Source organism: Bufo gargarizans, chromosome 5 (genome assembly GCF_014858855.1).
Source record: "Bufo gargarizans isolate SCDJY-AF-19 chromosome 5, ASM1485885v1, whole genome shotgun sequence".
In the NCBI taxonomy this organism is placed as follows: Eukaryota; Metazoa; Chordata; class Amphibia; order Anura; family Bufonidae; genus Bufo; species Bufo gargarizans.
This window is the reverse complement of record NC_058084.1, coordinates 333,440,651-333,584,829: the sequence shown is the minus strand read 5'-3', so window position 1 is coordinate 333,584,829 and position 144,179 is coordinate 333,440,651. Positions and strand designations below refer to the sequence as shown.

Sequence of the window (144,179 nt, the reverse complement as noted above, 5' to 3'; positions counted from 1 at the left end):
TGTAAAGACTATGGAGACTGTTGTTACTTCATTCACACAAGGGACTTTAGATTTGGCCCAACACCTTCAATTGTGTCACCGGCTTTAGACACAGAATGACAGGGAGTGTGTCTGAGGCGTGAAAACCCATTCACCTGATTTTCTAACATGCCTATCTGGTGAACTCCAGGAAGGAGAAGATATTCTGTGCTTACACACCCAAGAAAATTTAGGAAGGTTTTCAGGATGGGGAGTGTTCATTTGTAGAACGGTTCTTCCAGAACTAGAAATATAGTCTGCTCTTTTTCCAGAAAGAGTACTACTCAAAGGGTCATGAGTTGTGTTAATAGGACAGGAATGGTGCAGCAGACATTTTTTCTAACTCAGGACAAACCCCTCTTCATTTGTTTATTAAGATGCAGATAATAAATAAGACAACATACCCACTTATTTTTATCTTCAATTATTACAAATGGAAAATGGAAGAGCAGGGATATTAATACCTGTGACATTGCCTAAAAATATTACTTTGAAAGTCTGTGTTCTTTTTTTTTTTGCTAAAGCAAAATGGCAAGGTTTTGAAGGACAATATACTTATGTAACAAAGCAATCCAGTTTTTTTTCACATAGACATGGTACAAATGAACAAAGTCATCGGAATTAGTAGCTGAACAGTTACAAAAGATAACATCATGCATCAGAAGAGTCAATGAGTTTTATGGAAACTAGGAATTATAAAAGTTCTTAAAAGCTTCTGCTGCCACATCACTTCTATAATGCTAGCCTCTATTAAATGCGCATGCCGTTATTACAGTTTTATCAAATAGCATAGGGCAGTAAAAAATCCTACTTGTTTTCATTCAAGTTAGACTTTTTATTGTTCAAAACCTGCTAAAAGGAAATATTGAAAAAGCTACATTTTGCAAAGGGACAACAGAACCAATAGAGCATATGAATCTGAAAGTCTAGCAACTTCTCTAGCTGCCATCATAAAGACAGAATTAATAAAAAAAAACATTTGTCAATATATTTCATTACTTCTATTGCATTGATCCTGAGTTACAGCTTTTATTATAATCCAGAGCTGAATTCGTAATTCTGAGGGATGTCATTTTTATTGCCATAAGACACATGCCAACCAGCTTACTGAAGCTCCTATAATGCATAAGGACAGTTCATTTTTCCTACATTAGACCACTGTACAGTGCCTAGTGTAATGATTTCACTTCTCAAAAAACAAGTCACCAGAATAAACCCAAGAACATTGAGTCAAGCAGGAAACGCATGGAGGTTTTAGCTGTGGGACTATAATACAGGCTGTAACTCTGCATCTGGTAAGTAAAGCAATGTATTTAGAAAGTTACATGTACATTAACTTTCGAGGTAGAAACAGATTTCTTCTACAATTCACATGGTAAAACACATGTTATACTTGATTCCTGCATAAGCAATGTCATTGATAAGTAAGTCATGGTAGATTAGTGGATGTTTGGGTGGATATCTGAAGATCAATTAACTATTAGCATGGTTAAAAGGATTATCTTATCTGAGAAATTGGTGGCATATCCTAGATCCTACCTCTGGGACCCATACCCATCTCCAGAAAGGGACCCCAGGACTCACGAAGTGAGCAGACAGCAGTCGCACATGCACATTAATTTCTATGGGACTAGCTATGTCTGGCTTTCCCATAGAAGTGAATGGTTGCATTTGCGCCATGTGCTCTCCTTTAATTTCTATAGGATTGCCAAAAACAGCCTTGAGTGCTTGCTTGGTTATTTTTGGTATTCCAATAGAATAAATAAACAGTAAACTGCACATGTGCAGTGCACTCTCCCTCACTTTTGGGGGAGAGATAGGTGCATGTCTCAGAGGTGGGACCAGCACTTATCTGATTTTTATGGCAAATGCTAGGAAATATGCCATCAAAGTCTCAGATGACACAATCCCTTAACTATAGTTTTTTGTTTTGTTTATGTGCAGATGTACTACCTTGTTTCTTAAGAACATTAACAAATCTGTACATTTTAAACATGTATTATCCTTTATTGTATCTTTGCAGGTCAGCGTAGAAGTCTTGATAGAATATCCGTTTTTTGTGTTTGGCCAAGGCTGGTCATCATGTAGTCCCGAGAGAACAAGCCAGCTGTTTGATTTACCGTGCTCCAAGTTGTCAGTAGGAGATGTCTGCATATCGCTTACACTCAAGAATCTGAAAAATGGCTCCATAAAGAAGGGGCAACCCATGGATTCAGCTAGCATCTTGCTGAAGCACCCAAAGAATGACAGTCTGTCAGGAAATAGACATAGATATGCAGAACAGGAGAATGGAATTAATCAGGGAAGTGCACAGGTGTCCTCTGAGAATGGTGAACTAAGGTGTCCTGCCGGTTTGAATGCCGCGACCTTTGAAGCCAAAATTGAACCTGGCAAACCCATGGTGACAAGGAAGAGGAGGTGGTCTGCCCCAGAATCAAGAAAATTAGAGAAGTCTGAAGATGAACCACCATTGACTCTTCCCAAGCCTTCTTTTATTCCTCAGGAGGTTAAGATTTGCATCGAAGGTAGATCCAATGTAGGCAAGTGAAAACATACTTAGAGAAACAAAAATAGGCTTACCCTTGTCTTTTTTATTCAGATTACTGTACTGTAGAATAAATAACCCAGTATTTACACATTATCATCTTATTTTAGGTTTATGTTATAACATTGTTATAGTTGCAACTGGTATCTTTCAGGAGACTGTTGGTGCATAAGTTCTTTTCACAAGTGTTCACTCATGCAGTACCTAGGATCGGGGGGGGGGGGGAGCTAAGCTTTCTGCAGTCTTGATGGACAGGATTGTATAAACATGGCTTCCGTGATTAGTTGCAGGGTGCCAACTTTAAAGTTCAAACGACTTCAGCTCTTTTCTTTCAGAAAGGATTACAAGGGAAATGCAGGCAAGATACTTGGGCTGTCCCTTGTTGGGAGGGTATAGCTTCATGTTTGTTTTTGTTGTAGGCCACTGGCACAAACAATCCCAGTTTAATGTTATTGTCTTGCCGACAATGAGAAAGATACCATTTCATATACTTAAGTCGGGAGAATTATCTATGTTTACCTTTTCTTCATTTGGTCTTATGATAGGTTGCAATCTAGTGCCATGTCTCATGTTGGTGTTTTTTTTTTTGAGCCCACAATTTGAGCCCAGATAAACCATGATAATAACCATGAATCTACATTATTGTGGACAAATGGCACTTTGTATGCAGTACCATGAATTCATCCTGAGTAAGCCTAACTGCACAAGTGAAATGTTAGAGGGTCAACGGCCCTCATTGCTCTAAAAAGTTTTAAAAAATGTTGTGCTGTGAAAAATTCAGTCAATTATGTCCTTTGATTTATTTTTTATTATTAATATTGAAACTTCCAGTGATTGATCTGCTGACGAAGCATTGCTTGCCTCCATCAAAAGGCAAACACAATTTTACAGGACGCAGAGGCCTCTAAGGTTTACCTCTCTGGCAGATTCCTGTTAGGACAGACATTTGTTATAGTATAACAAGTAAATGTCCCTTAACCCGGCTTGTGCTTCACAGGGTTTAAGCACATTGCCGCTTTAGAGCACTAACATCAATGACTTGCATCAGGGGTGCAATCATTATAAGTTCCACTTTTCTTCTTTAGTTACAACTGGTGCCACTTTTTTTTTTTTTGTTTGTTTCAACGTTCAGTGTGACACATTAAGGAACAAGAACTGGAGGGGATTAGAGATTGTCTTTTAGCACTTAAAATGCTGTTCACACTTTATTGCCGAGCATCTTGGTCTAATGTTTGCTAAGTACTGTATCTCACTTTTAATCTGTGTATTTTAAGATATATGTTTTTTTTTCTTTTAAATATTTTTTTTTCAACACTGAAACCTACATGAAAATATATAGAGCTTCTTAGAGCAAGATGTCGAAAGTTTTAATGTGGTTTCAAAGGGATGAATGTAATTCTTGACCTAGGATGTGACCGTTTATTGTCCCAAAGGACTACTTTTACAGAAGGCACTTTTAGAAAAGAAAGGGTTAAAGTCATACGTGAGCTGACGTGATTACGGAGAATTGATAGGGAAATATTAAGCTAGATAGAAAATGTTAAAAAAAAATATATAATTGTCCAGTGTTTTTAAAAAAAAAAAGGATGGACTTTAAACAAAAAAAAAAAAGAAGAAAACCACAAAAAAAATCTTGCAGTTTGCACATCTTAAGTTTTGCATTTGAATGAAATTCCTGCAAATTAAATGTAATAATGTTGTAGAGACAGGAATGAACAGCTGAAAGAACATGGATACATGTAGCAATTACTTACTATTAACCTGCCTAATGTGTTAGGGTAGTGTTTCTTTCAGTTTCAATCTTTCTGTCACACTGAACAGAGTCTGAGAAGGAATTCTGAGAAATCTCGGTGTAGTAGAGCGTGTGTGGATGGACGTGTGTGTGTCAGTGGGTGTATCTGTGTATGTTTGTGTGTCTCCGCCTTATGATTAACCTCTACACCAAGCACGTATAGTCATGAGTACAAGCAGTTTATGTGTAGATTTGCCCATTGTTATGTTATCAAAAATAGTTTGGCGTAAACTATATATTGCACAGAGAAAAACATCAACTTGTATTTCCCACTTAGTCCAAAAAGTCATGTGTACCATGTGTATAATACACAGTTTTTCCTTTTTTATCAACCTGCCTTTTTATTTTTACTTGTTCTCCTCATAGCTAGTATGGTCACTAGTTCTTGTGGGTGAAGACTGAGCTCATGTTTCCCTTTTATTGTTTTAGTTGAGGATTTCTGAATAGGTGTGACAACTTCCCCCCCCCCCCCAATTCCAGAATCACTGTTGCGTTTCTTTTCTCAGTATCATATTTATCCTTCAGAATTAGATGTTCTACATGTTGTGTATTTTGTGACATTTTTTTACTTGAGTCTTGCACATACTGGCTTTTTATGGCCCTAATTTCCAAAGTTAGTTAAATTGGTTAATTAATTGTTTTTTTTTTTTTTCTTTACCACGACTCCAGTGTCATCTTCAAGTTAAATGTAGCTTCAAGAGACAAGATCTCTGTTTTTTTTTTTGTTTTTTTTTTGTTGAAAACTGGGTATCTGTATACTTGCTTCAAATTGCTGTTTCTGCAGGGTGTTCCAGCTTCTCCTATAGAATTTGATTTCTTATAGAATTGTTGTATTTGCCAATCGTTTTATAAATGGACATAATCATTATTTTTTTTTTTGTATCATCAAGTACACAAATTGTCTGCAGTGCCTCCATTTAGCAGAATTTCAATGCTCTGTAATGACACAGCACCTATTCTAATAACCGGCAAGATCTCAGGTACAGCACTCTTATCATTTATTAGTGCAGCAGGGACAGGCTACAGAGGAAATAGAATAGGTTCCTTTCTCTAAAAGGAATGTCCAGGCATTTCACTATGAATGAGAACAGCACATGGGCTGAAATCCACTCATACAAGTACAGGAAATATTATAACATAGGTTTAGTTTTGAGCTACTTTATGGAAAATATCAGGGTAGTGCTCCTATAGCAATTCCCTGATACAATGTTATCCTCGAAATTCCTCCTTTGGCAAGCAGCTGAAAATACAGCAGTGCTAATGAAGGAGGGAGGTGACAACATTAAATTCATCTTTTATGGCACTCTGCATAATCTGAAAACAAGATACAGATTTCAAACTGCCATAAAGAAAATTGTGGCCTGCTGAAATAGCAGGGAGGCTGCAGCAGGTATATGCATCCCCCATCAGTTCTGTTAACATGTTATTATATCAATAGCTTTGGAGAGTTGATATTTTATTTCCAAGTAGTTTAAATCTAATCCTGTGCTGTAATGACATGTATGCATGCGTTCATATCTTGACTATATATATATATATATATATATATATATATATATATATATACTGTTCATATATCAATTCGTTACATTTACAAAAGGCTGAAAATAACATTTGAAATTGAATTGTAGTAAAATATTTGCGCAATAACTATCACCCTAAAGTAACTTAGAAATACATTGAATACAATGATCATACTAACCTTAGAACTATTAATACTTCAGCCAATGCAGGAAGCAATAATAGAAGGTGATGGAAAATAAAAACTGGCATATGCTGTAGCATTGAACCAATGTATCATGCTTTATATAGCTCCAACCTCTCTTCTCTTTTACTTACACTCATAAACTTTTCAACAAAACCTCAAAATCTGATACCCAACTACACTCAGACAGATTTCTTTTAGACTGCTTGTTGAGTGCTGCATCTACCTGAACCCATTTCTACAAAGCACCTGTCCCCCACCTCATGTCTCACACCGTACTTCAGTCCTCTCTGGTCGTGGACGGATTGATGATGTACTTATCCTCAGGGCACTTTTTTCTTCTCTTTAAATTGGTATGAGGGATGACAATTACCACTATACCATGTGTTAAGGCAACGTAATTCAGATGTTCCTGAAAAACTCACTGGAGCGACTCAAAGCAAATGCCATGTTATTGCAGCTGCTCCTGCTACAAAACATCAGTCTGGAGGATCCTTTCTAGACACCTGAAGATATTATGACATGGGGAGTGCTGGTTTTGATCTAATTAGAATTAGATGTGTGGTGAGACACAAAGCTTGTAAGAAACCTTTTAAAATGGGTAGTCCAATCTTGTAATGTTATGACATGCCGTGTGGGTCCAACCTCTTTGACCCCTGCCAAGCCTGAGAAGAAGGGGCTGAGATCCCTTCAGAAATGTTTCTGCATAGTGGTGCTCGCTGCAATAGCTCCCTCCATTCAAGTGATCAGAGCACTGTTAAAGTTCCCTGTCCAGCGAGTTAAAGAGAACAACTATGACTGGGTTAGCACTCATTCTGAACAACGATGGGGGCATCGGCAGTCAGACCCCAACTGATCATAAAATTATGACATATACAAGCAATATGCCATCAATTTTTATTTAGGGAAAACCAGTTTAAATCACTGTGATTGCACATGAGCCTCTTGGTCATTTGCACAGTATGCAGGAAATGTCTGGAGTTATGAATCTTCTGGACTGCGGCCATTAATGGTTGCTCCTGAGTTAATAGATTATCACAAGTCGTCCTACCATGATGGCTCCTGATGATAGGGGTCAATAGATGATCTCCTTTGAATGCAACTTAAGAGATGCAAACCGTATATCATACAGTGCATTCAGAAAGTCTTCAGACCCCTTCAGTTTTTCATGTTTTGTTATGTTGCAGCCTTCAGATAAAATTAAAAAAACAAGCTTTACCCCATAATTCTGCACTGAATACCCTATAATAAGGAAGTGAAAACAAAAAATGTTTCTTTGCTAATTTATTAAAAGTAACAAAAAATAAACTTTCACATGGACATAAGTATTCAGACACTTTGGTTCTGACAATTGAAATTTAGCTCTGGGGGCTTCCTATGTCTCTTGATTATCTTTGAGATGTTTGTACACCTTGATTAGAGTCCACTTGTGGAAGAAACACTCCTCCTGTCTGTATAAGGTCTCACAGCTCACAATGCATGTCAGAGCAAAAAACGAAGTCAATAGAAGAAAAAACTGCCTGTAGAGCTCAGAGGCAGGTTTGTATGGAGGTACAGATCTGAGAAAGGTAAAATAAATGATGTTTCACTGAAAGTCCCCAAGAGCACAGTGACCTTCATAATTCTTAAATGGAAAAAAGTTTGGAACAACTACAACTCTTCCTAGAGAAGGGAGGCCCACTAAGCTAAATCATCGTAGGAGAAATTACTTTGTAAGATAGGTAACCAAGAACCCAATGGTCACTGTGACTGAGCTGCAAAGATCATGTGTGCAGATGGGAGACATTTCCATCACTACAGCACTCAACCAATCTGGGTTTTATGGCGAAGTGTCCAGCCTCCCCTTAGTAAAAGACACCTGAAAGCCCACCTGGAGTTTGCGAAAAAGCACTTAAAGAACTCTCAGACTGTGAGAAGCAAGATTCTCTGGTCTGTTGAAATCATCATTGAACTTTTTAGCCTCAACTGTAATTATGTCTGGAGGAAAGCAGGCAATGCTAGTCACCTGCCCAATACCAACCCTAAAATGAAGCATGGTGGTGGCAATATCATGCTGTGGGCGTGTTTTTCAGTGGCTGGAACTTGTAGCCCTTTTAAATTGCTATCTACCAACAGTCCCCATCCAATCTGACAGAGCATGAGAGGATCTGCAGAAAAATACAGGTCTGCAAACCTTGTGCTATCTTACCAAGAAGACAAGAGGTTGTAATCGCTGTCAAAGGGGCTTCAATTAAGTACCGACTAAAGCGTCTGAATACTTACCGTATGTCAATGCAATATATTTTTTTTTTTCCTTTTCAATAAATTTGGAAAGATTTCAAACATTCTGTTTTCACTTTCTCATTATGGGGTATTACGTGCAGAAGGATAAGGTAAAATTTTTATTTTATTTTACCACAAGGCTGCAACATAACATATTGTGAAAAAAATGAAATGGTCTGAAGACTTTCCGAATGTCTTGTAGTTAAAGTTGGGAGATTAGTCATATACCTCTAATGTGAGAATTTAGGGCAGTCGTTTGTGAGCTGGTTTACCTGTGACTGTTAACTAACCTAGTATACCTTCATAAAAATACGTGGTGGTTAGACAAATAGATTTATTTTTTTAAATAAGAATTACATGAATTATTCTTGAGTGAGTTGTTCAGGGCCATCCCGAATATATCCTCTAAGGGTCCATTCACACGTCCGCAAAATGGGTTCGCACCCGTTCTGCAATTTTGCAGAACTGGTGTGGACCCATTCATTTTCAATGAGACCGCAAAAGATGTGGACAGCACACAGTGTGCTGTCCGCATCCGCACTTCCGTTCCGCAGCCCCGCACAAAAAATAGAACATGTCCTATTCTTGTCCGCGGACAGTTGCAGACGTGTGGATGGACCCTTGACAGGTTTCACAGTATCCATGTCCCACGGTAGCACTCAGATGCATGTACATATATGCCTATGCTTGTGTATATGCATGTGAATATATATCTCTCTCTCTATATATATACGCATACATACTCACATACACATGCATGCACGCTATAGAAATAAGAGTGTATCTCACCTCGGTTTGCAGAGTTGTCAGCAGTGGGGGGAAAAATTATAGCAGCTGCATGGAGACAAGGCAAAAATAACTTGGTTGCTATGCAACGTCTCTATTATCTCATCCTCAGATGCAATATAAAGTCTCTATACATGATGGCATCACATTTGTATTATGAATTCAGAACTTTGTATCCTGGTATAGGAATTTATATGATCATGGTTTCGAATCTTAGTTGTAGGTTCCGTGTTTGTAACATAGGAGCACACTTCGATGGTTCCATGTATATTCATGGGCGCCAGTTTTACCTATAGATTGTCCAGGAAGCTCCGTGACATCACTGTTCTTTATGGAGATCATTCACATATATGGCCACGTGAAAAAAAATATAATGAATGTAATATGAGTAATTCACGTACTTGTTTTTTCACTTGTTTTAGATTTTTAATACCTTTAACTCATGGCTCTGCCATTCGTTACTAAATGTAATTCCAGGGTTAGGTATATATATATCTGTATGTATAGTGAGAAAAAAATAGAGATACAAAAGATAGAGATCTATGTGTATATAGACATCATATATATTTTTTACATTTCAAAGGTATACATACAGGTGAAGTGTTATTTTTCTACCCTCTTCTTTCAGCAAACTCAAAAGGAACATTGGAGCCAAGCATTATGGCTCTTCACCAATTAGTAATAAATATTTTTGTAAGAATGCTAGAAACTATACAAGCATCCCTAAAGCAGCAGTCCATTGGACTATTACAGATGTGGGCAAAGGCTTATTTTCTTGCATGCTCTGGTGAGTTGAAAGATAATTCCGTTAAACAATGACATAGTAAATAACTTTAGTTGTTGCAGTTGCTGTCTATACTCTTTCCAGTGTCCCATACGGGAGTCTCGGCTTCTCGCATACAGTATATTTTTTGGGGTTTCAGTGCTTAACTAGTGTCTTTTCAAATATTTGCAACAAAATGTTATGTGCTGGCCACTTTTCGGGTTGATCTAAGAAGGGGTGACAATGGACTGCTGCTTTTCCTTTGCATGTGACGGTGTTGACGTGTTTCTCTGTTATTGGTCCGTTGTGGAATTTATTAGAACCATGGGATGAGCAATCCTTTCAATGTATATCTCCTTAGCTATTATCTTATGATTATACTCATTCTTAACGCACTTGCTTATTAATACAGAAGCAACTAGTGATTGTGAAACCATAATGGCTACTTTATTTTTTTTTGTGTTTTGTTATGGCATAGTCTGGATCTTGGCGTAGAACTTCATGGTACTCAAATTCTTATCTTTGTTTCTTGAGCTGGGTGGATTAAGAGGTGTAACAATAGTAGGCGCACTTAACATCTTTTCAGATGACATTTAGCCTATAACAGACTAGGCTTTCACTGTTTCCCTTTGTCCTCCTTGCAATATCATTTGAGAGCAGTCATTCTATTTTATCCTATTTTATCTTTTAATTATAGTTTTAATGCGAAGCATTGAGTTTACAATCACCAATAAATTAGTCAGGGAGTCAATAAAGAAAAAAGAACCTCGATACGGATTTCTATATGAATAATGACTGTTGCTTGCAGATTTTAACTGGGTAACTTTACGTTTTATGTGGGTCACATAGGGTAGGGGATGATTTATTGACAATATATATATTTTTTGCCTTATGTTGTTTAAATTCATTGGATTATGTATCCATTATATATGTAATCCCTCAACTTCTTCCGCCTGTATTTACCATTTAAACCAAGCTGATTTTCATTTTATCATGTCTGTCTGTAACATCACCATTTCACAGGAAGTGACATCATTACTATTTCCTATCTGCTAACTTTTAGACAACTTTCACACCTCTTACTCAGGGATGGGGCTGGTGTATGTTTGGTACATGTGACCAGAAGCAGCACTTTCACTACTCTGGAGTAGGGATGTTCAATATATGAATGTTTGTTCTGATTTTACCTTCAGCCTAGGACAAGACAATAGAGTTATATGAAAAAGGCAATATATATATTTAGCAGCAGGTGAAATATGTAGCCGTATATTATGTGCTGCCAAAACCATTATTGAGCAAAGTATGGGAAACCAAATGGATGAATCTTGAAATATCTGTAAAAGAAAATGACATTTTAAACATATAACTTCAAGGTGGCCAAAAGTTTAAAAACTATTGAGACAAAAATGCACTTTTTACTTATCTTGTGGCAGAGTGACAAGATAACACTCCAGTTTGAGCCCCCAGAGGCATTTTATCTGTAGTAAGATAATGTTTTAAAGAAAATTTAAAATCTAAAACATTTTCAGACAAAGTCTTTTTTGGCCTCCTTATCAATAATGACCAGAAACATATTTTGAGATAAAATGGCGGCACAATAATATGGTTGCACATTTGTGTCCAGTCCTTAGGTATTACTGTACTTTGCAGTGTTGTGTTAAACCAAATGACAAACAAATCCAAACACCTTGCACAGCTCTACTCCGGAGTGAACTTTTTTCTTTTTTAATTTTTACGCAGATGACCTCGCTTCAGATGTGTTACCTTACTGATAGAACCTTTTCTCGTAGCACTATACTGTATGTTGTGGGAATATATAGGTTGTTTTTTTATGTAAACCTAATCTGAGAAGCGTATACTTTTTTTTTTTTTCAGAAGCACTCATATTTAGGAGTACATGACAAGCTTAAACAAAATTGCACAAAAAATGAATGTTGGAATGAGAAATTCAGTGTTTGAAAAGACATGGAGTCTATTGAAACAATGATGGGTTTCATACTTTGTAAAGTAAATAAATATATATATATATATGCGTGTATGTGTGTGAGTGTGTGTTTGCGTGCGTGCATCAGTGTATAAACATGTGTTTATACAGATGTGCACACATGCGGATATTCACATTTGTATACAAAAGTAGAAAGGTAAAAACTTTGCTATTTTTTCTTATTGTATATATAAATCTGTCAAGTTTAGATGATCAGGTGTACATGGCTTCAGCCAGAGACAATTTCTACTTTTTGATGGCTTGTCAAGGACAATTGTACTTAATTCTGACTGTTGGACCTAAAGAATTTGAGAGCTTGAATTCATCTGTTGTTAAAATTAAGAAGTCGTCCAAAACTGGAACCTTAGAGAACTTAGGGTATAATACAAACATTTGAAACATTTGGCTAAATAGCTTCAAAGTGAGGCCCCTAGTGGAATTGGATGGTCTTTATACATTGTATGGGTCATCAGAATGATTTACTGTTGAAGTGTCATCTTGTAGTTAAATATTAATATTATACAAAGATTTATTGGTCAGTGAATCCTAATTTCAAGTTTCATATGTATGCAATTCAAATTTATCTGCAGTAGTATTGTCTAAACCACATCAACTTAGGTTTGAGAACTAGAAACAGATGAAACTGGAGCACTCCAGAAAAGTCCTCCCTTTCTCACTTTAAGAAATTGCAGCAATGATACTGGAACTAAGGAAAGCAAAGTGACAACTATTTTCCCACTACAATCAATCAGATTCCATACCCTTTGGAAAACTGGTTACTTTTGCTCTTGACAAATATTCCCCATGCTCCCTGTCTTTCCCATGATGATGTATATGAGTGTAGCATTAGTAAAGATGAGTAGCAAAATTGGTGAGCTCTTTAATAGCTGCTCATCACAACCACTTGTCTTTCGGGGTCCCATTCAATGTTTTAAAGTTTTTCAGAGCTGACATGGTTTATCCAAGGTAATGTCAATGTAGTTCTAGTATTACATTATATTAACTTCAGACATTAATGGTTTAAATGTTAGGAGCTACCATAATCAGATAATACACATTTTTTCCTACAGCAGAGAAGCCTAGGAGAGTGCACATTCAAATATGAGGATGTCCACATAATCCATTGATTTTCTTCAGCAGCAGCCTGCTGTGCTGAGAAAACAACTCTCAACTACCCTAATTGAGGTCCCACTACAGTTAGCTCTGCATGCCCCAGCAAGGCATATAACATATGACTGTCTGAAGCCGAAAATCCCATTAAATGGGTTTTCTGAGTGTTTTATACAGATGACCATTGCTCAGGATAGCTCTTCTGCATCTGTTCATTGGAGGTATGACTCCAGGGCCCCCCACCAGTAAGCTGTTTGAAGAGACTGTGGCATTCCGGTGAGCACCATGTCCTCTTCTTAGACCAGTGACATCACATTTATCAGTCACATGGCAATTTAAGTGATGGGGCTTAGCTGTGATACCAAGCACCGGTGCTATTCAATAGATGGTGCTGTACTTGGTAAACTGCAAGGTAGCAGCAGTGCTCACGGGAGTGCCACGGTATCTTTAAACAGTTGATCGATGCGGGTCCCTGGGATCAGACCTCCACAATCGCATACTGATGACTTATCCTGAGGATAGGTCATCAGTATGAAAAACTCAGAAAAGTCCTATAAATTCCTTCTGTACTCTCAAGATACTTCTATAGATTGATTTGCAAGGTATGAAAAAGCATTTTATATGCGGTGCAGAAGCACCATACCTGCATTGAATGTGCCACAGATAAACTGTTTATGTCTGGTCATGTGGGTCTGTTATAATGCTAATACCTTGTCTGATGATGTTTTATTTCTCAGTTGTGAATCCCGTTGTCAATCCATTCTATTTGTGTCCTTGTTAAATCTGGATTCATACGCAGTTTTTTTGGGGTATTTTGTTATGCAGCTTTTGAGCCAAACTAGGAACAGATTTTTGATAGAAGAGAAGCATACATTCTTCCCTCATACTTTTCCTTCCTTTATCTTCCACTTGTGGATCAACACAAAAAACTGCATCAAAACTGCTACAAAAACTGCTTGTGTGAATCCATTCTAAATAACGTATAGCTGCCCCTTTCAACTTATAAAGCCTAGACATTTCAAGTGACTTGAGTTAGGTAAAATAATGGAAGACAAAAACGTATAGCAAGAGAAATCATTGCTTCTTCAGCTCACTGCAGCACTTTTATTAAAACAAAAAAAAAATTACCTTGAAAATGGACCTTGCACAAAAAAGAGGTCAAAACTATTTTCAGAAACATTGAAGAGTTTTATCCTCCCATTTCTATTTGTGGAAAATGTTTACATAAGATTTAGGCCTAAAATTGAATATAATTTTGGTATCTAGCACTTTCTTCCCTTAGATGTTGTCTAAGTAGGTTCTCTACTACCCAAAGAGAGAATGAAGGCTTCTGAAGTTTCTTCTACTAATAAAATTAAGAATATTTGTTCTTTGTGACCTCGCCACAAGAAGTAGTAATTGTGACATAATCTCTGAATTGTATTGTTTTCTTGTCATTGCGTGAAAAGACTAAAGTCTTCCATGGAGACTAATTGGAGACTTCACCCATATTATTTTTGTGAATGTTATATTTTGGCTGGTCAAAGCTGCAATTGCCTTTTATTGGTTGTGTGTCTGTCATAATCTGGAAGTGTTTATAGTAATAGTAAGCTCCTGACACTGAAAAATATATGCATCCATTTTATAATAGTACATCATAAGGAGATTTATTTTTAAAAAAATCTAAAATGAAGAGTAGCACAATCCATATATATTGGAGTTAGTTTTGTGACCACACAGAAAAATAGATGTCCATATGGCACAGTTTTGGACACACATTGTGGAATCATATGTAACAAGTTGACTAATGTGCCAGATAGGATTCAGGGGTTCTTCTGGGCAACATGGAAAAATTCCGTTTTGGAACATGTGCACCCTACAACCACAGCTGCACTCATAATTTTCTCTCCTTCCTCCAGATGGTAGGACATGATCATGCAACCGTGCCTAGAAGTCATGGCACATTTAGACATAATAAAAGTGTGATATTTTTGGTATAAACACTGCTCGAGCAGGTTAGTGGAATGGTACCTAGCATGTTGGGCCTCCTGTGCATTTGCATAAAGGCTGCAGAAAGGCACAAATAAATCCCTGCTGCTTTGTACTACAGAGCCATAGGCACTTCATGTGCCTCTGTATGGTGCTGTATTATATAGATATTCTCTCCTACAAGCAACATGGGAGTTATATGGTGGTACAATAGAGCCTCACAGGCTTCCATAGTAGCTTTATTATGTCTCTGTCGAACTCATAGGTTGTCAAGAGCTGCAGTGTTCATAAGCCCTAATTTTGTGAAAATTGAGAATGGAACGGAGAATGTAGTCGGCTTGGAGGAAGCACGTATACCTTCTGGGTAATATTCCCATTTTAGACATTTATGACACATCCTATGGTTATGCCATAAATGTCTAAGATGGGAGTACCCCTATAATTGGATGAAGTGCCCATGTAAGAACGCCCCCCCCCTGCTCCCCGGATGACATGAAATGAGTGCATTTCTAGTGCTCAGCTTAATAAATGGCATGTTCCACTTCTATTCAGCTTGCAAGCCTCCCCTTTCCATTTACCCTGGGTTCACACCTGAGCGTTCCTCAAACGCGCGTTTTACGCACGTTTTTGTCGCGCGTTTTTATGCGCGTTTTTTGTAATAGTAAACGCGCGTTTGACGCGCGTTTGTGTCATTGACTGCAGTGTCCTATGGCCACAAACGCGCGTCAAAACGCCCCAAAGAAGCTCAAGTACTTGTTTGAGCGTCGGGCGTTTTACAGCGCGTTCGTACGCGCTGTAAAACGCCCAGGTGTGAACCCTTCCCATAGGGAAGCATTGGTTTTCATGTCTTAAGCGTTTTACAGCGCGTTTGAACGCGCTGTAAAACGCTCAGGTGTGAACCCAGGGTTACAGTTTTGAGTCAAAGGATCACCTTTATGGAGCATCTTTCATTTCCACATACAAAAATATTTGCCCAAAATGTATATATGATGTTGAAGAAATCTCATACCTTTATACTGGGTGTTGCATTGACCTCAAAGCCTAAGTTAGATGAAAAGATGCACACTATATGGGAGAATGGCTTTGTCATGGGAGACCTACAGGAGTAGTTAAATACACTGAATTATATTTGGTCAGAAGTTCTTTACAAAGTTTTAGTCCTTTATTTTCTGATGTATAACACAGTTCACGTGTCTTTAATAAAACAAGAAAATCCCCAACCTCAGGTATATAGAGTACAAAAGTCATTATTTTGTGCTAGCCAATGAAAATCAGTGGACTGTCCTCCTATTCTGCTGTTTGACACACTTCCAAGAGACGCCAAATGAAAAGGAACTTGCAGCTTTGTCTTAACATCCATCTAGTATCAAGTGGAAAGATGGAGGAAATAACGTTTTGCACCTTATTGAGCAGAGGAAAAATTTCAGTGCATACAGACATAGTTCAGAGCTTTTATTGTGACAGAATTTTTTTTTTTCCATATGCGTGCATACTCTCTGTAATTCCAGTGTAAAATATTGTACTTGCACTAGCTTTTATAAAAACAAATATAAAAAAATGGAAGAATTCATATTCTATTTTCTAATCGTGGTGTGTCTATTTGTAGGATACACTCAAGTCTGTTTATTGAATTTTATGGTCCCTTTCTTTGATGGTGCTTGCAGGTTTTCTAGGTAGAAATTATTTCATTATAATAAAACAATGTTTGATTCAAAATTTGAACAAAATTGTTTTAAATAAATTGTCTGTATACCAGTACAAGTTTATTGTTTCAGTATACTCGTACTAATAAAATAACAGTGCCAATTGCAACCTGTGTCTGTGTTTTTTTTTTATTTTGCTGCAAAAAAACACACATAAAATTTACGGTTTTGCACCAATATATATTTTATTTACTCGGTCCCAGGTACATTCACAGATCAGGTAAGTACAAAGTCCACCTGCAAACAAGAATGCACAAATCATCTAGGCTACTGTACTTTCCCAACTGTGGCATGTCTGGCTAGGTGGGCTGTTCCTGCATAAATGTCTTCTGTCGGCCGGACATTATATGGATACTAGTAATACTAGTACATCATTGGATATTGATTTATGGATATTATAGAACACATAGAATATCAATATCCATACTCTATACACTAAACAAATATATACTTAAAGTGTAAGTCCTTGTTCACATCTGGATCATAGGCTCTGTTTGGGTATTCCATAGATTCTGCGTGCAGGACTTTTTTCTCCACTAAAAAAGCGGACTCCTGAAACTAAATGGACCTCATTATAGTCAATAAAATCTGTTTGGCTCCATTTGGGTCAGCTTTGTGCCAAATCCGGCACTTCCGTTATTTTCGTTGTTCTGCTCCTACAACTGAGAACAACGGAATTCAATAGCATTAGTGTGGAAGACGCCTAAGTGCCCTCTAATCATCGGATATTTACAGGGCTCGTCCAGCCCAGACTGGTGTAACAGAATACTCACCTTACTGATCAGCTTCTGATGCTTGCTGTGTTCCTTTTCTTAGTGGGTCCCCTTGACATGAACACATGACAGCTGCAGCCAATCACTGACTACATTGGTGACCTGCTACAGCCACTGGCTACAATGGTCACGGTGACATGTTTGTGTTTTTCTCAAAAATATTGGCTCTGACAGTTTTTAGAAATTACCTTTATATTCTTTATTTTCCATTCAAATCAATCTATTAGACTAGGTTCACACTAAATATTTTTAATGAGGTCTTTAAGGTAAAAAAAATTTATGGTAAAGAATCACAAAAAGTATGTATCAAATCAGTACCTGCAGCTGCAAGACCAAAAAGTCTACCTGAAAATTGAAAATAAACTGATATTGTTTTATCCACCAGTTTGGTAATCAAAAGCAAAAAGAAAGACATGCAAAAAGTGTGTATCCATATAAATATACTGATTTCATGCTTACTAGAACTTCACAGTTCTCCTCAGTGACTCCTTTACTTACTGACATATGGTGTATACAATATGCTAGAAGGTATAATTACTGTTATCTCAGCATAATTGTCATGCACTGCACACAAGGTACTTTGTTTTAGCTATGTAATATGGTCAAAATAGCATTGCATTTCCAAAATGCATCCTGTGTACAAGTGCAATCAGACAGAACCCCACTTTGAAAAGGACAGTATAACATAGTAGCCAATTGTCCCAAATTGTAGGGACTGGCCCTAATTTTCAGAGACAGTCCTAGCAAATTCAGGTCGGGATCGTGTAAGCCCCAACCATAAGTGGGCCACCTTGAGTGGGTTTGCCATTACCAGGACAAAGCTTAAATGTTCCCAATTTATCATCTACAGTGTTGGTAAGGATTCACAGAAGTACCACTGTTCTAAAACATAACCTTTAATACTTTAATGTTAAAAGCCAATGCACCCTTATAATCATAGATGATGAAACAAAAGAAAATAATATAATAATCAAAAACAAAACCTAAGGTCAAGTTGCTATTCCTTTGCCTGATGCTTATAGGATGGTAGGCAGATATTCATTGTGCCTTAGTTGGGGGCGATGTGCCTAGTGCTGGCCCTGATTCTGTCACCCTGCCTGTATACGGAATAGCCGCCCCGATAGGGGCGATCCCGTGTCTCGTGCCTCCTAGTAACCCTAGGATGACCCTAGCATTGGAAGGATTCCAACAATGTGGAATATCTAGCTTATATTTGAACCTGGACTATTATAAATACAAATAATATAAACATAAATACATACCCAGATGTAGTGACAGAAACCACCCTAAATATTTGGTGAGATTGAACACACACAATATAGAAACATAGAATTAGAAGGTTATTAGAGGTGTCCTATATCGTCCCTACGCGTTTCACCTGGTTGGTGTCAGGCTCATCAGGGGACATATCTGACTAAGAAATACCTATCACCAATAGTAATCACCAGAGTACATAAAGATACACTATATGCAAGTTTTATTTATTTATTTTTCCTTTTACTTTCTCTTTTCTGATAGCGAGATGATCACTATTATAGGTAATCAACATTTAATACCAACTGCTGAATGGCTCATCTTATAGATTCGATATATCGCAGCTAACATAACAGAAGACAAAGTTCATCAGGTAGCGATATAGTCACAATTATAAAGACTGACTAAGACTGAAGCCAATGTCTAATGTTATAGCTGGAGCCAAAAAGGTATGCCAGTTTTTATCCAACGCCTGAACTATATAGAGGGGTGCCTAACTTATTATCTCCCAGCCATTATTTATATATGTAGGCCTGTATCAACAATGATTGTCTTGTTATGACTGCTCCCAAGAAGGCTACAGGTCCATACAACTGACAGGTAATTATCAGGTCAGTATATAATATGGATCCGTACCTCAGAGGTACTGATATGATTAACGGTACTTGCGTGCCCATGAGGAGTAGTCGAGTGGGCCTTCAGTGATCTCTGGGATCAGGGGGCCATTTCAGGTCAGAGCGTAGGTGTCACCCAGAGGCGTAGTGGCAGGGATGTCAGGCAGATATGGCAGTGTTGGTAAGTAAGGTATAACCAGTTCTGGGTCAAAGAATGAACCATATAGGTCAGTGATGGCGAACCTTTTACAGACCGAGTGCCCAAACTGCAACAAAAACCCACTTATTTATCGCAAAGTGCCAACACAGCAATTTACCTTGAATACTACAGTCCAGTATAGTATATCTTCCATGTACTTTATCATTTATCTACAATAGCCTGCCTACATTCAGTGCGCTGCCTGTGCCGTTCATAGTGCGCCCTGCGCTGCTGAATGGCAGGAAAAGTCTAAGGCATATTGGTACACCATAGACTTTTTCCAGGGAGTGGGTGCCCACAGAGAGGGCTCTGAGTGCCGCCTCTGGCACTCGTGCCATAGGTTCGCCATCACTGATATAGGTGATGCTATAAAAGCAGTAATTGATGAATAGGGAGATACAGGCTTAGTGAAATGGCTAGGTCAGATCTAAAGGGATTAATTTTGCAAATATTCTGCCGCTTTCAAACCAGCACCTGGATCTGAATAAGTTTGTAATTGCATGTGATTAAAAACTTAGGGTACTTTCACACTTGCGTTAGAGGATGCCGGCAGGCAGTTCAGTTGCCGGAACTGCCTGCCGGATCCGGAAATCCGTATGCAAATGGTTAGCATTTGTTTCCGGATCCAGATGTGGGTCTGTCTGACAAATGCATTGAAATACCGCATCCGTATCTCTGGTGTCATCTGGAAAAACGGATCCGGTATTTATTTTTTGGGCATTTTTAAAGATCTTCGCATGCTGCGGTATTTTCTCCTGCCAAATACCGTAAGAGGGACTGAACTGAAGACATCCTGATGCATACTGAATGGAATGCTTTCCATTCAGAATGCATTAGGATAAAACTGAAGCTTTTTTTCCGGTATTAAGCCCATGTGACGGAACTCAATACCGGAAAACTTTAACGCTAGTGTGAAAGTACCCTTAGTATAGCCACTGAAATTATTAACAAAATATCTGTACAGTGCCACCAGCTGTTTATTTTTCTTATTTCTCTATCCACATCCTCAACTGCCTCCTGAGCTGTGATAGGGAGAGCTGCAGCATTATTCATTCCGTCATAATAGAAGTCTATGACCTGCATAACGGATCTGTCCGATTTCCATTATGCTGGAGTCCTCTCCTGCATAACGGAAACGGGACGGATCCGTTATGCAGGCCATAGACTTCTATCATGACGGAATGTATAATGGAATCCCTCTAAAGGCATTCCGTTATGCATTCCCTCATGGAATTGCGTTATGGTCCGTGGTAACGAAATCCATAACGCAATTCAGTAAATACCACAACACGAACCAAAAGCGAATTTCAAAATATGAAATTTGCTTATCCCTAAATATATATTATATACTGTGCAGCACACACATACATAGTATATACAGTACACACATATGTAGTATATACTGTAAACAAAGTATATATAGTACTTAGTATATACAGTACAGATCTTCAGTATATACAGTAAACACGCATATATATGTCTTTATTGTATATAATTATATATACTGTATATACAGTTGCAAGAAAAAGTATAGTGAACCCTTTGGAATGATATGGATTTCTGCACAAATTGGTCATAAAATGTGATCTGATCATCATCTAAGTCACAACAATAGACAATCACAGTCTGCTTAAACTAATAACACACAAAGAATTAAATGTTACCATGTTTTTAATCGAACACACACCATGTAAACATTCACAGTGCAGGTGGTAAAAGTATGTGAACCCCTAGACTAAGGACATCTCCAAGAGCTAATTGGAGTGAGGTGTCAGCCAACTGGAGTCCAATCAATGAGATGAGATTGGAGGTGTTGGTTACAGCTGCCCTGCCCTATAAAAAACATACACCAGTTCTGGGTTTGCTTTTCACAAGAAGCATTGCCTGATGTGAATGATGCCTCACACAAAAGAGCTCTCAGAAGACCTACGATTAAGAATTGTTGACTTGCATAAAGCTGGAAAGGGTTATAAAAGTATCTCCAAAAGCCTTGCTGTTCATCAGTCCACGGTAAGACAAATTGTCTATAAATGGAGAAAGTTCAGCACTGCTGCTACTCTCCCTAGGAGTGTCCGTCCTGTAAAGATGACTGCAAGAGCACAAAGCGTAGACTGCTCAATGAGGTGAAGAAGAATCCTAGAGTGTCAGCTAAAGACTTACAAAAGACTCTGGCATATGCTAACATCCCTGTTAGCGAATCTACGATACGTAAAACACTAAACAAGAATGGATTTCATGGGCGGATACCACAGAGGAAGCCACTGCTGTCCAAAAAAAAACATTGCTGCACATTTACAGTTTGCACAAGAGCACCTGGATGTTCCACAGCAGTACTGGCAAAATATTCTGTGGACAGATGAAACCAAAGTTGAGTTGTTTGGAAGATACACACAACACTATGGGCCAGATTTATCATGACTCTGACAGCTCACTCCACTTTCACATATGGCTAAAGTCAGTTTTAGCCAAGTCAAATTTATGATCAGCCCTTTAAGACTGTAATAAATGTGGTTTGACGGTAGCAGTTTATCCGTAAATAAGCAGCTTTACAAAAGTCGCACATCTTTACAAAAAATTTGCACGTTTTTATGAAAAAGTCGCATGTTCTATTAAAAAGTCTCATAAGATAAGCATAGTCCTCACTGGAGTGAAATTGCGACTTTTTTGCGACTTTTTAAATAGTCCCAATAGTAAATCTGTCTAGAGATTCATTTACATAAGAAAACACGCCCACTATCAGAAAACTGGCGAGCATAGTGCAGAGCAGAAAAAAGTCGCTAATTTGTGCGCAGTTATAGCGTTTGGGACTTTTTGGGGGACTTTTTCACTCCATTATTCTGATCCTGAGCTAATGATAAATCTGGCCCTATGTGTGGAGAAAAAGAGGCACAGCACACCAACATCAAAACCTCATCCCAACTGTGAAGTATGGTGGTGGGGGCATCATGGTTTGGGGCTGCTTTGCTGCGTCAGGGCCTGGACAGATTGCTATCATCGAAGGAAAAATGAATTCCCAAGTTTAGCAAGACATTTTGCAGGAGAACTTAAGGCCATCTGTCCACCAGCTGAAGCTCAACAGAAGAAGGGTGTTGCAGCAGGACAACGACCCAAAGCATAGAAGTAAATCAACAACAGAATGGCTTAAACAGAAGAAAATACACCTTCTGGAGTGGCCCAGTCAGAGTCCTGACCTCAACCCGATTGAGATGCTGTGGCATGACCTCAAGAAAGCGATTCACGCCAGACATCCCAAGAATATTGCTGCACTGAAACAGTTCTGTAAAGAGGAATGGTCAAGAATTACTCCTGACTGCTGTGCACGTCTGATCTGCAACTACAGGAAACGTTTGGTTGAAGTTATTGCTGCCAAAGGAGGTTCAAGCAGTTATTAAATCCAAGAGTTCACATAATTTTTCCACCTACACTGTGAACGTTTACATGGTGTGTTCAATAAAAACATGGTAACATTTAATTCTTTGTGTGTTATTAGTTTAAGCAGACTGTGATTGTCTTTTGTTGTGACTTAGATGAAGATTAGATCAAATTTTATGACCAATTTGTGCAGAAATCCATATCATTCACATACTTTTTCTTGTAACTGTAGTGTGTGTACTGCATATACTATATGTGTACTGCATATACTATATACCATGTATAGTACATACAGAACACATGTATAGTGTACAGTGCCTTGAAAAAGTATTCATAGCCCTTGAACATTTATAAATTTTTTCACGCTACACCCACAAACTTATTATTAAGTATTTTATTTGGATTTTATGTGATAAACCAGCACAAACTAGAAAGTATGCGTGGAACTGAAAAGAAAATGATACATGATTTAAAAAAAATTATAAATAAAAATCTGAAAAGTGTGGCCTCATTTGTGTCCAGCCCCCTGTACTCTGATATCCTTAAATAAAATCCAGTGTGACCAATTGCCTTTACCTAATTAGTAAATAGAGTCCACCTGTGTGTAATTTATTCTCAGTATAACTATAGCTGTTCGGTTAGGGCCTCAGGGGTTTGTTAGTGTTCAAACAGCATCATAAAAAAACAAGGAACACACCAGACAGGTCAGGGATAACGTTGTGAAGAAGTGTAAAGCAGTGTTAGATTATAAAAAAATATACCAAGCTCTAAAGAATTTACAGGACAGCCAATACATGGCTGTCATCCTAAACTGACAGCCTAGGCAAGGACAGAACTAATTAGAGAAGCAGCCAAGAGGCCCATAGGCACTCTATAGGAGCTGCAGAGATCCACAGCTCAGGTGGGGGAATCAGTCCACAGGACAACTATTAGTCATGTATAGTGTTGGTCGAGCACCAAAGTGCTCGGGTGCTCGAGTAGAACACATCGGGATGCTTGGGTGCTCTGCCGAGCACCCGAGCACAATGGAAGTCAATGGGAGAACCCGAGCATTAAACCAGGCACCCCCTTCTTTGAAGTGGGGAGGGTGTCTGGTTCATAGAAAAAGGTCATAAATTGATGGAAACACCACTGAAATGGTTCAGGAACAGCATGGTGAGGATGTCTGTATGCATCTTGGACTCCCAGGTCATTTCGCAGAACGATGTTGTCCTAGTATTACCCCACTTTTACAGACTGACAATAATATACACCAAACCGAAGATAAAATCGATTTTAGAGTAAAAATTGTTAGGAAACATTCTTTCCTAATATGTACTTGTATATAAAGTGCAAGTTTTGCCAAGAATTACAAGGAAGAGGCACTCCGATACAACCTGTATATCACATAAAGGAGGGCCTCATTCACATTGTGGTACAATTGTTCAGGTAGTAGGAACTCCTACACTCATAAAGCCTATGCATTAAGGGAAAGGGCTGCCAAAAATTACAAGGAACCGGCACTCCAATACACCCTTTATTACACATAAAGGAGGGCATCATACACACCCTTAAAAAATGATGATTGATGGCCTGCTAGTGACCCTTAAAAACATTAGGAGCAAGGGCCTGTTGCTGATCTGACCATCTAAAACATTTTGTGGGCGAGAGCCTGCTGCCGAGCTGACCATCTAAAAAATGTTGTGGGCGAGGGACTGCTGCCGAGCTGACCATCTAAAACATTTTGTGGGCGAGGGCCTGCTGCCAAGCTGACATCTAACACATTTTTTGGGCGAGGGCCTGCTGCCAAGCTGACCATCCAAAACATTTTGTGGGCGAGGGCCTGTTGCCGAGCTGACCATCTAAAAAATGTTGTGGGCGAGGGCCTGCTGCTGAGTTGACCCTCTAAAACATTATGGTTGAGGGCCTGCTGCTGAGCTGACCCTCTAAAACATTATGGTTGAGGGCCTGCTGGTGACCCTCTAAAACATTATGGGTGAAAGCCCACTGCTGAGCTGACCCTCTAAAACATTAGGAGCGAGGGCAGCCTAATAAGAATGTTGATATGATGGAGGAGGAGGAGAAGGACGAGAAAAGGGAGACTGAACCATATACCCATTTTAGTGGTGGAAGTGGTGCATGGGAATACAGTGTATTCAATACACCATAAAAGCCACATTTAGAGTGCCTTTATATTGTCTCTTTCCTCTGGTGGAGTAGAGAAGTCAGCGGCAATACAGGCCTTGTTCAAGAGTCAACCGGTCAGCATTTTCAGTTGACAAGTGGATGCGCTTACCAATTATTATGCCCCCAGCAGCACTAAATACACACTCTGACAAAATGCTGGCGGCGGGGCAGGCCAGCACCTCTAAGGCGTAGAGCGCCAGTTTATGCCACGTGTCCAGCTTGGACACCCAATAATTATAAGGCACACAGGGATCCCTGAGGACACTGACACGGTCTGCTGCGTACTCCACCATCTTACAAAATGTTTCTTTCCTTGAAGTTGTTACACTAGGCTGCGCATCAGGTTGAGGGTACTGGCAGGTGTCATAAAACTGTCCCAGGCCTTGGAGAGTGTTGCCCAGCCTCTGTGGAACTGCTTTGTTTTTCCCTTTTCTCCGCTCCTCGGTTGGCCAAGGGACTATGTACTCTGCAGCCAGCATTGTCTGCTGAAAATTTTTGGAGCAATTTTTCCACAGGGACCTTCTGGTATTGCACCTTTTTGCTCGTCCTCTCCACCACAGGAATGAGAGATGAGAAGTTATCTTTGTAGCGCTGGTCGAGAAGGGTGAACAACCAGTAATCGGTGTTGGCCAAAATGCGTACAACGCGAGGGTCACGCGAAAGGCAGCCTAACATAAAGTCAGCCATGTATTCCAGAGTACCAACAGACAAGACTTCGCTGTCCTCATCAGGAGAATGACTCTCAATCTCCTCATCCTCTTCCTCCTCTTCTACCCATCCACGCTGAACAGATGGAATTAAACTTCCATGGGTACTAACCTCTATAGCGGAGGCAACTATCTCTTGCTCCTCCTCCTCATTATCATCATCCGATGTGCGCTGAGAAGGCGAACTGAGGGTGGTCTGGCTTTCACCCTGTGTACTGTCTTCCCCCATTTCCACCTCTTCTACATGCCTTAATTGTGAGCAGCAAGCGTTTAAGTAGACACAAAAGTGGGATGGTTACGCTGATAATAGCGTTATCGCCGCTCACCATCTTTGTTGATTCCTCAAAGTTGCGTAAAACCTCACAGAGGTCAGACATCAATGCCCACTCGTCGCTTGTGAAGAGCGAAAGCTGACTGGAAAGGTGACGACTAGAGTTGAGCGGACACCTGGATGTTCTGGTTAGACGGGTTTGACCGAACTTCGGAAAAAAGTTCGAGTTCGGGACCCGAACTTAACCCGAACTTGACCCCAAACCCCATTGAAGTCAATGGGGACCCGAACTTTTGAGCACTGAAATGGCTGTAAAAATGTAATGGAATGGGCTAGAGGGCTGCAAATGGCGTCAAAATGTGGTTAAGGGCATGGCAAGTGCTCTGCAAACAAATGTGGATAGGGAAATGACTTTAAATAACATAAAATACGTAAAAATAAAAAGTAATAATCTTGATCTAGGAGGACCAGGTCCATATGGAGTAGGAGGTTGAGGAGGCGGTGGATGTGGTGGTGTAGGTGGAAGCGGCGGTGGAGGAGGAGGTAGTCTACACTGGTTTTTGGTTTTAAATTTTATTTTTAAAATTAGGGTACACCCCAAAACATTGGAAAATATAACCTGTGATAACCCCCTCCAGTCATGCTAAACACACGTTCAGACAATACACTGGCTGCAGGGCAGGCCAGCACCTCCAAGGGGTAAAGGGCAAGCTCAGGCCATGTGCCCAATTTGGAGACCCAGAAGTTGTAGGGGCTGACCCCTGTCAGTCAGTTCGTGTAGGCGTGTGCACACTTACTGCCCCACCATGTCGCACATCCCCGTTATGTTCACGATCCAATTTGATATCTGTTCTATCAACTTTCGATGTTCTTTGGTGATGGTGATCACTGGTGGCGGGGAATCAGGGTTCCAGGCCAGAGAGGGAGCGTGAGTAAGAGAGACCATATCCAAGGGAGGATTCATTTTTTTCAAATTTAAAATTAGAGTTGAAATATGGGAGAAATTATTAAAGCATAAAAGTGTGACAACTTTTCAAAGTTTAAGCACAGAATGAAAGGATGTGGCGCGCATTAATTACTGAATAATTTATAAAAATTTTATTCCCTGTCACCTATGCATAGCAGGTGTTTATTCACGTCTAAAATTGTATAATGTCAACCCAAGAATGTAACAGAAAAATTATTGAAATTTATTAAGCTGTCAACTAGGTAGAGCAGGGGTATATTACACCAAAAAATTGGTGAATTTCACCAGAATATATAACTGACAATTTTTTTTAATTCTTTTTAACCTGTCTACTAGTTATAGCAGTGGTACTATACACCCAAAAATTTGTTTATTTCGCCAGAATATTTAACTGATAATTTTTAATATTTTTTTTTCACCGTTTCACTAGGTATATCAGTGGTACTATACTTTTATTTTTAAAATTAGGGTACACCCCAAAACATTGGAAAATATAACCTGTGATAACCCCCTCCAGTCATGCTAAACACACGTTCAGATAATACACTGGCTGCAGGGCAGGCCAGCACCTCCAAGGGGTAAAGGGCAAGCTCAGGCCATGTGCCCAATTTGGAGACCCAGAAGTTGAAGGGGGCAGACCCGTCATTCAGTACGTGTAGGCGTGTGCACACATACTGCTCCACCATGTTGGTGAAATGCTGCCTCCTGCTAAGACGTTCCATATCAGCTGGTGGTGCTGGTTGTTGTGGCGTGCTGAAAAAGCTTTTCCACATTTCGGCCATGCTAACCCTGCCTTCTGAGGTGCTGGCGGTGCCCCAACTGGGTTGGCGACCTCTTCCTCTGCCTTCGCCTTGGACTTCCACTGTGCCCCCGCTGTGAGGTGGGAAAGCCACCAGCAGCGTGTCTACCAGGTTGCGCTTGTACTCGCACATCTTACGATCACGCTCCAGTGACGGAATTAAGGACGGTACGTTGTCCTTGTAATGGGGATCCAGCAGCGTGACCACCCAGTAATCAGCACAAGTTAGAATGTGCGCAACTCGGCGGTCGTTGCGGAGACACTGCAGCATGTAATCGCTCATGTGTGCCAGGCTGCCCAGAGGCAACGAAAAGCTGTCCTCTGTGGGAGGTGTATCGTCTGTGTCCTCTGTATCCCCCCATCCACGCACCAGTGATGGCCATGAGCTGGTCTGGGTGCCACCCTGCTGTGAACATGGTTCCTCCTCCTCCATCTCCTCCTCCCCATGCTCCACCTATTCATCCCCCAGAATTGTGCCCTGGCTGGACAATTGTGTACCTTGGGTTTGTGGGTGCAGAAACCCACCATCGGAGCCACTTGGGAATGACTGGCCGGAAACCCTATGAAATGATCCCTCTTCCGCCTCCTCCTCCTGTGCCACATCATCTTCTATCATCGCCAGGAGCTTTTTTCCAAGGAGGCATAGAAGTGGGATAGTAATGCTGAACACAGGTCTCGCATGGAGGCCCAGTCATTGGTGGTGAAGTGGTGCTGTTCCGCCGAGCGACTCACCCGTGCGAGCTGCAGCTGAAACTCCACTATCGCCTGCTGCTGCTCACTCAGTCTGGCCAGCAAGTTCCACTTGTGGGCACGTCGCATATGAGGTGGTGAGCGGGAAAGCCGAAGTTACACTGCAGCGCTGACAGGCGAGCAGCAGCAGGGTGAGAACCCCAAAAGCGCGCACAGACGGCCTGCACTTTATGCAGCAGCTCTGACATGTTGGGGTAATTTTTAAGGAATCTCTGCACCACCAAATTCAGCACATGCGCCAGGCAAGTGATGTGCGTCAAACTGGCTAGTCCCAGAGCTGCTACGAGATTTTGCCCATTATCGCACACCACCAGGCCGGGCTTGAGGCTGACTGGCACAAACCACTCATCGGTCTGTTGTTCAAGGCCCGTCCACAGCTCCTGCGCGGTGTGGGGTTTGTCCCCTAAACAGATCAATTTTAAAACTGAATGCTATCGCTTACCCTGGCTGTGCTGAAGTTGGTGGTGAAGGTGTTACACTGACCGAATGAGAAGCTGGTAGAGGAGGAGGAAGCAACAGGAGGCAAACTGAAGCGCCCTGCAATCCTCGTGGTGGAAGGACATGCGCCAAACTGCTATCCGCCTCAGGCGCAGCCGCCACTGCATTTACCAAGTGTGCTGTTATGGAGATATAACAGCCCTGACCGTGCTTACTGGTCCACGTATCTGTAGTCAGGTGCACCTTGCCACAGATGGCGTTGCGCAGTGCACACCTGATTTTGTCCCCTACTTGGCTGTGAAGGGAAGAGATGGCTCGCCTTGAAAAGTAGTGGCAGCTGGGCATGACGTACTGTGGGACAGCCACCACCATAAGGACTTTAAAACTTTCCGTCTCCACCAGACGGAATGACAGCATTTCAAAGGCAAGTAATTTAGAAATGCTGGCATTCAGGGCTAGGGATCGCGGGTGGGTAGGGGGGTACTTCCTCTCCCTCTCCAGCGTTTGGGATATGGAGAGCTGAACGCTTCCGTGGGACATTGTGGAGATGATTGGTGACCCAGGTATTGGTGTTGCTGGCAGATCCTCTGTTTGTGGCGTGCCAGGTGGCACTGTCACTCCCGAGGTGGATCAAAAGGCTGCGACGGCAGCAGATGAGGAAGCAGGAGGAGCCAGAGACCTTTCTTGGTTTTTGAGGTGTCTACTCCACTGCAGCTCGTGCTTTGCACTTAAATGCCTGGTCATGCAGGTTGTGCTCAGGTTGAGAGCGTTTATGCCTCGCTTCAGGCTCTAATTGCACAGCATGCAAACCACTCGTGTCTTGTCGTCAGCACATTGTCTGAAGAACTGCCACACCAGGGAACTCCTTGGAGCTGGCTTTAATGTGCTCGGTCCCGTGCTGCGGTGGGCAGTAGGAGGCGTACTGTCTAGAGGACAGCCGCTCCGCTTTTGCACCCTGCTCCCTCTTCTGCTGTGCTGGTGGCTCTGTGCGACCACCGCCTCTTCCTCCGAACTACATAGGTCACTCGCATGACTTTGATTCCATGTGTAGTCAAGGACCTCATCGTCCTCCACATCATCTTCCACTCAGTCTTCACCCTTGACTTCCTTGTCGGTCTGCACACTTTCGAAAGCCCCAGCAGTTGGCACCTGTGTTTCGTCATTATCCGAGATGTGCTGCGATGGTCCTCCCATGTACTCATCTTGAAAAAAAAGTGGTTGGGCATCGGTGCACTCAATCTCTTCCACTTCTGGGGCAGGGCTAGGTGGATGGCACTGGGAAACCCTGCTAACAGAGTCATCAAAAAGCAGAAGAGACTGCTGCATGACTTGGGGCTCAGACTGCTTAGCTGATTTGCCAGGGGGTGAGATGAAAGACTGATGGACATCGGCTGCAGGTGACAACTGTGGTCTTTCAGCAGGAGACTGGGTGGGAGACAATGTGAAGGAACTGGATCCACTGTCAGCAACCCAATCTACTATCGCCTGTACTTGTTCAGGCCTCACCATTCGTAGAGCAGCATTAGGCCCGACCAAATACTGCTGCAGGTTTTGTCACCTACTCGCACCTGAGGAGGGGGTTTCACTTGCGCGTGTAGCTGACACAGATCGACCACGTCCTCTCCCTGCAACAGGAGCTCCACCAGCAGCACCACGACCTGGGCCACGTCCCTTATTTGACGCTCTCCTCATATTTTTCAAATTTAGGATCTTGCCCTAAATGAGTGTTAAATTAATAGTAGAATAGAACGACAGGATGTAAAGGGTGTATCTCACACGGTCTGAACCAGTGTAGGCCTAAAGTTAATATTTCTTTGCCCAAAATGGCTGTATTTCAAATGGCTGTATTTCAAATCCCTGAATCAAACCCCTGTATGTAGAGGGAGTATCTCACGGGGCCTGAACCAGTGAAGGCCTAAAGTAAATATATCTTTGCACAAAATGGCTGTATTTCTAATGCCTGATTCAAACCCCTGTATGTAGGTGGGTATCTCACACAGTCTGAACCAGTGTAGGCCTGAATTCAATATTTCTTTGCCCAAAATGGCTGTATTTAAAATGGCAGAATTTCTAATCCCTGAATCAAACTCCTGTATGTAGAGGGAGTATCTCACAGGGTCTGAACCAGTGTAGGCCTAAGGCAAATTTATCTTTGCCCAAAATGGCTGTATTTCAAATAGCCGTATTTCAAATCCCTGATTCAAACTCCTGTATGTAGAGGGGGTATCTCACACGGTCTGTACCAGTGTAGGTCTGAAGTAAATATATCTTTGCACAAAATGGCTGTATTTCAAATGGCTGTATTTCAAATCCCTAAATCAAACCCCTGTATGTAGAGGGAGTATCTCACAGGACCTGAACCAGCGTAGGCCTGAAGTAAATATATCTTTACACAAAATGGCTGTATTTCAAATGGCCGTATTTCAAATCCCTGATTCAAACCCCCGTATGTAGAGGGGGTATCTCACAGGGTCTGAACCAGTGTAGGCCTGAAGTAAATATATCTTTGCCCAAAATGGCTGTATTTCAAATGGCCGTATTTCGAATCCCTGATTCAAACCCCTGTATGTAGAGGGGGTATCTCACACGGTCTGAAAAAGTGTAGGCTTGAAGTAAATATATCTTTGCACAAAATGGCTGTATTTCAAATCCCTGAATCAAACCCCTGTATGTAGAGGGAGTATCTCACAGGGCCTGAACCAGTGTAGGCCTGAAGTAAATATATATTTGCACAAAATGGCTGTATTTCAAATGGCTGGATTTCAAATCCCTGATTCAAACCCCTGTATGTAGAGGGGGTATCTCACACGGTCTGAACCAGTGTAGGCCTGAAGTAAATATATCTTTGCACAAAATGGCTGTATTTCAAATGGCTGTATTTCAAATTCCTGAATCAAAACCCTGTATGTATAGGGGGTATCTCACACGGTCTGTACCAGTGTAGGCCTGAAGTAAATATATCTTTGCACAAAATGGCTGTATTTCAAAAGGCTGTATTTGAAATTCCTTATTCAAACCCCTGTATGTAGAGGGGGTATCTCACACGGTCTGAACCAGTGTAGGCCTGAAGTAAATATATATTTGCACAAAATGGCTGTATTTCAAATGGCTGTATTTCAAATCTCTGATTCAAACCCCTGTATGTAGAGGGGATATCTCACACGGTCTGAACCAGTGTAAGCCTGAAGCAAATATATATTTGCACAAAATGGCTGTATTTCAAATGGCCGTATTTCAAATCCCTGATTCAAACCCCTGTATGTAGAGGGGGTATCTCACACGGTCTGAACCAGTGTAGGCCTGAAATAAATATATCTTTGGACAAAATGGCTGTATTTCAAATGGCTGTATTTCAAATCCCTGATTCAAACCCCTGTATGTAGAGGGGGTATCTCACACGGTCTGAACCAGTGTAGGCCTGAAGTAAATATGTCTTTGCACAAAATGGCTGTATTTCAAATCCCTGATTCAAACCACTGTATGTAGAGGGGGTATCTCACACGGTCTGAATCAGTGTAGGCCTTAAGTAAATATATCTTTGCACAAAATGGCTGTATTTCAAATGGCTGTATTTCAAATCCCTGATTCAAACTCTTGTATGTAGAGGGGGTATCTCACACGGTCTGAACCAGTGTAGGCCTGAAGTAAATATATCTTTGCCCAAAATGGCTGTATTTCAAATGGCCGTATTTCGAATCCCTGATTCAAACCCCTGTATGTAGAGGGGGTATCTCACACGGTCTGAAAAAGTGTAGGCTTGAAGTAAATATATCTTTGCACAAAATGGCTGTATTTCAAATCCCTGAATCAAACCCCTGTATGTAGAGGGGGTATCTCACACGGTCTGAATCAGTGTAGGCCTTAAGTAAATATATCTTTGCACAAAATGGCTGTATTTCAAATGGCTGTATTTCAAATCCCTGATTCAAACCCCTGTATGCAGAGGGAGTATCTCACACGGTCTGAACCAGTGTAGGCCTGAAGTAAATATATCTTTGCACAAAATGGCTGTATTTCAAATCGCTGAATCAAAACCCTGTATGTAGAGGGAGTATCTCACAGGGCCTGAATCAGTGTAGGCCTGAAGTAAATATACCTTTTCACAAAATGGCTGTATTTCAAAAGGCTGTATTTCAAATCCCTGAATCAAACCCCTGTATGTAGAGGGAGTATCTCACAGGGCCTGAACCAGTGTAGGCCTGAAGTAAATATATCTATGCACAAAATGGCTGTATTTCAAATCCCTGATTCAAACCCCTGTATGTAGAGGGGGTATCTCACACGGTCTGAACCAGTGTAGGCCTGAAGTAAATATATCTTTGCACAAATCGGCTGTATTTCAAATGGCTGTATTTACAAATCCCTGATTCAAACCCCTGTATGTAGAGGGGGTATCTCACACGGTCTGAACCAGTGTAGGCCTGAAGTAAATATATCTTTGCACAAAATGGCTGTATTTCAAATGGCTGTATTTCAAATCCCTGATTTAAACCCCTGTATGTAGAGGGAGTATCTCACAGGGCCTGAACCAATGTAGGCCTTAAGTAAATATATCTTTGCATAAAATGGCTGTATTTCAAATGGCTGTATTTCAAAACCCTGATTCAAACCCCTGTATGTAGAGGGGGTATCTCACTCGGTCTAAACCAGTGTAGGCCTGAAGTAAATATATCTTTGCACAAAATGGCTGTATTTCAAACACCTGTATGTAGAGGGGGTATCTCACAGTGCCTGTACCAGTGTAGGCCGGAAGTAAATATTTATTTACACAAAGTGGCTGTATTTAAAATGGCTGTATTTCAAATCCCTGAATCAAACCCCTGTATATAGAGGGAGTATCTCACACGGTCTGAACCAGTGTAGGCCTGAATTCAATATTTCTTTGCACAAAATGGCTTTATGTAAAATGGCTGTATTTCTAATGCCTGATTAAAACCCCCGTATGTAGAGGGAGTATCTCACAGGGTCTGAACCAGTGTAGGCCTGAAGTAAATATTTATTTGCACAAAATGGCTGTATTTCAAATGGCTGTATTTCAAATCCCTGAATCAAACCCCTGTATGTAGAGGGAGTATCTCACAGGGCCTGAACCAGTGTAGGCCTGAATTCAATATTTCCTTGCCCAAAATGGCTGTATTTCAAATGGCTGTATTTCTAATGCCTGATTCAAACCCCTGTATGTAGAGGGGGTATCTCACACGGTCTAAACCAGTGTAGGCCTGAAGTAAATATATCTTTGCACAAAATGGCTGTATTTCAAACCCCTGTATGTAGAGGGGGTATCTCACAGTGCCTGTACCAGTGTAGGCCTGAAGTAAATATTTATTTGCCCAAAGTGGCTGTATTTAAAATGGCTGTATTTCAAATCCCTGAATCAAACCCCTGTATATAGAGGGAGTTTCTCACACGGTCTGAACCAGTGTAGGCCTGAATTCAATATTTCTTTGCACAAAATGGCTTTATGTAAAATGGCTGTATTTCTAATGCCTGATTAAAACCCCCGTATGTAGAGGGGGTATCTCACACGGTCTGAACCAGTGTAGGCCTGAAGTAAATATTTCTTTGCCCTAAATGGCTGTATTTCAAATGGCTGTATTTCAAATGGCTGTATTTCAAATCCCTGTATGTAAAGGGTGTATCTCACAGGGCCTGAACCAGTGTGGGCCTGAATTCAATATTGGTGCACCAAATGGTGGTATTTAAAATCTCTGAATGTAACCCAAATGTATTATGTGATATTGTGTATCTCACAATGACATCTGCATCAAAGGCTGCCAACTAATTTTTTTGTGACCAAACGAGTGTTTGTTTAACAACTGAATTTGACAGCAGTATATAATCCTGTAATTTCACACGTGCTGATGCTGCAAGGCCTGAAAATAGTGTTTTTTTGTAAAAAAAAGTTTGTTTTTAAAACCCCAGAAAATGATGGGTGTATTTCTAGCTTAAATTGCACACTGACTATTAAAGATGTTGTAGATTGCCAAAATTGTGGTTTTTTGTAACAAAAATATGAAAGATTAAACTTGAATTTAACACTTGCAGATCTGGAAAATACATTTTTTTTTTTTTAAGTGTGTTTTTCAAACCACAGAAAATGATGGGTGTATTTCTACCTTAAATTGCACACTGACTAATACAGATGTTGTAGATTGCCCAAAAAGTCTTTTTGTGGTAAATTTAAACTTGAATTTAAGACTTGCAGATCTGGAAAATACTGTTTTTTGAAAAAAATATTGTGTTTTTAAAACCCCAGAAAATGATCGGTGTATTTCTACCTTAAATTGCACACTGACTAATCCAGATGTTGTAGTTTGCCCAAAAAAATGGTGATTTGCAATGTCCCATAAGCTTAGATGCAGTGCTGGTGCACTGAGCTTGCATAAAATGGCCGCCGCCGCCACTCACCTACCTAACAGAATTATAAAAGTTTTTTTTTTTGGTCAATGGCCTCAGGGCAGGGTAAAACGATTGTGTCCTGCACCCACATAACTATTTCTAGGTAGATCGCTGAGTTAGATTCTCTCCTATTCTCTCCCTGAAATCACAAGTCCAGCAGCATCCTCTCCCTACACTTGTAACAGCAGAGTGACGTGCAGCGCTACGTGACTCAAGCTTATATAGAGCCTGGGTAACATGCTGCTCTGGCCAATAACAGCCATGCCATTAGTAGGCATGGCTGTGATGGCCTCTTGGGGCAAGTAGTATGACGCTTGTTGATTGGCTGCTGTTCAGCCTTTCAAAAAGCGCCAAGAAAGCGCCGAACACCGAACCCGAACTTTTACGGAAATGTTCGGGTCCGGGGTCCAAAAATCCTAAAGTTCGGTGCGAACCCGAACTTTACAGTTCGGGTTCGCTCAACCCTAGTGACGACCATGTTGCAGCTGGTATTCCACTACTGCCTTCTGCTGTTTACAAAGCCTGGCCAACATGTGGAATGTGGAGTTCCAGCACGTGCTCACGTCGCACAACAGTCGGTGAGCTGCCAATTTCAAGTGCTGCTGCAGCGTTGCCAGACCGTGGGAAGCTGTCGATGACTTGCGGAAATGGGCACACAAGCGGCGCACCTTCACCAGTAGCTCAGGTAAATTGGGGTAGGTTTAGATAAACCGCTGAACCACTAGGTTGAACACATGGGCTAGGCATGGTATGTGTGTGAGCTTGCCGAGCTCCAAAGCCGCCACCAAGTGCCTGGTTCTAGGTTGAGTGGCGAGTGCCAGAGCTCAGTCTGGTCCCTTATCCCCTGCCACAGCTCTATGACAGTGTGCTGTTTGTCACCTAAGCAGATCAGTTTAAGCACGGCCTGTTGTCGTTTCCCCACTGCAGTGGTACACTGCTTCCAGCTACTGACTGATGTCTGACTGGTGCTGCAAGATGATAATTCAGAGGTGGAAGTGGAGGAGGAGGCGGAGGAGGAGAAGGAGGGTTGCAGCCACTAACGTAGGTGGCGGCAGAAACCCTGATGGGGCCCGCAATACTTGTCGTCGGTGACAACTGTGCCATCCCAGGGTACGACTCGGTCCCGGCCTCCACAACGTTTACCCAGTGTGCTGTAAGGGAAATGTAGCGTCCCTGGCCAAAAGCACTGGTCCATGTGTCAGTCGTTAAGTAGGCCTTCACAATAACTGCGTTGATCAGGGCACGGGTGATGTTACGGGACACTTGCTGGTGTAAGGCTGGGACTGCACACTGTGAAAAATATTGGCGGCTGGGAACAGAGTACTGCGGGACAACCGCTGCCATCAGGCTGCGGAAAGCCTCAGTGTCTACAAGCCTAAATGGCAACATTTCCAGGGCCAGTAATTTGGAAAGGTGTGCATGGGACACAGAAGTGAATGTGCTAGCTGATGGTTCTTGGGAAGGTCCAGGTGCATAATGGGAGGCAACCGGGCCTGCATCTTGGACAGGGGATTGGCCAGCATGTAACACGGGGAAGAGGAGGCAGTGGTGTGACCCGCAGACACTGGTTGTGGACCCAGGCGTTCGACCCACCTATTAGGGTGCTTTGATGTCAAGTGCCGGATCATGCCAGTGGTGGTGAGGTTGCTAGTGTTCACGCCTCTGCTCATTTTGGTACGGCACAGGTTGTAAATGACAATTCTTTTATCGTCCGCACTTTCCTCAAAAAAGCGCCAGACTGCGGAACACCTACCTCTTGGCAAGGGAGATTGCTGCAGGGGTGTGGCCCGCCTTCTCCCTTTTGCCACCCCACTGCCTCTTCCAGCCTGTTGCGGTGCTGCGGATACCTCCCCCCTCTGTACTGCTGCCCTCGCTCGGCTTGCCACCTTCCCAGGTTGGGTCAGTGACTTCATCGTCCAGCACCTCCTCTTCCACTTCCTCACTCTGGTCATCCTCCTGACTTGTTGACCTAACAATAACCTCACTTATTGACAACTGTGTCTCATCCTCATCATCAACCTCTTGAGACACCAATTGCGGTTGACTTATTGGCAGCTGTGTTTCATCATCATCATCCACCTCTTGAAACACTAATTGACGTTCCCCACCGTCATCTTCTTCTGACTGTGGGTGCTCCAGAGTTTGGGAATCAGAGCACAGGATCTCCTCATGTCCCTCTTCAAGCGTGCTTGGCGAGAGGCCCAAATTAAGGAATGGCGATGAAAACAGCTCCTCGGAATATCTGAGTTTGGGATCACTCGTTTGCCAAGACTCTCCATGGTGGGTGGAAGAAAATTCAGGCTGAGGATTCTATATCAGACTCTTGGCTACTGAGGCTGGACTTTGTAGAAGACAGGGTGGTGCTTAACTGACCTGAAGCATTATCTGCTGCAATCCAACCGACCACCTGGTCGCACTGGTGTGACTTCGAGAGTTATGTCCTGTGCCGCCCTGCAAACTGGGACATGAAGCTAGGTATCGTGGATGAGTCTGTTTCTTGTGCTCTGGCAGTAGGCACAGTTTCATCACGCCCAGGGCCACGGCCTCTGCTTGCACCATCAGCAGCACGGCCACTTCCCCGTCCCTTACTGCTCGCCTTGCGCATATTGAATGGTATATATGGTTGTAAGTATGTCACACGTACAGTAGCGCAAGTTTTGTGTTTGCACAAATAAAGTACACAGAATGTCACAGATATTTTTAGGATGCGCACGCGTTAAACAGGAGGTATAGCTCAAGTAATGTCACTGTCACCACCGGGTAATACAAAATTACACTGAATGAATGTCACTGATAATTAGGATGGGCAAACATTATACAAGAGATGTAGTGCAGGTAATGTCGCTGCCAGCAGCAAAAAAAATTGACTGAATGTCACTGATATTTCGAATACGCAAACGTTATACAGGTGATGTAGCGCAGGTAATGTACTGTCCACAGCAGACACCGTCTACAGAAAAAGTACACTGTATGTCACAGATATGTTTAGGCTGCGCACACGTTACACAGGAGATGTAGCGCAGATAATGTCACTGTCTGCAGCGGCCAAACAATTGCAAGCTATTTTGCGCAGGTTGCGCGAAAATTATATATTGCTGCCAGATACAACTATAGTCCTTAAAAGGACTTTTGGGTCTCTAACTAGTTTTAGCAATTCAGTGCAGGTTGCGCTAAAAATATATATTGCTGCCATACACAATAGTCCTTAAAAGGACTTTTGGGTCTATAAAAAGTATAAAAACTAAATTATTGCTAATTAAATCCCTACACTTCAACTCTCCAGCTCACCCTGACTAATACTGAAGCACCCGATGAAGCGTTCCGGCCAGCCAATCACTGTAATGCCAGCAGCCAACATGGCTACGGCATTATAGTGAGTGGCAGTACTTACCTGCACGTTTATTGGCTGCTTAGCAGCCAACAAACGTGCGGGGAGGAGACTCGAGTATCGCGCTCGAGCACACGCGGTATTCGTCCGAACATTGTGATGTGCCGAGCATCGCGATGCTCGAGCCGAACTAGTGTTCGGCCGAGCATGCCCGCCCAACACTGGTCATGTACTTCACAAATCTGAGCTTTGTGGAAGAGTGACAAGTAGTGTTAAACGAGCATGCTCAGCCGAAATACCAGTTCGTCTTGAGCATCACTAAGCTCGTCACATGGCTGTACTCGGCCGAGTACTGCATGTGCTCAAGCGCAATGTTCAAGTCTCCTCCCTGCACGTTTCACGGCTGCTAAGCAGCCAATAAACGTGCAGGTAAGTACTGCCCTCACTGTAATCCCAATAGCCATGTTGGCTACTGGCATTACAGTGATTGGCTGGCCGGAACGCGTTATCGGGTGCTATATAACACATTGTCAATGCAACCCTCTTCTCCCACTCTTCACACACTGATGATGTGTTTCCCTCTTTATGCACTGAAGCTGGCATGATCCCTGAGTTTTTCCAGTAAGATGGTGCACCACCACATTATGGGTGTCAGGTCCGAGCATTCCTAGATGAACAGTTTCCTGGAAAGTGGATTGGTCGCGTGATCCAGTTGAATGGCCCCCAAGGTCTCCCTATCTGACCCCCTTAGACTTTTATCTTTGGGGTCATCTGAAGGCAATTGTCTATGCTGTGAAGATACGAGATGTGCAGCACCTGAAACTAAGGATACTGGAAGCCTGTGCTAGCATTTCTCCTGCAGTGTTGCTATCAGTGTGTGAAGAGTGGGAGAAGAGGGTTGCATTGACAATCCAACACAATGGGCAGCACATTGAACACATTTTATAAGTGGTCAGAAACTTGTAAATAACTCATGAAAAAATAAAGTTACGTTAAAACCAAGCAAACCATTGTTTTTCTTATGAAATTCCCAATAAGTTTGATGTGTCACATGACCCTCTTCCTATTGAAAAAACAAAAGTTGGATTCAAAATGGCCGACTTCAAAATGGCCACTATGGTCACCACCCATCTTGAAAAGTTTCCCCCCTCACATATACTAATGTGCCACAAACAGGAAGTTAATATCACAAACCATTCCCATTTTATTAAGGTGTATCCATATAAATGGCCCACCCTGTATATTTCTAGCGCATCCTGTGCTAAATACCGTGTAGTAGGCCACTGCGGACAGTTAAATTATTCGCGCCACATCTCCTGTGTAAATTGTGCACAATCCTAAAATATCAGTGACATCTAGTGCACTTTTTCTGTAGACGGTGTCTGCTGCGGACAGTTAAATTATCCGCGCCACATATCCTGTGTAAATTGTGTGCATCCCTAAAATATCAGTGGCATCCAGTGCACTTTTCCTGTAGACAGTGTCCGCAGCGGACAGTTATTATCGGCGCAACATCTCCTGTTTAAAGTGTGCGCATCCCTAAAATATCAGCGACATCCAGTGCAGTTTTTCCATAGACGGTGTCCTCTTCTGACAGTGACCCTACCAGGGCCACGTCTACTATGTAACGTGTGCGTTTCTAAAAAATTTCTGTGACATTAAATTTTATTTTTCAATAGACGGTGTCCTCTTCTGACAATCTTTTGACAGTGACCTGACCAGGCCCACACCTGATGTGTAACGTGTGCGCTTCTAAAAAATTTCTGTGAAATAAAATTTTATTTTTCAATAGACAGTGTCCTCTTCTGACACAGAGACCTGACCAGGCCCACATCTGCTGTGTAACGTGTGCGCTTCTAAAAATTTTCTGTGAAATAAAATTTTATTTTTCAATAGACAGTGTCCTCTGACAGTCGGGAGTGGGTAATTTGCGCACCCCCCGCTTGCCTTCCTTTGATTTGGTAGCCGTTTCTCAGGCTCCCTCTCCAGAATCGAACACTGATTCCCCGTTATCCGTGGTCACCAAGTTAGGCACATAAAAGAACATTGAAAGTTGATAGGGCAGACATCCAAATAGATCATCGACGTCACAGGGATGTGTGATCAGGCAGAAGTTTTCTAGAGTCAACGAAGCGGCAGCAGGCCCTCGCCTATGATGTTTGCGATGGTCAGCTCACCTGCAGGCCCTCAACCATAATTTTTTTGATGGTTAGCTAAACATCAGGCACTCTCCCATAAGAGTCTGGTCAACACAATCCTCGCCGCCGGGGGTCACGTAACTAATTAGCACGGAGGATTCTCGTTGGTTATCTTGGTTATCGGAATTAGCCAGACAAATCTCTCCACCAACTCAGAACGGCCATGCACCACCACCCACAGAATTGAGAAAGAGCTATCAGTCTGTCAATCCTTTCCGTGTCCGGGCCGGCTGAGGTTTGCCATGTTGAGTCAAATTAAGCCGCATGTGGTGCCCTTCCGTCAATTAGTTTAAGTTTCAGCTTTGCAACCATACTCCCCCCGGAACCCAAAGACTTTGGCTTCCCCGAAGCTGCTCGGTGAGTCATGGGAATAACGACACCGGATCGCCTGTCAGATCGTCTTCGAACCTCCGACTTTCGTGGTTGATTAATGAAAACATTCTTGGCAAATTCTTTCACTGTGGTTCGTCTTGCGCCGGTCCACGAATTTCACCTCTACGGTGCCACCGGCCGTCCCTCTTAATCATGGCCCCAGTTCCGAAAATCAACAAAATCTTTGGCTGAACTTGCATTTTATATACAAGTAAATATACAGGAAAGAATGTTTCCTAACAATTTCATCTTTGGTTTTGTGCGTACTGTAAAATTGGCGTACTAATCGGACAACATTGTTCCCAGCAGCGACCTGGGAGTCCAAGATGCAGCCAGACATCCTCCCCATGCTGTTCCTGAACCATTTCAGTGGTGTTTCCATCAATTTCTGACATTTTCTTATAAACCAGGCACCCTCCCCTATCAGAGCAGGGGGTACCTGGTTTAATGCTCGAATTCTCCCATTGACTTCTATTATACTCAGTTGCTCGGTTGAGTACCCAAACATCCCGAAGTGTTCAGCCCGAGCACCCAAGCACTATGGTGCTCGATCAACACTAGTGACAAGAAGAAAGTCATTTTTGAAAGCAAGCCATAAGAAGTCCCAATTGCAGTTTGCTACAAGCCATGTAGGGGATACAGCAAACATGTGGAAGAAGGTGCTCTGGTTAGATGAGACCAAAGTTGAACTTTTTGGCCTAAATGCAAAATGCTATGGGTGGTGGAAACCTAACACCGTACATCACCTTGAACACACCATCCCCACCGTGAAACATGGTGGTGGCAGCATCATACTCTGGGTATTCTCTTCAGCAGGATCAGGGAAGCTGTTCAGAGTTTATGGGAAGATGGATGGAGCTAAATACAGGGCAATCCTGGATGAAAACCTGGTAGAGGCTGCAAAAGACCTGAGACTGGGTCAGAGATTCATCTTCCAGCAGGACAACGACCCTAAACATAAATTCATAGCTGCAATAATAAATGGTTTAGATCAAAGTATATTCATGTGTTAGAATGGCCCAGTGAAAGTCCTGACCTAAATCCCATTGAGAACTTGTGGCAAGGCTTGAAAATTGGTGTTCAAAGACGCTCTCCATCCAATCTGAATAAGCTTGAGCTATTTTGCAAAGAAGAATAGGCCAAAATTTCAGCCTCTAGATGTGCAAAGCTTGCAGAGACTTACCCTGTGATGACAGAGGTATCCAGATAAAAAAAATATTGTTAGGAGTAGGCAACCCCTCCCTTTACATTCCAGGATTGGGTTATAACCTAGTCCTTGTTCCCTTCCCAAAGCCAGGTCAGGAGATTGTAGCAATAAAATCATTAAGATGGAACCACTTTACAGAGACCCCTATAATAAAACGTGAAGATAGCGTTTGGTTCATATATACAAGCTTACACAGACCAGAACCATTAGAGGGGTCAGGAAAACGCTAGCATCCTTTCTGTCACAACCCTTGGTGATGGTCGTGACTCATTGGGAGCCGCATGCAGTTGCCCGCGGTTTGGTGTTGTGTCAACCGCAGCTGGGGGCACTTAGTGGTTTGCTTCAGGTGCGGTTGCCGTGGACAACAGGCATGCGTGCGGTTGCCCTTGGCAACGTGTGTTTGTGTGCACTTCCTTTGTCTGTTTGTTGTGCACGAGGTCATGTTTGTATGCACTTAGACACCTCCCTTCACTTGCGGTTGTCCGCGGCAACGTTTGGTGTTGTGTGCATGTGGTGGCAGTGTCTCGGCCTGCTCGCTGTTCTTCAGGACACGGTTGCCATGCATGCCATTGCCAGTGGTAACAGGTGAGTGTGTTTGTGTGCTTTTCCCTTTGTGTGGCTTCACTACCTTCCCTGGTGTTGGAAGGGTTAACTCCCTTTCTGTGTGTGTGAGACACTGGGTGTGTCTGTGTGGGTGTGACCTCTTAGGCCTATAAAGCCTCAGTGTCAGTGGGTTGCTTCAGCCATGCCTGGCTGGAGCAGCCTCCTGTGTATATCACCTGCCAGTGGGGGCCACTCTTGTGGTCATAGGTTTATCTGTGAAGTTTATGTCTTGATGTTCAGTTGATGTTTTCCTTTGTGTTCAGAAGGAACAGGCCGTCTTACCTTGACTTCTAGTTCAGGGACCGGTCGGAGGGTGAGTTAGGGATCTGAGTGTGACGAAACCAACCTCGCCACGGTGTTTTGGAGGGTAATTCCAAATATACGCAGAGCGAACAAACGCCCGGTATAGTCGCTGTTCTAAAGCAATAACGTATTTTAAACCAAAACTGGACTCAGAACAGCTTAGTCTGAACAAGTACAAAAACTTTTATTGAACTCACAATAGTAAAAATTACATATCCATACATATAAATGAGCAGCACGATGCCACACAGGATAACGTTTAAATGGTCTGTAGTAAAACAAATGACAATAAATAATCCCAAACCATGCAGAGTGTACTCTTACATGGCTAACAGTCAATACAATATAAAGTGCATAGTGCGAATTGTAAACAATGACTAGGGGAAAATACAAAAATCGATACAGACCAAGTCCTCCTGGATCCCTACACGTGTTTCGCGTTTTGCTTCCTCAGGGGATCCCCTGAGGAAGCAAAACGCGAAACACGTGTAGGGATCCAGGAGGACTTGGTCTGTATCGATTTTTGTATTTTCCCCTAGTCATTGTTTACAATTCGCACTATGCACTTTATATTGTATTGACTGTTAGCCATGTAAGAGTACACTCTGCATGGTTTGGGATTATTTATTGTCATTTGTTTTACTACAGACCATTTAAACGTTATCCTGTGTGGCATCGTGCTGCTCATTTATATGTATGGATATGTAATTTTTACTATTGTGAGTTCAATAAAAGTTTTTGTACTTGTTCAGACTAAGCTGTTCTGAGTCCAGTTTTGGTTTAAAAAAAGGTGTTTTGGAGGGGGCTGGTTGCCAGCCTCCTGCCTCAGGATTATGGCCCATACTAACTTTAAAGAAGACAGGCCGGCCGCACAGCTTAAATCTGTCTTTGGAATTGTATTTTGTTATGTGAGGGTACCCAGATGGCTAGTTTAATTGTATTCGTGTGGTCTGAGTGCCATTCACCTAATGATATGCACTCAGACTTGAGCTATCTGGGAATATGTTAAATGTCTGTGGTTGCTGGGAGGGTGTGACATTGTGTGTTTAAATGGTGATTTCTGTCCTGTTGTCCCCACGTGTGTATTGGCGATCTCCCCTTTGTCCTGAGAGATAATTGGATTATCCCTCGGTTGTCTCTGGGGCAGAAAGGAGGAAACCATGATGCATTGTGGGGATGTGTTGTATCTGTTCGGTGTGTCGCAGTCTCCATTCTGGTCCCCTGGGGGCGTGTCCACCAGATGGGGACCTGCATAAATACAGGCGGGTAGCCCTCAATAAAGTGTTCCTGTTTTATCCTTCATCATGTTGAGACTGGTGTTTGGATAACTGATCAAAACTGGGGGATTGCTATACGCTGAAGATTTGCTATACTCCCCTGGCATAACTACTAGCTCTTGTAAGAGCTGTTCCTGCTCTCTGGCTGTAGGAGAGGTTCACCCACTGGAGCCTGGAGCCTTGTCGTAGGTCCAGCGTGGGTGGAGGATGGTGAGACCCCAACCAAGCTACGGCGGTTCGTGGGGTCTGCAGTGCGTACGGTGTCAAGTGGAGTGCTTGGAGTCCTCGGAAAGCACTAGGAGCATCTAGCAACGGAGGCACTCGGTCGGGGTGCCAGGCGTTCCGTTACACTGAGGTTCCTGAGTATGGGCCCTCCTACCTTCAAGGTCGGCCCATGCAGCTAGGAGTTAGGGTCAGGTTAGAGACGCTTTAGGAGGTGACCTGCTCCCTAATCCTGTCGTCCTGGCCGAGCAACCTAACATCTTCTGGCATCGCACGGCTGAGGGTTTTCCCCATCCTCAGCCGTGACACTTTCCAGCTGAGGTCAAACATGAAACCCCTATCTTGCCATTTACATCAAAGAAATACATGGCCTAATCCATGTTTGGGCCACGTGCTTCCTCCTGAAAACTCAGGCCATGTATATGCTTCCACGGTATCAAAATCAAATAGATCCCAGCTCAGTAATGAGGAGCAATTAGATAACTCGAGCCATCCTACTATTTCCTCCGCCATGTTTGGACGGAGTGGATGGAGGTAATATGAAATTGCTAGGATGCATGCCCCAAAAAATATTTTAAGACTGTGAGGAATATGGATTGAAATTTACTGTCAGCCATGTCCCCACAGCCACCATTTGCTAAAAGAGAGCAGAGGTAGTAAACACCACAGGAGGGCCCTGTTTCAAAGCCCCAGCCATATGGTAGGGAACTTCAATTTAACACCCCATTCAGACAGCATGGATTCTGCAGGAAAACCTCCCGGCAGGGAGTCTAAGCCATTCCCCAGTTCAATCAAATCTAGCAGACAGCATGGAACAGGCGATTTATAAGGAATTATGCCCGGCCATCACAGGCACAAACCGGATACATATTTGTGTCCTGGTAGCCACGATGAACATGCTTATGGTCTTAGTTTGGTGGTGGGATGCCAGGGAAGGGAGATATACATATCTCCCCACAGAAACCAAATAACAGTACCATGTTTGGACTCTACTTGTAGCCGGGACCCAGGCAGATCCGTTGGTCCCAGAACCATCTCCCTGTGACCTTTTGGCCTGGAGCTATGAACCCTAAAGGGTTTTGTGGGTCATTTGCTGCCAGCCCAGCAGAGGGAAGGTGGACCCCTCCCAAAGGCCGGAAGGGGAGGGCCTAGCTACAGGTTAAAAGGTTTGTGCCAGCAAGTGGGCGTGTCTTTTCTCTGAAGAAGGGTCACATCGTGCCATGTGTTTAGAGGGACCTGCAACCAGCTGACATCACTGCCCTCAATGTGAATACAGCAAAGAACTAATCATAACCCAATGGAACATTTATCTACCCGGTAACTGACTGGTGCTCTGTGTAATCCTGTTTGTACCATATTACCTGTATTTGTAACTTCAGACCACTATATATTCTGTGTGTATAGTGTTATATCTAGTGTCCCCTTAAGGCGATTAAATATATAATTTAATCTTCTGCTGTCTTGTATCTCAAACACAAATCCCCAAGTCCGTGTTTCGGCCTAGTTATAAGCTACCGCGGGTTGGTTTCTGACCCCATATAATCCCGTTAGCAGACAGGGCTTATATCAAACGAGAAGCTGGTGGCAGATTACCCGGGCTGAGAAAGTGCGGTTTCACTGTGGCAGTGAAACAGCTCTCTCAGCTTGTTGCCTCTCTGTGCCCCCGTGGACAGGAGGTGTCTGACCTTACATGCTCCTCCAGGAGGGCATAACGTCACGTCTTGGTAACCAGGGACCATACCGGGTTGTGGGGGAATCTATAGACCCTTTTTAACACATGTATGGAAAAAAGCAAACTGTCATTTCTTTGGTGATCACTAGCTGAGAGATTGACCGATATTTACTTTTCCCCAGGCAACTGGACTTAACTGGTGCGTAATGTATTAAGTTATGTTTTTATCCCTTTTTTTCCACTGTTATTTTGCCCTATACAGTATGTATATGTTTGTATATTTTATGTTGTATTTTCTATGACAACACCATTGTTTGTACACATTGTCCTTTTTTATATTAAAACTTCACTTTACTAAGAGCCTTCTTGTGTTCTAACGATTCCATGACCCTAGAAGAAGCGTTACTTATATTGCTTTATTAACCTGTGAATGCTAGCAGTTGTAGAGTGTACTTAGGTGTTATTTAATGCAAGATGTCTCGTCAGCCTCATAGGATGAGTGGTGCCAGCTAATATTGATTAGTTTCAGATGACGGAGTGCTAACAGAAGGAGGTCCGGAGTGACCCTGCAGGCCCCATCCTGACATACCCCAAAAGACTTGCAGCTGGAATTGGCCCTACAAATTATTGACTCAGGGGAGCTGAATGCAAATGCACATCACATTTTCCAGAATTTTATTTATTAAAAAGTTTACTCTATTAGAGCTGTATTTACTAGAATGTGGAAATGAGAGGTTTCTGATTCAGCTCTGCTATTTCTGGAGTACTCGAACCTGCATGCCTCTAGCACTCCCACACATGCAGTCAGGCTTGATTCCTCACTACCACAGTCAAGACAAATGCTGCTGAACATTTTAATTAAATATATGTACATCATGTAGGATTATTCCGTGGTCTAAAATAAGAGACAAAGCAGCCGCATTGTAATTAAAATGGCAAAGATAAAATCACTTTAAGGCTGTAACAGACTGAAAACAAGCAGTAGATTCTCTTTAGCCACCATCTGTTTAAGCACCCTTCAAAATACTGTGCTGATCGACAATGAGGAGCCACTCAAGCAGCAAAAGGTCTTGCCGGATTGCTTGCAACATTAAGTACCTAAAGCACGTTTTAATACATGACATTCTATTCTGCCTGAAGTTACACTTGTGAAACAAGCACTGTCTTATGAGTTTATAGGCAAAGTAAACCTTAAAGGGGTCTCTGGAAATTAGTTAAAATTACCGCAAGCAAGGACTGGTTAACCCCACTTGCAGAACTTGCAGAGGGGTTAGAGCCTCAGCACATATTACACTGTTTTACAATAGAAGGTAATGATGTGATCCTGTCTATGATATGCTATCATGGTCGAGCAGCCTAACAGGAACAGTGCTTAGGCCTGAAGGACTGATTCCGCTGTCCTTGAGCAGGTGAATATAAGAAAGAAAAAAATAATCACTGACTTTCTTTCACTGAGCAACAATGTAATAGCTCTAAATAGAACAAAACTGTAGATTTCCTTTTCAACAATTGTTGTACTTAGTGTGTATAATTAACACAAGGTACCAAAACCCATAATATTGCTGAATCAAATGGTCACTGTACTTTCAACAAACATTTTATAAATGAATAGTACAGGTGAATTTAAGAAACTTTGTAATATACGGTATCTTATGACAGACACATTTTTTTTCTTCCTCTAGCAACTCATACTCCTCACCCCTCCTATCATCATAGATTTTGTGGGTATCATGTATGTGTATGTGTCTTTCTCACTGCACATCACTACATCACCCCTCCCCTCCATAGACCTCCATGGGCAGCATGAAATCTGATCTCTCAGTGAGCTGATAGCTCTCCTGTCTCTAAAGATAGAATTAGGTCTGTATTAGACCTTTCAAAGGGTTTGCCAGATTATCGCAAACAAGCCTTCGTAGGAACACTCATTAGCGATAATCTGCCTGTGTAAAAGTGCTGCCAATTACCTGATGAACGAGCAAACATCGGACAATCGCTTATTTTATGAATGCTAAAAAATAGTTTGCTGGTAGCAAATCATGCTGTCTAATCACACTCTGCTGCCAGCAAAAAAATTATTCTGTATGGGGACAAGCAATGGCATTAGCAATCGCTCCTCCCCATACTATGGAGGAGATCACTACATGCAATAGCAGGGGGCTCCTTCACTGGCAAGCAGGCGATTGTTGGCAAGGAACTACTCCTTCCCGACAATCGTAATGCTCATCTCTAGGTCTAATACAGCCCTTAGCAAAGAATGGGGCATTTTTCTCTGATAAGATATATTACATAGTTTTTTATATTCACCTGTACTATTGCTTTATGCAAAGTTTGTTGTATAAACTTTGACAGTGACCATTTAAAGGACTTGTTGTAGTGGTATCTTATTGCACATGAATACTGATTAGAAGACCTAAGTCAATAGCGATAAGGAATCTTCCTATTGTAGAACAACTGAAGATTACCTATTATCTTTATTGATGTTCTTTTCAGCGTGGATCTTTAATTTATAGTTACAGTTAGAAGAAAATGTAAGGTTCTTCCAAAGTGCATGTGTTTAACAAACCATATTTAATAAAGGCACATCCAAAGAAAATATTCTTACATTGCATCTTGACCTCTACATGTCAGGAACCGCTTCTCTTATTACACGGATATTGCAGTTATCTTTCTAGTCATCCATAAATTATCATGGCTGTAAAGTATCTATTGAAACAGCACATAATTGCAAATTTGGCACATGTTTTAATGACCCAAGACTGACATGGTGGAATGAGGACACGTGCTTAGCAGGGACTAAGTTTCAAGAGAAACATGATAGTGAAACAAATGCAGATTGCATTGTTTTTTTAGAAAAATCTCTAGGGTATGCTGAGTGAATGTTCACATGAGTGATATTAAATTAAATATGATGCTGTCATACAGTGAATGTTACAAAGCATGAACATACAGGGTATTGATCATGTTATGTAGAAAAGATGCATAGCTCATTCCAGTCACATAATATTCTTGACTGCAACCCACTGGACATTGCAGATCATCCTTGTCCAGCAATAATGATAATCTTTTCAGCAAATTACATCATGTTTATTAGCAATATACAGCAATATACCATGCATATAAGTATTTTTATTATTTGTATTACTTTTCAATGTAAATTTTGAATGATATAGCCACTTTTTATATTATACCTGTTAAAAGGAAGAAATGAAAGAGTAAACTGAGATATTTGACATGGAAACCTTCATACTTTATAAGGGCCATTCAATTGTTTGCAGACATTCCTTTCTATCTTCCTCGACGAAATGAAAGTGTGTCCAGAGGAACATGTTACCTTCTTATTGGAACAATGGATATGCGGATCGGTTGAGTTTAGAGATGAGGTCCACCATCTACTTACAGAGAGAAATGGGGGATATCCACCTGTGGAAATGCTTGGCGGCTGATGGTCAACCCCCTAAATCATAACTAAAAAAAAAAAAATCTGTAAAGCTACCACTTTTGACATTGCCAACCACATTACCAGGATCAGCTGACAGAAGTACCAGAGGATCTTTGGATGGGACCAAGTTTTCAGCAGAAGACAACTCTATTTAAAGCTTATTTGAAGACCATCCCTTGTTGCTAGTGTCAATAAATAAATTAAAATAAAATAAAAAGTGGATATGCATGTTTTCTATATAGTTTGATGGTAGGCAGGCACTCCTCTGGTGGGCCAAACACAATCCTGGTTGACTATTAGCACAAAAGGTTTAATTCACTATTTTGTGTAATTTATCAACATTTTACCAGTGTATAAAAGAAAAAAAGTTGTTACATTTTAAAAATTCTAATTTACTACAATATTAACCCATTCGGTAACACACGTATTGTGTTCAACATTTCTATAGAGTATTAGGGCCTTAGGGCTGAGAACATAGATTCCAATGATAACATCGTCTGGCATATTACTGTGACCTTTATGAACATGATTTTAAGGGGGAAATGAAGGCCACAAATTGGCCACAAATGACTGGCAGAACTTTTCTAATGTACATGAATGCACGTTTCTATGACAGAAGTTAATGCATCAAATTAAATACAATCAGTGGGTCATCAGTGTAAGTTAAATTATTCTAAAATGTGAAATAAATAAATACACATTTGTCTGTAAAAAAAAAATTAATATGTGTTACGTAGCAAGTGCTGTGTGCACTGTCTATAAACTGGTTCTACCTATGGTTACTAAGATCCTCAGGGTATGGCCTAGTTTCCTGATGCAGTTTTGGAAACCAAACAAGATCATAAAAGGAGACCAAGTATTAAGGGCAGATACAACTTTTCCTCTTTATTGAATTCACTCCTGGTTTTAGCTTCTAAAACTGTGTCAGGAAACCTGAACATGTGGCCATAGCCTAAAAGTCTGGTGGGATTTAAACCAGAAACCAGATTACAAATGATGATGTATCTACTGCACTGATCTTCAACCTGTGGAGGCACTCTAGTGGTTTTAAAAACTAAAATTCTTAGCATTCTAAGAGTTGTAGTTTTGCAATCACTGAAGAGCCTCAGTTGGAACACCATTGATCAACTGCATAGAGTTTGTCATTATGTTTACTTGGTGTTTGGTTTATTTTGTGAAATGTTTATCCTTTACCAAGGAAAAGTTTTGTGGAATTAACAACTGGACAGCTCTGTGATGAACTTAGCATGGAAACTGCATATACATTAAGAAAATATCTGGTTGAATTGCTGAGTCACGCGGATAAAAGTTGTCCTCCTGCTTAGCTCTTTCAGCTTGGCAGCTCCTACATATGTGCAAGTGGATCGCAGTCCTCCTAAGATGTCTCGAACAGTGTTATTCACGTCTCCTCTGTAAGGAACCTCCACTGTCCTGCCTTCTGATGCCCTGGAAAGCAAAATATATAAGGAACATGATCCAGGATAACGCGCTTCAGTCACATTTATTTTACCAGCAGCTCTGAAAAAGAGTTAACTGTAAATGTGATATATAAGGAATTCCTCCTGCATGCTAGTGAGCTGTCACAGGAACTGTCAGATAGTTGTCAGTACTAGTTAAGGTGATTGATAGTAATGCATTTTTTAACAAGTGCGGTCCATTATGCGATGTAATTATATTTTCCTGTCAGTGAATGCAAGTAACTCCCTGGAGCGGTGAAGGGGAGGGGGCATAACAAGGGGAATATAATCACATTGCAGGTGAGAGAGAACTAGTTAAGAGGACCGAGAAAAGAAGCACCAAGACAAAGAGCAGGTGAAGAGAGAGGAACAAGGCAGTGAAGTTTCTATAGCTATATAAAACTTGCCAACTCAGTAAAAAAAAAAGTCATCCATTAAAGCTTTTCACAGATCATATCTGCCGATGTAGGTCAAGGAGAATTTTGATTGCAGGACTGCTTTAAGGGGGTATTCCTGCCATCAACACTTACATCTATCCACAGGATAGATGATAAATATTAGGTTGCAGGGGTCTGACCCATAGATGTCATCCACATCAACCACTAGAACAGGAGACCCCAGTGTCCTGTACTTCTTCACAACACATCCACAGTAGGCAGGAGATCCATGGAGTGATGGCCGAGCACTAAAGCTGCCACTCCTACACTTAGCAATGTAGGAGTAGCACTTTAGGAGTAGTTGTATGCAGCTGTTCACATATCTCCTCTAGAATGCTATAGAGTGGAAATACACGTGCATGCATGCTTAATACAAGTTAAATTGTGAGTAAAATGTAAAATTTACAAAATTAAACATACACATACAACACCTCTATAAAGTTGCCATGCTGTCCCCAAGGGCTTCCTCTGATTTAATTAAAAGTTTAATTTAGTTAGATCTGGAGTTTTGTAGCAGAAAAACAGATATCCTACAACTATCAAGATATATTAAGAAATTTATCAGCACCGAATAATTTGCAGTTGGTAATTTTCTTTAAAATTGTATTTCAGTATATACAACCATGAAAGGACAAAATGGCTGCAAATTCCAACCAGATGTGTTTTTTTTATCTACTAATGTCTACTTGAAAACTGACAACTGACATACTTGCTCCTCTCTTCAGGTTCTCATACACATTAAATAATAATTGCACAACCATTTCTGGCCTTGGGGGACACATTCCCAGATTGAACCTCAAGGGCCTCAATAAAACTTTGAAAGGTATTATTAGGCTACTTTCACACTCGCGTTTGGTGCGGATCCGTCATGGATCTGCACAGACGGATCCGTTCAGATAATGCAACTGTCTGCATCCGTTCAGAACGGATCCATTTGTATTATCTTTAACATGGCGAAGACGGATCCTCTTGAACACTATTGAAAGTCAATGGAGGACGGATCCGTTTTCTATTGTGCCATATTGTCTCATAGAAAACGGATCCGTCCCCATTGACTTACATTGTGTGTCAGAACGGATCCGTTTGGCTCAGTTTTGTCAGACGGACACCAGAACGCTGCAAGTAGCTTTTTGGTGTCCGACTTCAAAGCGGAATGGAGACGGAACGGAGGCAAACTGATGCATTCTGAGCGGATCCTTATCCATTCAGAATGCATTAAGGCAAAACTGATCCGTTTTGGACTGCTTGTGAGAGCCCTGAACGGATCTCACAATTCTCCTTTACTCCTTTCTAGAGTGCCACACAAGAGTCAGGTGTCCCCCTTTCTGCCTATATACAAACATGGACAAAATGATTGGTACCCTTCCATTAAAGAAAGAAAAAAACACAATGATCACTGAAATAACTTGAAACTGACAAAAGTAATAATAGTAATAGTAATAATACATTTCTGAAAATCAGACATTGCTTTGGAATTGTGGTTCAACAGAATAATTAAAACAAATAATAAAACTGGCCTGGACAAAAAAGATTGAAAATAATTTGACCATAGGGGTATGTTAAACTAAGGTGTGTCCTGTAATTAGCATCACAGATGTCTTCAAACTTGTAATCAGGGTGAAAAGTAGTTACTGTACTGTTTGGTATTGTGGTGTGTACCACACTGAACATGGACCAAAGAAAACTAAGGAGAGAGTTGTCTCAGGAGATTAGAAAGACAATTATAGACAAACATGTTAAAGGTAAAGGCTATAAGATCATTTCCAAACAGCTTGATGTTCCTGTTACTACAGTTGCACATATTATTCAGAAGCTTAAGGTGTACGGGACTGTAGCCAACCTCCCTGGACATGGCCGCAAGAGGAAAACTGATGACAAATTGAAGAGACTATAATATAAATGGTAACCAAAGAGCCCAGAACAACTTCCGAAGAGGTTAGAGGTGAACTTCAAGGTGAACGTACATCAGTGTCAGATCGCACAATCCTTCGCTGTCTTAGTAAAAGTGGACTTAATGGAAGACGAGGGAGAAACCACCATTGAAAGCAAATGATAAAAAAAAACGAGATTGGAGTTTGCCAAAATGTATATTGACATGCCGCAAAGCTTCTGGGAGAATATTCTATGGACAGATGATAAAAAACTGGAGCTTTCTGGCAAGTCATATCAGCTCTATGTTCAGAGATGCAAAAATGAAGCATATAAATGTAATAATACTCTACCTACTGTAAAACAGAGGAGGCTCGGTTATGTTTTGGGGCTGCTTTGCTGCATCTGGCACAGGATGTCTTGAATTTGTGCAGGGTACAATGGAATCTCAAGACTATAAAGATATCCTGGAGTGAAATGTGCTGTCCAGTGGCAGAAAGCTTCATCTCAGTCATAGGTCATGGGTCCTCCAACAGGATAATGATCCAAAAAAACACATCCAAAATATCTAATAATGGCTAATATCAAAGCATTGGACTATTCTGAAGTGGCCTTCTATGAGCCCTGATCTAAATCCTATTGAACAACATCTGCTGAAGATGTTAAAACATACAGTTTGGAGAAGGCACCCTTCAATCCTGAGACAGCTGGACCAGTTTGCTCACAAGGAGTGGGCTAAAATACTTGTGGACACGTGCAAAAGTCTCATTGATAGGTAAAGAAATGCTTGAAAAAGCTTGATTGCAGTGATTGCCTCAAAAACAAGCCTGTCGGTCACTAGATGGTTGGGGACTAAAAAGAATGACATTGCAGGTTGCATGGGGCCCTCAGACCACTGCACTCCAGCATTACATGAATGTCAACCAAACCTGCCAATTTTGGCAGGCCTAAAGTGTATATGGGTGTGCCAACTCTCCCCTAGTAGTGTATGGCATGTCATTTTGTTCTCATGGGTAATAGCAGGTATATTCCAGACGCTAACTCAACTCTCCTCATTGAAAAGACACCTGCCTTTTGTATGAGAAGGATGGGGAGGAATAGCTGTTGGACAAATGAATGTCTAGTAGCTAAAGACCCTATTAGACTGCACGATTATCCAGCCAATTATTAGGAACAAGTGTTTATAGGAATTGGTCCATATTATCGAGCAGCTGAGCAGTCAATGAACATCTCCGTGTGTCATCAGAAAAATGCTGCCGTTAATCCGTAGAACTGAATGAGTGAGGAATGACTGCGGAAGCAATCCGTCCTGCCACAGTCAGATGTGATTGGCTTGGGCAATCAGGCCGATGCAAACGAGCGCTTAAGGATATGTTAACATCCTATGGTGTATGCCCACCTTGAGTGTTAATGAGTGGGAAATAACCTACTAAGTAAAATATAAAAATAAAAATTTCTGTCTTATCATCTTGTCAAAAGGGACTCAGCACAATACTTTCCCAAAGGCTGCATAAGGGAATAAATTAGCTGATGAAGAACATAGCATCAGACTGCAATACATGGCAAATCCTGTGAGGTATCATCGATGACAGGCTGGAGTGCATAAATATGTCTTGACACTATCCTCACACTTCACCGCTACGGAAATGTAAAAGAGAAAAAAAGTCTGCCTGGGGAGGATATACTATACACTGGGCTTTTTCTTCACCTAATTATCTCTTTACAGTTTGTCACATGCCCATGCTCAGCTATTAGCTCTGGTTTTATATATATATATATATACTGTTTATATAGGAATGTATACCTGCACTGCATTCTTGTATCTGTTGCAGTTATATTTGTATATTTGTGCCAACAGAAAAAAAATTTAAGGAATGAACTCATTGTTTTATTGAGTTTACTACCATTCAAGTGCATATCACTGACTTGTAAAGTCTGCAGTGACCAAAATTAGTCGGGGAATCTTTTCTTTATTATTTTAGGTTGATCTCCAAGATCCTCTACGGCTGTTTCAGGCCATGCTGGATGTTGTAGTTCTACAAGAGCTGGAGAGCCACATATTTAAAACCATTGCTATATGCTGGTCTCATGTCATTCTATATTTGGGGTAATGTAAACCCATGCACTGACTACCTTGTGAAATTGTATTGGGCTTGTGCTCATACAGACACAGCCTTACAAATCAGTAATAACTGCAATTTAAAGTATAGGACTAAAGGTTAGGACTAAACAGTGGCCAGATTCTGTGATCAGATGGGAGATGGGTTTAAGACAACCTCATACTCTTATTACACAATGTACCCAATTTGGAGTCACATGCTCTAGCTCTTTCCTAAGATAGTAGAGCTAAAAAGATAACACAAAAAAAAATTATAATCAGTAAAAGTCCATAGTGAGACCTGAGAAGCGTCTTGGACTCACAATAACAACGTAAAAAACATCCAAGGAAAAAAGAAGACCCATATGGCACAGTTGTATGGGACATAATACTCATTAGAATTTTTGGCAATAGCTAAACTACCTGGAGAAATCTGTGATAACTAAATCAAGTTCAATAAGATTTGGAGGCCTTGGATGTAGTGTATGGAGCAAGAAGATGGGCAGTAAAAGTATGTTAAGGGTTTTTATTTATTTTTTTCCCTCTTCTATTTCTCCTCCATTCGTCTTCCCTCCATGGGATGGTGAAGGGTGGTTGTTGGGTATTATTTGTAATGTGAAATTCGTTTCTGTGTGATACAGATAGCCCTTTGCATGGATTGTGGTGTTATTTTTTTGTAAATTCTTTATTTATTGCATACTAGCAGAAGGATCCGGCTTCACGCGGGTATATTTCATCTATTTCACTTAATGTTTTTCGTTAAAAGATATCAACAGTATCTCCCATAACAGTGAACTACACAGCCCCCTCACCCCTTAACACTGCCCCCCCCACAGTGCCCAGCCTTCTTAAAATGGGACCTCCACAGCACCCCTCCCTCTTAACTTTGACCTTCACAGCAGCCTGCCCCTTTAATAGTGAGTTTCACAGCACCCTACTCCCTTGACAGAGTCCTCCTCAGGGGCCCGCCCCCTTAGCAGTCACCTCCACAGTGCCCGCCCCTTTAACAGTGACCTGCAAAGTGCCCGCCCTTTTAACAGTGACCTCCACAGCAAGTGCCCCTTCAATAGTGGTCCCTGCCCCCTTAGCAGTGAACTCCACAGTGCCCACCCCTTTAACAGTGACCTCCACAGCGGTCTGCCCCTTTAATAGTGGCCCCTTATCCATTAACAGTGACCTGCACAGCAGCTGCCCCTTTAATTGTGGCCCCTGACAACTTCACAGTGTCCTCCACAGCTCCCCGCCCCTTTAATAGTGGCTCCTGTCCCCTTAACAGTAACTTTCACAGTGCCCTGCCCCTTTAAGGCTAGGGCTACATGACGACATGTGTTGCAAGACATTTTGTCGTACCAATGTGACGCAACAATTTTTATAATGATAGGCTATGGTGTCGCACCGCGACATGCTGCGACTGCGACATGACAAAAAAATCCATCCAACATGGATGCATGTAGCAGTGACTGGAGTAAAACTGTGTATGTGGAGACTAAGGGCCTGCGAGCTTCTGTTGGCTGATAAGGGACATGTGACTGTGTGTATGGTAGTTGAGATATGAAGAGAAAGACTTGCAGGCTTGTATTGGCTAATGCAGGTCATATTTTAGGAATATCTCAGAAACGATACGTCCTAGAGAGCTGAGACCCCCACAAGATTTATTTCCAGGTAGCAAGGGATGTGTATACCAAGTTTCGTTGAAATCGATGGTTGTGTTTTTGAGTGATCGCGGAATATACACACATACATATATATATACACGTCTTTCTTTATATATATAGATAAAAAGGATACAAAAGAAAGGTGAATAAAGTAAATGACAGGACGTTTTTAATCATAAAGGCCAAAGGCCTATTTAGCTAGAAATATTGCATCCTTCATTCCATCTCTACTTGAAAAGAAAGAAAAGCCTCTGAGGTAAATAAAGTAAGAACAGTAGAAATCAAGTAGATGGCAGGGCCACAAAATTCATCACCAGCAGTCATCTCAGTAGCTACATTGCTAGTAACAGCACATTGGATAGATTAGGACATCTGAGGCCCTCAATAGTGAATGTCAAAGGAGAGATATCTCCACAGAATAAAAAGAAATAAATAGACAATTAAACAAAACAAAAAACTCTGCCTCCTGGCAATAAATGCCTAGTGCTAGGCAATGCCACCAAATACGTGATATGGACCCTGATGCCTGTTTATAACACCAGCACAGATCACTATCAGCAAAGTTGTACTTATATAGAAACTATAAGTTATAGTAATAGTAATAGTCTAGAACAGATTTTCCTGTACCCTACACATCTGGACACTCCATGGGATAGGGATAATATATGCTTAATCTGCTCAGGTGTAAAATAGGTATTCAATTCCCCCTCACATTCTACTATGTAGGCTGGCTTTGCTAGGGCAAATGATAGCAATAGGCCTGAATACATTCTGGAGAGTATTTAGGAGGGCCTGTGGGGAGCTGTGTAAAGTTCTCCAACCATTGGGATCTGGATAAGGTGATTATCTTTGCTTCTGGAAAATTGTGCACAATTGCTCAAAATTAAGCCATTCTAAAAGAGATGGTGGGCCATAGCCCTCCTCAGTCAAAAGGTCACCTAAAACAAGGTCTCCACGAGACTTCTCCAGCCTACCCACGTCCATTCCCTCTAACCTCCTCCAATTGTCCTGTGTAGGGTTAGTAGTTTTTTCTAGGAGGGAGCTTAAGACATATTTAAGGCCATTTCAGATTGGCATACCTTCAATAATCGTCTAATGAAGGCGTTAGAAAGTGTTTAAACTGGTGGCATGGGAGTTTTCACCCAGAGGAGTTGGTCATACTCTCTACCCAGCAGCTCCCTCTCCATATCAGTATGTGGAGCATCCAATTTGGGGTTAGCCGTTTGTGTTCATCTTTGATAAGTGTATAGCCTTGTAATATAGTGTTATATCAGGTAATGACATCCCTCCTAGAGATTCTTTGGGGCCAAAAGGGAATATGGCAGTGTGGTTTTACCTTTATTCCACAGGAACCTAGAAAACAGATGCTGTACTTGCCCAACATACCTGTTTGGGAGATCAAGGGGAAGGGAGTGACATATATATCAAACCTGAGCTAGAATAAACATGATGAGTACTTTTTTTTTTTTTTGTCCTATCCAGGAAATCAAGTGAACAGTAAGATTAGCAATAAATTTCCTAGCTAGGGGTGGAGGATAATTTTGTTTAAACAGATCTGTTAAATTAGCAGTAATCTAGATACCCATGTATGTTATTTAGGTCAAGGGCCATTTAACGGGGGAGGAGATTTGTACAGATTTAATGACATCAGGTGTGACAGAAATATCTAAAGCTTCTGACTTTTCTAAATTAATTTTAATGCTTAAAATGGTATGGAATTCCTTGAAAGTTTTAAGTATACTAGGAAAACCTAGTGCGGGGTTTGTAATGAAAACAAGATCATCCGCAAAAGCCACTATGGTGTGGACATATTTACCTACATGGGGACCCTGCATATCTGGCATTTGCCTAATCTTCAGAAAAAGAGTTTCCATCAGGAGAATGAACAAGGTGGATGACAGGGCAGCCCTGCCTGGTTCCATTTTTAATATAGAAAGGGTCAGACAGTGTACTATTTATCTGGATCCTAGCACTAGGAGACAATATGGACAATACCGTTTTCATATATCCCCAGTGAACCCGATCAAAAGCTTTTTCAGCGTCTGTACTAATGAGGACATGTAGTGTACGGGAGAGTAATACCCCGTCACTACTGAAGGGTCACTTGGGTACTGTCGTTCCCCCTGTATTTTTGGGGAGGTTGGTATAGAATATCTTATAATGTCATGCTATGTATTTTCCTGTTACTGTGAAACGTGCATTTGCAGGCCGGCTAGGGTGTAGTTCCAGCTCTGAGTCACTAGAGGGAGCTAGAGAACCCTAGGATATATAAGGCCCAGTCAGGAAGTAATAGCAGGAGACAGACTGTGGGAGCAGAGGTCAGAAATGATCCTGTGTCTGAGAGAAGGCCAGGCTATGGGCCTGTGAGAGCAGAGCAGGCCTGAAGCCTGCCGGCTAGGAGAGGGTAGTAAAGGCCCTGTAACCGGGTTCCGGATCCAAGGAAAAGGTTCCCCTCCTGAGTCACCATCCGTTCAGCTGAAGCAGCATAAGCGAGCCACAAGCCAAGACACAGATTACCACAGAGGCCGATCAGATAAAGCGAGAGGTACTCAAGATAACAGAGGAGGTACTAGATAAGGACAGCTTCAAGGGTACGCCAGATAAAGGGCATTAGACCTTGGAGAGAAAGTCACATGTAGCAGGACCAGTCAGGAATAGTGTGCAAGCCGCCTGTACTGCATCTCCTGTAATCAACACTCTGTATAATTCATCGCTCAGACCGGCCTTTCTGTAATGTCAAGAACCATCTGTACTCTTCTAAAACCAACCGTCTTTTATGGAACTGTGCACTACCAGTGTCCGTGTATTATCCTGACTGATATTCAGTAAAAGTTCCAGTTTTTGTTGGCTATCCTGTGCTTGCTTCATTCTTCCACCATACTTTACACGGCGTGTCACCGTTTAATTGACACTGGCGTCACGAACTCTTTAAACTACCTGCCTGTTCCAGTATTTGCCCCAATTGAAGACGACAGTGGATCCCAGGTTAGTGGTCAATCTGCACTACAAAGCCCAGCATACACTACTGACCCCCTGGGACACTGCATCGCTCTTTTTGGCGTCACGAACAGGATACGCATACTTCTACAGTGCAGAGAAGTGTGAACTGTGTGCTTTGAATATTCCACCACCGTATTACAAGGACTGTAACCTTTATTTCTGAAATCTGTGGATTACAATTGCGCCTGGGAGGAATCAAAGACGCTATACTGTGTTGCGCTACCCCCAGAGAGAAAATCGCATTTGTGGACTGTGTTTTACTGGACTTTTCATCATCCTGCTTGCTGTCAGTGAATTGCAGCATCAGGACATCTAAAATGGCCGCCGGCGCCATGAGGCTTTTTACTGCGCCATCAGGATGTGCAGAGGCGCGAAAATTTGGCGCCGAAACCTTCCCAGAAGAAGGAGGAGACGATTGCCCTGGAGCGCCACCCACCTTGAGGAGTGACGACGCGGCTGACTACTTTGAAGAGTTACGCCTGGGAGGCGGGGCTCAGATGGAGATAGACTGGCCCAGTGTGTGGGAGGAGTCAGAGTCGATGCAGCAACCAGGAAGAGAAGAGATGGCGTGCGCTGCAGAGAGAGAGGTTGAGACCACGTGCGAGTGGGGCGCCACTCCACCGGACTTTCCGGAGTTGGGGCCGTGGGATCCTCTAGCCTGGACGGCCACCCCCTGGGCCCAGGCCATGGATCTAAGCATCACCCGACCTGAGTCCCCACCGATCCGTCGCCGGCACGCAGAATGGCCGGCTATTATGGAGGAGTTGAGAGCCGCAGTGGCGAAAAAGAACACCAGCCGGAAGAAGCGGTTCGAGGAGATGGCTAAGTCCATACAGGGAGACTCCTTTCCGGGTAAGCCCCAGCTAGAAAGGCGCCGCGGGATCGTGGTGTCCTTTGATAAAGAGAAAGGCTATGGGTTTATCCAGGAGTTGGGGACTGGCCGGGACTTCTATGTCAACCGGCGATCGGTAAAACGGCACTACCTCCCAGAGCATCTCCACAATCTAACTATGGGGGAGATCATAGAATACACCCCTGCCGAAAGTCTAAGGGGCCCCTACGCCACCGCAGTGACTCGCCCGAAGGCGCCGGCTGAGAACTGGGACTCGGGGAAAGAGAGGTCAGAGCCAGTTGAGACAGGGAGAGCGCATGTGGAAAAGGCCCGGACCACCCATCTACAGAACCAGACCTACCTCAGCCCCGACGTTTTCTGGGAGCCCATCGTGCTGCAGGGGCTGGAGGAGCGGTATCCCCCTCCGGATGCAGTGAGACGAGAGGAGGAGAAGGAGCGACAGGACAGCTGCCGGAGAGCAGAGGAATGGGCTGAGGCCCGGCGCCAAACCGCAGCTGCCATTGTTACCCCAGCGGCCGGACCCCCTGGACCTCCGGTAGATCCGACCACCTGCACTAAAGCGGAACTAGAGGCCCTGCGCAAGCGGGTGTACTGGGTGGCGGACCTTGGCTGCGCTGGAGGCGTGCAGTGGTTTCCATTCCCGAGGACGGAGGCTGAAATGGAGGCCGTGAAAGACAAACCTCCCCCTCTAAAAATTGTCAGGGGAGACGGGTTTCAAATGTGGCCGTCCTTGCCAGAACAACTGCTGCAGGTTCCCTATGTCGACTCGTCATCTGAGGAAGAACATGATACTCGTCTGTGAGTACTTCTGCCTTTTTGTCCATCTCCTTAATGGCCGTTTGTCCCTCCATTTGGCAGAGCTGGTGAAGCTCGCTGCCAGTTACCCACGGCCGGTGGCATCCTAGTTAAAGAATGTGCCACTGTGTATCAATGCTTCCAGTTGCCTTTGTTTTGTTTGGGACATCCGGTTTGCTGCTACAATCCCAGTTGTGCCTTATTTTGCACTATTTTTCCCTTTTTACCCCCATTTCAGGTTGAAAAGACATTTTTATGTCAGCAATATTTTAAAGGGTAAGCAGGACTTGCCAGGATAACATGGCCCTGGTATTGTCAGAGTCCTGTATTGTCATTTTATATATGTGCTGCTGACAGTGTTCAATAACCGGTTGTTTTTATTCACGTCTATGTGCCCAGAGATGGACTTCCTATGTGCAAGCCTCTGAGATGTTGATTTATTTATGGACTTATTTATTGTCATGGACTATCCTGGTTCTTTAAACATCACGCTGTGCCAGGTCAGCGCCCCCGTTCCACTCATTATCCTGAGAAGAAGAGAACGACGCCCCTTGTCACCGCACTTCACCATTTCCAATTGGGTCTGATAAGAGTGTAAATGACATATCTGTATGCATGCATGTGTCTTCCTCTATTTCAGGTCATGATTCCAGTTGGGCGGGCCCTGATGGAGTACGAGGTCGTACTCAGCTTAAAGCAGCGGGGTATGTAGTGTACGGGAGAGTAATACCCCGTCACTACTGAAGGGTCACTTGGGTACTGTCGTTCCCCCTGTATTTTTGGGGAGGTTGGTATAGAATATCTTATAATGTCATGCTATGTATTTTCCTGTTACTGTGAAACGTGCATTTGCAGGCCGGCTAGGGTGTAGTTCCAGCTCTGAGTCACTAGAGGGAGCTAGAGAACCCTAGGATATATAAGGCCCAGTCAGGAAGTAATAGCAGGAGACAGACTGTGGGAGCAGAGGTCAGAAATGATCCTGTGTCTGAGAGAAGGCCAGGCTATGGGCCTGTGAGAGCAGAGCAGGCCTGAAGCCTGCCGGCTAGGAGAGGGTAGTAAAGGCCCTGTAACCGGGTTCCGGATCCAAGGAAAAGGTTCCCCTCCTGAGTGACCATCCGTTCAGCTGAAGCAGCATAAGTGAGCCACAAGCCAAGACACAGATTACCACAGAGGCCGATCAGATAAAGCGAGAGGTACTCAAGATAACAGAGGAGGTACTAGATAAGGACAGCTTCAAGGGTACGCCAGATAAAGGGCATTAGACCTTGGAGAGAAATTCACATGTAGCAGGACCAGTCAGGAATAGTGTGCAAGCCGCCTGTACTGCATCTCCTGTAATCAACACTCTGTATAATTCATCGCTCAGACCGGCCTTTCTGTAATGTCAAGAACCATCTGTACTCTTCTAAAACCAACCGTCTTTTATGGAACTGTGCACTACCAGTGTCCGTGTATTATCCTGACTGATATTCAGTAAAAGTTCCAGTTTTTGTTGGCTATCCTGTACTTGCTTCATTCTTCCACCATACTTTACACGGCGTGTCACCGTTTAATTGACACTGGCGTCACGAACTCTTTAAACTACCTGCCTGTTCCAGTATTTGCCCCAATTGAAGACGACAGTGGATCCCAGGTTAGTGGTCAATCTGCACTACAAAGCCCAGCATACACTACTGACCCCCTGGGACACTGCAGACATGTGGGATCTTTTTCGCTTTGGCATATTATATGGAATGTAGGACTCTATGAACATTATGTTTTCCCTCCAACCCTCAAACAAAACCCACTTGACTGACAGGTAGAAGCCTGTTAGTCATCAGCAGGTGGGCAGGGAGAGCAGGAATGTATGAATAACCATGACTCTTCTCAGGTGGCCGTGACTCTTTTCCAGGCCCAGTCTGCAATAATTGTGATGTTGGTTCTCGGCAACCACTTATCAACTCGCCTGTCTCTACTTTATACTGCCGTTAGTATGGGCAGCACAAAGTTGATGACTGGTTTCCTTTAACATCACAATTAAGCAGTGAGATGGGGTGGTAACTGCCACACTGCTCCTGGTCTTTGTTTACCTTGGGAAGACTAGTTATGCTAGCTTCCAAAGCTTGTTGAGGGAAGCAGGATCTATTAAAGAGTGAGTGGCATTCAAGGTAGCGAAGTATCGGTAACCTTTAATAGTATATAATAGGGAGACCATCAGGCTCTGGGCTCTTGCCCAACGGGATGGTAGAGAGGGCATTCTGCAATTTTTGAATCGTAAAGAAAGTTAGTAACTTATCTTTTATATATGGAATCTAGAAAGGTGGCTATTCATTCCTCCTGTGAGCCAAAACTGTTAGAGGTACTTTGGTCATGAAGTGGATAGTTATACAAAGAGGAGAAAAAAGAGTGGAAGGCTTTGGATATATGAGGAGTAGTGGGTGACTCTCTTACCATCTGGTAATTTGATTGCACTCAACAAATGTTTTATCTTGTCTTTGACGTGCAAAACTGGAAATTACTTTAGTATCTTTATCCTCATGTGCATAGAACCTATGTACATGGCCTTAGCTGTTCTAATATCCAAGACATCTCTTAGGAAACACCTGATTTTAGTTAGATCATGGTGAAAGTATTGTAGTCTATCATGTTTATGAAGTGTTTCCAGGGCAGTGATTTGGGCCACCAGAGAATCAATGGGTTTTTGTCTTTCCTTCTTGACTTGTGTACTTAAAGCTATGAGCTCTCCGCTAATATAGCATTTATGTTTTTTTTTCTTTTGTACAGTTGATATATTCATTAAAGAAATTAAAAGAAAAATCAAGCTTGCGCTTTCAAGGAAATTAATGAAAGGAGATAAGTCAATGATAGCCACAATAAAATGTGAACATGATCACAGCATTAGTGAGGTTAGCAACTATGAGGTATTAATACTCAACCTAAGCCTGCTTAAGTATTTTCTATAGCAGTTTGGTTGCTAAAAGGACATATATCCAAAGACCTAAGTTATAGGGGCAATTAAGTTTACATGCAGCGTAACTATGACTACAGATATGGACACAGTTTGAAATCAAGGACAAGGCCATCGTTAATTAACAGTATGGTCTTTAAGGGGTATTCTGGTTATGTAAAGTTTTCCCCTATTCTATGGATAAGGGTTAACTTTACATAACCAGAATACCTCTTTAAATGTGTTCTTTGTCCTTTATACATAGTGAACCAGGTCATATAACCTCAAGGATATACTGAAACTACTGGGGTCACAGAACTGGCACAGCAGCTGTTATATAGCTTAAAAGCTACAGTAAGTTGGCTAAAATTCACTAATAGATGAGGTAAAGTTGATGATCACTGTAGAAAGCTGAAGGTTGATCATTGGAAAAATTTGTATAAGGAGGAATGGACACATGGGACTCACTATTGAAGGTAGTCATGGAGTAGAGGGGGCTATTTTAAGATTTGCCATGGGGTACCTTTCAAAACCCCTGCATGAATTTTCAGCAGATTATTTTTTGCTTTAGAAAATATTGAATTGGAAAATGTTGATTAATAGACAGCAGATAAAGTACGATACTAATATAGTGTAATATCCACAAATATATAGATTCACAATATCATTTTCTGTTTGAGCTTTTTCTGTCCAGTAAAACCAGAAATGTGTTATACAGTCTGATATCTGGCATGGCGTCTCATGTTAATTACTCATGCTATACTTATTCTAGTTTTTGAAGGGCACACATTCAACCTTCTTTTAAAGCACAATAAAATGACTGCATGTATGTGGGTGGGGTCATAAGTTTCAATTAACTGGCAGCTAATGCCCCCTCAGATCATTTTATTCTAAAAAGATCTATAAGGGTATCATCTATTATTAGGGCTTATTGGGGTGTTAGCAGAGAATTAATGTGCCTAAAGGATATTATTCCAGTGTTCTGATTAAAAGGGTTAATTAACTGTAATGTACAAGTACCTCATAAATGTCTTGCACTTTGGGAGCTGTGGTAAACACTGGACTGCACTGTTTGTTGTCATCTAGAGAATCCTCAGACAAAGTATGCTTAGACAGAACTCAATGTACTCATACCTCATCCCTAATGTGCTATTTGAAACTGTGCCGTCCAGCCAGTCAAGGTCCCCGAGAATCTTCTGAAAGACTGTAAGTAGTGTGCAAACAGCATTACTCTTGTCCATGGACCGTATCTGATATAGCAGCTCAGTCCTATTTAAGTAAATGGGGGTTAGCTGCACTACCATACACAACCCATAGACATAAGTAGTGCTATTTCTGAAAAAATAGACCATTTTTTGTAAGCTCATGCAACCATTTTAAAGGGTTGTCTCATAAAAACAAGCTCTCTTGATGTTGAGGTTGACCAGATTCCTTGGTCTGACTTCAGAAGCTACAACTAATCAGATGTTGCCATCAAGGGAAACTGCAACCAGCAATATATTTCTGCTGCAGTAAAGGTCTTGTATTACATATCGGACATTCAAATAAATGCTCTATCATCTAACACCTGGATAGGCCAAGTCTGTTATGGTTAATAGAAGAGTGTCTAAAGCTGCTTCATTTGCATCATACCTTGTAGAGTTCAATGGTATTTCATTTCAAGTGCTTTGGACAAAGGTCCGTTCCACCTTGCATCCCACTAACAGGGACATTGAGTGCAACCTAATACTTTTCTATATTAAGACCTTGAGGACAATAGGGCAGCTCTAAGATGCAGATATGTCTTGCAGGTAAGAATTTCTATAAGGCCACATGGCCAGTATTTGGTCAGTATTTTGCATCAGTTTTTTGTGTTTTATCAGCCAAAACCAAGATTGGCTCCAAAACACAGAAGAGTCACAAATATTTTCATTATACTTTTTCTCTATAGGCTCCCCTCCTGGTTTTGGCTTACAAATACTGACCAAGCACTGAGGCAAAATACTGACCAAATACTGACCATATGAAAGTGGCTGAAGAGAAAGTAATACTTGAGCAATCTTGTGATATAACACGTTTGCAAAAAAAAGTTAAAAGATTTTCTTTATTATCTGTAATACCTGTATTCAGCCACACCACCGGCGTGCTTCTTCATAGCTGTATCGGAACTCATACCATAGAAAAGCATCACCTTCTTTCCATTTTTCTCTGTGATTTCTCCTGAACACTGATCATGGCCAGCAAACATTCCTCCCAGCATCACAAAATCTGCTCCTGCTCCTGGACAAACCAACATGTGAAAAAATGTGAAATAAACAGATCATAAAAATGTCAAATAACACAATGAATATTTCTAGTCTACAGAAGAAGGTGTCCCTCTTCAAAACAGGGATGGGGGGTTTGAAAACTGATGGGCATCCATATAGGCACTGCACCTTCAATTTATTACTTTAATCTACAAGGCTATTTGGACTTCTAAGCATTGTCAATATTTGTACATTTACTATATAGTTTTACTTTCTTTCACATTTTGTTATGCTTCGGCCTTGTGGAAAAATAAAATAAAAATAAAAATAAAAAGTTTTCCTCTATTAATACCCAATAATGAGAAAGTAAACACATATTTAAAAACAATGTAAAACATTTTTGCAATTTTATTAAACAGGAAAGACTAAAATTTTGCATGGACATAAGTACTCTTTGGGCATGGACAAAAGACCCTTTGCTATGACACTTGAAATATGTATAGTTCTGGGGGCCTCGCATTTCTCTTGATCATCTGTGAGATGTATCTGCACCTTGATTGAAATCCACCAGTAGTAAATTCAGTTGACTGGACATGATTTGGAAAGACACACCCCTGTCTGTCTACGATCTCAAAGATGTCAATACATATCAGAGCAAAACAAGCCATGAGGAGGAAAGAAGTGCCGGTAGAGCTCAGAGACAGGATTGTGTGGAGACACAAATCTGGAGAAAGGTACCAAAAAACTTCTGCTGCACTGTAAGTTGCCATGAGTACGGTGCCCTCTATACTTCTTAAGTTGAGGATGTTTGTAACAGCCAGGACTCTTCCTAGAGCTGGCCACCCCACCAAACTAAGTAACTGGGGGAGAAGGGCCTTGGCCAGAAAGATGACCAAGACCCTAGTAGTCACTCTGGCTGAGCTACAACACTACAACAATCTGGGCGTTATGGCAGAGTGGCCCGAATAAAGGTTCTCTTCAGTAAAAGACACATGAAATCCTACCTGGACTTTGTAAAAAAAAAAGCACCTAAAGAACTCTCAGACTGTGAACAACAAGATTCTCTGATCAGATAAAACTAAGATTGAACTTTTTGGCCTCAAATCTAAGCATCATGTCTGAGAAAACCAGAAAACCAGGCACAGCTCATCAGCTTCCCAATACTATCCCTACAGTGAAGCATGGTGGTGGCAGCATCATGTTGTGGGGTGTTTTTCAGCGGCTGGGACAGGGAGACTGGTCAGGGTTGAGGAAAGTGAAATAGAGCAAAGTTGTGAGATATTACTAATGAAAACCTGATCCAGAGTGCTCTGAACCTCAGTCTTGGCCAAGGGTTTACCTTCCAACAAGACAATGACCCTAAGCAGACAGCAAAGAGAACACAGGAGTGGCTAAAGGACAACTTTGGGAAAGTCCTTAAAGGGGTTGTCCAAGTTATATTTATTGATGACCTATCCTCAGGATAGGTCATCAATATCAGATCGGCGGGGGTCCGACACCCGGCACCCCCTCCGATCAGCTGTTTGAAGAGAAGGCGTGCGCGGTGTCAGCGCTGCCTCCTCTTCACTGTTTACCTTCTAGCCGTTGCATCTGCAGTGGTGAGCAGGTGTAATTACACCCAAGCCTTCCTATTGAAATGAATGGGACGGCTTGGGTGTAATTACACCTGCTCACCACTGCAGATGCAACGGCTAGAAGGTAAACAGTGAAGAGGAGGCAGCGCTGACACCGCGCACGCCTTCTCTTCAAACAGCTGATCGGAGGGGGTGCCGGGTGTCGGACCCCCGCCGATCTGATATTGATGACCTATCCTGAGGATAGGTCATCAATAAATATAACTTGGACAACCCCTTTAAGTGGCCCAGCCTGAGCTGTGACTTGAAGCGAATTAAACATCTCTGGAGAAACTTAAAAATGGCTGCCCACTGATAGTCCCCATCCAACCAGACAGAGCTTGAGAGGATCTACAGAGAAGAATGGCAGAAAATGTAATTTACTTTTAAGAATTCATCCAAACCCTTTTTATAACTATCCACCATTCCTGCTGTGACCACGTCCTGAGGTAGTCTATTCCACAGATAGATAGTAAAGAAGCTTTGACACTTCTTCAGACTGAACAGTGCCCCCTTGTATTTTGAGGGCGTTTTACATGGAACAGCTTTTCACCTTTTTTTTTGTATTGCCCATTTATATATTTGTATAGGTTAATCATGTCCCCCCCTTAGACGTCTCTTCTCAAGACTAAATAAATTTAATTCTTTTAATCTTTCTTCATAACTAAGACCCTCCATACCCCTTATAAGTTTAGTCACTCTCCTTTGTAATTTTTCCAGTTCCAAAGCATCCTTCCTATGGACTGGTGCCCAGAACTGAACTCCACATTTCAGATGAGGCCTCACCAAAGCTTTGTAAGGTGATACTATATCCCTCCTCGCAAGTCCATGCCTCATTTAATCGCTGCCAAAATCCAGAGTAAAGGGACTGAATACTTCGGTCAGTGTAATATTTTCGTTTTGAGCAAATCGATTGTAAACTTATCATATCTGTTCCGAATTTCACACCAAAAACATCGCATGCAAAATAAGTCCAAAGTTTTTGATTCGTTTAGGACCAATTGCATAAAAACGGAACAAAGCACCATTTTGCTGTGAAAATTGCAGTAAAAATGGAGGGAAGAAGAACGAAGGATCACATGACACTAGTAGGAAGTGGGGGATAGGACTTGCCCTGATTGGCTCAGAGGCTGACAGCCTGATAAGCCAATCAGGGGGAATACTGCAAGCAGGTCCTTCTGCTCAAAAAGAAGAAATGTCATTCTGTTCCAAGCTAGTCTTGTAAAAGGCTACAGACACAAGCCAGTTAATAGCAACACTATAAGGAGAAAATATGGAGATGTTATTGAAAAGAGTGGGGGACTAGTTACTTTCCCAGTTGTTTCATGCAGCTTGCTGGCAAGCTCTGCATTACAGAATCCTGCAAGAAACTCATATTTTTCAGTATGAAATACCAGCCATTTTTTTATTTAATTTTTTGTTTATTGTTGTTTCTAGGGTGCATAGGCCTTTGCCGGTATCCTAATAGAATACATTCTGATGCAAACACTGATGACTTACCCTTTTTCCTTAAAAAACTGTTTCTATTTACCATTTGTAATATGGCTTTTCAGTGCATTATACCTGTGGTAATTGAAAACTTTGCATATTTCTGCAAGATACCATTCAGTGTTATGGCAAAAGCATCATAGTGCAATAATGTCATTATTATACCTGTGTAATTTTCTTAATAATCTGTTTATTAAACTCTTGACTTTTCATTTATAGGTCTCGTAATAAAATGTCTAGTAAACAGAAGAGTTGCAAATGAAAGATCCATGCCTCTTCTCCGAGATTTAGAATGTGGGTAGTTGTGTAAACAGAAGTAGCAGCACCAGTCGTCCGGCCAGTACGACTGGTTTCCGATTGACAACACATTATTATTAAGAGCAGAGAGGATGAGATTGAGGACTGGATGATTCACTCATATATAGCGCCATATTCCACAGCGCTTTACAATCAGAGAGTTCATGTACAAACAAAATCATATGTTACATAGCAACAAATAAGTCAACAATTAGAACGAGAGAAATGAGGGCCCCGCTAGTAAGAGATTACAATCTATGAGGAGATAGGGGTTCCACAAAAGGTAAAAGTGCTTGTTTTCTACAATGGTTCAGCCATCTTAACAAAAATAGGGGAGTACATATAAGGCTGGATGAGCCAGTCATCAGCCCATGTTTGTAGTGCTTCTGAGTGCATGGAGTTGTGGTGTATACAGTTGGATGAAAGATCAAGTTCAAAAGAGAAGAGTTAGATTAGGGGATGTCCCTAAAAAGATGTGGGTTTTAGGGAGCATTTAGAGGTTAGACAGACAGATTAGCGTGGCTGCTGTATTAAGGATAGATTGGAGAGGGGAGAGTTGAAGGAGAAACCAATTTATATAGAGTTACAGTAATAAATATGAGAATGGATCAGGATCCCAATGAGAGTTTTAGTTGCAGGCGGAATGAGCGGGCAAGCATTGACTATAGGATGTGAAGGAAAGATCAGTGTCAAACATGAGACCGAGACAGTGGGCGTGCTGCCTAGGCGTTATGGTGGAGATGGAGATATCAGGTTTAGGTAGGTTAGTAGATGGGGAAAACACAAGTAGTTCAGTTCTTGATAGAGAGAGAACATGATGTTATAGACAGCAGACAGATAATCACTGGTGTTCAGAAGTACAGCAAGGGTGAGGTCACGAGATGAAATGTATAGTTAGGTGTCATCAGCATAGAGATAGTACGGAAAACCAAATCTACTGATTGACTTGTCTGTATGATAGGGGCTGTGAACAGAGAAAAGAGGAGAGGAACAAAGACTGAACCACAAGGTGCGCCAACAACAAGAGGGAAAGGAGAGGAAGTAGAGCCAGTGAATGATACACTGAAAGACCAGCCAGAGAGCTAGGAGGAAAACCAAGAGGGACGGGTGTCCTTAAGGCCAATAGATTAGAGAATGCTAAGTAGAAGATGGTGGTCTACAGACTATGCTGCAGATAGATCCAAAAGAATGATCAGAGAGTGCTCACTGTTGCATTTATATGTCAGGAGGTCATTTGTCACTTTGGTGAGGACAGTTTCTGTGGAGTCTAGAGGGCAGAATCTAGATTATAATGGATCAAGGAAAGAGTTAACAGAGAGGTAGTGGAAGAGTTGAGAATAGACTAAGCTCTCCAAAAGTTTATAAATGAAGGGGAGATTAGAGACAGGACTGTAGTTAGTTGAGAAGAAGGTTTCTTTAGTAATAGGTTTATGGCCAAATGTTTGAAAGAGGAAGGTGAGATACCAGAAGAGTGTGAGAGAGAGAGAGAGAGAGAGAGAGGTTGGAAATTTTGGTTAGGTGGGTAGTGACAGCTGGGGAGGGTGACTGCGGGAGGTGTGAGTGAATAGGGTCAGTAGTGCATGTGGTAAGGCTACAAGAAGAGAGGAGCCTGGAGACTTCTTCATCTGTGACTGGGTCGAATGTGGAAAGTGAAAAGCGGGTTGTTGATCACAGCACAGGCTGAGAGCAGAAAGAATCAGTGAGAATTATTTCACTCTTCTATTTTTGACACATGATGTTTTACAGAGTTAGTGTGGGAATACTGTGACTTATAAACATTTCTTCATGGTCACATTCCAACATGGTTCATGATTGAGAGATAAAATTATATTATTTTTTACTAAATCGTTCCTTTCACAGTAGACATTAACTTGACATATAGTCCTATGACATAAAAACTTTATAGGACAGATTTCCTAATCTTGTTTAAAATTCAAATGGGAGCTGAGATGCAGTAACCTGGCAAGACCTCTACAGTTTGAATAAAGCTGTGCTTCTTGCTCATTTCCAAGTACTAGTTCCAGCACCAGTGGCTGAGCAGAACAGTGGGTGGAGTGCCAGAAGTAGGACTGCCACTGATCAGATATTGATGACCTATCCTTACAATATGTCATCAATATCACAAACCAAGAAAACTTCTTTACAGCCTTAATGACCGCTGATACTCAGTGGCAGTATTGCTGTTTTTTTTTTACATAGACACACGTAAGAGTTAAAGGGGTTGTCCAGCGATTAATATTAATGACCTGTCGTCAGGAGAGGTCATCAATATCTGATTGGTAGGGGTCCGACACCCAGCCCCCTCACCGATCAGCTGTTTTAAGAGCATTTTTAACCTTAAGTTCCGGTGCCTATTGCGCTTTAGAACCTGTACTCTCATGCACTGTTGTATAAGAGTACGGATTCCCCTCTCGCCGCACTGAGCGCTGTACAGGCTGGAGCATACATTGCTCCTCCTGCCTGTACCAGCGCTGCTCTTCTAAAACCTGGGTCTGGAAGTGTTTTTTAGACCAAACAGCAAATGTGTATTTTCTTCTGTGACTGGAACCTCTGGTGGTGTTTAACCCATCAGCATCGCTGCAGGCAGAACAGCAATGTGATATGGGAGCTCCTGCCTTGCGTTCACTCTGCTCTGCTTATAGCCTGTTCTGACACAGTCTGCAGCCTGTTGTCTGTATATATAAAAAAAATAATGAAGGTTTATTGCTATAGGTTGTAAAAGGACCTTGGCACACTTCTTGCACTGGAGCCATGAGCTGTCACTGTCTGGCTCCCACATATACACTTTATCCATATGGCTTTTACAGTGATTAGTTTGTTATGCCACAGTTACAGAGGTGAGATCACTCATTTATTCGTTTAGTGTTTTTAGGGGTTTTCTGTGAAGAAATAGAAAAAAAGGTCAGAAAATATTAGAAATAAAAAAGAAGCATTACCCGCTTCCCCCACCGCTACTGGTCCAGTGATAGTCCAGTGCCCTGTTCAGGCCAAGACAGGAAGTAGAGAGCAGCGGGGTCTGGAACGGTAGCGTTGGGGGATCGGTGGAGGAGAATAATGCTACTTGTTGATTTTTTAACATTTTCTAGCCTGATTTAAAAAAAAAAAAAAAAGATTTCCCAACCCAGAAAACCCGTTCAATAAAAGTATCACTTTAGACAACTTTGTTGAGATCAGTTTTCATTTTCTTTTGATCACCTTATAAAAGAACTCCAAGATGTGTGTGGGATGGAGGAGGTGAATACTTTTTTTTTTACAGTATGTTGTCACACAACTTACCAAAAGCTTTGGCAACATCTCCAGGACAACTGCAGCCTCCATCCTATGAAAAATATAAAATTAAGCATATGCTGTAGTTTTAATTTTTATGTGTCTGATACTATTCAATTTTTAGCATTATTTGCACATATGTAAAAGATAATAGACAAACTTGATAAACCATTTTTAAAGTATACTTTAAATTAGGTTGTGTTGAGCAAGTCAACAATATCAGAATAACCTTGATCCATAACTAAATGTAAAATTGATTAGATAATACTGTCTGTCTAACAGAAATGGTTTCCCACAGATGCCAGTTAGCACAACCTGGATAAATAGAGCCTGATCGCCACCTAGTGAGGAGAACAGAAAATGGGAGAAGTCTGAGATTTCCTTCTGTCTTGCATTTGCCTTTTGAAATACTTTGCCAAGCCTTACAGTAAAATGATGTAATGTTACAAACTAATAAGCCACAGAGGTCCATAGGAGCAGCTGTCTGGGAAGATCTCATTTCAGCTGCTAGATTATCGTGTTCCACGCTATAGCAAAAGAAAGCCAATAAATGTAACCATCCTGAACATGGAATTTATCTAAATATGAGTTAGGCTAACAAAATTTAACCCACTGGTGCCAGCTTTTAATGTGAGATCCCAAAAGCAGATATAGCCCATTGCTTGTGGTCGTGAAAGGTGATTTTTAGTATTAAACAATTCACACAAACTCATCTGACCACCTTAAAGGACGTTTATGCTTGGGTGGACCCTAAAAAAATTGTAATGCACCAATGGTTCCAGAAAACCATTCTATCAGGTCTCCAGAAGAGCAAGGAAATTATCCCCAAGACCCCCACCCTCCCTCTCGGAAACTATTCTGAGAAAAATTGCCCTTCCTTTTTAGGATGAAGTGGGTGGAGGCAGCCATTCTTGAAACAATATAACACTCGGAGGGATTCTATGGGAAAGCTTTATAGCCACACTGAAAACATACTCTCAAACTACTTGGTATCTGGAACATGAGTTGAGGGGTAACCCTCCTAATTAACTACCTTATAGTGCTTTGAGTGGAGCATACAGGGACCCATGGGCTTCTTCTACTACTCTCCTTTTCCTTCTTATTTTTATTTTATTAACCACATGCACAGATTTGTACAGATTATGATATATTTTATTATTAGTAGTAGAAGTAGTAGTAGTAGTAGTAGTAGTGGTATTTATTATTATTATTATCATCATCACTGTGACCGATAGATAAAGGGGTTTTCCAGGATTTTACTAGTGATGACCCATCCTCAGGATAGGTCATCAGTATCTGATCGGTGGGGGTTCGACACCCGGGACACCCGCCGATCAGGAGCTCATGGGAGCACCGCAGGCTTCTCAGTGCTTACCAAGCACAGCACCGTACATTGCATAGCGACTGTGCTTGGTATTGCCCTCAGCCCCATTCACTTCTAAGGGGCTGAGCATGATACCAAGCACAGCCACTATACTATGTACGACGCTGTGCTTGGTAAGCATGGAGAAGGCAGCGGCGCTCACAGGATCACCGGTGCCTTCTCAAAAAGCTAATCGGTAGGAATCCTGGGTGTCGGATCCTCACCAATGAGATACTGATGACCTATCCTGAGGAGGGGTCATCACTAGTAAAAAAAATTGAAAACCCCTTCAAAGCCGAATGCACACGGCCGTGAGCGGTCCATGGTAACCCGGCCTGGATTCCTGCTGACAGCAGGAGCGCACGGCGTCATTGGTTGCTATGACGCCGTGCGCTTCATGCCGCCGCTGCACTACAGTAATACACTCGTATGATCTATATGAGTGTATTACTGTAGTGCAGCGGCGGCATAAAGCGCATGGCGTCATAGCAACCAATGACGCTGTACACTCCTGCTCTCAGCAGGAATCCAGGCCGGGTTACCACAGACCGCTCACGGCCGTGAAACACGGCCGTGTGCATTCGTCTTTAAAGGGGTTTTCCAAAAAAAATTGTGCATTCGGCCTTAGGGTATATAGCTACCAAATCACTGAATAAAGAAAACCCTTTAAAATATAAAGTTTATTTCCTTATGCCAGGGATGCCCAACCTGTGGCTCTCCAGTTGTTGCAAAACTACAACTCTGAGCATGCCCAGACAGCCTACAGATTTCAGGGCATGTTGGGAGTTGTAGTTTTGCAACAGCTAGAGGGTCGCAGGTTGCGCATCCCTGCCTTATGCAATAAGAACCTTTAATTTTTTTATTTTTTAAACAAGACATAGTTTGGCAGAGCAATTCTGTGTTAATATAATTTGGGTTAATATTTAAATAGCAACAGATGCAGGGTTTATGTTGAAGGGACCAAGTGGCAAAATGCCCAGTCCATCTTACGGTTAGTTAAAGTAGTTGAGTCGGTGAACGTCAGTCGATACTCGCTGCCGGGATCACCTCATTTCCCTGCGGTATCCCTCTGCTACCTCTGCCTAGAGGCAGGAGACCCTACCTCTCGGAATTCTATAATTACCCTATAACAAAAATATATTATGTGTTCCCCTCCCGATGCGTGTGTTTCCCCAACAACAAAAATGCCAGTGAAAGTGAGCATTCTGGGGTTACATAGTTACATAGTTAATGCGGTTGAAGAAAGACCATGAAGTTCAACCAAGGGATAGGTGGGTGTCATTTACTTTCAAGAATTCATCTAAACCCGTTTTAAAACTGTCCACTGTTCCTGCTGTGACCATGTCCTGAGGAAGTCTATTCCACAGATTCACAGTTCTTACAGTAAAGAAGCTTTGACGCTTCTGGAGACTGAACTTTTTAATCTCCAGTCGGATGCAGTGCCCCCCTTGTCTTTTGAGGGCATTTGACATAGAACAGTTTTTCACCGTATTTTTTGTATGTTTCATTTATATATTTGTATAGGTTAATCATGTCCACCATTAGACGTATCTTCTCAAGACTAAATACATGTAATTATTTTAATCTTTCTTCATAACTAAGACCCTCCATGTCCCTTATCAGTTTAGTCACTCTGGTCTATACTATTTCCAGCTGTAGTGCGCCCTTTCTATGGACTGGTGCCCAGAACTGAACTGCATATTCCAGATGAGGCCGCATCAACGCTTTGTAAACTGGTAATATCACATCCCTGCCCCGCGAGTCCAGACCTCGTTTAATGCATGACAATATCCTGGTGGCCTTAGAAGCAGCTGATTGACATTGTATGCTGTTATTTAATCAACCATCTACAAGGACACCCAAATCTTTCTCTATAAGTGACTCTCCCAGTGTTACATCCCCTAGGACATATGATGCATGTAGATTATTACTACCAAGATGCAAAACTTTACATTTATCCACATTGAACCTAATTTGCCAAGTTGATGCCCAATCACTCAGAGTGTTCAAGTCAGCTTGTAGTATATGGACATCTTCCATAGACTGCACAGTACTACACAGCTTAGTGTCATCTGCAAAAATAGAAATGGTGCTATTAACCTCGTCCTCAATATCATTAATAAACAAATTAAATAATAGAGGAGGCAGCACTGAACCTTGGGGTACACCAGTTATAACCCGGGACCATTCTGAATAGTGATGAGCGGCAGTATTCGCAATATTTTGCAAATATTTTGTAGAATATTCGTCATATATTCACGAATTCAAGAATTTGCGATTATTTGCCTGATTGTGAAAATTGGCAATGTAATATTTGCATAATGCACGCGCAATACAGGCGTGGGTCACTTTTGCTACATTTTCCAAGCTGCTAGAAGTTTCCTGAGACTGGAGAAAATGGTTGGCACAGCAGAACATTAAAAATGGCTTTATATGCAGATAGAGTGCTCCAATATATTCGCAATTGCGCTAATCGGCACCAATGATGCAAATATTTTGGAGCAATACGTGAAAATTCCCATTTCAGCAGGTCTGACTACATATTACTGATTGGTGCACTAAGTATTGTTATGACCTGTAGCATGTATGTATGGACAGCAGAACCTATCACACTACCTAACACACTGCACTGCAAGATCTACACTATATCAGGATATAACCTACACTGACTATCCCCCACTAACTATCTGTATTATATATATAAGCTAACTAACTAACTAACTATCTAATGTAATGTGGAACGCACAGAGCACAGCAATGACACTGCTCTCTCTCTCTCAGAACTTTAAAAAACTGCAGAAAAATGGCTGCTGGGGAGCTTCTTATATAGTAAGGGGTAGGCAACTTTCCTATTGGTTGCTAGGGATGGTGCGAAGCTCAGACAAAGACATTGCAGCCTTCTCATTGGCCCACAAGCCAGAAGCAGGGAGGGATCATGGGTTCAGATGAAAAAAAATCCTAGAATATTTGAAAATACGAATATATCACTATATTCAAAATATTCGCGAATTCTCGAAGTGCCGATATTCACAATTAATATTCGCGATTCGAATATTCGCACCCAACACCAATTCCGAATCATTGACCACAACTCTCTGGACTCTTCAGCCAGTTTTCAATCAAATTACAGACTATACTTTCCAAGCCTATAGGTCTATAATTATCTGTGGAGGACCTAGATCCTTTTTTTGAATATGGGCACAACATTTGCCTGGCGTCAATTACTTGGCACTGTACCAGTACCTAGAGAATCTTTAAAAAATTATAAACAGGGGCACATCAATGACTGAACTGAGCTCTTTAAGGGTGTAATCCACCTGGACCCGGAGCCTTGTTCACATTTGCCTTATTTAACTTAGCTTGGACCATATCTACAGTTAGCCAATTGAGTATATTACTGGATATACTAACAGCCCCAGCACCACAGATATCAGCTCCTTTCTCTTCTTTTGTATATACAGATCTACAAAAAACATTTAGTAACTCTGCCTTTTCCTTATCTTCAGTGACTAACCCCTCTTTACTATTATTATTAAAGACCTACCTGCTCAGACCTTGGTTTTTTAGCATTTATATATTTAAAGAATTTTTGGGAATTTGTTTTACTCTCTTTTGCCACCTGCTGTTTGTTTTGTATTTTTGCAAATTTTATCTTTATCCCTTTACAGTAGCTGTAAGTTATAGGGGGGTTAAATTTTAGCCTATACTTGTTACTTGAAGGAATACAATTTTTTGTTACTTTTTTTTCTTTCACCACTTTTCTACATGTGAAATCCACAAGCAAATCTGCACAATATCTGCAAGATTTGGTGTTGAATTGCCACTTCAGATTTCCTGTAAGGGGGCCGAGTGTTGAGGAGATCACTGTTAAGGGGTCAGGATGCTGTAGAGGTCACTGTTAAGGGGGTGACGAGCTGTGGAAGTCATTGTTAAGGGGGTGGGGCTCTCTTTAAGTCACTGTAAGGGGGGCAGAGCACAGTGGAGGTCACTGTTAAGGGGTCAGCACTGTAGAGGTCACTGGTAAGGGGAAGGGGGTGTTAAGAGGGCGAGCTGCCATGGAGGCCACTGTTAAGGAGGTGAGGTGCTGTGGAGGTCACTGTTAAGGGTTGGAGCACTGTGGAGGTCACTGTTAAGGAGGCAGGATGCTATGGAGGTTACTGTTAAGGGGGAAGGTCACTGTTAAGGGGGTGCAGAGCTGTGGAGGTCACTGTTAAGGGGACAGGACACTCTTTATGTCACTGTAAGGAGGAAGCGCACTGTGGAGGTCACTGTTAAGCAAGGTGGGGAACTGTGGAGGTCACTATTAATAGGGTAGCATGCTCTGGAGGTCACTATTAAGGAGCAGGGTGCTGTGGAGGTCACAGTTAAGGGACAGGGCGCTGTGAAGGTCACTATTATGGGAAACACTGTGGATATCTTTTAACCACACACACAAACATTAAAGGGAGTCTGTCACCAGCATTTCACTTTTTTAACCCTTCCCACAGCTCCCTAGCATGCTTACAGTTAATCAAAACGTTACCTCTGGCATCTTTCCTGCTGTTATAAATCCATCAAAAACGATCTTTATAAGATATGCAAATGAGGGCGCGCAAGTGCCCAGGGGCGGCGTTACTCTCTTAGGTGCCCTGCTTGCCCAGCCTTTTCATTGCGTCCCCCCGCCCCTTCCTACCCTCCGCCCACCCATCCTTTCCCTCTGACCGCCTTTCTCATAGCTTGTTATTCCGCCGATATCCCGCGCCTGCGCACTCATTCCTTCGGCCTGCGCATGCGCACTGCGCCTCGTTTGTTGAGTTTTCGCGTGGTTAGCCGGCGCATGCGCAATAGTTACTGTGATGCTGTACAAGGAATGGGCATCGCAGTGCGCATGCGCCGGCCAAAGGAATGAGTGCGCAGGCGCGGGATATCGGCGGAATAACAAGCTATGAGAAAGGCGGTCAGAGGGAAAGGATGGGCGGGCGGAGGGTAGGAAGGGGCGGGGGGACGCAATGAAAAGGCTGGGCAAGCAGGGCACCTAAGAGAGTAACGCCGCCCCTGGGCACTTGCGCGCCCTCATTTGCATATCTTATAAAGATCGTTTTTGATGGATTTATAACAGCAGGAAAGATGCCAGAGGTAACGTTTTGATTAACTGTAAGCATGCTAGGGAGCTGTGGGAAGGGTTAAAAAAGTGAAATGCTGGTGACAGACTCCCTTTAATTGAAATAGATGAACTATACCTACATGAAGTCTGGTCATTCTGCTAGAATAAATATAAAATTTCCCATCCCTTTATAAACTCTAACCCTAATCCATAATCACATATCCTTAAATCTAATCTAGTAAATTAAAGATGACCTGTCACCTTTCCTGACATGTCTGTTGTAGTAACTATGTGCATTTCCTTTGTATTAATAATTCTGGAGCATGTATTTTTAAAACTCTATTTAATTTATCAAACTGGTCTAAAGTAGAACTGGCTTAGTTGCAATGAATCAGATTCCGCCTTTCATTTTCCAAAGGAGCTAAGGAGCTGTGAAAAATGAAAGTTAGAATCTGATTGGTTGCTATGGGCAAATAAGCCAGTTTTACTTTACACCAGTTTGATAACTGACCCCATACTTTGTGCCATTCCTGTATTATTCCTGTTAGAAGTTATGCAATGATTCTGCACAAGGCTCTGTCGCATTATGTCTCCTTTTTCTTGTGACTGTTGGAGGATCATGATCTAAAATCCACAGCTCCAGCTGGCAAACAGTGAGGGGCTGCAGTGTGGCTATCTACAGCAACGTGTGGTGTTCCATACATCTATAGTAGGGAACGTTGACCAGGGGAATAAAGCCGGTGCTGACCCTAACAGCACTGATGACCATTACTACAATGTAGATGCACTTATAAATGTAAACTAAGACTGCTGTGCTGGGGTGTTTAGGTTCACCTGTTGCACTACCAGTCCTCACTTGGTTTATGGTTATTAAATGACTTCTGTCAAGCCCCCAAATAGCAATTTTCATTATTGGACTTAATATAATTGCTAATGTACGCAGAGTCCAAATATACCCCTCTTACCTCTGGCGGTGCCTGAGTCTTCTCTTCTGGGCGTAGAGCTGACATCATCGGCGCAGGCGCACTGAGGAGGGAGCAGCCAAGCGAGCGTCCTTCTCTTAGAGCGCCAGCGGAAGGAGGAGTGCGCTCGCTGGCCCTGTCAATCAAGTGGAGGAGTGGCGTTTTTTTAGACCTGAGGATACGGCGGCTACCAGCAAGTCTGCCCAACTTGCTGATAGTGAAGAAATTTACATATCACAAAAGTACTATTTTTAAAGAATTTAAAGCACAGCCAGAGGTAAGAGGGGTATATATGGACTCTGCGTACATTAGAAATTATATTGAGTCCAATACTGAAAATTGCTGTTTGGGGAGTGACAGAAGTTCTGTTTGCAGAGAGGATTGCGACCCATGAGCAGGATGTTTGCATTCTGTTTTAACCATATTTGTGTTTTTATGCAATGAAGGTCTAGCTGGATGTTACCAGTTGGGGGTGTGCCCCTGCACAGGCAGCACTGATTGGATATTGTCCGACTGTGCGGGGACACACCCCAACTAGTTTATGATGAAAGTGAGTCAATGAAGATGTCATTTCTGGCTGTCAAAAATCTGTTCCATAGGTCAGAGATGTTTGAGACATAGAAAGGTTATTGCCATGACTGTAGCATGTAATGGGCATTTCTAGAGAAATGGTCAGTCAATTCTACGCGTGAGATCAGGTACAAACAGAACAGCGATATTGTAAAATGTATAAATTTCATTGATGTTTGTCTGCGTAGTCCTTGCTGCAATTTCTTCGGTGCCACAATCCACATAGTAGTAAATGTCTGTATTGTGGAGTCAATAAATGGCCTAAATAGGTAGAGAAGAGTAATTTGATAGAATTGTAATAAAAGACATCCAGGGCAGCATTCCCTCCCGTCAATCGCCTGCTCACTAGGAGGAGACCGCTGCTATTACATGCAGCGATCTCCTCCTCAGTATATGGAAGAGTGATCGCTAATGCATCACTTGTCCCTATACCGTCTCATTGTTTGCCAGCAGCAGCGCGCCTATTACACTGCGCGATCTGCCGCTGGCAAACCAAGATTTTTGAACATGTTATCTAATCCCGATTACCCCAAAAACGAGCGCTTGCGCTTGCTCATTCTTTGGGTAATTGGAGGCAGTATTATACTGCCAGATGGTCGCTAACTAGCCTTTATACGAACGCTCGTTAGTGCTCATCTTAACAATAATCTGCCCCTGTAATAGGGCCTTGAAAGGTTCTCTGGGAAATTAGAAAATGTGATGGGAGTCTGATCTGAGGCTGGGGGGTCTGATAGGAGGCTGATTTGAGGCTGATGGAGGTGGGGGGCAGATCTGAGGCTGAGAAAGGGACAAAGGCAGGGACAGTTGCAAAGAAAGAAGCAGGAACAGTGGCAGGGAGAGTGAAAGCTGGGTGAACCCCTCTCTGGACCGCCCTGGGATGAGCTTCCTGCCATTAATGCCAAATAAAGAACTAAATATGTAACATTCTAAACTTAAAAATGAGACTGCTATGTGTGGTCACAATGCCACCTATACTATATGTAATATATATAGTGCAGGTGCCATTTTGTGCTGCAAAAATACAGCGCTCTAGATTTTTTTTTATTGAAGCCCAATTTCTGAAACTTACCCCTAAGTCAATTATATGTTTGACCAAATACAACAGTCATATTTTTAAGTTGAGAATTTTGTATGGCCTGTAAATGATGTTACAAATATCCAAATGGCCCTTAGCAGCAAAAAGGTTCCCCACTCCTGCTATATATGGACAGAAGGGGTATTAGAAATCCTCCTCTTTCCCTGCAAATTGTCAGAATGTTCTCTGCTGACTCTCCCCTACTCATCTCCTCCTCTACATAGGCTTAAAGAGAGAGATGCAGGACACTTGCCTTTAAAACAAGATCAGGATTGCAGCTCTAGCCTTGATCTAGCCCAGTATGCCTAGTTACATAGCTAGTAGGCTGGAAAAAAAAAGACCTACAAAAGTTTATAAATTTCAACAATTTAGGATACTTTTACACTGGCGTTATTATTTTCCGGTATTGAGATCCGTCATAGGGTCTCAATACCAGAAAAAAAAACGCTTCAGTTTTGTCCCCATTTAAAATGTAACTGAACAGAACGGAATGCTCCAAAATGCTCTGTTCTCCTACCGGAGAGCAAACCGCAGCATGCTCATCAAGAGAATGCCAAGAGTGTGCAAAGCAGTAATCAAAGCAAAAGGTGGCTACTTTGAAGAACCTAGAATATGACATATTTTCAGTTGTTTCACACTTTTTTGTTATGTATATAATTCCACATGTGTTAATTCATAGTTTTGATGCCTTCAGTGTGAATCTACAATTTTCATAGTCATGAAAATAAAGAAAACTCTTTGAATGAGAAGGTGTGTCCAAACTTTTGGTCTGTACTGTATATAATGGCCCTTTTGTATAATTATTACATATAATTACGCCCCCCCCCCCCTAGTATTATTATAATATATAATGGCCCCCTCAGTATTATTAGGATATATAATGGCCTATTATACATCCTAATATTACAGCGGGGCCATTATACATTATACAGAGGGGGCCATTATATATAATAATAATAATAACTAATAATAATAACTAATAATAATACAACTCTGCAGAGATGAGACGCAGCTGAAAGAAAGTGTCCTGGCGGTTTTATCTCCGAATGAAGACGTTGAGGAAAGTCTACTTCACAGGAGATGTCACTGGATGGATGAGGTATGTGGTGCTGTATTATACTGTATATTTTGTAATGATGTATGTAATGTCCAAACACATATTTGTTTCACGGTAGGGTTGGGGGGTGGATTGGGAATATGACCCACCCTGCCGCATCATGGCCCCAGACTTCAGGTCACACTGTGCGTGTTCTTAATTCTGGGGCCTCACACTCATCTACTACATTATCTGTACTCAAAGAATTATCACTGTATTATATGTGGTGTTACATAGGACTGCTACATTATCTGTAAAAAGGGGCATGTCCACAGGTGGGGGGGCGCAATACATGGCTTGCCCCGAGTACTGGCAACTCACGCTACGCCACTGCCTTAGTGACGGCCGTAAAAAGGCGTATGGGTGGTCACTAACGGTTTAAGAGGAAGATAAATAAAGTAACCCCTTCTTAAAGCTATCCACACTTTCAGCTATTATCAGATCCTTTGGAAGTATATTTTATAACATTAGAGCATACTTCCAATTAAAAAAGAAAAATTATTATCACACAGGATGTTGGAATATACAATTTTTTTCTTAATCTGTGCTATACCCTACAGCGCTGACTCCTGCACTGAATGTGGTAGCCTAGGAGGCAGAGCAGGATCCTGCCTAGTTAAATATTTTATATTTTTCAAAGCAGCACCTGGATCTGAATACATATGTAATTGCATGTAATTAAACATTTTTTTTTATAAAATGTATTTTTATAGTGCCACCTGTTGTTTGTTCTTTTCATTATATCTCTGTCCACTTCACTAATGGACACACTTGCTCAGTTCCATCCTATTGTTAGAAGATGTGAAATGTACAGCAAGAGAGCTGCAGTAGAAAGCTGTGATAGGAAGAGAGCTGCAGCAGAAAGGACACACCTCCTGAGCTGCCAGCTTGAAATAAATATAGCAGAGCAATTAGAGCTATGAATTGGGCTTACATAGGGCATCTTTGATAAGTTGTTTTTGCATATTTCAGAAACAAAACACCATCTGGAAAGCCACATACAGTTGCAAGAAAAAGTATGTGAACCCTTTGGAATGATATGGATTTCTGCACAAATTGGTCATAAAATGTGATCCGATCTTCATCTAAGTCACAACAATAGACAATCACAGTCTGCTTAAACTAATAACACACAAAGAATTAATTATTACTATGTTTTTATTGAACATATTATGTAAACATTCACAGTGCAGGTGGAAAAAGTATGTGAACCCCTAGACTAATGACATCTCCAAGAGCTAATTAGAGTGAGGTGTCAGCCAACTGTAGTCCAATCAATGAGATGAGATTGGAGGTGTTGGTTACAGCTGCCCTGCCCCATAAAAAACACACACCAGTTCTGGGTTTGCTTTTCACAAGAAGCATTGCCTGATGTGAATGATGCCTCACACAAAAGAGCTCTCAGAAGACCTACGATAAAGAATTGTTGACTTGCATAAAGCTGGAAAGGGTTATAAAAGTATCTCCAAAAGCCTTGCTGTTCATCAATCCACAGTAAGACAAATTGTCTATAAATGGAGAAAGTTCAGCACTGCTGCTACTTTCCCTAGGAGTGGCCGTCCTGTAAAGATGACTGCAAGAGCACAGCGCAGACTGCTCAATGAGGTGAAGAAGAATCCTAGAGTGTCAGCTAAAGACTTACAAAAGTCTCTGGCATATGCTAACATCCCTGTTAGCGAATGTACGATACGTAAAACACTAAACAAGAATGGATTTCATGGGAGGATACCACAGAGGAAGCCACTGCTGTCCAAAAAAAACATTGCTGAACGTTTACAGTTTGCACAAGAGCACCTGGATGTTCCACAGCAGTACTGGCAAAATATTCAACAGATGAAATAATTATCACCAAATGGTTAAAGTGGTTTCATCTGTTTAAAAAACCAGATCAGTAAAATTGCATATGTCTTCTGTTACATTTCTTTTTTTTAAGCCGCAGTTGTTTTTTTCTGCTTGTGGTGGCATTTGGTTTCTCCAAAACACAATAAAAACCTAATAAGAATCCTGTGTAAACACAGCCTTAGGCCCCTTTCACACGAGCGCGTCCGGATAAGGTCCGGATGCGTTGCGGCAAACCCGTTTTGACTGCGATTGCGTTCCGTTGTTCAGTTTTTATCGTGCAGGTGCAATGTGTTTTGCACGCGCGTGATAAAAAACTGAATGTGGTACCCAGACTCGAACTTCTTCACAGAAGTTCAGGTTTGGGTTCAAGGTTGTGTAGATTGTATTATTTCCTCTTATAACATGGTTATAAAGGAAAATAATAGCATTCTGAATACAGAATGTATAGTACAATAGGGCTGGAGGGGTTAAACATTTTTATTTTTTTTTTAACTCACCTTAATCTACTTGTTCGCGAAGCCGGCATCTCTTCTGTCTTCTTCTTTGAGGAATAGGACCTTTAAAGACGTCACTGTGCACATCACATGGTCCATCACATGATCTTTTACCGTGGTGATAGATCATGTGACAGACCATGTGATGATCGCAGTGATGTCATCAAAGGTCCTTTTCCTGTGCACAGCAAAGAAGAAGACAGAAGAGAAGCCGGGCTGCGCGATCAAGTGGATTAAGGTGAGTTAAATTATTTTTTCTATTGTACTATGCATTCTGTATTAAGAATGCTATTATTTTCCCTTATAACCATGTTATAAGGGAAAATAATAATGATCGGGTCCCTATCCCGATCGTCTCCTAGCAACTGTGCGTGAAAATTGCACCGCATCCGCACTTCTATGGGGCAGATATTCACTTCTATGGGGCCTGCGTTGCGTGAAAAACGCTGAATATAGAACATGCTGCGATGTTCACGCAACGCACCGCTCGTGTGCACAGCCCCATAGAAATAAATGGGTCCGGATTCAGTGCGGGTGCAATGCGTTCACATCACGCATTGCACCCGCGCAGAAAACTCGCTCGTGTGAAAGGGGCCTTAATCATAAGCAGTGTGCAAAACTCAAAAACTGAACATAGCGGGTGTGACTGTTGAGAAAATTGTAAATTCTAAAGATAAAACAAAAAAATGTACGTGCTGAATATTTAGAACATGTCTGTACTTACTGAAATGATGTGTCCTTTCAGTCCATGGGCAGAGTCAGCACATTCAATCACAGCACTTAACTGAGGATAGCCCACGCCTGTTTTAATTCTAGTTGTACAAACAGAACCTGTGAAAGAAGAAAAATAAAATGGTAACTGCAGAATACTGACAGTTGCAGACAGTTGCAGGTTCACTAGGTCATAGTGCAGTGACCCAGTGGATCACGGCTAAAAGAGTTAATATAGTGCATCTCTGCTTAAACAGTTGATGCTGTTATTCTCTATAAAGGGATTAATTTTCAGGTTCACTACTTCGACCCATTTACTGTGATGATGATTTATGCACTATGAATCCCAAAAGGTTATATACAGTACAGACCAAAAGTTTGGACACACCTTCTCATTCAAAGAGTTTTCTTTATTTTTCATGACTACGAAAATTGTAGATTCACACTGAAGGCATCAAAACTATGAATTAACACATGTGGAATTATATACATAATAAAAAGTGTGAAACAACTGAAAATATGTCATATTCTAGGTTCTTCAAAGTAGCCACCTTTTGCTTTGATTACTGCTTTGCACACTCTTGGCATTCTCTTGATGAGCTTCAAGAGGTAGTCATCTGAAATGGTTTTCACTTCACAGGTGTGCCCTGTCAGGTTTAATATGTGGGATTTCTTGCCTTATAAATGGGGTTGGGACCATCAGTTGCGTTATGGAGAAGTCAGGTGGATACACAGCTCATAGTCCTACTGAATAGACTGTTAGAATTTGTATTATGGCAAGAAAAAAGCAGCTAAGTAAAGAAAAACGAGTGGCCATCATTACTTTAAGAAATTAAGGTCAGTCAGTCCGAAAATTTTTGAAAACTTTGAAAGTGTCCCCAAGTGCAGACACAAAAACCATCAAGCGCTACAAAGAAACTGGGCACATGCGGACCGCCCCAGGAAAGGAAGACCAAGAGTCACCTCTGCTGCGGAGGATAAGTTAATCTGAGTCACCAGCCTCAGAAATCGCAGGTTAACAGCAGCTCAGATTAGAGACCTGGTCAATGCCACACAGAGTTCTAGCAACAGACACATCTCTAGAACAACTGTTAAGAGGAGACTGTGTGAATCAGGCCTTCATGGTAGAATATCTGCTAGGAAACCACTGCTAAGGACAGGCAACAAGCAGAAGAGACTTGTTTGGGCTAAAGAACACAAGGAATGGACATTTGACCAGTGGAAATCTGTGCTTTGGTCTGATGAGTCCAAATTTGAGATCTTTGGTTCCAAACACCATGTCTTTGTGCGACGCAGAAAAGGTGAACGGATAGACTCTACATGCCTGGTTCCAACCGTGAAGCATGGAGGAGGAGGTGTGATGGTGTGGGGGTGCTTTGCTGGTGACACTGTTGGGGATTTATTCAAAATTGAAGGCATACTGAACCAGCATGGCTACCACAGCACCTTGCAGCAACATGCTATTCCATCCGGTTTGCTTTTAGTTGGACCATCATTTATTTTTCAACAGGACAATGACCCCAAACACACCTCCAGGCTGTGTAAGGGCTATTTGACCATGAAGGAGAGTAATGGGGTGCTGCGCCAGATGACCTGGCCTCCACAGTCACCGGACCTGAACCCAATCAAGAAGGGCCAACAAGTGCTAAGCATCTCTGGGAACTCCTTCAAGACTGTTTGAAGACCATTTTAGGTGACTACCTCTTGAAGCTCATCAAGAGAATGCGAAGAGTGTGCAAAGCAGTAATCAAAGCAAAAGGTGGCTACTTTGAAGAACCTAGAATATGACATATTTTCAGTTGTTTCACACTTTTTTGTTATGTATATAATTCCACATGTGTTAATTCATAGTTTTGATGCCTTCAGTGTGAATCTACAATTTTCGTAGTCATGAAAATAAAGAAAACTCTTTGAATGAGAAGGTGTGTCCAAACTTTTGGTCTGTACTGTATAAGTAACCCCTGCAGAGAAAGCAGTGGGTACAGTGGATGCTGCTGTCTATTACAAGCAGGGATTCACAGCAGAAGACTTTATTGCTGATCCTTCTGAGGCAAAGTGGACTGCAAATCCCATGAGCAGCTGCTCCTCCCTGCAGCCAACAGAAGAGGGACCAGGGGAAAAGTCTAGAGAAGGAGAAGTAACAGCAAGCATCTTAGAGACAGGAGATAGAGAGACTGAGAGATCTCCACAGACAGAAGTGAGCCCTGCTTCCGTGCAGACAGTACAGCACAGTCCAGACAGCTCCTGTGTTTCCAGTGTAAGGCTACTTTCACATCTGCAGATCCGTCATAGGATCTCAATAGCGGCGGAAAACGCTTCTGTTTTGTCCCCATTCATTGTCAATGGGGACAAAACTGAACTGAACGAAACTAAATGCACCAGAATGTATTCCGTTTGGTTGTGTCCCCATTGCAGCCAGCGTTTTTCTATCCACGATGTGGTGCGGAGCAAGAATGATCCGTCATGACTCACAATGTAATAGAAAATGGATCCTTTCCCCCATTGAATTTCAATGGTGTTTATGACGGATCCGTCTTGGCTATTTTAAAGATAATACAACTGGATCAGTTCATAACGGATGCAGACGGTTGTATTATTGTGACGGGAGAGTCTTTGCTGATCCATGACTGATCCAGCAAAAATGCTAGTGTGAAAGTAGCCTAAGAAAAGAAAGCTCAGCTGCATCCCAGGAGGACCTTGCCCTCGACTCCACTGGCATCCAAGCTTCTGAATGCTGCAGCCCCCAGCTGGTTCACGGGCAGGACAATCATAAGTGCACCAACATTAGCACGCCAACGTTTTCTGCAACCAGATCCCAACACTCGGACTGGGCTAATTGCCAGACAGCAGTTTATAGCAAGCTGAGTATTAGGAGTAGATAGCTGGGAAGCGTATACTGTCTTTATCTTCCAAAGGCGTGTGTGTGACCACCATCACTGCTTACTGTTACAGATAGCCTGCCCCTTTCACCAGGGGGTTTCCTTAGACAGAGTTGCGATCTGTGCTTTGTTCCTGTTATTGCAATATCACATCCATCTGAATGGAGGCTGTGGTATCCTCCTTTTCAGTGGCTCCGCGCTCAGACAGCAGCCCAAACTGACTGACTGAAGCTTCTCTCAGCGCCAATCAGTCAGGCCAACATGTAATTCTGGGACTGACTGAGGATCAGTGAAGCATTCCGGCCCCGCAGAGCTCACCCTCAGGTCATCACGTACTCTTTTGTCAGCGTGAGCCTAGCTGAGTCGGGATGTGGCTTAGCAGGAGTGGGGGAGTGGCCCATAATGTCCGGATTTTGTGAAGGGGGTCACATATCTGGGAATAACTACTATGAAGGGGGCACATATCTAGGCATAACTACTATGAAGGGGGCACAATGTGGGCACAACTACTGTGAAGAGCCCAATGTGGGCATAACTTCTAGAGGGGCACAGTGTGGGCACTACTAATGTGATGGGGCACAATATGGGCATAGCTACTGCATGGTGGCACAAAGAGGGAATAATTACTATGTGGGGGCATTATGGGGACGGGGGGGATTGGGTGTGTATAGTTATGTTTTGGTCAGAGTTACAGGTGTAGCCTAGTGTGAAAAAATTTGCCATGCCACGTGTAACACTCTGCGCATATTGTCCCCCTCTGTGCTTGGGAGGTATGCATGAATCTTGTCTTAGGGTAAGCATGGTATGGTCATAAAATCACCGAACTGTGTGAATATTTTCTAAGGCCAGTTTCACATGTGCTGTGAGTTCAAGTCATTGGACCCACTATTGGGTCAGGACTTACAGTTGTAATAGAGGTGCCTAAATGTGCCCGTATTATGCTGATGTGATACTGACCTACAACCAAATTGGCAGACCCTACTTTTGGTGGTTATCCCCAACTACATTAGATTCCTAGCCGGCTGGCTTCAGCACTGTATTTTGTCCATTTTATCTGTAAGGAGTCAAATCAAAATGATTTTCAGGCGATGTGGCACTCTCTTTAGTGAAAAATATCAGAGAAGCTATTTACAGCATCAAAACATCATAATTGAGCAATGTTCCATGGGGAGCGGAGTGACTAACTAGGTCTATGTGTGCAGTATAAACAGACGGATCTCAGTGTTGGCTGCCTATGAGGAACTACACACAGCATGCTACACTGGTGGTAAATGTAGGTAACCAAGTCTGCATGCAATATAAACTAAAGCAGATGGTCATTATATCCTTTAGATAAGATAGATTTTAGTGGTGAAAAATAATATATAAAAGGGCTTCCAAATCAAGGGCAGGCTTTTCCTAAAACATTAACTGCATACAAAACTCTGAGCTCAGCTCTGCTTGGAATTTCTCTTGATCCCTCATCCATAAAAGGTACTTCCGCTTGGGGTCTTTGGTGGCCAGGATCTACAGGAGTCTATTGCCACTTTTTACTAACAGGTCTTATTCAGAAAGTCACATTAAAATCGCCCATGTTGAGGCTGCAACAAACAGGTGATTTTTAGTACAGCACTGGCTCTGTATGTCCACCTAAGACACAGACCTCGCAGCTGTCTCCAATGATCTCCAGCTCCATGTTCCCTGAGATAGGGACCAGAATAGGACATGCACTGTTATAGCATTGGGTGTGGAACTGTGTCAATGAACAGATTTGACTTCGGCTAATCCTAAGGGCATTTTCTGTCAGTCCCTGGGTTTTCACCCTTTAACCCCTACACAGGGATCTGGACCCCTATTCAGGGGAATCACCAGGCCACTACCTCCTGGAATAGTCTCTGTGTAGTTGACAGTTGACCCCTGAGGATCAGAGAGGGACAGGCCAAGGTCAGGACAGGGGCAGTACAAGTAATCTGATAAACAGTCCGAGGTCAAGGTAGGCAACAAAGGATCAATAGGGAGGTCAGGCACAGATCAGGTCAGGAAGCAAAGGTTAAGAATACATGAATCGGGCAGAAGTTGCCCTTTCATAAGCCATTCATTTGATAGCGGCTGTGCTTGGTATCACAGCTCAGCCCCATTTGCTTCATATAACCAATGAAAGTGACATCACATGGCCTAGTGAAAGCTGAGCCAGTGTGTTCTTAAACAGCTAATTGACGGAGGACCCCCCAGATCAGATACTCATGACCTATCCGATAAGTCATCAGTTCAAAAATCTCAGAAAACCCTTTTAAGTCGGCTGGTAAAAGTTAGAGAGTGAGCGATGGAGCCTGAGGGAGCATGCAGGAGCCCTGAGTGCAGAGTGGGAGAAGCTAGGCTGACAAGCAGGCCCCAGCCTGTGTGGAGGGACAGAGCTTCCCCGGTGGTTAGGACTGCTGGGAGGGAAAGTAGAGTGGGAGGTGGGCCTACACTGAAGGTACCTGCAGCATGGGTGGGAGAGACAGCAGTGTCCCCAAGCTTCATTGACTTGGGTTTGTGTGCTGCCCATTTTTTTAAAATGCGCAGTGCCCCACTAGAAATAATTTGAAAATGGTTTGTTCTTACTGTAGTGTAATGTTATGCAAGGCTATGTACACCCAGCATGACCTGGTGTGATTGGCGGGGATGGGGTTAATCACACTGTTCTTACCCTCTTGGCAGGCGTGGGCTAGTCATATTCCTGTCTAGAGGGGGGAGTTCTAGTCTAGTGAGTGAAGACAGTGTAAGCAAGTCTATGTGCTTCTTTTCCTTAGGCCTCAAGATCCAGAGACTAACAGATCTCTATGAGTCACTGCTTCTGCTACAGATAGAGCAAGAGAGAAAAAGAAAGATAAGAACTTGGAATCTGCATGGGCAAATGTATGAGTCAGAAAGGCAACCTGTAATTTCAGCTGTTACAGACTTTGCTGCTTGTGATGGACTACAGTTAAGACACCCAAACTCTTAACCACATCCTAGCCAGACGTGCCTCTAAAACCTCTATTATGCAGTGGACACTGCAGCCAAAATTGCCAGATTACAGTTGCTAGCCAGACATTGTAGAGATAGAGACTTTAGCAAGATAGTATACCAAGAGGGCCATTACTTGCCACTTTGCCAGCCTCCATACCTCGCCATCTAGGAAAAGGATTTACACTGTGCACAGATTATTGTTGGATGTACTAAAACTCAAGTAGAAAGATATGTTTATTCTTCTACCTCTGGCCTAGTTATCTGACTCCTACCACACAATACACTGGCCACTGCACTACTACACCTCCAGCCAGGCACCCATACACCTACCTACATGAAGGACACCCAAAAACTACCATCAAGCAGGAGCCCCCAACTACAGGGAGTGCTCAGAGGAAAAAAGGGTGCACCCTCCACTTGCTACACTGGCCCTAGGGAGCGACGGCCTAAGGGGAACCACTATGACACATCCTATAGTCAGAGATACTATCACTCTGGCTCCTCAAGGGCTTGCTGCAAATGGACAGCACAATGAAGACATATCATGATGCTGGCACTGATGTCCATTCATTTACATTTATTAAGGGGCATCTGCGCACATTTTTTTATGAAAGTAATCTAGGCTAACAGATATAGCCTAAACCTATGCTTCCATTCCCCGTTTACCCCCTGGGTCTCAATGTAGTGAATAAAGTTTTCACCAGCCACACAGCCTGCATCCCACTGCTGATGAGACATCTGATAGTTGTCCGCAACCGTCCCTAAGAGTTTTCCTATACAATCCCGTTTACTATTTATAAGAAGATTTGGGTATTGTGGTATAAAATGTGACTGTGAGGGTAATTTTGGCCTTTCTAATTAAATGAAAAGACTTAAAGTTTCATTTTCAGAATAATATGAAGAATATTTATGAAACCATATCAGTTGTGTATAAGAATGAGAGCTGCATGAAGTAGTAGTGATATATGCTGATTCAGTGGGGTGTCTTTTATGTGTGAATATGGTGTTGCTGTGAAGCAAGAGTCTGGGATATTCAGAAGATGCAGTCTCTCCCACATGATTGACAGCTTTCTCCCTATTACTCTTCATTGGAAGAAAGATGCTAGTCAGCAGCAGTTGGACGGGAAGAACTTGAAGATCATGAATACACAGGACTCCTAGTTCACAGCACTCATATGGTATTACAACTAATAGACTGGATATTTTACAAAAAATATATCAAAATCACACATAAATGCAAGGGCGGACTGGCCATAGACCCTACAGGGAAATTTCCCGGTGGGCTGATGTCCAGAGGGCCACCAGAGCCCTCCCTTGCTGGCCAGGTACATAACGATTTGATGCTCTAAAGATCAGTTAATGCTAGGAATATCAGGTACCTTTGCACCTGGCCAACAGCCACAGGTGCCTTCCTGAACTCAACTGTATTGTTGTCATCAGGATGGTGATACAGTGGAATACTGTGGTGAAAGTGGTGGCATTTTGTGCTGCACTGTGGTATTTGGTTCTGCTGTAGTGGTATTTTGTAATCTAAATAATACAAAAGAATGCAAACGGCACTCACTGAAAATCTTTGCAGCTTTATTGTAGGTTAAAACAAGATGGATGAGGGCACAGCACAGTCAAAAGGCCTTTTGACTGTGCTGTGCTCGCATCCATCTTGTTTTAACCTACAATAAAGCTGCAAAGATTTTCGGTGAGTGCCATTTGCTTTCTTTTGTATTCTTTGGATTATTGCATATACTCATCATATACTGAGCACCACCAGACGTCCACAATTTTGGAATAGTCACCTCATGCAGTGCCGATTACATTCTTCTTTATTTTACATGTGAAGTGGTATTTTGTATTGCAGGTCCCACCTACTTGTATTGTCCCGGTCTACTTGTGTTGCCTCCCCCTTTCTGTCAATTTGGACCCTTCTACAACTTGGGCCACTTTTAGTTTTTTATCCATGGCCACTTTAAGTTCCCAGTCCACCTATGCATAAATGGCACACCGATGGAATCATAATGTCTGTCACTTCTTCACAAATATGGTAATGGGATCTTTTAAATTATTAATTAAATAAAAAACTATTTGTATATCAACTTGCCTGGTCCAATTCCGACTTTTATGATGTCAGCTCCAGCAAGAATGAGCTCCTCCACCATTTCACCTGTAACCACATTTCCAGCCTATAAAATAATTAGGAATTTAAATACAGAAATAGAAATCCAGTTTACAATCTTTGCCTTGTAAACAGCACAAAGTAAAGTGACAAGCCTGCTGGACTACTCTGCAAACTAAGAAAATGTAAAAATATGTGACATAAATATCATCCAGAATACTATATAAGAGTATCCGCATTAAAAAGTGGACACCAGTGGACCGGTTCATAACACAGTCCGAGAATATACAATAAATTGAATATTGTCAAGGTCGTTCAGTATATTAAACCCGCTCAAATCTTCTCTTACTTATACCTTGACTAACTTTATGTCTAACAATTTACATTGGTTTCAGTTTGTTTAGATTATTGCATAAGGTATAAAGACTTCATCATCAGTACAAGATCTGATATAGAGGTTTTGAGTGTGTGTAGGATCAGAGAATGTGACTGGTCAAAAATGGTCTTACCAACACCTATGTACAATGAGAGATCTGCATGTCCTTGCACCCCTTACTGATACAAGCTAGATCTCAGCTTGGCATATATGTGGTGCATCAGAGATGAAGACCAACCTTTGTTTGCTCTAACTGTTGCATGTTTCCAACTCTCTAAAGTTTTCTTTATAAGTCCTCATATAAGGCCAAGTGAAAGTCAACTGATTGGACTCTCTGTTTGAGCAGTGACTGGTTAATTCTACATATCGTCACTTGTGAGCCATTACAATGTACGTTAAAGAGGTTCTCCAGGATTTTTATATTGATGGCCATTCCTTAGGCTAGGCCATCAAGATCAGATCGATCAGGGTCAATCTTCAGGCACCCCCGCAAATAACCTTTTCTGCAGTAACTCTTTTGCTAGAAATAAGCACCAAAACTACAAAGCTCTGTCCACTGTGTTGAAGACAAAGCTGGTTACTGCAGTGTTGCTTCCAATCTAGGGTAAGCCATCAATACAAAAATACTGGAGAAACCTCGAATATAACGATGCCCTAATGGTAATTTTTCATAATTTTTTTTACTAGTTTCCATTCTTCAGATAAAGATGGCCACGATTAAAGAAGAGTATTGTTTATTTGGGAGACACCTATCTCTCCTGAAAGCCTTATAAACACATACAGTATGCTTGTTTCAACTGAGCATCTATTTTTATTTCAATGTACATGGAAAGTCAAACCTTCTGGCAACAGTTTGTCTATGGTAGAACAATGGATTGGGCATGTTGAAATCTAAAAATCTGAACCCTCATTTCCCTGACACCTGCAATTAGGGGAAAGTCAGAAGTGTGAGTGGGTAATTTTTCTCTAATTGTTTTATAATCTATAATTTGTATAATTTACTTTTGTTAAATAAAATATTTTTTTTTAATTATTAGACGTGTCTCGAGTTCAAGATGTCATCATTTCCTAATGTTGTGTGTGCTTGTTATATACCTCTGGACATGTGGCATGAATGTTTTGGCTAGGCTTAGTTTTTCCCTCAAGTCAGACATATTCACTAAATTTCCTAAATTAAGTGCATCAATGATTCTTCATGGAAGACAGTGACTCACAGTTTATGTGTCAGAGGGTGTGAGCAAACCTTAGAGGGTTTCTGTCACCTGAAAAATGGGTATTAAGCTGGCTGATATTAGCGATGTGCTAATGTCAGCTGAACATAACTATATTAGTGCCATCTCGCTGCCTGAAGCCTTTATTGAGAAAAACAAACTTTTATAATATGCTAATTAGCCTCTAGGAGCCGGGGGGGGGGGGGGGGGGGGGGACTTGCACCTGCTCCTAGAGACTCAGTTTGCCCAGCTCTTTTTACGCCCCTTCTTCTCTTGATTGACAGGGCCAGGCAGTTCAGTATTTGGCGCAGGCGCACTGAGGGAAGGACGCTCGGCGTCTGCTGACTTTATCACTGCGCCTGCGCCGAATACTGAACGGCGCAAAATTTACATTGCAGACAGAGCCGAAGGTAGGAGACCAACGATGCCTGCCCCTATCAATCTAGTGCGGCAGGGCGTGGCCAGAGGTGGGAGAACGGAGCCTCTAGAAGCAGGGGCAATGCCCCCCCTTCACCCCCCCCCCCCCCCCCGCTGCACCTAGAGTCTAATTAGCATATTATAAAAGTTAGTTTTTCTCAATAAAGGCTTCAGGCAGCGAGATGGCACTAATATAGTTATGTTCAGCTGACATTAGCACATCGCTAATGTTAGCCAGCTTAATATCCATTTTTCAGGTGACAGAAACCCTTTAAAGAGATCCTGTCACCGGGAATTTGTGTATAAAGCTGAGGACATGGGTTGCTAGTAGGCCGCTAGCACATCCGCAATACCCAGTCCCCATAGCTCTGTGTGCTTTTATTGTGTAAAAAAAAAACGATTTGGCCATATGCAAAGTAACCTGAGATGAGTCCTGTACATGAGATGAGTCAGGGACAGGACTCATCTCAGGTAATTTGCATATGTATCAAATCGTTTTTTTTACACAATAAAAGCACACAGAGCTATGGGGACTGGGTATTGCGGATGTGCTAGCGGAGATCTAGCAGCCCATGTCCTCAGCTCTATACACAAAATCCCGGTGACAGGTTCCCTTTAAACATAGGCACTTTTTGAGACAAGCAAATTAATATAAACGACTCTTGGAGTTTTTGGAAACTAAGGGGGTCTTAATAACCAATATATCTGGCAGTGGATCCACTGATGTTATGAAGAGGCGTCTAAATGTAAGACAGCTTCCTAGCTTTCTTACATTTAGACCATTTTCTATGCCAAGCGTAGAAAATGATGAATGGCCAACCTGTTCCCTTCCCCACCCATGCTGGGCCCACTTTTTTAGACCTGGTGTGAGCGGGGAAAAGTCTCAGATTGTAGCGCAAATAGCCTTTGCGGCACAATCTGCGTCAGTAATATGCCTAATTTAGGCGTATTTCTGGATAATAAATGACCCCCTAAGTATTTTTTTTTTTTCAAACAATTTGATAATTTTATGCCTTCATTTATTTAATGTTATTTATTATAACAGCATATGTCCAGTGTATACAGTAGGGTTAATACAAAAGGGACCTATTATTGTATAGAGACACCCATCAAAGTATACATCTTACTGTACTGAGTTTTTCTACTGTAACCCAATTAAGTTCAAAAATCCCATTATGTGGCAAGTAGTAATTGATTGCATTCATGAATATCCAGCCTGATGATCATTAGAGCCCATTAGTGGTTTAAGAATGAAATTCTACAGGGACAGTGAGGTAATGGTTCCTCCACTACTCTCTACACACATTCTCCCATTAAAGTAGACAATGGTAAGTGAGAGGTAGTCAGCAGAGAATATCAAAAATGTCTCTGCCTGTGAATGCAGGGCTATTTTAGTAATAGTTGAAGGGACACTTCCATCAAAGAAAATTTCTACATTAACAAACTATATGTGAATATTCTATGTAATAATAAAAAAAAATAAAGTTTAATTGTTTTCTGGATATAATTTTTTTCAAGTTGCTCAATTTTATTTTACTTCCTTTGGCTCTTTGACTTCCTCTTTGGTTGGACATTCTCAGTCAGACCATCACTGTAGCCAGAGAGAACCCCTGTGGTGACTCAATTACAGCATCCCACATTACACCTAGCAATGCAATACTCTGTGGACATCTTTATCGAGGTCTGTCAAGAGAATATTAGAACTGTCATACTTTTATCCCAATCTCCACCTACCCCTCATATCAGTGGCATGCTAAGGGAGAGTGGGGGGCAGTCCACATCGGGTGCCGGCTCTCAGAGGGTGCCAGAGCCCAGAAGCAATGAGCGCTTCAATCAATACGGATGGAAGCTCTCATTGCTGGAACGCTGGGAGCTGCGGTCCTGTCACTCAGCTCTCCGCGCTCCTTCTCTCCTGCACTGAATGGTGAAGAAGGAAGACTTCTCCCCGCTCCACCATTCAGTCTGCAGACACAGAGCGTGCTGCCGGCCTGTGTGGGAGGAGCCTGCAGCCCGGGAATCTGTATAAGCTCCGCCCACACATGGCTGCAGAACGATCTGTGTCTGCAAGGGAGAGCTAGATGTGATCTTCAGGAATGGGACAAGGTGAGTAGGTACTGTGTTTTTTTTGGGGGGGGGTTAACACAGAGGAGGCACAGGGGGCTTTACTACTGTAATGGGGGCACAATAGGCATTTCCATTATGGAGGGGGCACAGAGGGCATTACTACTACAAAGGGGGCACAGAGGGCAATACTACTACAAAGGGGGTACAAAGGGCGTTACTAATATTAAGGGGCACAATGGGCATTACTACTATGAAGGGGGCACAATGGGCATTACTACTATGAAGGGGGCACAATGGGCATTACTACTATGAAGGGGGCACAGAGGGCATTACTCCTGTGAAGAGGGTGGGCATAACTGTTATGGGGCACAGAGTAGGCATTATTATTGTGAAGGAGGCACAATGGGCATTACTAGTGTGAAGGGGCACAGAGGGCCTTAACACTCTGAAGGGTCACAGAGAGGACACTACAACTGTGAAGGGAGCACAGATAGGGCATTACTACTGTGAAAGTGGCACAGAGAGGGCACATCTACTGTGAGAGGGCACAATGAGGGCATAACTACTGTAAAGGGGGAACAATCAAGGGATAAGTTCTTTAAGGGGGCACAATGTGGGCATAACTACTGTGAAAGTTGTACTGTCAGGGCAAAAATACTGTGAGGGGCACAATATTGGCATACCTACTGTGAGGGGCACAAAGAGGACATTACAATTGTGAAGGGGGCACAGATAGGGCATTACCACTGTGAAAGGGGCACAGAGAGGGCATAACTACAGTGAGGGGGGCACAATAAGGGCATAACTACTGTGAAGGGGAACAATGAAGGGATAAGTACTTTAAGGGGGCACAATGTAGGCATAACTGCTGTGAAAGTTTTACAGTCAGGGCATAAATACTGTGAGGGGGCACATATCAGGACAACACTACTGTAAAGGTTGTACAATGATGGCAATATTACTGTGAGGGGGGGGGGGGGGTGCCAGAGAAAGGACCTGCCCCGAGTGCCAAACACCCTAGGCACGCCACTACCTCGGATAACATCTTACCATCAGAGTAGCAGGAAGATGACAATGGATTATAATTGGTTTGACTGCTTCAGTAGAACAATATTTTGTATTTAGTTTTCTGTGATATGGCATTACCAAACTAAGAAAGAAAAACAGCCAAAAGTTCTAAAAAAAAATAGGTTTTCTATGACTATTTCATATAAAAAATACCCCTTCCTGATGGAAGTCTTACTTTAAACAGAGGCAATAGCTTTGAACCATCTAACAGAAGCACCTATGATCTGGAAACAGATCAAACAAACTAATATTTAAAGGGGTTGTCTCGCTTCAGCAAATAGCAATTATTATGTTGAGGAAGTTAATACAAGGTAGTTACTAATGTATTGTTCTTATCCATATCATTTCCTTTGCTGGCTTGATTTATTTTTCCATCCCATTATACACAGCCAGTTTCCATGGCAATCCAGCAGTGGTGGCCATGCTTGCACACTACAGGGAAAAGTGCCAGACAATGTGCGGTCTCCACCAGAGAGGCTGGCATTTTTTCCTATAGAGTGCAAGTACGACCACCACTGATGTATTACAGGGTGGTCATAACTATGGAAACAAGCAGTGTAAAATGTGATGGAAAAATGAATCCAGCCAACAAAGGAAGCAATATGGATGATAACAATACATTAGTAAGTACCTTGTATTAACTTCCTTTACATAATAAATGCTATTTGCTGAAGTGACACAACCCCTTTAAGGACAAGATATTTAAACTTTCTGCAAATCAATCTAAATGTTAGATAAATGTTCCAAGAATCAAAAAATAATTATAGATTTTCTTTTCCAATAATTACCCCCAATTAAATCCATTCAGTTTATTGTAAATAATCAACCTAATCAGTTGTCTCATCAGCCTCTGAGTGTCCTGGCATTTCTGACATATTACACTGTAGTGACATTCAAAAGAAAGTTAATATGTATTATGATTATGAATCATGAAGAATAGGGAGTGTCCTTTTGGCACATGTTTGCTGGTGTGTTGACCTTTTGTTATAACTTGCATTGAAAAGCACAGCCTGTTATGCTGTTGATACAACTGAATTTAGCAGAGAACGCTTAATATGACATACACATTTCTTTACAATGGAAGCCAATGGCAAGTGTGTGTTAGGCTCCATTCACACGTCCGTATAATGGGACCGCATCCGTTCCGCAAATTGCGGAACGGGTGCGGACCCATTCATTCTCTATGGGGACGGAATGGATGCGGAGAGCACACTATGTGCTCTCCACATCCGCATTTCCAGAGCACCCCCCCCCCCATGATCTTCCGGTCCGCGGCTCTGGAAAAAAATAGAACATGTCCTATTCATGTCCGCAATTTTATGGGGGTGCTGGCCAGGTGTATTGCAGGTCCGCAATGCACTACGGATGTCTGAATGGGTCTATTTACACTGTATAGACAGGGTATGTCAGAGGAATATGTAAGCAGGATACCTCTGATGGAAGCCACTAGTGTATGCCTCTATATAGGCATATGTACACCAGAATACAATGGCTCTCATGTAAAAAAAAACCACATATGCAGCAATGTATACTTCTTTTCCTGCATGCCTCACTATGCTATTCCATACAGTTAAAAAAAAATGGATACAGTATGTTAGCCTATGTAACAGAAGCTTAACAGTATAGATAATAGAGATGCATGTATTTCTATTGCACACAACCATGTACCATATACCCTGGAGCTAGCTTATAAAAGCTTCTGGAAAACTGTAGGTCTTGTCAATGATAAACACTCAAGTCAACAGCTTCATTTTAGATCTTTTTTGTTTGCAATATAAAAGGTTCAAGTGTACCTACCATTTCCTTTTTGAGTGGTCAGATCTCTGATTTTAGGGCACAGAGCTTCAAATCCCCTTCCTGCCTTCCACTAGGGGGAGCTATGGAGCTTACTGAAGACAGGCTTATTGTAACTAAAAATTGCAATTGTCTAAATCTGCCTTCAGCAAGGTGCATTTCACCTTAAGAAAATAATTTAAACAGTTTTTTTTTAAATAATATATATTACATTAATAATACATTACAATAATTTGAGCAATACCCATGTACAAACCCAGCATTAGGAAGCAATTTAGTTAGTGATGTAAGGTAACTTACCATAATAGTGTGGTTTGGAAATTTGGCATGTACAGTCTTCACAAATTCTACAAAGTGTTCGGAATATCCATTAGCTACATCCAAGCAAATATATTTAATGAGAGGGATGGCTTCCAGGATACTACTCAGCTTGTCAAGATCAGCTTGACTACTTCCAGAGCTTGCTGCTACGTGCTGTAGTGGAACACAATAAAATTAGAAATGTCTGAAGGTAAAGGTCTCGTCGCAGCCAAAAAAAAAAAGCTAGAAGTAACCGACTAAACATTCTTTCATACATTGTTGGAAGTAATTTTACAAGCTTACAAGATATACTGTAGTTTCATGTAAAAGTCTACCTAGGAATTAAAGAGACTGTCCAGTTACATACACTGAACTAAAATATAAACGCAACACTTTCGGTTTTGCTCCCATTTTGCATGGGCTGAACTCAAATCAATCACTCTGAAATGTGCACAGTTTTGCGTATACGCTGATCCAGAGCATCCCAAACATGCCCAATGGGTGACATGTCCGGTGATTATGCTGGCCATGCAAGAACTTCCAGCTTCCAGGAATTGTGTACAGATCCTTGCAATATGGGGCCATGCATTATCATGCTGCAACATGAGGTGATGGTCGTGGATGAATGGCACAACAATGCGCCTCAGGATCTCGTCACGGTATCTCTGTGCATTCAAAATGCCATCAATAAAATGCACCTGTGTTCGTTATCCATAACATACGCCTGCCCATACCATAACCCCACTGCCACCATGGGCCACTTGATCTACAACGTTGATGTCAGCAAACCGCTCACCCACATGATGCCATCTGCCCTGAACAGTGAAAACCGGGACTCATCCGTGAACAGAATACCTCTCCAACGTGCCAAACACCATCGAATGTGTGCATTTGCCCACTCAAGTCGGTTACGATGACGAACTGCAGTCAGGTCCAGACGCCGATGAGGACGACGAGCATGCAGATGAGCTTCCCTGAGAAGGATTCTGACAGTTTGTGCAGAAATTGGTTATGCAAACCGATTGTTGCTGCAGCTGTCCAGGTGGCTGGTCTCAGACGATCATGTTGATGAAAATGCTGGATGTGGAGGTCCTGGGCTGGTGTGGTTACACATGGTCTGCGGTTGTGAGGCTGGATGGATGTTCTGCGAAATTCTCTGAAATGCCTTTGGAGGCGGCTTATGGTAGATAAATGAACATTAATTGCATGGGCAACAGCTCTGGTAGACATTCCTGCAGCCAGCATGCCAGATGCACGCTCCCTCAAGCGTTGCGACATCTGTGGCATTGTGCTGTGTGATCAAACTGCACATTTCAGAGTGGCCTTTTATTGTGGACAGTCTAAGGCACACCTGTGCAATATTCATGTTGTCTAATCAGCACCTTGATATGCCATACCTGTGAGGTGGGATGGATTATCTCGGCAAAGGAGAAGTGCTCACTAACACAGATTTGGACCGTATTGTGAACAATATTTGAGAGTAATGGGTCTTTTGTGTATGTAGAAAAGGTTTCAGATATTTGAGTTCAGCTCATGCAACATGGGAGCAAAACCGAAAGTGTTGCGTTTATATTTTTGTTCAGTGTATATAGTAAGGCCAGTTAGGGCCCATAGATTTAACCCTCTACTATTATCTTTAATATATCCATTTTCAAATTACACCTACCACACAACGAGGTAGCCATAGCCTTTGTTATGATACATATACTGCCCTATATCCACCATCATATACATGTACAATACAACGATATATGCGCTATATATACTGTACATCGGAATAAGGAAGATACGGGTAAATGGTACAACAATGAAAAATTGGATGCAGTAGAAATTATTCTTTAATCCATCCTTGTTGTATTGGGTGACGATATATCCACTTTTTCACAGACATGTCCTCTTTCTGGGACCTGAAAAAAATTGACCAGCCAGGATTTATAGATGACCAAAAATGTTGGGGATTCTCATGTGGGAAAGGAGGGTTTGGGGGTGCTGTCGGGTGGGCGCTATAATCTGCTAAGAGCTAAAGGTCCTTGCTCAGTTCCATCCTTCAACTGTGACCAGCTGTAGCAGACAGGATATGCCTTCTGAGAAAGGACATGCCCCCTTGGCTGCCAGCTTGAAATAAGTCTAGCAGAGCACATGGAACAATGAATGGGGAGATCTCTGGATCTATGTGAGGTACAGGACTTTTTCTGGCTTTGTTAGAAGGAGGTTGTCATGTACTATATAAAGTTGCATTTTTTTTATTTTACCTTTGAATGCCAAAAGTAGCAGTAAATCATTATATAGTCAAAGAAGGGAACCTGTGGAGAAAAATGTAGATGGATGGCTGTAAGGGTTATAGTGTTTTAATGGCACATCTCTATATGGAAGAGGCTAATCAGCTATACAGGAGATTATACTCCCCCCACCACTACTTAGAGTAGTGTTGGTGTGTAGGGGTATCCGGTAACTAATGTGAGGTCCATATCAGGACCTACTGCCTAGGTAGATAAAAGTTGGATGTTCATGAACTGGCTGATACCCAAGTGTAGGGTTGAGCGAATCGAAGTATCTGTTAAGGAAATTATCCAGCTTTTCTGAAAGTGGATATAAAATTCATAAGATGTTTTTCATTTTTCTCTGTATACATGATATAATGTGGTGACATTTGGAAAAAAACAAGCGTAAGCTATAAACCTATAGAAGTGAACTGTGTGTGTTAAGATAAGATAAGATTTGTACATGCTAAATCGCAAATATGCATCTCTTGCTAAAAAAAAACTAAACTAATTATTTAACACATTTTTGGAAAAGTGAAACTTGTAAAATACTAACCAATCAATAGATGGATTCAAAAGCCATTATTGAAATATTTGTAAACCAATCATGTTTTACTTTGAGGGGTTACACCCTTTGAACTGTGTATAAATAAAGGGCCCAGGACACTTTCATGTTGGGTTCCTGACAAGGTTTTGAACTATACTCAGACTTCTGTCATTTTCCTCCATCGACATCATTAACCTGAACACGAGGCAACAATCATCACGTGGACGAATGTGTGAGTGGCTGAGATAAGCTGAATCTTGGAGGGGTCTGGCCCTGCTCCCTCTGAGCCAGGCTAAAAGTCTAGAGCTCGCTGACTGGCTTCTCCGGTCCCTGACTCTGGAGGCCTCTGGTTCTGGTGGAGAAAGGGTTGACGGACTTATCCTGGAGGAGGCTGTGAGAAGTGGCAGTGTATAAAGCTGTCCAGTAAGATTGGATAGGGGCCCTGCAGTTCCTTGTTGGTACCTGAAAAGGCGCCTGAGGTCAGGGGTTGTTCCAGTGTTATGTCATGCTGTGTGATACATGTACTGAGTGCCTGCTGATATTGTGTGAGGAAGAATTACTGCATTGTTGCCAATTCCTGTGCTGTACAGTGTATACATGCGTGGGTATTATGATACCAGTTTGGATTGGGTGGTTGCAGTTATAATCATTTGGATTGCAGTATTTGTTTGCTTCCTGTGCCATAGAAAGAACGTAAAGGGGTTTAAGGGGTTTCCCGCGAGTAACCCCAGAGAGGACGTGTGAGTTACTCTGTGTGAGGGCAAGACTATGCTGTAGTATTGCCAGACCAGTGGATCAGTGCTGCCTCGGAAGTGTACCCACAGCACCACTGGTAGTAGAAGAAAGTGGTGCCGCCTCGGAAGTGTGTCCACGGCACCACTAGTAGTGCCGCCTCGGAAGTGTGTCCACAGCACTGTTGTAATTCACCAGGTGTGTGAGTACCTGGATAGTGAATTACAAGGAGCCACCCACAAGATGGGGGCTACACAGAGTAAGCGTTCCTCTGAGAAGGGAGCAGAGAAATGGGTCTCTGCAATTGATATTATGCAATGCTCAAAGGGCACTGAAGCAACCAAAGACTGTAGACAAATGCTAAAGAAATTGGGAGCAGGTGTGAATGGAACATTGGATGAACCAGTATGGCAGAAATGTCTCACTAGTTTTAAGGTGTGGTTGGAAGACCATAACAAATATGACCAGGCCACAATGTGGTATGATGTAGCCCAGGGAATGACTTTGACTGCCCATAAGGCAAAAGACACTGACAAAGGGACTATGTATGAAATATGGGATGAAATTAAATTGCCAACAAAAGAATTAAATCCCTTCTGAAGTGCGGTGTATTATCCCCCATAAACCACAAAAAACTCTCCATCCCATAGCACCACCTCCATATAATGGCCCGGAGGGATGAATTGTCCTAATTGTGGACAACAGATCCCAGACTCAAGAGAGAGATGCTCAGCCTGTGTGGGGCCCAAGCCACACTCTCGTGTGGGCTTATACCCATTAGTCAATAAGACCCTCCCCACAGTCAAAGCTGGGCAACTGGAAACACATGATTATGAGGTTTATAGGCCATGGACTCCTAGTGAATTGCTGGCCATGAGTAACACTTTGCCAGACCCCCGTACTGTCCCAGTACTTTCCTTTGTAAATTGGAAAGTATCCAGACCGCATATAAAGCCACTTGGGCGGATCTGGAGAGTCTTCTAGAGACTAAAGGAGGGGAATCAAATGATAGCAAAAGGTACTGTCCCTGTAGATAAGGCCACAGACCAGTCAGGCCAGGAATTTATCATGGCCCTTAAACCCTGGGTAAAAGAGCAACAGGACAATCAGACTGACACTTTTATGATGCAAACACAAGACGCTAAGCAGACTGTAGCTGACTATGCCACAGCTTTAGAACAGCTCTGGATTAACTATGGGTATGAGACAGGAGACAGTAAGGACATGAGACTACTAAAACATACATTTATGTCAGGATGCTGTAAAGAAGGCTCGACCTGCCAGTTCCCTGACCTAGTGGCCATAGCAAAGGGAGCTGAGCTAGACTTGCAAAATAAAATAAGAAGCCAATAATGGCTAACCAACCTTTTAAACCTAAGGACAGGTTCCAGAAAAGGGTACCAGGTGGGGTTCAGTAACCACGTAACTGGGACCAAGTAACATGCTGGAATTGTGGGAAAAAGGGGCATTACTCAGTCAAATGTCCCCAGAGAGGTCAGGCTACTGCCCAGACCTCTCAATGAAGTGATGGCAATCCTGCGAGTTCCCTCAAAGTTAACTACCCCCCTTGACGCAACCCCAGGTCCACAACTAATCATCATGTGAGGACACGGGGAGTTCAATAGATTTTTTGGTAGACACAGGAGCAGCCCATACCCTAATACAAGAAAAATATGTGCTGATGAGCTTATCTCCTCAGATTACATGTATATGTCAAGGGGTTGAGGGAACGTCTGTTAAATGCCCACTAACAAAGGGTGTTAAACTTAACATTCATGATGCCTTATCTATTGTCACGCGTGTGTTGGTAAGCTCAGATATATTTTCTCTACTGCTCTACACTCTGTGTTGCAGTCCTGGCAGCCGGCCTATCCGGACACTGTTCTTTTACAATATATTGATGATCTGTGCCTTGTTGCCACAGCTTTGAACAGTGTGATGAAGAAACTTTATCTTTGCTTATTTTCCTTGCTAAAAATGGTTGAAAAGCCTCCAAGGAGAAGCTGCAACTTTGTAAATCTACTGTGATTTTCTTAGGTCACTGAATTTCTCCTGGTACTAAACACCTTACATCTGAGAGGGTTGCTGCTATACAGCAGCACCCCCTGCCAAGTACTCAAAGGGCTCTGCATGCCTTTATTGGACTTGTCAGTTACTGTCGCCCCTGGATTAAGGATTGCTCTCAGATGATGCAGCCACTATATGACTGCCTCAAAGGAGAGACCTTTGAACTCACACCAGGAGCCGTGAGTGTATTACATTCAGTAGCTGAACTACTACACACCACCAAATTGAATCATTTGTCTCAAGCCAGAATCACAAAATATGAGATGACACTACTCAGTCCCCACATTACCTTACAGCGATGTACTGTTCTAAATCCAGCTACTATATTGCCAGTGGATTTAGAAGAGGAGGGGGGAGTGGGAGTAGTAAAAATGTCTGATCCAGTTGCAAATCATACCTGTCATGAATTGATGATTGCAGAAACAAAAGGGTTACTAAATATTACTAAAACACCAATTTCTGATTCTGAGTATTTTGTAGATGGCTCCAGATGGTGGACTGACGAACAAGGACACTTTGTCACCGGGTATGCGGTAATCCAAGATGGTAAGGTAATCATACAAACACCAGAGTTGAAGGCACTCACTGACGCATGTACAATGGGTAAGGGATTGAGAATAAATTGTTACACTGATCCGCTAGCTGTGGGAAATGCTCAAGCAGACCAAGCAGCCAAACAAGCAGCCGGTCTGCCGCTCCTGACATTGTTTTTTCAAACTATGCCAGATTTGTCGCTCTTGCGGGAATTACAGGCTCAGATAACGCCTCAAGACAAAAAGGTATGAATGGAGGCGGGGGCCACGAAGACAGGAGAGCTTTGGCAGGTAAATGGCAGAACATGTTTGCCTCAGAGTTTGTATTCGATGATGGCCAATTTAGCACATGGCCCTACTCATTTGTCGAAAGGAGCTATGAGCGCACTAGTGTTAGAACATTGGTTTGCACCTGGAATTCAGACCCTCTTTGAAAAGTTTGTTCAGGGTTGTCTTATATAGGCCAAACATAACCCTGGGAGGTTTGTAAAGACCCCCAAGAAACACACTCCCAAACCCTTGTACCCGTTTCAAAGAGTATATGTCACGGCTGTTTAAGGGTAACCAGAGCATACACAGTAAGAAGAGCTACTGACCGGACCCAAACTAGGGAAGAGAAAGGGTGACCCCTGTCAGACCCTCAACACTCTCCCTATGCTGCTAAAGCACATGCCCGGATCCAAATGGTGGAACGAGGCATTCCCGCGTACCTTAGACTGATGAGCCCTGTAACCCCTACAATAGTGGAAGGGGCACGGCCACCGATGCCCTGCTCAGAATATGGAGGGAACCGTGGCCACCTCAGATCCAGTCAGGAAATCACCAGATACACAACAAAGTCTGCACACTTAGCTGATGGAGCTGCAGCCGCAGAGAAGACGGATCCAAGGGCCGCTGGCAATATCCGGAGTGCTTGCAGCAGCAGAACACAGGTCCAGAGAACTAGTAGCTTAAGAAGTGAAGATACTCAAGGCAGAGCTACAACTGAAAAGAGAAATATAATCCACGCCCTGCAATAGGAGGAGGGGTGATTTAAAGGCAGGGAAATCAAACGCAGGAGAGACAGCTGGGAGTAAAGACCTCATCACAGGGGCGGAGAAACAGAACAGTGAGAACACCTCCAAACTCTAAGTGACATCATCACGGGGTGGAGACACAGAGCTGTGAGAACGTCTCAAAGCTCTGGTAGTGACAGTATAGGTGGATTACATACAGCTACCCAAGGTGAGCACATATGAGTATGTCCTTGTAGCCATTGATATATTCTCAGGCTGGCCAGAAGCCTGGCCAGTAACTACGGCTACGGGCAAAAATACTGCTAAAAAATATTGTCAGAGGTAGTCTGCAGATATGGAATTCCAGAAGTGATAGAGTCAGACAGAGGTACCCACTTCACTGGGGAGATAATGGGACACATACTGAAGACCCTAGGGATCACACAAGCTCTACACTCTCAACAGTATGGAGTCACTATAGTGGTGGTCCCAGATGGAATCATTTAGGTTGTACGGTTACTGCGTTTATTACTTTCTGTTCTGTATTAAGTAGCTCTAGGACCTAAGTGGAAGTTCGGATGGAGACGCATCTTTGGCAGGAAGGAAGTGTCCATCCCAGGTTTTCCATCAGCGAAGTGTCCATAACGTTGACTAAAGGAGGACGGAGGTGGACTTTCAAGGCAGTTCCAGGCCTACTCCACGTAGCTACACTTCCAGGTTGCACCATATTGGTCAAGGAATATGCCATGATTGACAGCACTGTCCAGCCAAGGGACAGCAACGTCCAAGATGATGTTCATCTTCCTGATTCTACAACAGAGGACCACAGCTACACAGAAACTTTTAGCCTTACTGCTGATGCTCCTAGTGGTATAGCTGATGCTACCAGCTCCTAGAGATTCCAACACAGGAGCAGAAGAAGGTGTATCCAGAACTATGGACCATGATGTATGGAACAACAATGCTGTACCTTCATCCACTTAGTGTTTAGGTGCCTTATGGGATTTTAATAAAATATATGTATGCTTAATCAAATGACAACTACTAGACAGACTGGAATCGATGCTTGCATCGCATGGTCTATGCAGCTTATCGGTATACTCTGTGAAGTACTGGCTGTCTAAGGGGTCATTTGTTTGTCCAGGCAGGTTAGTAGTTAGCAAGACACACACACATGATAAAATGAAGCCTTCAGAACAAAACATTTACCACGTGAACAGAAAAATAGAGAAAAAAAAGGAGGGAAATGTTAAGGAAATTATCCAGCTTTTCTGAAAGTGGATATAAAATTCATAAGATGTTTTTCATTTTTCTCTGTATACATGCTATAATGTGGTGACATTTGGAAAAGAACAAGCGTAAGCTAAAAACCTATAGAAGTGAACTGTGTGTGTTAAGATAAGATAAGATTTGTACGTGCTAAATCGCAAATATGCATCACCCGTGGGTGATATAAGACATCAGCGCTGGCAAATAAACTAAACAGCTAATCTTTTAAAAGAATTATAAACAGACACTGGGATGTTTTAAAATATAATAAAATAATTGGGGACAAGATTTCCACCAACCCCACATTTATTTTCAAGAAAGCTCCAAACTTGGCGGCCCCCTCTATTACAATAGACACATTGGATTACATTATACACTGCTCGTTTCCATGGTTATGACCTCCCTGCAATCCATCAGTAGTGGTCATGCTTGCACTCTATAGGAAAAAATGGCAGCCTATGTGCACTCCCACAGTTTCGGCGACCAGAGAGGCATGCGCCTTTTCCTATAATGTGCAAGCACGGCCACCACTGATGGATTGCAGGGTGGTTGTAACCATGGAAACGAGCAGTGTATAATGTGATGTAAAAATGAATCCAGCCAGCAAAGGAGGCAACATGGACAGTCACAGTACATTAGGAAGTGTCTTGTATTAACTTTTTCTACATGATAAATATCATTTGCTGAAGTGAGACAACCCCTTTAACTTTTTCACCGGGCCCATGAGCTCTGCCAACAATTTACAGTGTCAGTTAATTTTTATCACAAACTCAGCATTTCATATCTCCTAAATAAGAATGAAAGTATTCCTACCTCAAGATATTCAGGAGATGTAGATGCAAATTTCTTCCAGTCTTCTAATGTATAATGCTTGTGAATTGCCGTAAATAGTGTATGCTTAAAAAAAGAAGAGGGATATATTTAGTTGAAAATTAGCTATTTTAAAGGGAAGCACAGTCCCATTCACTTCAATAGGGCTCATCTAGGCTGTATCTAGGCCATGTGACCAATTAACATGACATCACATGGCTTAGACTAAGCTGCGAAAAGGCTGCAAGGCTACTGCAGGCGCTGATGACTTCACAAACAGCTGATCAACATTGTCCCATGTGTTGGACCCCCACCAATCAGATACTGATGATCTATCCTCTGGAACTTAAAAAGTCTTGGAAAACCCCTTTAAAGAGGACCTTTCACTAAAATAAAACTTCTAAACTAACTATACAGACATGGAGAGCGGCACCCAGGGATCTCCCTGCACTTACTGTTATACCTGGGCGCCGCTCCGTTCTCCCGGTATAGGTATCTTCATATGTTAGGCTCCACCCAGTGGAACCTGCCGGCGTCTCCTTCTAACAGGCTGTAGCGTTGGCCAATCGCAGCGCTCAGCTCATAGCCTGAGAGGCTTTTTTTTCTCTCAGGCTATGAGCTGAGCGCTGCGATTGGCCAGCGCTGCAGCATGGGAGAATGAGACGCCGGCAGGTTCCCCTGGGTGAAGCCTAACTATGAAGATACCGGAGGCTATACCGGGAGAACGGAGCGGCGCCCAGGTATAACAGTGAGTGCAGGGGGATCCCTGGGTGCCGCTCTACATGTCTGTATAGTTAGTTTAGAAGTTTTATTCTAGTGAAAGGTCCTCTTTAAAACGCTGTTTTTCTTTTGTTGATTTGAGGCTCTGTTTGGGAGTTATGATACTTTTTCTTAATATGCAAATTAGACCGTTGGTGCAATGCGGGTGTCAACATTGCTCTTGTTACACCCAAGCTCCACTCATTTCTGTGGTCAGCCCCTCCCTGGCTGCTTTTAGTTTTATATGTATAGGCGTACAGTAGCTAGGAAAGCATAAAGAAAGCGCACCATAGGGTAGAATGTTCCAATTGATTATGGCAAATAGATAGAACTATAAAATGGAGGTTTACCTTAAAGAGTTGTGCTATCGATAGGCACAACTCTACTGTAGGTTTAGCACTTTTCGTGCAAATTTGTGTGTCCACTTGTCGGTTTAATGCTGCCGTAGTATCCAAAGGTTCCGGAGAGAATTCACAATTTTCTCCAAAAGGCAAAGTAGTAACGGTATCAGGATCCAATCAAGGCACAAAAGACACCGGCCAGGACACTCATGTGAAGAGAAGGAATTTTCTTCTTTATTGAGTTTTTTTCTTTTTATGTCAAATAAAACAAACAACGCGCTTCGGAGGTACTCAAGCCCCCTTCATCAGGTTAAAAAAAATACTCAATTGAGTCTTGGGGCTTGAGTACCTCCGAAACGCATTGTTTGTTTTATTTGACATAAAATGAAATTGAGTCTTTTTTTAACCTGCTGAAGGGAGCTTGAGTACCTCCGAAACGCGTTGTTTGTTTTATTTGATATAAAAAGAAAAAAACTCAATAAAGAAGAAAATTCCTTCTCTTCACACGAGTGTCCTGGCCGGTGTCTTTTGCGCCTTGATTGGATCCTGATACCGGTACTGGCTGCTTTTAGTGACAGGGCTAGGCAGTGTTAAACTTTTTTTTACAATTTATGGTGATATTTTTAAAATTTTCATGTGCCTATCTGTATTTAAAAAATAATGCTAAAATCATACAGTTTTCACACTAACCACTAGACCTCAACTATGTCATGACTTCCTGCATCTGCTGTGCTTTGTGATGTTATTTAATGTTAAGTACACCCAACATGGCCTGGTATGGTTGGCAAGGATAGAGTTAATCACCCTATAACACCCTTCCATCTCCTTGGGCCTAAAGATTCAGAGACTAAAGCCTCTTTCACACGGGCGTCACGTTTTGGCTCAGGATGCGTCCCGGGTGCATTGCGGCAAATCCGCGTGAGTAGATACGCAATTTCAGTCAGTTTTGACTGCGATTGCGTTCCGTTGTTCAGTTTTTATTGCGTGGGTGCAATGCGTTTTAGACGCACGTGATAAAAAACTGAATGTGGTACCCAGACCTGAACTTCTTCACTGAAGTTCAGGTTTGGGTTTAAGGTTGTGTAGATTTTATTTTCCCTTATAACATGGTGATGGACCATGTGATGAGCACAGTGATGTCACTACAGGTCCTTTTCCTCAAAGAAGAAGAAAGAAGAGAAGCCGGGCTGCGCGAACAAGTGGATGAGGCGAGTTAAATTTGAATAATTTTTTTTTTTAACCCCTCTAGCACTATTGTACGATGCATTCTGTATTCAGAATGCTATTATTTTCCCTTATAACCATGTTATAAAGGAAAATAATAATGATCTGGTCCCCATCCTGATCATCTTCTAGCAACCATGCGTGAAAATCGCACCGCATCCGCACTTGCTTGCGGATGCTTGCGATTTTCACGCAACCCTATTTACTTCTATGGGGCCTGCTTTGCGTGAAAAACGCACAAAATAGAGCATGCTGCGATTTTCATGCAACGCACAAGTGATGCGTGAAAATCACCGATCATGTGCACAGCCCCATAGAAATGAATGGGCCCGGATTTAGTGTGGGTGCAATACGTTCACCTAACGCATTGTACCTGCGTGGAAATCTCGCCCGTGTGAAAGAGGCCTAACAGATCTCTGTTTGATTTCTGCAATATCTACAGCAAAAAAAGACAGAGAGAGGGAGATAAAGGAGAACTTGCAGGAGAATCTGCATGGCCGATCAACAAGGGCCAGAATTTACTACCATGGAGGGATTACAGTTAAGACACACTAAACACTTAAAGAGGACCTTTCATCAGTCCAAACATTGTGAACTAAGTATCATGATCTGCACAGCGGCGCCCAGGAATCTCACTGCACTTACTATTATCCCTGGGCGCCGCTCTGTTCTCCTGCTATGCCCTCCGGTATGTTCGGTCACTTGGTTATAGTAGGCGGAGACCTAGGGGGCTTGGTTATAGTAGGAGGAGACTGCTCTTGTTCTCCTGGGCGTCTCCTTCTCCTAGGCTGTAGCGCTGGCCAAGAAAAAATCCTCTTAGGCTGTGAGCTCTGCGCTTGGCCAGCGCTACAGCCTGGGAGAAGAAGACTCCCAGGAGAACAAGAGCAGTCTCCTCCTACTATAACCAAGTGCCCTAAGTCTCCTCCTACTATAACCAAGTCCCCTAAGTCTCCGCCTACTATAACCAAGTGACCAAACATACCGGAGGGCATAGCAGGAGAACGGAGCGGCGCCCAGGGATAATAGTAAGTGCAGTGAGATCCCTGGGCTCCGCTGTTCAGATCATGATACTTAGTTCACAATGTTTAGACCGATGAAAGGTCCCCTTTAAGGAACAGCCCGGCCAGACTATAAATTCAACCTGTACACTGCAGTGCACATTACAGGTATAATTGCAAAAGTACAGTTGCCAGCCATAGATTCTATTGAGAGACCTTGCCTAAATCCATACACTGCTATATGGGCAAGAATTGCTCTGTTGGATGTACTACTACTCCTATGTTGTACTACAGTAAAGAGAGATGTTTATTCTGTTTAATCTGCCCTGATTACTGACACTTGCACTGTATGCCAGCCATTGCACATTGCACTCTACATGCCCTGCCTTGCACCCATCCAGTCACCTACCATCATGGGCACCCCATCAGGCTGTGCCTTGATAGAAGAAAGGGTAACTGTATTATAACAGGAGCCACTACCACTTCCATCTTCTGTTCTAGCCCCTCAAGGGTTTGCTGCGTTCCTGTTTGAGAGCAGCCACAGAGGCTATAGACACAATGGACAGGAGGTGACTTCATTGACTTCTATGGTAGACAATACAAACTGCTCCCTAAGAGCAGCAATTTGTATTATCAGAGGGAGAGAAAGGTCCAGTCTGGCACATTTGGGATACAGATCCAGAGTAGCATACACAAGATTGACAGGCAAGCTGGACAGCAAGAGGAGATAGCAGGGGTTGTGTCTTGTATCCGGTGGTGAATTGATCACGGGCAGTTACCTATCAACTCCACAATGGCGGATTATAGTTGCCACGTCCAGTCAGAAGAATTGAAAGTGCAATCTAATATATATATATATATATATATATATATATATCCTGAAAAGGTGGTGTAAAAAAATTTACATTGACTTCAAAGAATCTTACCTTTCTCAAAGTTTTTGCCATTTCAAAAGTACCCACAGTATCCATATTAGCTGCAATAATAGGGATCCCGGTGTAGGTCTGCTTGGAGTTGCGGAATGTAAATGTGCGTACCAGATCTACCTGTAAAAGAAGCAACAAATGCATGAATTTATAGATCTATATCATTCTGAAGAGCTTTTAGAAAAATCCACGGCTGCTTACTTAGCAGAAACAGCGCCACCCCTGTCCACAGCCTGTGTCTGATATTGCGGTTTAGATGCATTCAAGAAGAAGAGGCTGAGTCGAAAAACGCAGGCTAAGGCCTCATGCACACCGCCGTTGCCCGGCTGTGCCCATATTGTGACCCGCAATCCGGAAGTTGCGGTGTGGAATGGAGACGCAGAACCCCCCTGAAGCACTACTGAGTGCTTCTGTGGGATTTCTCTCTGTGCCTCTGCACCGCAAAAAAACGGATCACGTTAATCAGGTTGAATGGGTCCGGATTCGTCTGCGGCAGCCGCACGGATGGTGCATGTGCATTGGGGACAACAAACTGCGGTCCCCAATGTACGGAATGGCCTAAGAATAGAGGGGCGCCGTTTCGAAATCACTGTCGACCACATGTAACAGGTGGGATCTAGATTAGGCTAAAGTATTATTAATTTCTGGGCTCCTTGGTGATACTAATCCAAGATCCTACTGGAATCCCCAGGTTGGTGGGTGCAATGTTAACTATTTCATGGTATCCTCATAGGCTTAAACAATAATGCGCACTTGATCTTTGATCTACCCTGATACGGCATAATGTTAGTGTACAATCATCTTCAAAGCATGTACGAAACATATTCAGCAAAGGGTAATACGCCGAAAATGAGTAAAACTAGTTTTCTTTGTGGGCTGAGGATAAATCTCTGACCTCCCATATCTAAATGGATGTACACATTAAATCAGTCCCTGGACAGAACCCATGAGTACATTGCTGGTTTCATTTCATTACAGCCAGAGAATGCTAGAAAAAACTAGATTATGCTGCAAACTGTAGATAATAGATTAACAATTAATTACAAAATAATCAGAAAACCAAATGCAGCTTCAGGCAAATGCCAGTGACGCCATAATACCCGCTTGACTACTCTTATTTGACAGGCACGGGATATTTTTTTTAACAAATTAACTTAGGCTGTTACCTTTTTACAATCCCTTTTGTTGTAATTTTAATCCATTAATAAAATTGCTGTGGCCATATTATTGCCATCTCACATGCTGCATGGAATAGTTTTTTAAACAACACTACTAATATTTTATGAAGAGCTCCATTTGGATTCTTTCAAGAATCAGTACATGCCTTCTCTGTAATAAGTCTATGCACACAATGATATTAACCCTGCTGCCCCACAGACCTCCGAATACTAGTGCAGTGAGAACAGCCTGTAAAAGCAAAGCGCTATACCTCTGATAATTAAAGGGAGTCTGTCAGCTCCAAAATCGGTCTCAAAGTAAGCATTCCGCCTTGTATGGTGTGTGCCCCAACAAATAAATGCACATTTCTTGTGAAAATCCACTCTTTTAATGCTTCTTTATTTTTATACAAATAAGGTTTTCACTGCACCAGGGGGGCTGCACCATTGTTTTGCCATTAATGCCCCCCAGTGCCTACCTTCCTGTTTGACAGTTCCTGACATTTCAGAGCCAGTGGTGATGACACAGGGGATGCTAGTGTCCATGTCCACAGTGCACGGAAAACTTATTTGAATAAAAATAAAATAGAAGCATTTGTCAGGATTAGAGGACCAGAGTTTCACAAGAAAGACATGATTATGTTTTGGGACACCTACCCTAAATGACGGCATGCTTACTTTTAGCATCCATTCAAACGTCCGTAACGTGTTTTGCGGATCCACGGATCCGCAAAACACGGAAACGGCAATGTGCGTTCCGCATTTTGCGGACCGCACATCACCGACACTAATAGAATATGCCTATTCTTGTCCGCAATTGTGGACAAGAATAGGACATGTTCTATTTTTTTTCAGGAACAAAATTGCGGACCCGGAAGTGCGGGTCCGCAATTCCGTATCCGGGCAGCACATCGTGCTGCCCCATAGAAATGAATGGGTCCGCAATTCCGTTCCACAAAATGCAGAACGAAATTGAGGACGTGTGAATGGACCCTTAAACTGATTTTAAAGGTGACTGTCTTTAGGCTGGTCATATACTTTAGGTGTGTATCAGATGAACCCTCTGATTTTGATGGGACCAGATAATAATCTACTGTGTATGGTTGCCTCCTGACTCTTCCCTGGTGACAGATGTTGCCGTTGGATTTTACCTGTCGAATCCTTTTGTTCTTGTGGAGGTATGACACTTGCCATAGATCTGCCATACACCCAGAGACTCTGCTCTCTCTGCAACTGCTGTGCCCTCTCCATTTTCCAAGAGAAGAGGGAACAGCAGTTGCAGAGAGAGCTGAGCCTCTTAGAGTAACGGCAAGGCCCCTGTTGATCCTAGAGACTCATTCGCATTTATTAAAATTTCATCTCTCTCAGCAATGCGGGCACATATGAAAATGGGACCAACACAGGTTCCTTCAGCTGTTAAGTGCACATGTACCAGGTCAGCCAGTGTCATAGGGACAAACCTGCTGACAGATGCTCCTTTAAAGGGTTTCTATCAGCAAAAAACTCGCTATGTAGCTGGCTGACATTAGCAACGTGCTAATGTCAGCAGAACATAACTGTGACTTATATCTCCTGCCTGCCGCCGTTCGCGCTAAATAGTGACTTTTATAATATGCAAATGAGCCTGTAGGTGCTAGTGGGGCGTTGCTGCAGCACCTAGAGGCTCCGTCCTCTCACCGTTTGGCACGCTCTTGTAAAGGTGATTGACATCCTCGGTCTCTTCCGTGCCCCGCAAATCCTGCGCCGTCCATTTTAGTATTAGGCGCAGGCACAGTGAGTGAAGGATGGCAGCAAGCGAGCGCCCTTCACTCACCTAATACTAAAATGAAGGGCGCGGGATTTGCGGGGCACGGAGGAGAACGAGAATGTTAATCACCTTTACAAGGGCGTGCCAAACGGTGAGAGGACGGAGCCTCTAGGTGCTGCAGCAACGCCCCACTAGCACCTACAGGCTCATTTGCATATTATAAAAGTCTTTAATTAGCGTGAACGGCGGCAGGAAGGGAGATATAAGTCACAGTTATGTTCTGCTGACATTAGCACGTCGCTAATGTCAGCCAGCTACATAAAGATTTTTCTGATGACAGAAACCATTCAAATACAGTGCATTCAACACTGTGTGAAGTTAACATCTGCTACTCTGCTACATCTGTAGCATGTAGTCCCTGGCCTGTATTGTGGGGGAAAATGTGTTTTAATACACGCACAGTATGTGATTTTATAATTAACATGTTTTTTGGTGTATTATTGTTCAATAAAAATAACATCATCAATAGAAAAATGCAGGTATGAAATAAGCAGTACAAAAACATTACGATAAGGGCTCATGCACACGAACTTTAGCTGCTTTGAGGTCTGCAAATTTCAGATCCGCAAAACAAGGATACCAGCCGTCTGCATTCCGCATTTTGCGGAACAGAATGGCTGGCCCCTAATAGAGCCTAGTCCTGTCCTTGTCTGTAATGCAGACAAGAGTAGGACATGTTCTATTTTTGTGAAGGGTCACAGAACTGTAATGGGTCCGTGTCCGACCCACAAATAATGCGGATCACTCTGCTTGGCGTGCATGCTGTACCTACACTCCCTGGACTTTGTGTGGCTGTCATGGCCCATAACAGGTAGGAACTAGTGTTAGGGACCACTCATGAAGGCGACCTTGACGTGGTGAGTGGCTTATTACGCTTTGGCCAAAATGTACACCAATGCCTTATTCAACATCCAGCATAAAGGCAGGGCAGAGTGCTGGTTGCAGTGTGCGATTGCATTTGTGTTTTTGCGTTTGTATCTGAATTAAGGCTATCGCCTATATCAGGCTGGGGCCAAAAGGTACTTCCCTTCTTTCAATAGGATTTTTAAATGGGCTGTTTCTCTCATGGATAAAATGATCATATTGTCACGGTGGCACTCCAAGCCCACCTCCATCCCGCCAGCCAGAGTGGACAAGGGTGCAGCATCATTCACCCTATGGGTGACCGTTGGCTTAGCCCAGCTAAGTCCACTCTGCCTTCCAATCGCTGGCTGCCGGAGGCCACAGTACACGCTCCCCCAGCACTTACACGGCCAGTGCACCTAAAATCTATTCTCACCAGCCAATGGCTAGCCACCTGTGTACATTTAAAGTGTCCCATGGTAGAGGTGCTTGATTCTAGTCCTACTAGTTTTAGTGAAGGTGTGATTATATCTTTCCAACTGCCCATGTACCGTGGGAGTTGTAGTACAACAGATGGAGGGCCGCAGGTTGAGCATCCCTGATTTACACCGCCATTATCCCCTCTTAAAATTGCAGCATCTGACTTTGGCAAGGATTTTTGGCAAGGATTTTTGTTTACCAGTTTTATTTCCATATCTGTGCCATTGTTTCTCTTTCTCATTTTTGGGGGTTTTGCTTGAGTATATATACAGATATTTTCCTCATCGCATTTCATTTTAGACTCTATAAATCTAATTCTATTCTCATCTGATGGTGATTAAAAATGCATATCAGCTTTCCTATCTATATTCCTCACTCCCTTTTATGTAATCTGTCATTTGCTTTCTTCTCTACAATGAACAATACACCATTATTTTACCCCTCAGCACACATTTAGCTGTCGCCAAAAACAGTACTGATCTATCAATACGCTGTTGATTATCCCTCTTGTATCCATGCCACCAGCTGTTCGCTAGAGCTTTAAATATATTATCCTCTGCCATACTTGTGGCTGTATATTAGGGTAGGAATTCTGCAATTCTTTACTAACCGGTGACCGATCAGATATCACTTGGTCATGTATACTAGCCTTCATTAACCTGGTAATTAGATCTGGTGATATTAGGAAGAAATCAAGTCTAGAGACAGTAAGTAATGTACTGTATAGTGCCTCTCTATGGAATTTAGAGGATGCCAAGAATCTACCACATGTGGTATCGCCGTACTCAGGAGAAGTAGGGCAATGTGTTTTGGAGCGTCTTTTTACACATACCCATCCTGTGTGTGAGAAATATCTCTGAAAATGACAACTTTTTCAATTTTTTTATACAAAGTTGTCAATTTACAGAGATATTTCTCTCACCCAGCATGGGTATATGTAAAAATACACCCCAAAACACATTGGGCTACTTCTCCTGAGTACGGCGATACCACATGTGTGACACTTTTTTGCAGCCAAGATGCGCAAAGGGGCCCAAATTCTAATGAGTACCTTTAGTATTTCGTGAGGGGTATGGTGAGTTCATGGAAGATTTTATTTTTTGGCACAAGTTAGTGGAATATGAGACTTTGTAAGTAAAAAAAAGAAAAAAGGAAAAAACTATTTCCGCTAACTTGTGGCAAAAAGTAGCTAACTAACTGGCGGTCATTGCGGAACGGAATTGCGGACCCATTCATTTCTATGAGGACAGACTTTGTCCCGCTCGGATCCGGAATTGCGGATCTTCACTTCTGGGTCCGTACTTCCATTCCGCTAAAATATAGAACATGTCCTATTCTTGTCCACAATTGCATGTCCTATTCTTGTCCGCAAGGCATTTTCTATATAGTTCTGGCAATGTGTGGATCCGCTAAATGCGGAAAGCAGACGTCTGAATGGAGCCTTACAGGGGGGTGATCAATGACAGGGGGGTGATCAGGGAGTCTATATGGGGTGATCAGGGGTTAATAAGTGACAGGGGGAGTGTAGTGTAGTGTGGTAATTTGTGCTACTTACTGAGCTGCCTGTGTCCTCTGGTGGTCGAGCCAAGCAAAAGGGACCACCAGAGGACCAGGTAGCAGATATATCACACGCTGTTAACAAAACAGCGTCTAATATACCTTTCTGATGCGATTATTTTAACATCTACAGCCTGCCAGCGAATGATTATTGCTGGCAGGCTGTAGTATAACTTCTGAGCAGCGCGCGCGTTCACGCAAAATCTCGAGTCTCTCAAGATGACGCCAATAGGCGTCATCGAGACCTGAGAGAGCCGCCGTACTGGCGCCTTTCGGCATTAGTGTGACGGCAAGCAGTTAATATTGAGCAATGGCCTGATAGCTAGTAGTTATGTGTTGAGCGTGTACACATCAGGTGATCATCCCTCCCTTCTTCTAGCTTGTGGGCCAATGAGAAGGCTTTGTCACAGCTTAGCAACATCCCTAGCAACCAATAGAAAAGTTTCCTACCCCTTACTATATAAGAACCTCCCCAGCAGATATTTTCTAATGTTTATTGCAGTTATGAAAGAGACAGCAGTGTCATTGCTGTTCTCTGCGCTTTGTTGTATTACATTAGACAGTTAACATATATATAATTCAGATAGTTAGGGGGAGATAGTCAGTGTAGGTTAGATTGCTCTATAGTGTAGCTGATAGGTTCTGCTGTCCATACATACATGCTACAGACATAGTGCTGTGATGTCACAAGTTGCACGTATTGTGAAAAAATATGCGCATCATTAATTGCCGAAAATTTGCAAGCGCGAATATATTGGAGCACTCTATCTGCATATAAAGCTCTTCTAATGTTCTGCCATGCCAAGCATTTTCTCCAGTCTCAGGAAACTTATACCAGCTTGAAAAATGTAGCATATGTGACCCACGCCGGTATTTTGCGCGCATTATGTGAATATTACATTGCCGATTTTCGCAATCAAGAATATAATCTCGAATTCGCAAATGTAAGACGAATATTTTACAAAATATTTAAAAAATATTGTGAATTTGAATATTGCCCCTGCTGCTTATCACTAGTAGTTATCTCTCTTTGACCACAAATAAATGAAGATACAACTAACACGGGGATATCAAAGTGGGTCACTCACTATTTAGATCTCTTACCTAAGCTCATTCTCAATACTCTGTCTATATCCCATTTATTTCCTACTGGGCAATGGCTCTTTAAATAATTCATAGAGGTTAAATCTCTACTAAGCGACATCCCTTATGGGAAAGAAACCAAGGAGAATGCTCCAGGTGTTGGGAACCCGAGGATGACCGCTTTCTCTGGGCATGCATTCATACTTTCCTTAAAACTCAAACTTATTCTAAAGACCTCACTCCAGCCTGGTTTTTCTTTGGCTATGTTCCACCTACAAATACTCCTCTGCCTTCTGCTGATAAAAAATTAACTTTAAAGGGAACCTGTCACCTGGATTTTGGGTGTAGAGCTGAGGACATGGGTTGCTAGATCGCTGCTAGCACATCCGCAATATCGATTCCCCATAGCTTTCTGTGTTTTCATTGTGTCAAAAAAATGATTTTATAGATATGTAAATGAACCTTCGATGAGTCCTGTCTCCTCCACGCTTCAGAGATGAGTCCAGCGTTCTCTGAGCCAAGCCATGCCCACTGTGAAGGAGCCCAGCACCGCCCCGCATCCTCCGAATCTCCTCCTTGCTCCCCGACGTCACAAAACTAGAGCGCCGTAATTTTGCGATGCACGAGCTAGTGCATGCGCAGTTTGTTCCCTGAGGCCGATGCCAGCACAGGGAAGGAACACTATGCCGACACTGCGCATGCGCTAGCTCACGCATCGCGAGATTACAGCGCTCTAGCTTTTTGACGTCGGGGAGCAAGGAGGAGATTCGGAGTATGCGGGGAGGTGCTGGGCTCCTTCACGGTGGGCGTGGCTTGGCTCTGGAAACGTTAGTAACAGCTCCTTAGGGTTCTTACTTGCCTCATTTACATATATATATAATCAGGTTTTTTTACACAATAAAAGCACACAGAGCTATGGGGACTGGATATTGCAGATGTGCAAGCGGCCATCTAGCAACCCATGTCCTCAGCTCTATACCCAAAATCCAGGTGACAGGTTCCCTTTATTATTTCTACCTCAGCTTGTAAAACAGTACTACAAACTTTACACCCACCTTATGCTTATTTTTACAGAAGTTAACTTTTTTGGCTCAAAATCGACTGGGGTGATGCCGCTTTATGGAAAGAGTAGCCAGTTAAAAAAAATCTTCAATTTATGGTCACCAGTGATACAGCTTCTTCTTGCACACATCAAGCTCAGAATCTGACCTTGTTTCAATATGACCGGATTGTTCCTTGAACAAACTTCAGTAGGCAGCATGCCCTTGTGACTTATCTTCATCTATGGGACCCTGCAACATTGTAAACTTTGGAGGTTGTCCTTAAGGGTTGGATTGGTCTGCACATCCTCTCCCCTTCCCTTCCTAACTCATGACACATAAGAGATATGGAATGGTCTATAGAGCCAACATCTACAGTACTATTCATTCTTACAAAAAAATCTCTGATAGGCACCTCCTATAGTACAGCTATAGTCAGGCACAGTTAGATGAGGCCCCTAAATCTGAGAAAAAGTGTTCACGTTCACCATTTTGGGCTGAAAATGGAGGCTTCCTTGCTGGTTCCAAAGACTGATATGATTCACGTCTGCCCAGACTATTTATCCCATGACCATTGTACTCGTCAAGGGGTGAGATACATTAAGCAGCATTTGATCAGTCAGCTCTTGAAGTTGATGTGTTGAAAACAGGACAAGACCAAAACTGCAATGGCAGCTCAATTTTTATTTTTAACCATTTGTGGCCAATTAAATTAAGCAACTGGATAACAATTATCACTGGAAACAATTTAAAATGCTTTATTGACAATAAATGGATATTTTTACTATTGGATATAATACTTCTATATCTGAGCCCATAAAAGATGGTATCAGTCATGGCAATGAATGAGCAAGAGGAAAATACGTGTGCATCCCTGTCATACTGTGCCGATACAAGCAGGAGTGTCTCAGGACCATCCCTCTAACAGACGGGCAGCAAGCAGATGCAGCTGCAATGCAGTGATGCTTTTGAGCACCAGTCCTGGCCATTTGCTCCACTGTGAAATTATTATATGTCTGTCACAGGGAAGAAATTAAAGGAGATCTTCAAGATTTGTTACCTTAAAGTACCTAAGCTTCATATGAATAAATCGACTAGGACATGACATAGCAATTTCCCAGAAAACCACTATGCCAGAAGGAGACGCCCACTATCTGTAGTGAACAGAGCTCCTGCCGGATACAATCTGCTGCAGCGAGAATGCCTTGAAGGTGACTTCCTATTTAAAGCTATGGAAAATACACTTACACCAAATATACTATATGCAGTGGCTATCACAGGCTTGCCATTTTTGCTGCCGGGATCTCATTATATAGAAATTCCAATCTATAATGGAAATAACACTTGCAAATAATGGAGATTGTGGTATTAACATGCAGACATAAATATAGAAACTGTGCTAAAGGCAATAAGAATTTACATATATTCATGTTCTACCATATGGAGCTGCTTGATCTTCTCCAGAGATAACGTGTGGCATTGCATGGGCTAACAGATTGCAAACTAGAGGGAACGGTGAATAGGACAATGTACTAAAAGTGATAGACGAGGTTATAACAATAAATAATAATACAATGTATTTATATAGCGCCACCATATTCCGCAGCACTTTACAAATTCATAGGGTCAATGTACAAAACAAAAGTAACTGGCTATAGGTTATAGGATAACAGCAGTAAAATATACCTTCAATATACATACATTTACACCCTTGAGGTCATCGCAACAAGTCAAAGGTGTCAGTGGCTAATGACATCATTAAATTGTTAAACTTATGCTTTTTCTATATGTTTAGGTCACGCTTTCTAACAAGCCAGCCCTGCCCCTTGAGGCACATTGCATGGTATTATACCGTAGTATATCACTTGCGCTATACACTAAGCCGATATGCTTGATGAAAAGTGCATGTTAGTCCTTTGACTGCGCGCCGTCAACTTCCATCGTCATTCGTGTTTGCACTGTACTTCTGCAGGCTTGGATTTCAAAATGCCAGCGCCTGACTAATCCACTTCCAACCAGAACTATGAGTCGTTCTTCCAGCTGCCAAGGTGAATACTGAAGGTGAAAGCAAGACTGCAGCCCAACAAGATTCAAAGCCTTCAATCCTCACCCCCTGCTGCGAAGTCTTATGTGGAACTAGATTCCTCATTAGACAAGAAAAAAAGTGAAAATTTCCACTTGTGCCGAAGGAAATTTTCTAAGACAAGTTCAATGTATCCTAATTGAGTCCATTATGGATTTTGGTAAAGCAGTGTTATAAGTGTAAATTCCTGAAGGACCTTTCAGACATCACAAATTGTGGGTTGTCTTCTTGTGCAGTATATTACATGCTAGAAAGTAACTGTGGATAAGTAATGATACTGATAGTAACACACAGAAATATCAACTGTAGTATAGTGGAAGGAAAACTCACCTCAGATCTGCTTTTGAGGCTGCTCCTCTTTGGCCTGAGAAGGACATCTTTAAAGTCCAGCTTGAGGTCGGCGTCCACTCTGGGCATCCTTAGAACTGATTAAGACCCTTCACTCCTGTAATGCAGTGAGGAGCAGATATCCTTCTCAGAGAGTGTATATTAGATACGAACCTGAAACAAGCAAAGCCTGTATGATCTTCAGCGAGAGTATTTATAGTGTGGAAGAGGAGAACAGGGAAGGCACAAGCCCCATATCTTTATTAGGCAAGTGCTGTTTTTAGAAAGAGCTCAGCGACAGAACTGTAGTCTTCCCTCTGGTTCCTGTTCTGCCGGCTGACAGAGCGAGACTGTGTGTGTAAGAACTGAGTCTACGGCTCTCCATAGCAGTGCTGCGTAACCACACCAAAAGCTCTGCACGGGGACGACAATCAATGAGTGGTTTTTATGCTAACAGATCTGGAGGCACAGCCTGCAGTCATTAGTCCTTCACTAAGCACAACGCATGAATGTGACCCAAGCCAAGCTCTTTTCTATGTTGAATAATTACTGCGGCACTTGTACAATGTGCTACATTGTGTATATCATTAATTATATCTTTCAGTTCAGGACTCCAAGATATATCAGCACGGATACGGTCGAAGAGTCATTTTGACTTTAAGATAGGCGTGAAACCAATTTCAGACCACTGTCCAAATATGCACTGAATATTGTCCAGCATGAGCGGGCATTATTTCAAGAGTGGACCTTAGATGGCTATTTAAAGGAAAAACGTCACCAAAAATGTTATTGCCCAAAGTGTAATCTTGAAGAGGAAGCAGCGCTCATGAGTGCCACTAACAGCTCATTGGCAGAGGTGCCAGGATTCGGACCCCCCACTGATCAGATATTGATGATCTATCCTGAGGATTGGTCATCAATATGTACTGGCTGCACAACCACTTACCTTCATGCAAAATCACTGATAATGATTGAAAGGAATAAACATATAGGGGGTCATTTACAAACCGATATACGACAATTTTTGCAGATTCTGTCTAAAAAACGGCGCGTGGTATGGGCGGGGCGTAGAAAATTGTCTAAATGTAATAGAGTTAGGAAGCTATCTTACATTTAGAATTGCTGTTGGATACGCCGAAGTTATGTAAAGGCAGGAGCCTTAAGGAGGACCTTTCACCAAAAAAACTTGCATGGAAACAGTAACATTACCTAACAGTGTGGCTCCCAGTGATGTATTTCCGATTATTATTTTTTCAGAGGACCCCTCTTCATCTGCTGTGGTTTCCAGGTAATTCTGGCGCCTCATATGCTAATTGTCACAGGACGCCGGCGACGCGCGTCCTTCACCTTGCGCCGCCTGACTTCCTGTTCCTCTCTGGCAGCTGCAGGAGGCGCCCTCCGCGCAGAGCGGGGAGCCGCTTAGCGTCTCCGCTGCAATGACAACGGAGGGCGAAGCACGCCCAGCCGCACGCTCCTTCTATGTGCGGCTGGCGTCCTCTGTTGCCAGGATACCTGTGTGGGCTGAGTGCCGAGCTGGACACTCGGCACTCAGCTATCAGTCCTGGGACAGGTCATGTGGTGCTGGCCACGTCACATGACCTTAGCCCTTCAGTATATAAGCAGGCAACCTGCTGGCCACAGGTTGCCTGTGATATTGTTTATATAGGCTTTTGATACTCTGCTCCATTGTTTTTTAATTTGACCGATGGCTAGTTATTTGACCACGCTCCTGCTTCTCCCTTGTACTCTGACGCGACCTCCAGGTTTGACCTTTGGCTTGTTATTGGTATTGTCTTTGCATCTCCCTCGTAGTTTGACGCGACCTCTCGTTGTGACCTTTGCTAGTTTGTTGACCCTTTTCGACTGCTGTACGCTCCTGTCGCCGCACCCCGCCCGTTGCCTGTCTCTGCTTTCCTCCAGTGGTGTATCTTGGTTTTGTGCTGCCCTAGGCGAGACTAAACTCGGGCACCCCCCTAATATAAATTTTACCCACCCCTTCCTGTTAGGCTCCACCCGTTCCTGTTTTGCATAACAATATTAAGAAATTTATCGCGATAACAATATATATATCGCAATAAATACCCGTTTAAAAGAAAAAAACACAAGGGGATACTGTATGGGGGCAGCCTCAAGGAGATGTTATACTGTATGGGGGCAGCCTCAAGGAGACGTTATACTGTATGGGGCAGCCTCAACGAGACGTTATACTGTATGGGGCAGCCTCAACGAGACGTTATACTCTATGGGCAGCCTCAACGAGACGTTATACTGTATGGGGCAGGGGCAGGGGCAGCCTCAACGAGACGTTATACATACTGTATGGGGACAGACATAAGGAGACGTTATACTGTATGGGGGGCTGGGACCGGGGCAGCCACAAGGAGACAATAAACTGTATGGGGGCTGCCACAAGCAAATAGTGCACTCTGCACTGTGTCATAAATAAATGTGGTATGTGTGTCAGACTGTCTATAGTGGCCCTGGCCTCTCCTTGAGGCTGCACCATACAGTCTGTATGGGGCAGCCTCAAGGAGAGGCCAGGGCCACCATAGACAGTCTGACATCATACCACCTTTTTTTTATGAGTCTCACTCTCACTGTGCACGTGCACTATTTGCTTTTTAACTCTTTGTCTCACTCACGTTTGTTCCTCTGCCTGGACCTGGTCCTGGACACTCCTCGCAGGGTAGGCCAGGAGTCAGGCAAAGTGGCCAACTCTGTTCTATGACGGACGGTGTCGGTGTGTGAGGAGGGAGCCGGTCTGGACAGACTTTTCCCGGCTGGCTGTGGCTGCCGCTTGTGTTGTGAATATTTCTGCTCCTACTGCGCTTGCGCCGAGCCGTCTTCTTCGCGCATACGCAGTGGGCCGGAATATTCTGCTACGGGGGAATCCTCCGCGCCTGCGCCGACAAACCCCCAGCAGAGCCAATCAGGAGCCGAGGGGAGAGACGCACCTCCCACGTCACTACTAGAAGTGACGTGGGTAGCAAGGCCGGGTAGGTGAAAATTCCGGAAACACAGGGAGGAGGGAGGAGGGAGGAGGAAGTAAGTCACTCCTTCACTATGCGGCGCCGGCGATGCTGCCGCTCGCAGCGGCATAGTGAAGGATCGGCAAGCATCGGACAAAGCAAGGGGAAAACTAACTAGGCAAACAAGGCATTTTGCCGCCCCATTGGCAAGTGCCGCCCCAGGCAAATGCCATGTTTGCCTCGTGATAGATACGCCTCTGCTTTCCTCTGTCCCGCACTTACTCAAGTTAGGGATCGCCGCCCAGTTGCGCTCCGTTGCCTAGGACAGGTAAGTGCAAGTAGGCAGGGACAGGGGCGTGGGTGGCAGACTAGTGGGTGCACGCTCTCCCTCTCTCCTTCCGGGACGGCGTGACACTAATGAGGCGATTCGGTTCGAGTAGGTGTTGACAAAGATTTGTACAGGGTGGAGAGGATCACAGCGGAGGCATAGGTGGCAGCAGCAGCAGCATCCTGTCAGTAAGTTTTCATACTTACTGACAGGATGCTGCTGCGGCCTATGCCGCCGCTGCGATCCTCTCTGCCGGGGACTCCAAGATGGCGCACGCCTCGGGATGTGTAAAAGCTTGAGAACTTGAGCTCCTTCTCCCTGGCTAAGAGCCCGACACTCTGATTGGATGCGCTCTTAGCCAGGGAGAAGAAAACCGCGCCCTGTACAAATCTTTGTCAACGCCTACTCGAACCAAATCGCCTCATTAGCATATGAGGCACCAGAATTACTAGAGACCACAGCCAGGGCTGTCTTTACCAAGGGGCAAAAGGGGCAGCTGCCCCGGGCCCAGTTGCTCCTGGGGGGCCCAAGGCAGCTGCCTCTTGAGCCCTGTTAGCCACTGCCCCGGGTGTCAGGCTGTCAGCTACACAGGGGGTGCTGCAATGCCATGCCTGGCGGCACTGAGTCCAGGCAGCATACTGTGTTAGAGCTGTGATCTAGGACCTTAGATGACTTCATCACCATGTGACCAGTAACCTAGCAATATTACTGGTCACATGGCTATGAGGTCATCACAGGTCCTAGCAGGAGTGTTGCAGGAGAAGTTTGCCTTATCTGTGGAGCTTTTTTTTGTGAAGATGACATCAGAAAAAGGTGACAGGGGCTGTTATGCTAATATACAGTAAACTACTGTATAGTGGGGTGCTGTATACTGTGTGGGGTGCTGTATACTGTGGGGGGGCCTGTATACTGTGGGGGGCCTGTATACTGTGGGGGGCCTGTATACTGTGTGGGGCCTGTATACTGTGTGGGGCCTGTATAGTGTGGGGGGGCCTGTATAGTGTGGGGGGGCCTGTATAGTGTGGGGGGGCCTGTATAGTGTCGGGGGCCTGTATAATGTATATGGGTGCTGTATATTGTGGAGTGCTATACTGCTGTACTGTATACTGTGGGGGTCTGTATACTGTATACTGTGGGTGCTGTATAGTGTGGGGGCTGTATCGTGTATAGTTTTGGGTGCTGTATACGGTGAGGTGCTATAATGCTCTACTGTATACTGTGGGGTGCTGTATACTGTGGGCTGCTATACTGCTCTACTATATACTGTGGGGTGCTATACTGCATACTGAGTGGTGTGGTATACTGTAGGGTGCTATACTGCATACTGTGGGGTGCTGGGGTGCACTGTAACACTAGGGTGAGCCGAGCCCTGGTCTCCTTCCTGCAGAGCGGTGCCCACTTCCAGCCTGAGCCCCGAGCACTGATCCTGAGCCACTGGAGTCTTCAGAACTGGAAGTATTTACAGTCATTCACTGGACTCTACCAGATGTGTGGATTTTTTTTTGTGTGTGTTGTGGTGGAGGGTGTGATTGCTTGCTAGGGTGTGGGAAGGCGGGATCCAGGGGGCCCAAGTAAATTTTTGCCCAGGGTCCAATCAATATCAAAGACGGCCCTGACCACAGCAGATGAAAGAGGGGGTCCTCTGAAAAAATAATAATCGGAATTACATGACTGGGGGCCACACTGTTTGGTAATGTTACTGCTTCCATACAAGTTTTTTAGTGAAAGGTCCTCTTTAATAAATGTGCCCCATTGTACACACACAGGTCCACCTTACAGATATCTATCCCAATTCCCCAGTACACATGCACATTCGACTTAGCTAAGCATGCATGTGTCCTAAACAGGAAGAGGTGAGAGCTGCTACCAAACTGGTTTTGGAGCAGCTAAACTCAGAGGACAAGAAGACCTGGCATTTGGCATATAACTACTTGATCCTTATCTCCTCCAACATTTCACCCCATACACAGTGTGCTCAGCCAGTCCGCATCTAATGTGTATGTCCAGTTTTACACTTGTACATTACATACATTTCATTTCAGGTTCGGTGTCTTGTTTGTTCCCCTGTCACATCAAATTCCTAGAGTAATATCATATACAATTATGTAATAAAAATATGGACTGACTTTGCCGGTAGATTTCTACCCAGTATACACCGGTCTACAAAAACTTTTTATAAACTCTTACTCATGAACTCTTACTTTATTACTATGTAATACACAGCAGAGGATGCTGTACTCGTAGCCATGATGGTCGGGGAAGAAGATTAGGATTAATTGTGCAAAGTCTGTTTGCTGCATTATCTTTAGTAAACGAAGGCTGTGACTACACCTTATACCTGTTTCAACTTTCAACCTATAGTTGGAATTGCCATGGATTTTTTATGTGGATTCCGTACTGAAAATCTGCAGCATTTTGCAGTGCAATACATGTGGAGAGGTTTTTGAAAAATCCCAATCACACGTAGTGATGAACATACTAGCAGCATGGACATTCTTTCGCATTGATGCAACTGCAACGCAGAGGTATGACAATCATTTCTAGCATACCTCCCAACTTTTTGGACGGTCAAAGAGGGACACTTATGGTTTATTATGTGAGAGGTCCACTTTTCCTGCATATTTATACACTTCAATTGCTTTTTAAAAAAAAAAATATTTACACAATAGCGCAAAAATTATTTGAATATAAAGATTTCACTGTAAGCAAGCAGTACCTGAAACTGCCTGACTGTGCAGGTGCAACCCATGTACATTGTGGGTTGAAACTGGGCTATGATCACATGCTTAATGTACGGCACATGGTCCCTTAAGTGCCCGCACCCTAATTAGACTGGGGTGGGCAGCACTCAGGCTCGGTCTGGCCCACAGGGGTAGAGGTGAATCCCCCAGTGGGCGCCGAGCAAGCTGGGCCCCTAGTTCCCAACCCCTGCCCACATGGCACAGTAGAGTGACTTCATAGGCAGAATACAGCATCTCAACCAGCCTATGTCCATATAAAAACTTGGTAGATTTAGCAGTTTACTATTGTAGATGGATTGGGTGGCTGAGATGACTTCTAGACACCGGGGCAGGCCAGCCAGTATCGTCATTAACTAGGCATCTGGCTTCTTGAGGTCGCTGCAGGGAGCCCTATAATGAACCACCCTGTAGTGTCTTGCCGCTGTCTGCCACTGTGTGAACGGGTAATATTTGCAGGCATATGCAGTGGGCCCCCCTAAACACTCCAGTCCAATACTGATTGTAGTCCTCTAAATACCCAGTCCTGAAAAATCCTATGATATCCCATAATACATGCCTGGACATGCTGGGAGTTGTTATCTTCTCCTCTTATACCTTTCAACTGAAATGCCCTCTGATATCCTACAATAAAGACCTGGACATGATAAGATATGTAGTTCTCTTCTCCACAACCTCATTCTTGTAATATCCTCTGATATCATATAACAGCCTGGGCATGCTGGGAGTTGTAGTCTTCTCCTCTTGTACTACCTTCCTGTAATGTCCTCTGATATCACATTATATCAGCTTCAACATCCTGGGAGCTGTAGTTCCCCCCTCTTTTACCGCCTCCCTTTCTCTGATATTCCATAATAGCAGTTTGGACATACTGGGAGTTGTAGCCCTCTCCTCTTATACCTCTTCCTTGTAATGTGCTCTCCTATTGCATTATATCAGCCTTAACATGCAGGGAGTTGTAGTACTATCATTATAGACCTCCTTCCTGAAATATCTTCTGATATCCCATAATAATGACCTGGGTTGTAGTTCTCTCCTCTTATACCTCCCTGTAATCTCTCTTGGCATATAGATTATGCTTTTCATTCTGTGTGTTGTATCGTCACCCACTGTCCCGGGTAGGGTGTCCTCCTTTTGAGGGTGATGGAAGCGGTCACCTAACATATTATACAATGGATGAACTACATGTAGGGTTGTCACTTTCCCCACAGATTACCAGTAATACCGGCTAGGCCAGTGGTTTACCAGGCAGGTGGCAACCCTAGTGGGGACCCGATACCCCACCAATTAGCTGTTTTCAGCAGCCTGGAATCAAAACAGTTGATAGAGCCAAAAGAAAAAGGCACCATACTGCAGCTTGTACGGGGTGGTGCTGCCCCTTCAAATTATTTCATCCATGCTTTCAGTGTAAAAGCCAGTGTCCCTGAGAGTGCAGAGGAAGCCCAGCAGTGATATATGATGTCTGATGTGTAAAGGGACCCAGCACCAATCAGGGATGTGGCTGACGATCAGTAAGATGTCTAGGCTCAGTCAAGTAGAGAAGACAGCAAGAGGCAGTTGAGGAAAGATGACAGTTGGGAGGAGGAAAGATAGTGTCTAATGGCCTCCATAGCATGTGCCCCGCCACATCTTTTTAGTGTAGTGTGAGAAACTGCAACCCGAAAGCTCTCAGGGCAAAATTTGTAACTATAGGGCCGTGTGGCTCAGTGAAAAACTGACACCATCAAGCTGTTTACCTGATAGACTGTTCAGTTGCCCATAGCAACTGCCAAGCTTATAATAACAATGTAACCATCGAGCTTTGTGCCCAATAGTGACTGTAACCATTAAGCACTGCACCTCCTGCTTGGTAAAGTCAAGATGCAAGTGTCTGTTTCATAGCTGTGCCATACTCAAGTGCGGTCCCAGAATAGGATCGAGGGTCACATATAAAACTGACCACACCATGGTCAGTCTGGTGCAGTCTGGAAGGGGTTAAATAAGTGCCAATAGTCCAGTTACACGGTGTAGGCACCTGGACCAGTGGCTGTCAGTAACAGAACAAACTTGCTCCACCAAACCCTGAGATCGTCGGGGGACCATAAATAGAAGGCGGCTATCCAAACTGTGGTAAATTGACAAAGTGTAGTCAGGAAGGGGTTAACAGCCTCTACTGTAAGGAACATTGACAGTCACTAAAGGGTTAACACTTCAAAACACTGCCACCAACATTAGTCATAGACACCTGTGACATCACAAGCACTTGTGTCATAAGGGAAGAACCCTTGTAAAAAGCTGGTGAGCAGCCATATTTGCCGTACTTGATGGCCTGAGGACCTTGAGCTTGACTACCCCTGCCCACCACACCGTGACGGAATTTGGAGGTTCTAGCAGGAAGCCCATCGACCCAATGCGAGGAAAGGGACATCCGCCTAGCCAACCAGATCAGCCCGGCTGCTGCACGCCCCCTACTATTTAAGTGGCAGCCACATAGTGGCATTATCCTCTAAGCCCAAGGGAAGGGCAGCCCTCCAGCCATGGTTTCCTAGAGGTTTCCTCCACAGGGGGTTTTCCTCTCCTGAGTGCTGGAGGGTGACTCTCCGTGAGTCGAGGGTTTGCCATTTTTTATATTTTAAATAAACAATTTGGCCATTTATTCCCCAATGAATGTGTTCTGTGTCTTCATTTTGCGTTCTTTGGTTTCAGGGGTGTATGCATTATTTTCTCAGGGAGGAAGTTAAAGGGGTATTCCCATCTGGGACATATATGGTATATATTGATAGGATGTGCCATGCCACCTTTGGGACCTGCTCACATGTCCAGAACAGGGGTCTGAAGTAAAAGGAGAGCACATTGAACATGTGTGGTGTCCTCTCCATTGATTGCTATGGGAGCTCCAAAAATAGCGGTGAATGGAGAACAAGCAGCACAAGCACAGCCACCTCTCCATTCACCACTAATGGGACTCCAGAAAATAACCAAACCACCGCTCACCTATTTTCTAAAGTTCCATAGCGGTGAATGAAGGGTGGCCACTCATATGTGACTTGCTGTCTGTATACTTCGGGGGCCCCATCCTATGTATATGTCATAAATATCCCAAATGGAAAGACCCCTTAAAATGAAATTCATTATGAAATAACCAAGTAAGCAGACCATTGCTAGGACTCTTAGTAGCGTTAGGAGTCTCAGCAGACTTGCACCGAATTAGAACAGTCGCTGGTGATGCCGAAGGTCAAGGACTGTTCGGGTGAACGCTGTGGGGTGAATGGATCAATCTTCTACACCAGTGTCCAGTGTCAGACTGGTGGCCCACTACACAGATACATGCAAATAGGCCCACAAGGGTACAGATGAATCCCCTGGTGGGTCCACTAGTCCCCCACCCTCTGCACACCTGGCACATGTCAAAGTAGAGTGACTGCACTAGGTATAGATAGGCAGAGTACAACATCTCAACCAGCCTAAACGTCCATATAAAAAACTGCATAGAATATTTAACAGTTTATTATTATAGATGGATTGGGTGGCTGAGATGACTCCTAGACAGCGGGGCAGGCCAGCCAGTATCCTTGTTTCCTAGGCACCTGCCTTCTTGAAGTCACTGCAGGGACTCCTATAAGCAATCACCTTGTAATGTCTTGCTGCTGTCTGCCCAGTGGTCCCCCAGAATAAATTTGACTAGTGGGCCCTAGGCACCCCAGTCCGACACTGGCAGCACTCACCCAGTAGGATATGTTAATCATCATAAGGCAATACTTGCATTACGCATCACAGATGGGGCAAGATGAGATTAAAACATTTTACCTCAGAGAACCCCTTTTGATGTGGTCTCTTCCACAGTACTTGCAATGAGCAGGACACTGGTACGGAGGAGGGGGAGCTAAAACTGGAATGAACTATTCCAGTCTAGCAATACTAAACTGGCTATGGTCCTGCTAAATACATTGCTGCCACCTACTGGTGTACAGGGAAATTACAGCATAATATATGAAACAGGCCTAGCAATACATAAAATGACATTAATGACAGAATAATTACACAAGATGACCATTGACATACACCTAACATGTTGTAGCGGGGAGAAAGAGTTTGGTAAGATACTCCGGGATGTTACAGACTGATGTATAGCAAATGTGGTGCCAGCATTAAAAAAAAGGGTTGAATATAAGGCCTGTAAGTTTAAAGGGACACTGACAGGGCCAATAAGCATATTGAGGTATATATATGGCAGTACAGGTCTTATAATGGGTATTACAATCATCTAAGTATCCCCCCTGTCCACATTATACATACAGTAAACTTAAGTTTTATAACCTGCTCCAACGGTCTTCAATCTGCCCAAGGGGCGGCGTTTCACCTCTCTTGCGCCCAGCCAGCCTCCCCCAACTGCCGCTTTGAAGCGCCGCCCAGCTCATGAATATTCAGTTTGCTGGGCGGCTTCTGCGGTCCCCGCTCTGAAGCGCTGCGCTGAACAGTGCCCTCCCTGCGCATGCGCCGGATCTTGTGAAGTCGGGAATAGTAAGCGCCGCCCAGCGAAGTGAATATTGATGAGCTGGGCGGCGCTTACTGTACCGGACTTCAGAAGATCCGGCGCATGCGCCGGGCACTGTTAAGCGCAGCGCTTCAGAGCGGGGACCACAGAAGCCGCCCAGCAAACTGAATATTCATGAGCTGGGCGGCGCTTCAAAGCGGCAGTTGGGGGAGGCTGGCTGGGCGCAAGAGAGGTGAAACGCCACCCCTTGGGCAGATTGAAGACCGTTGGAGCAGGTTATAAAACTTAAGTTTACTGTATGTATAATGTGGACAGGGGGGATACTTAGATGATTGTAATACCCATTATAAGACCTGTACTGCCATATATATACCTCAATATGCTTATTGGCCCTGTCAGTATCCCTTTAGCCTCTTTTGTGAGCAAATTGTTTGAAGAATTTCTAAGAGATGTTATCCTGAATTATTTAAATCAAAGTTAATGTATAAAACCGTATCAGCGCCAGTTTATGAGGGATCAGGCCTGTCAAACTCTGATCAGTCTCTTTGAAGAGGTTCTAGACTAGACCATAAATCATTGAATATTGGATATCTTGGCTTTTCAAGAAGCATTTGACACTGTACCACATAAAAGGTTAGTATATAAAATGAGAATGCTTGGACTGGGAGAAAACGTCTGTATGTGGGTAAGTAACTGGCTCAGTGATAGAGAACAGAGGCTGGTTATTAATGGTACACACTCAGATTGGGTCACGGTCACTAGTGCGGTACCACAGGGGTCAGTATTGGGCATTTATATAGTTATAAATGATCTTGTAGAGCGGTAGTGCCTAATCCACAGGCCACTTCCGGCCTGCAAAGCTGCCTCATGCAGCCCGCTCTTTGAAACTACAATCCTTACTTCTACGGCGTTCCTTTTCACAGTTTCATGGTGCGTTCCAGTTCTCATGTAGCACTCCGTGCATAGGTCATCTTTGGCAGCGAATCTGATAGGCTGTGCGGCGCACATGATGACATATGCGCGGCGTGCTATGACAGAACTGGAGTGCCTTGTGGAGCTGTGACAAGGAGCGCCGTAGTAGTAAGGATTGCAGTTAATAACAATAAGGCTACATTCACACGTCAGTATTTTCCTATATCCCGATTTTCGGTCCGTTTTTTGCGGATCCGTTGTTCCTGAAAATGTTTCCGTATGTCATCCGTTTTTTGCGGATCCGCAAAAAACGGAAACATGTATAAAGTTCAATAATCAAATAAAGGTGTTTGGATTTCTTTGAAAAAAAAAATGAAAAAAAAAATAAAAAATTTGTTATGTGTTTCCAGGAACGGATTCCGCAAAAAACGGATGACATACGGAATGACATCCGAATGTCTTCCGTTTTTTGCGGATCCATTGACTTTGTATTGTACCAGGATCCGAATTTTGCGGACAAGAATAGGATATGTTTGATATTTAAACGGACATGCGGAACGGAACAACGGAAACGGACAGCACACATTGTGCTGTCCGATTTTTTCCAGGACCCATTGAAAATGAATGGGTCCAGATCTGGTCCTGATCTGTTCCGCAAAAAACGGAACAGATCAGGAAAGAAAAAACGGACGTGTGAATGGACCCTAAGAGCGTGCGTCAGAGGAACGCTGTCCCCATTATAAGGGCTGCCATTTATAACAATAAAGCCATGGAGCCGTGACAAGGAATGCTGTCCCTTATTCTAGTGATCAGCAGCTCATGATTAGGTCCTAACAGTTAGCAGGGTCCTTGCATGAATTGCAGTTAATACAAAAGTATGGGAGCCGCATGAGGGGCTTAACACAAAAGAGGTTCCTGCAGCTGTTGAAAATAATTTCACAAAAACATCTGCAGACGTCACATTAATGAAATGACATAAAAATGGTGAGTGCAGAAATAATTTTTGGTTTATGATTTCTTTCTTGCCAAAGCTAATTACCGTATTTTTCGCTTTATAAGACGCACCTGATGATAAGACGCACCTAGGTTTTTGAGGAGGAAAATAAGAAAAAAATATTTTGAACCAAAAGGTGTGCTTTTGGTAGCTTTTGAACTAAAGGTGGTCTGTGGATGATGTACTGTTATGGGGATCTGGGGATGACGCACTGTTATGGGGATCTGTGGATGACACTGTTATGGGGGGATCTGTGGATGACGCACTGTTATGGGGGATCTGTGGATGACGCACTGTTATGGGGGGATCTGTGGATGACGCACTGCTATGGGGGATCTGTGGATGACGCACTGTTATGGGGGATCTGTGCATTACACTGAGGGGGGATCTGTGCATTACACTGAGGGGGGATCTGTGCATGACACTGAGGGGGGATCTGTGCATGACACTGAGGGGGGATCTGTGCATGACACTGAGGGGGGATCTGTGCATGACACTGAGGGGGGATCTGTGCATGACACTGAGGGGGATCTGTGCATGACACTGAGGGGGGATCTGTGCATGACACGGAGGGGGGATCTGTGCATGACACGGAGGGGGAATCTGTGCATGACACTGATGGGGGATCTGTGGATAACACTTATGGGGCTCTGTGGATGACACTTATGTCATCCACAGATCCCCCTAAGTGTCATCTACAGATCCCCTATCAGATGCATCAGTGTGGAGGGAGGAGGCGGAGACACTCATGGCGGGGCCCGGTGCAGTGACTCTACTCTAATGCACCGGGCCCCGCAACTGTTAAACATTCAATCTGATCTATATCTAATAGTATATGCTCTGTACGGCTCTTACTGTAGTACCGTAAGTATAGCGCAGAACGGCATCTCCATCGGTCATGCGTCACCTGCTGCAGCTCCCTCCTCATGCGCCGTCTGCTCCAGCTCCCTCTGTCATGTGCCGCCTGCCCCAGCTCCCTCCTCATGCGCCGCCTGCCTGCTTATCTCACTTTATGAATGAACAGGCAGGCGGCGCATGACAGAGGGAGCTGGGGCAGGCGGCGCATGACAGAGGGAGCTGGAGCAGACGGCGCATGAGGAAGGAGGTGCGGCAAGCGGCACATGACCGAGGGAGATGCCGGTCTGCGCTATACTTACGATACTACAGTAAGAGCCGTACAGAGCATATACTATTAGATATAGATCAGATTGAATGTTTAACAGTCACTGCACCGGGCCCCGCCTCCTCCCTCCACACTGTCACTGATACTTCGCTGGCCACGCTGTGCAGCATAGCGGCCAGCGAAGTATTCGCTTTATAAGACGCACAGCCATTTCCCCCCCACTTTTGGGGGGGAAAAAGTGCGTCTTATAAAGCGAAAAATACGGTAGCTAAATTACTAGAATAATTTAATTCTTAGCATTTGCATGCGTTCTGGCAAAGCCACCTAGTTCTGGCCCACGAGAATTGTATCATGTCGAGTGCGGCCCTCAGATGAAAAAAGGCTGGGTACTAATGTTGTAGAGCGACTACACAGGAGAATATACTGTACAGACTATAGTAAACTGTGTAAAGTAATTAAGGTAAATAAAAAAATACGGATGACGCCCGTGTGCATTCCATATTTTGGGAACGGAGCAGCTGGCCCCTGATAGAACAGTACTATCCTTGTCTATAATGCGGACAATAATAGGACATGTTCTATTTTTTTGCGGAACGGAAATACGGACATACGGAAAACAGAATACACACGGAGTAACTTCCGGACACGGAAAGAATATACGTTTGTGTGCATGAGCCCTAAGCCAAATGCCTTGTAGGGCTAGATCAACTGCACTTAGTGAGCCATTGCTTTACTCTAGAGAAAAAGTACTTTTAATCCACATGTAAATGAACAGTTAAAGGGGTTGTCTTATACAGTGTGCCGGGTCCGCAGGGGAAAACACGCGAGGCTCACGGTGGGCCGATGGGGGTAGTAGTACTCACAGTTAGCAGAGCCTTCCTTGGGCTGGCAGTGCAGTGGATAGGAAGACAGCACTAAATCCTCCGGGGCACTCTCTAATGCAGGGAACACCAGCCAAATGGAAGTTGCCCTTGATGGTGTAGGTGTTTAAGGTGCTTTGATGGCTGGGCCCCTGTGTTCGTGACACCGTAAAGTGCAAATGTTGAGTGTGGTAGTAGTAATGAAGAGTCAGTTGTTGTAAAACAATTGAACGTTTACTTGAATCAATAGTCTCAGGGCAGATGTTACAGTCCATCAATAAAGTGCATTCATATGGCACCAGTAATGATTCAGATGTTAAGGTAATTTGAATCCTTATCAGGTTTAGGCAATTGTCAATGGAGGGATTTTCTAATGCTGTTACTTGACAGGCAAAGACTGACTATATTTACTTTAAGTCCCAACTATAGCACTCTGGTACTAAATATGCTGTTTTCTACTTATCTTGAGCCAGTGACGTAGCGCGGGTTGCCAGCACCCGGGGCAAGCCAAATATTGCGCCCCCCCCCCCCAACCTGTGGCCACCCCACTTTTTACAGATAATGTAGTAGATATCACTTGCAGTCATACGTAACACCACAGATAACACAGTGATAACTCTCTGAGTACAGATAATGTAGTAGATGGGTGTGAGCCCCCAGATTTCAGAACATGCACAGTGTGACCTGGAGTCTGGGGCCAGGATGCGACAGGGTGGGCCAAATTCTATATCCACCCTCTGATCACTACAGAACATACAGGGTAATACAGCGCCCCATACCTCTTACATCCAGTGATGTCTTCTTTGATGTAGATGTTAAGTTTTCCCTCAGTTAAGATGGTGGATTGTGTCTCAGCTGGGTGCCATTTTACTGCCTGTTTCAGATATAAACCTCTAAAGTTACTCATTGCTTGAGTATTGTGTTTTAGCTCCTGCTTGTGCAGTCCTCTCGCCTGGAACTTGCTTGTGCTAGTCCTGGACACCTGCCGACCGCTCACTGGGTTTCCCCACGACCTCTTGTCTGGATCCCTGCCTTCATCTGCATTCCTGCTACCTCCTGTTCAAGACTCTGGTGCCTCCTGTGTTTAGGCCTTGTCCCTGCCATTGGATTCCAGCAGTATTCCACTAGTATCGTGACATGCCCCCATAGAGCTCCTGTCCCACCTTCCTCCTAGTGCCCCACATAATGTACCAGTATAAAATGCCCGATATATAGTGCCCCAGTAGATGTCCTCAGTGTCCCCATAATTTGCAAGTATAAAATACCCCTTCTTAGTGCCCCTCCGTAGATGACCCCATATTACTCCTCTCCCCCCTTCCCCATAGTGCCCACCCTAATGTGTCCCAGTATAAAATTCCCCTATACAGAACCCCACCATATAAAATACACCTTCTTTGGTTAGTAAAAGCCCCCATAGTGTTCCTCTCCCCTCTTTCCCCATAGTTCACCCCATATAAAATACCCGTTCTTTTTGGCCTCAGTAGATGCCCCCATAGTGCCCCCCAATAATGTGCCAGTAAAAAGTGCCCCCATAGATGCCCCCACAGTGCCCACCAATAATGTGCCAGTAAGAAGTGCCCCCATGGATGCCCCCCAAAAATGTGCCAGTAAGAAGTGCACCCCAATCATGTGCCAGTATGAAGTGCCACCCAATCATGTGCCAGTAAGAAGTGCCCCCCATAGATGCCCCCCAAAAATGTGCCAGTAAGAAGTGCCCCCAATCATGTGCCAGTATGAAGTGCCTCCCAATCATGTGCCAGTAAGAAGTGCCCCCTATAGATGCCCCCCCAATCATGTGCCAATAACAACAGCGTTCCTCTCCTGTATTGTACCATATTAAAAAAATAAACACTTATACTTACCTCCATCAGGCTGGCAGCGATGCAATGCAAGCCTCTTCCGGCCTGTGTCCCACGCTGTACAGCTCAGGCGCCGCCTGCAGCGGCCTCTGATAGGCTGCAGGCCTAGTGCCTGCAGCCTATCAGAGGAACAGGGAAGGGAGACGCCTCTCCCCTGCCCCACAGCATCCATCAGCATTGCTGTCCTGAGGACGGCGATACAGATGACCAGAGGCGTATCTATCACGAGGCAAATAAGGCATTTGCCTAGGGCGGCACTTGCCAATGGGGCGGCAAAATGCCTTGTTTGCCCCTTGTCCCATCCGTCTTATACGCCGGTATACTCAGATCCGATGGTATATTCTAACCCCCAGACGTTCCCATGGTGACAGGGGTTTCAAATATACAGGGCCACGCCGCTCACAGGAGTATATTTATAAACTGTAATCAGTAACTTTAACTTTAATCATCGCTGATCTCTTTACTTGGATACCTTACTCTTAGCTCCGGTAACAGCAGGCAGCGCGGGCGGGCGGCGCTCACTCACTGACCGCCCGCCCTAGTGGGAGGAGCAGGCGTGTGACGTCAGTGAGTGAGCGCCGCCCGCACTGCCTGCTGTTACCGGAGCTAAGAGTAAGGTATCCAAGTAAAGAGATCAGCGATTATTAAAGTTAAAGTTACTGATTACAGTTTATAAATGTACTCCTGTGAGCGTAGCGGAGGGGGATCTGTGGATGGCACTGTTTAGGGGAGGGGGATCTGTGGATGGCACTGTTTAGGGGAGGGGGATCTGTGGATGGAACTGTTTAGGGGAGGGGGATTTGTGGATGGGACTGTTTAGGGGAGGGGGATCTGTGGATGGCACTGTTTAGGGGAGAGGGATCTGTGGATAGCACTGTTTAGGGGAGGGGGATCTGTGGATGGCACTGTTTAGGGGGGATTCGGGATGGGACATAGGAAGGGGTGGGGTTTAGAGAGGAAGGGGTTTGTCCTTGACAGGAAGGGGTGGGTCAAATTTATATTAGGGGGGTGCCCGTGTTTAGTCTCGCCTAGGGCAGCACAAAACCAAGATACACCACTGCAGATGACTATGCAGATGAACGCTTCCACAATGGAAGCGCTCATCTCCTTGTGCCCTGCTGCTGCCCCCCACTTGGCACCAATGGCCCCACCCACGCTATGCCACTGGGCAGCAGCACTTACCAGCAGGAAGCTGGGGCTGCCTGCCGCTGCTGATTTAATATGATATGTATACTGTAACTAGGCAGGGGCCCACCAAGGATTTCCCCGGTCCGAGCCTGCTAAATAGTACTATCAAGATAGAACAGCAACAAAGTAGGAAGGATCAAGCTCAGACTGGCCCACAGGCTAAAAGGTGAATCCCCTGATAGGCCCTTGAGCAAGGTGGGCCCCTAGTCCCTCACCACCTGCACAAATGGCACAGTAAACTGACTGCACTACATACAGATAGGTAGCACACACTATCTCAACCAGCCTATGTTCATATAAAAACTGGGTAGATTATTTATCAAACTATCCAGTTTATTTTCAAAGAGGAATCAGGTGGCTGAAGTGACTTCTAGGCACAGAGACAGAACCGCAAATATCCTTTTTCATTAGGGACCCACCATCTTGATGTTGATGCAGGGACCTCCATAATCAATCATCTTTAGGCCTCTTGCACACGAACGCGTGCTGCCCGTGCTGTGGACCACAAATTGCGGTCCGCAATGCACGGGCACTGACCATGGGCCAGCCGCATGCGGATCGTGA

The 144,179-nt window shown here is 43.1% G+C and overlaps 2 protein-coding genes across 5 annotated transcripts in view; one reads left to right on the top strand and one right to left on the bottom strand.

The window, feature by feature from the left end:
• Window positions 1-3,172, top strand: part of ATXN1 (ataxin 1) — a 305,384-nt gene extending 302,212 nt beyond the window's left edge. For all 3 annotated transcript variants that reach the window (XM_044295737.1, XM_044295735.1, XM_044295736.1), the window contains exon 7: window positions 2,042-3,172. In XM_044295737.1, the coding sequence (XP_044151672.1) occupies window positions 2,042-2,566 (525 nt within the window). In that variant the 3' untranslated portion in view covers window positions 2,567-3,172. The remainder of the gene's footprint in view (window positions 1-2,041) is intronic.
• A 45,888-nt stretch (window positions 3,173-49,060) lies between these two features.
• On the bottom strand, window positions 49,061-126,570 carry GMPR (guanosine monophosphate reductase). Of its 2 annotated transcripts, XR_006390088.1 has the most exons (10): window positions 126,174-126,570; window positions 115,794-115,913; window positions 111,549-111,632; window positions 102,332-102,505; window positions 95,087-95,168; window positions 87,156-87,262; window positions 73,956-73,998; window positions 67,156-67,315; window positions 51,149-51,412; window positions 49,061-51,102 (listed from the first exon to the last, which is right to left on the bottom strand). XR_006390088.1 is itself a non-coding variant. In XM_044295072.1 (9 exons), exons 1-9 carry the CDS (start codon window positions 126,258-126,260, stop codon window positions 51,232-51,234), a joined length of 1,038 nt encoding a protein of 345 aa, XP_044151007.1. In that variant the 5' UTR covers window positions 126,261-126,569; the 3' UTR covers window positions 51,100-51,231. The 2 variants fall into 2 exon arrangements, 1 of the variants encoding a protein (XP_044151007.1); XM_044295072.1 differs by having other exon boundaries at window positions 51,100-51,412; window positions 126,174-126,569.
• Window positions 126,571-144,179: the final 17,609 nt, after the last annotated feature.

Coding starts and splice junctions, on each gene's coding strand:
- GMPR (XM_044295072.1), bottom strand. CDS start 126,260: ATGCCCAGAGTGGACGCCGACCTCAAGCTGGACTTTAAAGATGTCCTT. Junction 95,169..102,331: donor TTCCAAACCACACTATTATG/GTAAGTTACCTT, acceptor ATTATTTTATAG/GCTGGAAATGTGGTTACAGG. Junction 51,413..67,155: donor GGTGGTGTGGCTGAATACAG/GTATTACAGATA, acceptor TTTGCTTTCCAG/GGCATCAGAAGGCAGGACAG.